This window comes from Galleria mellonella, unplaced genomic scaffold (assembly GCF_026898425.1).
Source record: "Galleria mellonella isolate WM207_F2 unplaced genomic scaffold, CSIRO_AGI_GalMel_v1 utg176, whole genome shotgun sequence".
NCBI classification, from domain to species: domain Eukaryota; kingdom Metazoa; phylum Arthropoda; class Insecta; order Lepidoptera; family Pyralidae; genus Galleria; species Galleria mellonella.
The window spans coordinates 1,827,954-1,960,000 of NW_026442019.1; the positions used below are offsets into that span (position 1 = coordinate 1,827,954).

At 36.9% G+C, this 132,047-nt stretch overlaps 6 protein-coding genes across 9 annotated transcripts; 4 read left to right on the forward strand and 2 right to left on the reverse strand.

Annotated features, from left to right (window-relative positions):
• The first annotated feature begins 5,249 nt into the window (after window positions 1–5,249).
• On the forward strand, window positions 5,250–17,503 carry LOC113514898 (carboxylic ester hydrolase-like). Its single transcript, XM_052893499.1, has 11 exons — window positions 5,250–5,409; window positions 8,874–9,022; window positions 9,594–9,733; window positions 10,563–10,705; window positions 11,584–11,769; window positions 12,443–12,633; window positions 13,108–13,276; window positions 14,087–14,306; window positions 14,804–14,913; window positions 15,589–15,724; window positions 16,883–17,503. Exons 1-11 carry the CDS (start codon window positions 5,328–5,330, stop codon window positions 17,052–17,054), a joined length of 1,698 nt encoding a protein of 565 aa, XP_052749459.1. The 5' UTR covers window positions 5,250–5,327; the 3' UTR covers window positions 17,055–17,503.
• A 2,537-nt stretch (window positions 17,504–20,040) lies between these two features.
• LOC113509387 (uncharacterized) lies at window positions 20,041–26,925 on the forward strand. Of its 2 annotated transcripts, XM_052893505.1 has the most exons (6): window positions 20,041–20,486; window positions 20,728–20,800; window positions 21,324–21,484; window positions 22,348–22,494; window positions 24,558–24,806; window positions 25,261–26,925. In XM_052893505.1, exons 2-6 carry the CDS (start codon window positions 20,794–20,796, stop codon window positions 25,396–25,398), a joined length of 702 nt encoding a protein of 233 aa, XP_052749465.1. In that variant the 5' UTR covers window positions 20,041–20,486; window positions 20,728–20,793; the 3' UTR covers window positions 25,399–26,925. The 2 variants fall into 2 exon arrangements, with proteins under 2 accessions (XP_052749465.1, XP_026748522.1); XM_026892721.3 differs by lacking the exons at window positions 20,041–20,486; window positions 20,728–20,800 and having other exon boundaries at window positions 21,086–21,484.
• A 1,630-nt stretch (window positions 26,926–28,555) lies between these two features.
• LOC113509361 (RNA-binding protein 5-A) lies at window positions 28,556–35,442 on the forward strand. Of its 3 annotated transcripts, none has more exons than XR_008252688.1 (4): window positions 28,556–28,761; window positions 28,871–31,066; window positions 31,854–31,905; window positions 33,733–35,442. XR_008252688.1 is itself a non-coding variant. In XM_052893498.1 (3 exons), exon 2 carries the CDS (start codon window positions 28,877–28,879, stop codon window positions 31,064–31,066), a length of 2,190 nt encoding a protein of 729 aa, XP_052749458.1. In that variant the 5' UTR covers window positions 28,556–28,761; window positions 28,871–28,876; the 3' UTR covers window positions 31,854–35,442. The 3 variants fall into 3 exon arrangements, 1 of the variants encoding a protein (XP_052749458.1); XR_008252689.1 differs by having other exon boundaries at window positions 28,875–31,066; XM_052893498.1 differs by having other exon boundaries at window positions 31,854–35,442.
• Window positions 35,443–37,047: 1,605 nt separating this feature from the next.
• LOC113509360 (uncharacterized) lies at window positions 37,048–45,164 on the reverse strand. The gene is made up of 4 exons (XM_031911279.2): window positions 45,084–45,164; window positions 43,886–44,765; window positions 37,937–38,146; window positions 37,048–37,563 (listed from the first exon to the last, which is right to left on the reverse strand). The coding sequence occupies exons 2-4, from the start codon at window positions 44,729–44,731 to the stop codon at window positions 37,477–37,479; spliced, it is 1,143 nt and encodes a 380-aa protein (XP_031767139.2). The 5' UTR covers window positions 44,732–44,765; window positions 45,084–45,164; the 3' UTR covers window positions 37,048–37,476.
• A 21,434-nt stretch (window positions 45,165–66,598) lies between these two features.
• LOC128200355 (uncharacterized) lies at window positions 66,599–69,369 on the reverse strand. Its single transcript, XM_052893537.1, has 2 exons — window positions 69,262–69,369; window positions 66,599–68,737 (listed from the first exon to the last, which is right to left on the reverse strand). Exon 2 carries the CDS (start codon window positions 68,730–68,732, stop codon window positions 66,861–66,863), a length of 1,872 nt encoding a protein of 623 aa, XP_052749497.1. The 5' UTR covers window positions 68,733–68,737; window positions 69,262–69,369; the 3' UTR covers window positions 66,599–66,860.
• A 3,612-nt stretch (window positions 69,370–72,981) lies between these two features.
• On the forward strand, window positions 72,982–109,836 carry LOC116412930 (doublesex- and mab-3-related transcription factor A2). Its single transcript, XM_052893533.1, has 4 exons — window positions 72,982–73,417; window positions 78,887–79,048; window positions 80,531–80,648; window positions 107,243–109,836. Exons 1-4 carry the CDS (start codon window positions 73,313–73,315, stop codon window positions 108,010–108,012), a joined length of 1,155 nt encoding a protein of 384 aa, XP_052749493.1. The 5' UTR covers window positions 72,982–73,312; the 3' UTR covers window positions 108,013–109,836.
• The last annotated feature ends 22,211 nt before the right edge of the window (window positions 109,837–132,047 follow it).

Sequence of the window (132,047 nt, forward strand, 5' to 3'; positions counted from 1 at the left end):
ACAGTATACTCTGTTATGTACTGTTCATGTCTATGTAACTATATTATATATTTATTTATACTTTATTGTATACAAAAAATTACGAACATATAATTTATATAAAATAAAGATGTACAACAGGCGAGCTTAACTCTGTAAGAGTTCTCTTCCAGCAAACGCTGAGTGGAAAGGAGCATTAACCTAAATATTTAAAAAAAAATATATTTAACTATACATTTCCTTGAGAACAACGAATGATACTTTTAATTAATTAATTCTGTGTGTTCATCAATATCAATAAGTACAAGCATCTATCTATCTTCACGCCAAATCTGTTGCGGGGTAGGCATAGAGAACCGAGAGTCAAAGACCTCTGTCATTACGAGTTTAAGCATTTTCTTGCCTATCTAACGCCGATTCCAGAAAATATTAACTTCTCTTTCAGAAAGAATATGATCGATCTGTTTTATAATAGGTTTTTTTTATTGACAAAAGGCATGATAACCTCGCCCGCGCTATCGGTATACATTGGCGGGGTACCAGTGAGGGATGGATAGGTGAGAATGAAAAGGCAGGTCAATTAGCCTATCGTGACGAATTCAACGATAAATTAGTCACGATAGTTTCCAGGGGGAACCGCGTGGAGGTCGATCTGATAGAGAACATTGATAGTAAATGGGATCGATCTCCCAATTACTAACAATCCCTTCCTCCCTTTATAATAGGTTTTTTTTATGGGTGAAAATGGTATGGTAGGCCCGCCTGCGTTAACGGGATACGCTGACGGAGCACCAGTGAAAGGTTATAGATGAGAATGAAAACAGGCCAGTTAGTCCATCATGATGAATTCAACAGGAATTAACCACGATAGTTTCCAGGGAGAACCGCGATGAGGTCGACCTGGTTGGGTATATTGCTAGCAATGGGATTCTCGGTTTCCATTACTAACAATCCCTTTCCCCCCCCCCCCCCCTTTATAATAGGTTAGTCTAGGTCTCCCTCGGTACCTACTTCAGAGCCGTAACTAGACCCAAGTTTAAGATAGGCCAAAAGAACTTTTTAGTAAGGCAGAAACCATAATTAGGCGACTTCGAAAAAGCCAATCTGTCTAATTTTCTTGGAGCCTTTTATTTTAAGATAAGGCTTTTAAGGTAGGGCATTGCCACTCAATACCCCCCCTTCCAGCTACGGCCAAGACCTATATTCATACATATTTATTTATTTAAATAACCTTATTGTCCAAATGAAAATATGGTACAAAAGGCGGACTTAATGCTGGTAGCATTCTCTACCAGTCAACCTTTTGGGATGGACAGTGTCACGTTTGCTTTGTATACCTGCTTTGTCAGCCTTTCATTCGGCGAAGTGCAAATAATTTCCCATAAATGTGAAGTTCATTCAACAATACACTTATCGCGTGTTGTGACGCTGACATTTCTCTTTTGATGTTTTGTTGCCATATTTCTATAGTGTATCGTGGCAAAATCATTAAACATTTCCCACGGTATAAAACACAGTCTATTTTTATTTATGTACTGTTTTTTATGAAATATCGGGAGCTGTTAACTAGTTGACAGCCCACTTGATGGAAAGTGGTACCACTTGACCGATATTAAATTATTCCATACATCAAAATGAAAAACGGGACGCTTAAAGGATCACTGTGTTGTCCGTCTGTCTGTTCGTTGAGACCTTTTTTCTGAGAAACACATAGAGGTATCAACCTGAAATTATTAACAAATACTCATGTCTGTAAACCTTTGAAGCTGTGATAAAAATTAGAATTCCAAGTCAACGCAATGAAAACATATGACTGTTTACAACATATATTTTGATATTTTTAAAGGAATCAAATCTGTAGAATCCATGGTACTGATACTGTCTACGAGTATAGACGACGGCTACCATTTTCCATCAGGTGGGCCGTCAGTTTGTTTGCCATTCTAAGTTGCATTAAAAAAAAGAGAATATTCCTACAACCGACTACATACGAATTAAGAAAAAAAGTGAAGACATGAAAAATTTTCAAATAAAATGTCTGTAAACATAGTGCGGATGTGCAGATAACGTGTGGACATGATGTGACGACGTGGGGTTCCCAACGATAATCATGTTTATTTTCCTCATATGACTGTACCTAATATCTAATAACTCTACAAAATAGACTTTTACGTTAAATTAATTAAATTGTTATCATCTCTAATCGTGGTAATGGTATAGAGGTCGGTGCATCATGAACTAGCGTAAATACTGGCACTGGCTGTGCATTTAAGTTACATTTATTAACCAAAATGGTCTCAAGTTGTCTAAAATAAATAAATATCTTAATGATATATATACTTTTTTATATAACCGAATTACACTATTTTTTTAACTGACTTCAAATACCAAACTACCAGAGGGAGACTTTGTACAAAAGTCGATTGCTTGAGTAACTGTCCCATTCGTGTTTCTACCGTGAAGCAGTTGGGTTTGCATGGCTGTGTTTCGGTTTGAAGGGTGGGATATGGCGTGAATTTACAGGGTACAGAGGAATAACATCTGAGTCCACAGAAATGGTAACGCATGGGGGATATCATGGGCGAAACAGTATACTCTGTTATGTCTATGGTACTGCACATGTCTATAGGCGACGGTTACCACTTTCCATCAGGTGGGCCGTCAGCTTGTTTGCCATTCTAAGTTGTATAAAAAAAAATAGTAACCATTTTTAATTTGGTATCATCATCATCATCATATTATTTATTCTTTATTGCACTAAAACATACAGTAACAACAATAAGTTAATAACAATGTTAGCAAAGGCGAACTTATCTCTAAAAGAGATTTCTTCCAGTCAACCTAACGCAGTGGCATAGCAAGTAGTGAGTGGGCAGTAATAGTGCTAAACAGAATTTATCATTATACCAGCACTTAACTGTCCACTGCTGGGGGAAAGGGATTGTTAGCAGTGGGCTCAAATAGCCCCATTACTAGCAATATACCCTGTCAGGTAGACTTCCACGCGGTTCCCCCTAGAAACCATCGTGGCTAATTCTAGTTGAATTCGTCAGGATGGGCCAACTGACCTGCTTTCATCCTCATCAGTCATCTATCACTGGTGCCCCGCCAGTGTATACCGATAGCGCAGACGGGGTTACCATACCATTATCACCCATTAAAAAAAAATGTCTACTGCTGAACATATACCTCCCCCTTGGAAGTTTTGCCAGTAGTTTCCACTCTTGGCGAGCGGATTGGCACCCACAATCAGGCTTTAGATTTTAAGACGAACGCTGCTGCCAATCCCTCGCCCTCCCTTAGTCGTCTTTTACGAAACTCGCGGGAAAGGAAGGGGTGGCCTATTCTATACTGGGACCACACGGCCATTTATTTATTTGGTGTGCCGTCAATTTACTCTAAATTATGTAATAAATTAAGATTTTGCGTTGCCCCCATGCGTTGCCATTCCTGAGGACTCAGGTGTTATTCCTCTGTACCCTGTAAATTCACTGCCATATCCCACCCTTCAAACCGAAACACAGTCATGCAAACACAACTGTTTCACGGTTGAAACACGAATGGGACAGAGGTGCCCAAGCAATCGACTTTTGTACAAAGTCTCCCTCTGGTATACTCAATATGCTGAAGTCACCATAATTGTCGATATTAACCAAACAAAGTTACGGATAACATCTCATATTTATGATAAAAGTCTATCAAATTGACTATCAGATGCATAGGAATGTTATCAGTCAAAGATACTATTGCTGTTATGATGAATCTCAAAGTATCACTTGAAAATAAAAAAAAAATGCTACACCAAGCAAATAATAGTAATATTAAAAACATACAGTAGAGTTGTTGTTATTTAAACAGCATATTCGAAATCTGTTATATAAAACGGATTAAACTTAATAAATCTGTGAAGTTATAAGAAAAATATAATGCTCTTAAAAAATGAGATATAAAAAATGGTTCTTTTATTATTATTTTTTTAATTGTTTTCAAGGCCAAATTGGAAATATATTATTTGAGCTTGCCTGTAATACATTAGACCTCTTTGTCACTTGAAATCACAGACATAATTTGAAATTAGGTAAAAATGTGGTCAAACGCCTAATCTAATTAGATATATTATAGTAGTCTAATTATATTATATGTTTATATTATATGAATATATCAAGTATTGCTTTATTTTTCCTCTATTCAATAATGCACCGCCTACTTATTTCTCTGTTCGCCCAATGGTTGACTGGTAGAGAACATCGTCCAGTGTTAAGTCCACTAAATGTACACAGAATTTTACTTATACTTTATATATATATATATAACAGAGGAAAAAATCTAAGAAACAAACACATATTTTTATTTCCATAGTGTCAAAGCTACATGTATTTATCATCCAAGATTCGCTACAATTACTTGATAGAGTCATCTACGGTTACTGCGTTAGGAATGTGCTAGGTTTCCTGATCTATTATGTTCATTGAACATTAGCAGAATTTCTCAGGCACATTGACGTGAATTACATTTATACTGCTATTAGTTGCTTGCTGACATAACTTGCTTTGTACGTACATGTGTATGGGGAAAATTTACAATGAATTTAATATTTAAAATTTCCCTATCACTCGTTGTTATATTTTTAAAAGCGATAGAATATTCTCACCGAATCGAAATATTGAAAATATCAAAGATAAAATCATATTATTTTTATATACCAGAGAGAGACTTTGTACAAAAGTCGAGTGCTTGTACACCTACATTTCCCACCTTGTGTTTCTACCGTGAAGCAGTTGTTTGCATGGCTGTGTTTCGGTTTAAAGTGTGGGATATGGCAGTGAATTTACAGGGTACAGAGGAATAACACCTGAGTCCTCAGGAATGGCAACGCATGGGGAGTATCATGGGCGAAACAGTACACTCTGTTATATCTATGATACTGCACATGTATATAGGCGACGGTTACCACTTTAAAATCAGGGGGGCCGTCAGCTTGTTTGCCATTCTAAGTTGCATAAAAATAAAATACGCCTGCCTGCGATGTTTTCGCAGTTCGGATTACAATGAGAGATGATACAAAACATGAATGGGAAGTAAAACACCTTAGTGAACTTATCCTCAGTCCTAGTTGAATTTATCCTCACATATTCGCCAGTACTCCGCCAGCGTATGGTGCTTTAATTGCACAGGCGAAGTTACCTTTCCATTTTACGTTCTTTAGCTGAATTAAAACTCTAAGAGATATTGTAAACAAACATACAGCTTTATAATTTTAGTTATAGGACCATAATTTAAATGAGCCTTTATAAATTGAGTCAACATGCTAGTTTAACTCACAGTTTGACTCGAGACATAACAGGAAAATGTCGTGCAAGACTGCCCTACTGTGTTTTATCGCTGTTACAGTAAACAATGGTATTGTTAATGGAGAAAATAAGGTCTCAGGTGAGTGTTTATAACATTATTATGTTAATTAATAATATTAACACCAATATTTTTTTATACAACTTAGAATGGCAAACAAGCTGACGGCCCACCTGATGGAAAGTGGTAACCGTCACCTATAGACATGAGCGGTACCATGGATATAATAGAGTATACTGTTTCGCCCATGATACCCCCCATGCGTTGCCATTCCTGAGGACTTAGGTGTTATTCCTCTGTACCCAGTAAATTCACGTCATATCCCACCCTTCAAACCGAAACACAGCCATGCAAACACAACTGCTTCAAGGTTGAAACACGAATGGGATAGAGGTACCCAAGCAAACGACTTTTGTACAAAGTCTCCCTCTGATAAAATCATGGATGTCTTTGAATTAAATAGATTTTTTTATTAGATAATAACCAGCGTCCCTTTTAATTAACCAAAAATCTAACTGCGGTTGCCAACCCGCCTGCCAAACATGGCAACCACTGGCAAAACCCCCTTTATGGGGGAGGCCTATATTCAACAGTGGGCAGTTAACGGCTGCTATAAATGATAACTTTATCGCTAAACATGACAAGGAAAATGTAAGCAAACTCAATATCTCAATGATGCTCAAAGAACTATTTTTTGTTAATAAATAGGTAATTTAGTTACTTACCTAATAGGTATAGGGGTTTTTCCTATTACTTTATTTTGAAGCGTTTTTTCCCTGATTGCTTTATTTATACCTTCTGACTATAGTCCCAGCTTTTCTTATTTGAACTTTTTGCCAGCAGTTGACAGATTGTAATGATATGGGTACATTTTTTTTAAATGATTTTTTTTTGATGGGTGAAAATGGTATGGTAACCCCGCCTGCGCTAACGGGATACGCCGGCTGAGCACCAGTGAAGGTTGATAGATAAGAATGAAAACAGGCCAGTTAGCACATCATGATGAATTCATCAGGAATTAACCATGATAGTTTCCAGGGGGAACCGCGAGGAGGTCGACCTGGTTGGGTATATTGCTAGCAATGGGATTCTCAGTCTCCATTACTAACAATCCCTTCCCACCTTTTTTCAACTGATATAAAATGGTTAAAAAGACGCCATTTTTGTTTTTCTATCAATATCTGTAATGATACGACGTTATCAGATCTGTCAATCAGATTTGCTGTACAGATTTAAAAAAAATATGTATAATAAATATATAATTTACTATCTTTTACCCGCGACTTCGTTCGCGTGACCGATATATGTTTACTGACCAGTATAAATCCGACATAGAATATGCCTTTCTCCATTTGAAAGAAAAAAAGAAAGAATTTATTCAAAAAATCATTCATATACTAGTTAATTTATTTCATATAGTAATTAATTAGGATATAGGGGAGCAGGGGGGAATCAGAGCCACAGGGTAATGGGAGTTACTCTAGTTTACATGCTTCTTGACAATTTAGACCCTGTTTTGTTTTAATGTATTACAAAAGGACGCGGGAGGGGTGCATATTTCGTTGTGTCACCGTTTAGTTGACTTTTAGTACACAAATAAAGAGCACGTCAGTTTTTTAAGCTATTCATCTAATTTTTGACAACATTCAAGGACAAATTGTGAGTTTTTAATTTATTTTATTATTAGTTTTGCTTCTTTTATCTTATAGATTTATCATTAGAGTATCGTATAAAAAGGTTAATTTATGTAAATAAGCAATTGTATTTTGACAATTATATGAAAACCTAAAAATGAGTATTTGGGGAAATGGGAGTCGAATGGTTCTCATTACTCACTTCATTTCTTGTAGTTTTTTTTTTTCAGAATCCTTGAAAACGAGATAAGATTACGGATAAATGTCAGTGGAATCTGGATGTTACTACACCGTGCTATCAAGAGAGTCAATGAAGATGGAATATCTCTGCATAAGGCCGCCCAAGTTTAATAATCCATATAGTACTTTGCAAAAAAGGTATCGCAGAGCAGTACAAACCAATCCTCGTCTCGGAAGGAAACCAATATTTTCTCCAGCTCAAGAACAAATTTTGGCTGATCATTTCATTCACATGTCGAATCTTTTTTGCGGCTTTAACTCCATGAAATTTAGAAAATTAGCATACGAGTGTGCTGAACAGTTGAAGATATCTCATAATTTTAATAAGGAACTTAAATGTGCGGGACCAGACTGACTTAAAGGATTTTTGAAAAGAAATACTAATATCAGTGTTCGCAAACCTGAGTCAACTAGTATTATAGATTATAGATTTTTGTATGAAGCGATAATTGTTTTTAATTACATATAATTAACTGTGATTTTGCATGTTCCTAAAGATAATATAATTACATTTTGAATGAGAATAAGTTTAGTTTATAAACACATGAGGAAAATGTATAATTATACAATATTTTGTTACATATTGTTATTGTGGTTACCATTACCCCGGTGGATCTTATTGCCCCTATTTCTGGTTCTAATTACCCCGTACTCTTGGCAATGGGAGCCTATGTTACTTTTTTTTTAAGTAAGAATAATTTTAATTTTAAGTATGTTTATTTAATTTCTATATTAACAGGATAAGCCTGATTAGTTACATTATAATTAAAAGAAAGAATTAAAATAAAAAGTGATTAATACAAAAAGTTATTTAAGTTTTAGCTTAAGTGGCGCCAATTCCCCCGTGCTCCCCTATCACTGTCGAAGATAAGTCTAGCTTATTATTTTACACTTATTAAATTGGCCAAGTGGTTTTTTATAGGATTTCATTTAGGGTTTTCCTTCTTTTGGATTGGTTTATTATTTTGTTTTACTGCATCGTAAAGATAAGAAAAAAATGGTGATAAACCTATTCTCACTCGTCATCGTCCGTTTAAAATTGTATTACGTTTCGTAAATATTACGGAAGGATACATTTTTTTTAATGTGTGACAATGTAAAAATGTGCCCAAACTTTTAGAACTCCCTTCTTGCAAGATCCATTTTTTGGAAACTCTTTCACATTTCGTGCTGCGCAACTGTGGAACAGGCTACCTGCTGACATACGGGATAGTCCTTCCATTACTTCCTTCAAGAGGAGACTGAAATCACATCTTTTAACCAATTGTACATGATAATTCTATGCACTTATACATATGTATATATATTTATCTATATATATTTATTTATTATATATATATATATATATATATATATATATATATATATATATATATATATATATATTTATTCACAATTTGTGTTTGTTGTATTTACATTATTTTCACCGGTACCTTTCCTGCACTGGATTTTCTCTCTAACTACACTGGGTTGGCTGGAAGAGATCTCTTTCAGAGATAAGCCCTCCCTTGTTAACAAGTTGGCAAGTCTACCGCCATTTCGGATTGTTAACTGTTTTTTCCCAATAGTAAAAAGTTAGTGGGGAATTTAAATTGAGCGATATTTTATTGAATATTTTCATTAAATGATAAAATATATGCACATAATTAAATGTAAGTATCAATTCCATAGTTCCGCAACCAAATGAAAGCAGTCCTGTTACAATAACGCCCTCTGGAGCCATCCGCGGCTCTTGGATGGAGACTCGTCGTGGGCGCCGCTTCGAAGGGTACCGGGGTATTAGATATGCAGAACCACCGGTTGGAGAGCTCCGCTTTCAGGTATTTATTGCCCACGTATTCATTTATTACTCAAATATTTATTAGAAAATTTACAGTGGCAATCAAAGCATATACGATCCACGTGTTGTTTTTTATATGTATTCAATTAATAAACTTGTTAACACTTTTTTTTAATGTGTAGTAATGGAATTCATTTATGATGATCCTATAAATTACGGTCGAATAACAACCCCATACAAGCAAAAGCAGCACAAGACGGCGCCCTACTGGGTGGAGAGTTGATCTAAAATGTGTTGAAAGGAAGACGGAGGAGGACGGTAACCATGGACCGTTCTTATGGTAGTTTATATGGGAGACAATTTCATCATCATCATATCAGTCATTATCCGTCCACTGCTGATAATGGGCCTCCTTATGGGAGGCTCCCCATAGACTGCCATAAGGAACCGTCCTGAGCTACCTACAACCACTGACTTACTGCAATACATTTGAGGTCATCACTCGTATCTAGTGGAGATCGTTCTATACTTTTTTGCTTGTACGGGATCGCCTCTCAAGAACCTTCCTTCTCAATTATATGAAACTTTAAAATCTTTATTCCTTCTTCTAGCCACCGAAACCAATCCACCATTACAAGACAGAAGTAGACGCGAGAGAGGAGGGACCAGCCTGCCCCCAGCCAACAGAGGGCGACTACTACATCGATGAAGACTGCCTGAGGATTAACGTTTACACACCAAACAGTAAAAGGTAATCAATTCTCTGTTGATTTCTGTTTGACTAATTGAATTTTTGAATGAATGTAGAGCTAGCTATTCCGGATCTTTTATGCAACTTGGAATGGCAAACAAGCCAACATCCTGTTTGGATAAAAAAAACGATATAAATACTTACCGAAAACCTTTAGAACGAATTTAGAATACTAAATCAGAATTGGGTAAAGGGTCAGAATATTTAATAATTTAATGTTAATTTAGATTGATAAATTTGAATAATATTTACCTAATATACGGTGACATATTTGTTAAACATACAGCTAATACTCAGTGGACTATGGCTCTCCATCCCTCTGGATATGATCGGAGTCTCTTTGCTTGATAGAATCCGAAACGAGGATATCCGCAAAAGAACCAAAGTAACCAATATAGCCCGAAGGATAAGCAAGCCAAAGTGGCAAAGGACTGGTCACATAGCTTGAAGAACCGACAACTGATAGGGAAGGAAAGTTCTTGAGTGGCGACCCCGTACGGACGAATGCATTGCAGAGAGTCCGGGGATGCAGGTGGCTCAGGACTGTTCCTTATGGCACTCTATGAGGAAGGCCTATGTTCAGCAGAGGACGGATAATGACTGAGATATTGAAGATGAGGATGATACAGCGAGATACCGGAGAGAGACTTTGTACAAAAGTCATCTGCCTTTTATCCCACTAGTTTTTTTGCCAATTAATTTGTATCACAGTATTCTGTAATATCCCCCGTGCTGTCCATGTCTATAAATGGTTACCACTTTCCATCAAGTAGCCCGTCAGCTTGTTTCATAAAAAATCCATAATATTAATCAATCTATTGTTTTCCAGCAAGAAACCTTTACCGGTGATATTCTACATGCACTCAGGTGGTTTTTACTCGATATCAGGGCGAAGCGATGTCGCCGGGCCCAAATATTTTCTGGACCGAGACGTGGTGCTAGTCACCATCAACTACAGGCTGGCCTCACTAGGTAACTACTTTTGTTAAATCAGAGAGTTTTTCGTTATCATTTTTTTACCTTGAGAATCTATTAACGTCTTATAACTGGGCATAAGTCTCTCGTTATATGGGCAGTGTATTTTGCTTCCATGATAGTCAAGCTGTTTTGGTACAGGGTAATATCGAGTTTTGCAATCTTACATGGATGCCATATGCTTTGTACCGTTGATATTTTTAGAATAAAAAAAAAAACTAGTTAGGATCACAAATTCATCTTATATATAAAATTCTCGTGTCACGGTGTTTGTTACCAAACTCCTCCGAAACGACTTTACCGATATTTATGAAATTTTGTGTGCGTATTGGGTAGGTCTGAGAATCGGCCAACATCTATTTTTCATACCCGTCAATGATAAGGGTAACCCACCCCAAAATATTTTTTTTTAATTTTTTTTTACTATTTTTTATTTTTATTTTATTATAATTTAGTATTGAAAAATACATACAACTTTAAATTTTCATCGTTTTACGATCAACCCCTGTATTTTAATTGCGATTTTTATATTTCGCAATAAGTGGTAAAACAACGTTTACGGAGTCAGCTAGTTTACTTATAAAAAAACTGTTTGACCTAAATACTAAAAACTAGCTACAACATTTTAAATTAATTTAAAAAAACATCAATGGATTTCTTATGGTGAGTAAACAGGTAACTAACTAACAAAAGATATCTAAATAACATAAGCGGAAACCCATAACAATTATCAAAACAATTTAGTCAATTTACACATTTCTTCAAATTTTCTGATTCTTCAATTATCTTCGGTTTATTATAATATAATTTTGAATGTAGTCGATACGACTGAGGTACAATATAATGAAATTCACTATTGTAATCGAAATTTTCAGGGTTCCTTAGTACGGGCGATGAAGTGGCTCCAGGAAATAATGGTTTCAAAGATCAGGTGGTGGCGCTACGTTGGGTGCAGCGAAACATCCGTGCCTTTGGCGGAGATCCTAATCTCGTCACCATCACTGGCTGCAGCGCTGGATCTTTCAGTGTCATGCTTCATATGATCTCCCCTATGTCTAAAGGTATAAGTATTCATCAATTCAACGTTCAAAGTTTCAGTGATGAAAACTGTAAGAAGTTCTTTCCAAAAGACTAATTTGTTTAAGATGCTGCTGCAACTGGTTTTCTATTTACATGCAATTTTATAACGCACAAAAATTTTAAAATAGGATTCTAGTATAATAACAATGAATAACATACATCGCATGTGTATGACTAATGATAAAGGGTTTCAATCACAAATCTACCATAAATAGGTACCATAATCTCGAAAACACCAGTGATAAAATCTTAGAAACAAAATATCATAACATCAGAAGGAAACTTTATACAAAAGTCGTGTTTCAACCGTAAAGCAGTTGTGTTTGCATGATTGTGTTTCAGTTTGAAGGGTGGGATATGGCGTGAATTTACTGGGTACGGAGGAATAACACCTGAGTCCTCAGGAACGCATGGGAATTATCATGGGTGAAACAATATACTCTGTTATGTCCATGGTACTGCCCATGGCTATAGGCGACGGTTACCAATTTCCATCAGGTGGGCCATCAGCTTGTTTGCCATTCTAAGTTGAATAAAAAAAATCACACAGTTTATCCGTTGGTAAAACTTAGACATTCTTGTAAGGGTATTATTATTATAATTATTTATACTTACAATTTCTGAAGTTTTTTTTATATACAATTTTACTTTCAGGTCTGTTCCACCGCGCCATATCTATTAGTGGGTCACCCATCTCCCAAGTAGCAGACACTCACGACCTGAAGTATCTAGCAGTGAAGCAAGCGGAATTATTAGGATGCCCTACTAACAGCTCTAAAGTCATTGTCGATTGCTTGAAGACAAAGACCTTTAGAGAAATCGGGAATTCATTAGAAGGTTTCTTCGTAAGTAGTTACCTTTCTGTTTATCTTTATTAGTAAGAACTAAGAACATGTGTACCACACAGCTAGTCATACCATACCTCCTACTCGATCTAGTTTTACTGCTTGATATAATCTAGAACGAGCAGAAGAACTAAAGTGATATAATCTGAAGGTCCAATAAGTTGAAATGGCACTAGACAGGTCATAAAACTCGAAGGACTAGCAACATTAGAAAACAAGATAGTGAGACAATTTAGGGTGAACTGTAGAGACAGAAAGCTAGGTATTATTTTTAATTTATGAGAAGAACCTACTAGAAGCGACTATGTTTGTTCATTGAAGTGCTTACCAATTTACACACTAATAAAATATAGTAAAAAATATTTTAAAAAAGGTGTAATATACAATAGCCAATATGAGTCAGGCGCTAGGGGCACGGTAACTGTTACTAAGTCAAGTGATCAAAAGCTAACAACAATATAATTAACATTTCAGCTTCCCGGGTACGATCCAGTCCTAGTGTGGTCACCAGTGGTGGAATTGGACTTCGGACAGGAGCGGTTCCTCACGATGAAACCAGTGGACGCGGTCCGACAAAAGAAGATGCATGCAGTGCCGTTTATTATAAGTCAAACACAAGCAGAGTTCTTCTGGAAAGCATTCAGTAAGGACTTATATCTATAATCATAGTCAGTTTTTTAAGGAACAAGCAGAGGAAACTGAGGCTCCTAAAGATTCCAGAAATAACATGTCCTCATGTTCCTACCATTAGGAGAGCACAGTATAAGTAGATAGATTGATCTGAATTTACATGTATGTACATTTTTATTTGAATTTACATTTACGTGTATGTATGTACGTATCTTTTGGAAGAAACAAGAGTATCTATCTCTCTATATAAGTACTTCATCACAATTACCCAAGTCCTCTTTAAATGTCGATACAAAAATGTGCGATAGAAATTTAAAACCTTTGTCTGTGTGACTTTCAGTAAGTGCGATTTCTGCCTATTTTCAGTGTACTTTCTCGGTCTCGAGTCTTTAATAAAATTAATATTCCCACGAAGCATTTTATAAAATGCTTCTTTCTGTATTTTGGGCACATCCATTTTTTAGGGTAATCGAAGTTGAAAACCTTGTTGAAAAGTTCACTGAAGTTAGACAGGGGTTTGCACTTGCTGAAAATCACAGGTCACTCATGCAATTTTACTAATGGTATCATAGGTTCTAAACGAATAAGCTGACTTCTTTGAGTTTCTAAAACTCTTATCTATACCTTCATACAAGTATTATTTTTTAACTGGTGATCATGGAATGATATTTCCATCTACGCTATCAATATAAGCTGGTGGGATACCAGTAAGAGATGATAGGTGAGGATGACAGCAGTTTAGTTGGCTCACCGTGATGAACTAAGCAAGAATGAACAACGATGCTAGCAAGTATTTATTAGTGATGAATGTAATTATTTTCAGCTGTACTCAGAAACCAAACAATTCTCGACTCGATGAACGCTGAATGGGATAGATTAGCTCCAATCGCGTTCATACTCCCCAAAGACAAGACAGCAATACCTTCAGCCAACCGTCTGCGACAGGCATTCTTAGATGGGAAACAGCTGGTCAATGACACGTTTACAGCAGATGGACTGGGGAAGTTGTATGGTGATTCTCTTATTGGATTTGGTGTACATAGGTGAGACCAATCAGTTATTGAGATGTACATTTAAAGGGCAAAGTTTCTAAAATTGCTGAGTACTGTGACATGACATATGTATGTTTAAAATATGTGTCGACAACGCGAAATCTTAATTACACAAGGATAGGAAACGCTTGGATAATGCATCAGGTTTTGAAGCGTTCATAAGTTGCCATGAAAGGAGAGAGTAATAGAATATGCTATATATATATGACTTGACATATACTATTCAATACTTTTATTAAATTGTCTTGTCTTGTGGTGTATCACTCGTTAGTTTCTGCCGTATTCTTTATGTCGCTCGATCTCTCATGTGTGAAGATCACAACCACCATCATTTTCTTCTTCTCCAATAGTATCTAGGGCCACGTACTGTATAGTCGTGATGCTATCACCTGCATATCTCCGAATCTAAATAATCTATTCTATTTATACTGTTATACCCTCTACATTTATACTCTTTTTTCAGTTTTAACAAATATATGATTTCACAGAATGGCCAACCTGATGTGCCGGCACTCTCCCCACAAAGTGTATTACTACGAGTTTGCGTACGTTGGCAATCATAGCCATTACGAAGACCCTACCACTGGAAAACCTATAGGTATTAGAAATGACGTCATCTCTTAGGTACTTGTTTGGTCATATAGATACTGTTGTGCTGCCCACACATAAAATGGTGCAGCCAAGCTGTCCCTTCGTGTGCTTTATTTATAACATGGAGAATTAAACGACCATGCGGCTCACCTGATGCCAAATAATTACCGCCACCTATAGACACCGGAATAAACGAATTGCAGGTGTATTGCTGACCTTATATTGCTCTTCTACTCCCAAAACCCCATACATATGCTTTAAGAATTATAAATGTCACCTGATTCTCTGATTCAGTGACATGAAAGAAACCAAATTACATAAATTTGAGGACATAGCCCAGAGTATTCTGGGTTGTAGCAAATAGAGCCCAGACAATAATTTTGTAGTTTTATTTATAAAATTTAATAGAACGAGAATCCAATTTCTTTTACATTTAAATCATCGTGCTAGAGTTGTTGTATTTTTTTTATTCAACTAAGGTGACAAACAAATGTATGGTTAATTGTAAGCGATTACTGTAGCCTATAAGCGCCTGCAATACCAGGGCATATGCTTTTTTACGTGCGTAGTGCCAACCCTGAAGAAACCTCTTTACCTCTTTTTTGATTAACCTCATGCCAAAATCTCTCCAAATATTTTAATATACTGTGTTGTACTAAAGTAAAATAACTCTGTCTCACAGTGGCAGCCCACCACGATGACCTGATATACCTGTTCTCGCTGCCGGCCTCGTTCCCTATCATCAGCGCCTCCGATACCCTCGACTCACTATTGGTGGACAGGATGACAGCCATCTACTACAACTTTGCTATACATGGGTAAGACTTGAATGTAAAGACATACAATTAAGTGTAAGCAGTTATTAGTAATACGGGCGTTAATCACTGCTGTGAATGTACTCTGTCAAGGTAAAGGTATTGTCTGTAGTGGGAACCATCAACCCCATTGCTAGCAATATACCCTGTCAGGTTGACTTCTTTGTGGTTCTCCCTGAAAACCATTTTGGTTAATTTACAATGAATTAGTCACGATAAGGCAAACTGGCTTGATTTCATCCTCGCCTATCATTTCTCTCTGATTCCCCCCACTGTAAACCGATAACGCGAGAGGGTTTTTTTTTTTCGATGAATTAAAATGGAATGATAACCCTGCCAGCGCTAACGGGGTACGCTGGCGGAGCACCAGTAAAAGGTGATCGATGAGAATGAAAACAGGCCAGTTAGCCCATCATGATGAATTCATCAGGAATGAACCATGATAGTTTCCAGGGGGAACCGCGTGAAGGTCGTCCTGGTTGGGTGTATTGCTAGCAATGGGGTTCTTAGTCTCCATTACTAACAATCCCTTTCCCCTAGTGCAGGCGGGTTTAATATACCATTATCATCCATAAAAAATATATACTCGGTCAAGGGTATTTTTACCCAGTCTTCTCTGAAAATCGTAGTGGTTAATTTGTGGTGAATGATGATGATAATGAATTAAATGACCAGACAGCATCCTCTCTTCTTAGCCTTCACTGTTATATCACCAGCATACCATTCCATTTTCATCTCTAAAAAAAACAACGGTAACTGTCGAGAAATGTCTCTGGTTACCTCATTTGGGAATTACGGATGATAGTTAGAGTATTTGAGTTTAAAGAGAGAGATAGAAGTTGGAACATAGTAATCCGCAGACGAATCAAAGAGACCATCATAGTCTGGAAAATCAGCAAGCTGAAGTGGCAAATGAAGAGCTACCAAGAACCGATGGAGAACACGAGTCTCGAGTCTCGAGTCTCGAGTCTCGAGTCTCGAGTCTCAACCCCGCATGGACAAACGTAATATAGGGCGTCCTCCTGCAAGATGAAGCAATAATCTTAAGAGGTTGCAGTATTGAAGAAATATGGGGAGACTTAGATTCAACAGTGGAGAATGTATAGGTCGTAATAATGGTAGAGTTTCAAACATCACTTTCGACAATTCTATGTTCCTCAGAGATCCGAACCCTCACGGAGATGGATTCCCCGAGCTGAGCTCACTGCACTGGCCGCCCATGACGCCCTCCAAACGCGAGTACCTACACCTCGGCAGCCAGTTCCAAGTGCGAGAGAGACTCTTCGAAGACAGATTTAATGTTTGGGAGGAACTTTATCCTATACAATATTAGAACTGTCTATATCTGTGATTTTCTATTAATTGAAATGTTATCTATTGTGAAACAGCTGTGCTTACAGGACCCTATAATGGGTCTATAAATTAATAGATAATAGTATATATATATATATACTTATTTCAGCCGTTAACTGTCCACTGCTGAACATAAGCCTTCCCATAAGAGGAGTTTTGCCAATAGTTGCCACGCTTGGCAGGCGGGTTGGCAACCGCAGTTAGGCTTTTAGAAAGGTTTTAAGAAGATGTTGCCAATCCCTCGTCTATAAATAATATATAACTGTATATTAATATGTGAAGCAAAAACTTTGTACCCCTTTTTACGATAATTGCGTAGACGGAGGACCATGAAATTTCGCACAATTATAGTTTATATTAAGAAGAAATGCAGAAAGCTAATATATTTTATTAGTTATGCAAAAAAATACATTAAATCATTAAAAATAACATTACACACACTACCATGTATTTACCACACACACACACGCGCGCAAAAATACTCTTTTGTTTATTGTTAAAGTCTGTGGTCAAATTGAGAATAGATTAATATGGTTTGTCTTTATATTTGTCTATAGTCTTACTGAATGTCAAACATAACTATAATAAATTCATTTATTTACAATATACGCTATGGTCGAATGTCGACCATGGGGCGACCACTAGTACACATAAAAGGTTATAAAAAGATGGTAGTATTATCAGGTATAGAGGCAAGCAGTGTAGTCCTTAGAAATGACATCGCATGAGAGGGGGAAAGGGAGGGGGGTATTTGACGTGCGCAAACGAGGGGCAAAACTTCCCTTTATATTTGCTTCAACTTCTTAGGTCTGATGTCCTTGGCGTAAGTACACCGGTAATAATGACCTCTGAAAACGCATGCTCGAGTAAAGCGCACTCGTGTTGAGCAAATTTTTACGCTTTCAATGAAAATTAATTTTTATTGTTTTTTTTTTTTCTACAATTTTTGTGTATTGTGAGTCAGTTGTGAGCCGCCACGCGATAACGTGTAGATTATAATTACGTAATGTATTTTAAAATTATTAAACTTTTCACTATAAATAAACGGTTTTATTTACAATATCATAAACCTGTAAATTTCCTTTTTTATTTAATAAGAGCCAAAGATGATTTCGTTTCCTTGGTCATATTACTCCGTTGAAACTACTTTCCCAATTGAATAAAACAGAGTTTTACGAAAGTCATCTACTTGGGTATCACAGTCCCATCCTGCTCCTGTCCTGAAGCAACTTTGCTTGCATGAGTATGTTGTGTGTATTTCAGTTTAAAAGGTGAAATATAGTAATGAAATTAAAGGATATGGAGACAATATGACATTCATGGTGCTGCTTATGTCTATAGACAATGATTACCACTTCCCATTTGGTTGCTATTTCGTTCCAAGTTAGCAATATACAAAAAAAGCCCTTAGGATTGGCCCAAATACCGTACCCTTATTAAGATAGATAAATATGACCTTTAAAGCCTGTGTTATAAAGGTTTCTACCTTAAACGTATGTTTATACGTACTATATTTGAAGATCCGGTAAACATTTTAGCGCTTTCTTTCTCTAATTACCTTGAAATAACGTCACGCGTCGACACTACGGTATCTGAAAACATCCTCGTAATTTCTACGAGTTGAACGGATGTCTGAACTTGAAGGTCTATGAGTCATGGTCTTATAAACAAACATTATCACAGGAATATAGTTCTTATCCCTATGCCTTAAATTTGAAAATTAAATTTTTCATCCGTGACCAATAAGAATTCAATGTAAATTATACTCTATATGGTAGTAAACAAGGTTGCAATCATATTTTCAATTATTGTCTCGTTGTAGTGGAAGTTCCACACAAATGCCTTTCTATTCAACCACCCTCGCGCATGCGTTATACACTTTTTCTCTCCCCCGTAAGAATTAGTGATGCATAACATAGTTTATCGATTAAAATTAAAATCTAGGACAACAATATTTATTATTAAACTAATAAGTAGGTACATATAATATTTACACATTTTTTATTAATCCAAAAAATATAGATAAAAAGTACAAATATTTGATCACAATATGCTTTATTTGAGAGATAAGTCAAGATCAAGACTTACTGAAACTGGTGTTTATTTAGTAGTTTTCCAAACGCTGTACAGCTGAGTTGGATTCATTGGCTAACTTCTTAATCGGAGTCAGACATACCAGGTTAGGCAGGTTGTCCCTTGTCAACAACTTTGAGCGTAGTGTTCTCAATCATAACTGGTTTTCTCGCACCTGGGATGCTCAGGATCTATATTGGGATAGGTTTCATACTCTGGTTCTGTACTCGGATAGACATCGCAACCTTACTGAACCTTAATGAGTTTGCGCGTAAGACAAGTGGTAGACAAGACTCTCGACAATAGTACGTAGACAGACTTTGAGGGGAAAAAATCTTAGATGTGATGAAAATCATATCATCAATATCGGTCTCAAACCTTGTCAGTTGGCTACACCAATCTGCTAAATCTCTGGCCAATACTTTGTTCTTTGTAGCCTTTATTCCGCTCTATTGGCTGTGGAATGTATTTAGTATTAAACTCGCGTATGTTAAGTCGTATATACTTGGAGACTTACCTATTAAACTACTTATATCCTGATGAACAAACAAACAAACAAACCTATATCCTGCTGTAGACGTTGGAGACTGGGACCACAATTCACGCCGTTATCCCATGAGATTTAGAGATGAGATCGTTGATATCGTTCGCTATTTCACAGTTCACCAGTCACTGATATCGATTTAATTAATTGTTAAAAAGCTGAAAGCCTTCAGATTTTTTTTTAAATAATGGATGATGATGACTTTCAAAGGTCGAAACATAGACTTCATACGTATTCTAAAATGCATTTCTATATATTTTAGATAGGTAAAATGAAATATTCTTAAAAACTGCTTGTGGATGTTAACTATTGAGGCAAACATACTACTTGAGGAAACCCACCGTTTCATATAAACTTGTAATGTCTTAGCAAATATATGATTAATTGAATGGAGGATTTAATGAATACATTTTATGATTTTATATAAAACAGTTTGTCTATCTTACTCATAAAGTGGAATCGACCGAAATATATTTTCCAAAGCTCGATTATTCTATATCATAATATAATCAATTTACGCTATAAAATATAGAACAATATGCAATTAAAACCAGCCACTAGCGTGCACGTTAGCTTGTCATGACCGCTTCGGTAACGGTAATACAATTATTCACATCGACAGTCGATAGTGTTTTTATGCCCACATCACTGCGCGTTCTCCTCCCCTCGAGTTAACTGAATGACTCGCGCGCGCCATGACACTCGAGAGCGCCCTAGACGGCTGTCACGTTCAAAAATAGAACGCTTTTTAAATTAAAATAACAATTAATTGGAGGACATTCTGGATTATTACACGTAAGTTTTCATTTGTTATTTTATTATTATTATTCTTTGTTTAAATTAAAATTATTGCTGGCTCAATAATAGAAATAAAGCAGACGTATTTAATATTAACATAATTTTGTCTTATTTTTAGATAAAGAATATCGGTAAAATGTTCACAGATGCAGCACTAGCTAATCATTATTTATGGTGCCCTGGTTTTCCTCAAATATATACCTAAGTATCTAATAACATTCACCATTTTATTTTACAGGTGACGTTACGGCGTTAAGGCCTCAAACTGTACAAGCTGGCGATAAACTGGTGGAAGGAGCCGGACATGGGAGGTGATTTCACACAATTGTTTACCTTTATTGCCCTTGATTTTAAACGTAGGTAGGTTCAAATTTATCTAAGGTTTAATCAACCGTTATGGACTGTGGTTGACACTGTAGTGACGTACGCTATCGATTATTGTGTATTACGATATTAGTCAATATTTATATTGCGTTACGTGAATTAAATTGATATAGATCGTATCAGCTGTGTTTATTTGACATCACTAACGATGAAAGATGTATATGTACTGTGTATATGATACTGTAATGGTAATGGTTTTATACTGCTATCTGTCTCTTATTAACGAGTGAGATGCGATTGAGTTATATTGTGACAATAATTATCTAACGTTTTTATTGATTTACGATTTTTTTCTATCTTATATACGCATTGAGCACTTATAAAAATATAAAGAAAAATAAAATATCTTCGCTTATCGTTTCGACATCATTTATTTTGGTCCTGTTTTAGAGGACCATAAAGACGTTTATTTAGCTAGAATGTGTCCAATTGATATTTTCTATATGCCAGTTCCCGCCGGCGAGCGAGAAGGATGCGCCGCAGCACGCATGTGGCGCGGTGCGTGCTGCACGCTGGTGGCCCCCGGCGCAGACGATGCCTGGCAGCAGATCGTCGAATCCTCGCCTCCTGATGGTATTTGGCACTCGTTGAGGAACTGCGTCGCTTATCAGGTTAGTATTTTTTTTTTACACTGGCAGTTTGGTTCCTTTTTACCAACTTCAATAGAATACGTAGTTTAAATATAGTAAATTAGAGACCAACCCGATATTATTAAGTTTAGAATCGACTTAGTCTTATGTGAATATATGGAAATAACCAATATTGAGTATTGATTATACTTGATGATCATGGAACATTATTTGAAAATTTTTAACTGACTTCAGAAAGAAGAATATTCATAATTCGGTTGTATTTTTTTTTTTTTTATGTTTGTTACCTCATAACTCCGTTAGTTCTAAGTCGATTTCGAAAATTCTTTTTTATCTAAAAAAATAGTTTTGTCTTCACAACTGATGTCGATTTTTTTGCGGGACACGATTTTTAATTATTATTATTATAGTTACGTTTAATACACAGAAACACCAATAATAATGAAATTTATACGTAGGTATATTATATATATAGTATACCTACATATAAAGTATTTTTACCACAGAAAAAATCTTTAGAAATATTCATAGTTTCGCATATGAACAATATCGTGAGCATAAGAACTAGTTTTAAATATTAGTCATTTTAAATCTTACAAATATATCTAATTCTCAAACCAATATAAATATTATTAGATTATTTATCAAGGTACATACGTAATCTACAGTGCCCGTGCTCTATAATTATATCAATACAATCCGTTCAAAACAATCACACACACATTAACATTCGCTATAAATACAGTCATTTCTTTAGTAAAGTGCTCAAACATTTCTTGCTCACACACATTTGGTAAACAAGTTTCCTCCTCACCTATATACATTTTGTTTTATATCGAACAACGACAACAATGTAATGTTTGTTATCCATTGACGTTTTACAGGCTGGAGTATGGCAGAACTTGTTAGCTAAAGGGATAGACGATGTGATACAACCGGCGGCCTTCAAGTTGGCTATTGTCTTGAGGCACACACCCTCGGAGCTGGTCGTCAGATTGCTAGCGGACTTGCTGCGTTTGCATCCACAGTCTGTTAGTGTTGACTCATGTATTATTTAGCAATATAAGACGCATTCGATTGAATTTGCTGAGATAACAACCGCGTGGATATTTCATTAGAAATTATTGTGAAATATCTGTACGTACAAAAGGTGACCATCATGTAAATGTAACCATTTATTTGAAGAATTATTGTTTTGTTTTGTACACTCTATTGTTATTATGATAAATATAAGCTTATTTAATATTTTAAGTAATATACCAATCGCTACTGCCACTGTCTATGCTTCTGGTTACCTGGAAGGAATTGCTCTAAGAAATAAATCGCTCTTTAAACTTACTATTTGTGGCTATAACTGAACTTTATTAATTTTTTTTACCTATTTTTTTAGGTTTTAAACAAACACTGTTGTCTACATAGGTTGCCTATTTTCTTAATCTGTATCGATGGTTTGCCAACTTAATTATTTTTGGGTGGGGGATGAATAATGATGGAGAGCAAAGGCCCCATTGCTAGCATCCATCCATAGCATAGCATAAGCCATCGTGCTGGAAACTATCGTGCTGAATTCCAGGTGTATTCATCATAATGGGCTCACAGACCTGTCTTATTACCCTCACCCATCAACACTCACTGGTGCCCTGCCGGTGTATACCGTTATTGCGGGTGGGATTAACATTCGATTCTCATCCATTAAAAAAATTTTAGTCGTAAATTTTGAAATTCAATTTATTTATTTATTCTTTATTGCACAATAAAACTGTACAAATGGCGAGTTTAATGCCATATGACATTCTCTACCAGCTAACCATTGGGTAAAAACAGAAAGCGTATGAAGGGCAAAAATATGTGACAATTATAGTAACACATTAAGGCAATACACTGTATAATACTAAACTATTGTTACTTTATTTATTACACTAGTGTAATAAAATTAATGCAATATTATCTATCAAACATTTTAATAGTACAATAAATATTATTAGAATCGCAGTTTGTAATGATGTTACTAATCATATTTAACATAAATCTGAACTTACAATATATATAGCTTATTATATCTTTATGCGAGGTAGGCAGAGAATTCAATGGAAAATAGACTAAAGTGAAGTATGATCTCGTTGATTCAAATCTCATTATTATATTTTAATCACTTCCAAACCTTTATCTAAACAAAAACCTCACAAATGAATGTGGTTTTAATATACTCATATGGTCTAATTTATATTCATTTTTCATATGAGTAGGTTACTTCTACACTTATAGGTAACAAAGGTAACGGATTCAAGTTTTTGAAACTTGTTTTAAAAAGGTAATTAGATTTTTTAACAGGTTGAAACGGGATCCTATATGTATAATCTCATGATAACCTTGTTGGCAGTGTGATATTGCTTTAAATATTGAACTTATTACACTTATATTTTTTTTCAGTAAAATTTAATAAAAATAAAAAGCCGGTCAGGTGCGAGTTGGACTTGCGCAATGAGGGTTCCGTACAAAATCATGAAGTCTAAATTTTTTTATGAAATAACTACAAATTTACGGTTTTCGAATTTTTTTCCTTTACTTGTTCTATATGATATTGCTTATGGCAAAATTTCATGATTCCAGATTAACGGGAAGTAGGTACCCTATAGATTTTGATTCTCTTTGCAAATATCAAAATATGCGATACAAATGGAACATAAACGGCCGTATTTTTGAATGCGTCGATTTAGAACCTCGATTTTTTCACTATTTTAAGAGATTGCAGACCTGAGTATATGATAATAATAAACTTGATACCTCTATGCGTTCATAAGAAAAAAGGTCTTGCAAGATGGACAGACGGACGGACAACGAAGTGATTCTATAAAGGTTCCGTTTCTTCCTTTGGAGGTACGGAACCCTAAAAATACGTATTAGTACATAATACAGTCTAAGCAATTCCCATGGTGCTGTTCATGAATATAGAGGACGATTACCACTCTCCATCAGGTGGACTGTCAACTTGTTTACCTTTCTAGGTTGCATATAAGTTTTTTGCCGAACCTTTGCCAGACTTTGTATTTGGGTAGATCTTATATTCATATACATTTTTCTATAAACCTTACAGCAAGACTTAACATCCTACGTGTTGGCATTGCTGACTGATGATGAGGCACAGTGGTGCGGTAGCTGCGGTCGCGAAACCTCACCTTCGGCGCCAGTAGGGCCTGCACCACTGCGTGATCTGCAGCTGTTCGGAGACTGCGAGCTGGCGGTGCTGGCCGCCTCGCGGGAGGAATACGACGCACATGCTAAGCTCGTACGAGCTGAATACTCCAAGCTGACACATGATAATTACGTCGAATTAAGAATCAAGGTACATTGTCAGTTTTTATAAACCTTTATATATTTTTTATTATATTAAGTACAGATAAACAAATATTTAAGGGCATGAGTCTTCATTTATAGTTTTTAATGTATAAACTTGTAGAAATATAGTCTTTAGAGTAGATTTTTTTATTCCTGGAAATATAGTTATATTTCTACAAATCTATTTACAGCCTCGAAGGCCAATTTTTTATGAATACCTTTTTTGTAGCTTATATTCCATTTTATCTGTCACTATTATTTGTGCACGATATGTCAGCAAATACTTTTCTATAATATCTAAAAATAGCAACACAGATTTATTAATATTATTAATCATAACACAGTTAAGATCATTTATCGTACATTACGAAGTATAAAAATGCTAAAGTTAACATGCGCTTCATATAGGATTATTAGCATTGGGTAAATATAAATAAAATGTCTTACATTTATAATTTCAGGTACTTAATCAATTTTCACAAATCCCTAAGCTCTTCCATACTCCAGAATTCGAGTGCTTCGAAGCGGCGGCGAGAGAAAACATAGAAAGAGAAATATGCACTCTGCGAGAACACCTGCTTACTGGCAGGAAAGACTAGATGCATCCGTCACTCAAACCTGGGTCAAATTGACATTGATACATACGTATTCAGATTATTTTCTAGACAGCTTTGCTTCGATGTAGATATTTAACATTCCGTGGATGATATACAATACGTAGATTCATTTATTAGGGATACAATCAGTTGATTATGAATAAAACAGTTGCCGGTGTGCAAGTAAATCACATTTACGTAAGTATATGTGAACACAAAATATTTATTTGTAATTGTAATACAAAATAATTTGTTATCGAATAAAATAACTGTGTCCTTGGAATAGACACAGCTATTATAATGACAGAATTGATTACAATTATAGTGACCTCGCCCACTTGCCTCTTTGCATCGCGAACCCATTACCAATGCTACCATCGTGCTAATATTTTGACGTTAACTATATCTAGAGTTACACGAGTGAATATTGGGTCGAAATAATCGATATGAACCAGTGTCTCGTTACTAGCAAAATAATTGATAGTAGAATACATTACATTAGATAGTAGACACAATATGTAAATGAGAGAAATATCTATTTTGTAATAATTAACTTTGGTCCTTGAATTTAAAGCTTAATTTGGATGTGCAGAAAACAGACATTCGATCTTAAGATTCTAGGTAATGAGACTGTTCTCCTAAATTTTAATTATTTAAATTAAGCAACGTAAAATTATTATTTACGCTTGACTATTTATCTAAAAGTCTATTAATAAAAAAAATCATCATTTACAGAGTCCTCAGATTTAGAAATGCAACTAGTATTATAGATATTTTTAGATCATTGTAGATTTTTCTCTACTTAAGCACCTATTTAATAAATATTTTAAATCTGTAATTATTATTTTATCCATGCATTGTCAATGATATCACTTCATTGTGACTTCATAGCCAAATGGAGATTGAGGAATAAGCATAAATTGAAGCCAATCAATTTGAACTCGTACCATCTTTCGCGTATCTTTACTATCTCACACCCCAATCGTAGAAACAAGCATGATGTTACACATGAAGGTGAGTTATCTTCTGTTTTGCTTATCTTTTGGGGTAAAAATTGGCATTAGTTCTATGTTCCGTCTCCATTTTTTAATCCTTTATTTTGCTTTGCTAAGAATTTATAAACATTCTAAAGGAAGCTCAATCAATATAAAATTTATGTACAAATAATATTATGCTAGTTGTAATGATGTTCTGTTATAGAATTCTATTTGAAAAATTACATTCTATGATATTATTGTGAATATGTATTTAAATATTTTTTTATTAAAATGTCTAGTTACTTTATTTTATCGTTTAAGTAATGGTTAATTATATTATCTATGTAGATACTCTATTATTAATTAACTGATGAAAATATGACAAGGTCATTATATGCACTTATTATAATAATGTAAATTATTATTAGTACCTACTATATGGCAGTAACCTTTTTTTTTAAATTGGTGGAAAAATCAAGGTGCTTGCAGTACACTTGAATAGATAGTTGTTTAAAAAATATGTGTTATAAAGAATAAAAAATATTTTATTTCAGTCTTTCATTTTTTTGGCCAAAAGACGTAATTATAATATTCGTATTATATGAGTACAATTATAATTTTGGCCATATTACTTTACGAGTTGTATCCCCCGGCTTCACACGCATGAATTAGTACATAAAATATACTATGTACTAAATCAGGATATAACCTACCCGTATACTAAATTTCATTTAAATCCTTTCAGTAGTTTTTGCATGAAAGAGTAAAAAACATCCATTAATCTACCCATCCATTCTTACTAACTTGCACATTTATAATATTAATAGCATTTTAAACCTTTTTTATTTAATTTAATTATTTTCATTTTCGGTCGTGGTCCCCGCCTATAAACTTGTGCTGATTTCCTGGTGTATTCAACACGACTAACTGACCTGCCTTTTCATCTTGTCTACCATAATCCACTGGTGTCCCGCCAGCTTACACCGTTAGCGCAGCCAGAGTTACTATTTCAATGTCATCCATTAAAAAAAAACTGATTTATTTGACTGCACAAACTTAAAATAGCTCTAAGAGTTTTAATAAAACAACTAACAATAAATTTTATTATTTTAAATACCTGTCGCTCGACTTATTGAATTTATATGTATTAACAATAGAATCTAATTACAATAGGTATACCAGCTATAAAAATTTAATGAGATGACTTTTCGTAAATGTGATCTGTCCCCTTGGACTTAAACAAATCTCTCACTATATGTTTCGATTAACGTATGCACGAAAAAGTACAAGACACCAGATATCGTTTTCTCATTCTATCTTATGAACTCGTTAGTGATAATGATTCTCTTAACAGATTTATTTATTTTCCAAATAAAAAAATCTAGGCATCATATTCTTTCATTTTTATGCCACAAATGCATATATAATCTGATTCAATAAAACTAATTTAAAAGGTAACAAAGTTTTATTAAAATTAATACAGAAACATCTCTAAGTAACATATCGAAGCTTACAATCAATCAATTTTTATCTGTGCTACTATTTGACATAAGCAGATTGACTAATGGTCATATTAATTAGAAATAGATTAACAATTCACAATCTGTTACTATAAAAATTACATAGTGGGCGGGTATTAATATAAAAGAAAAGGAATATAAAATTGACATAACTATCATTGCTAATCAGGCTTGGATTATTTATTTGTTTTACACTTTTATTAAGTTCTATTAAAACAGATTACACATAAAACTTCCGTATTAGTGCTTTTTACAGAATCTGTAATTTATTCGATCAATAAAATTAGTGTAAAAATGTGCCTATTAATGATATTTGGTGTAAAATTTCAATAGGCAACTTCATAAAATAGATTTTTCAGTTCAGTCCGTTTTATTTATCGATACATGTAGATAGGATTAGTGTACAACACTAATCCTATTTTGACACTAGCTACTGTCAAAATCAAATGGATATTTATTAATGACGTTGTATGATGTTTCCAACTTAAGAATATTCTCCGTGTATAGGAACGAACAATTATTATAAAGAGCTTTTTATGAATTATTTTAAAGAATTTATCTCAATGCTAGATTTTGACTACATTTTAACTCTTAGAGATTTAATTTTACATTTAGTTTTAAATCTGGATTAACTGATAAGGACAAATATATTTGGAAGTTGGAAACACTGATGCTAAATAAAAAAAAAAAAGTTATAAAATGGCGTCTCGTGTTCTTTTTTGCGATAATTAGATTCAACGTAATAGTTAATATTTATTAGGGTTTTCAGACAAATTTGAGATAATTAATGGTTATAACAAGTGTATATTAGTGTTTCAATAATTGTATTTCGAAGAATTAGTTGTGATTCGAACCAGCAGAGAGATCAGGTAAACAATAGGCGGAGAAAGGTCATCGGTCGTGGACGTAGGCCGACGTCGAGGCGGGGCGACACCACCGGGTTCGTAAGTGATGATTTCATGATGTCGATGTTCCCAGACAGGTATGTCGTGGCGCCGCGACGAGCGGGCGTCGCGCTGGAGCGAGCACGACACGCGCTGGGGCGAGCCCCGCGGCCGCGCGCCCGTGTGGGAGCCGCGCCGCAGCACCAGCCCTGACCACCGCGAGCCGCGCGAACGCCGCGACCGCCACGAGCGCGAACGCCACGACCGCGAGCGCCACGACCGCGAGCGCTACGACCGCGACCGCGACGACCGCTACCGCAGCCGCGAGCGCGACCGCCACGACAGGCGCGACCGCGACCGCCGCCGCTCCCCGCGACGTTTCGACGACAAGGACAGGGACGTCCCCCCGGCGCCCTCCCCACCCACCATAAGCGGAGACAAGGACGTCGACTCGCAGTCGAGCAGCCGGTCGCACAGCCGCGAGCGGGTGGACCACGAGAGTCACGATATGAAAGAGAAAGACGACCAGAACTCTGTGAACGCATCCCCGGGTGATTGGTTCTGTAAGTGCGGTTTGTACAATTTCAAACGGCGACAGATTTGTTATAGACGCAACTGTCAAGGTAAACGATCTGATGGGATCGTATTCGGTGGAGACTCTGAGAGAAGTAATGTCACCGACGGTGCAGGGATTACTAAACGGCTGTTGTTCAGGAGACTAGACGCACTGACGACTGAGGAAAAGATATTAGATGCGATCAAGGAGAGGTGTTCAAAGTCTGTGCTGGATTCTATAGCGGGCATTACCATTGGTAGGGAAACATTGACAGGTGCATCCAAATGTCTCGCTTACATTAATTTCAATTCCATTGCTGATTCTACTGCGGCCCACAATGAGTTGCTAGCTCTGCAGCCACCATTAGAGATTGACGGACGAGAGGTACTGATTACATTTTACAATGAACCAAAAAAGCTGCAAAAAGTTCAGAATTCAGATTATTCTTCGTATTATGCACAAATGACTAATTATGGTTCAACAGCACATGCTTTGTCTGAAGCAGACAGAGTGAATGCTGCTGCTGCAGTAGCTCAGTCAGCTATATCGGCAGCACAAGCCCGGCAGATGGCGTGGACGCCTGTGGCAGTGCCTACTTTTGTAGCTTCCGCTACACAAGCTGTCCCTTCTGTGAAGGTACCTACTGGAGATGGCAAAACTGTCTACAGTCCTCCAGATGTGAGGACCTTCTTATATGATGAGAGTTCTGGATACTATTATGATCCGGCCACAGGCTTGTACTATGATGGGAACACACAGTATTTCTTCAACAGCCAGATATCCCAGTATATGTATTGGGATGCAGGAACATCAACATACATTGCGGCAAGCCAGACACAGCAAAATACAGACCAACCAAAATTACCGAATCCTCCTCAAGCCACATCGGAAAATACTATAGCAAAGGAACAGCCCGAGGAAAAGAAAAAGAAAGATAAAGAGGACAAGGTAAAAGTGGCGAAAAAGATTGCTAAAGATATGGAAAGGTGGGCTCGAACATTGAACCAGAAAAAGGAGAATGCTCGCAGTAATGTTGTGATGGAACAGCCCCTCGATACTGGAGCCAGCAAGGGCTCTGCAGACATAGGTTTTTCAGTGTTAGGAGCTGGGCCGTCTATAACCACTCATGTCAGGGAGCTGTCACCTCCACCAGTGTCTACAGATGACTTCTTAATGAAGAAAGTGTCTGAACCTGTATTTGAAAGTGACGATGGCATCATTGACTGGTCTAAGCTGACCTGTCTGCTCTGCAAACGTCGATTCCCTTCAGTTGAAGTGTTGACTAAACACAAAACACTGTCAGACTTACACAAGCAGAACTTAGCAGAGTATCAGAAGAAAAATGACTTGTTGCCACAGACAAATGGCTACAGAGATAGGGCTGCAGAGAGAAGGATGAAGTTTGGCGAGGATGAGACCCCGATCAGGAGACGTTATGAGCCTCCCGAATTAGCAGTGCACGCCGCCATGCCCCCTCAACCTCCTCCGTCAGTCGTAGATACTATTGGAGGAAAGATGTTACAGAAGATGGGTTGGTCGGAAGGCAGAGGGTTAGGGAAAGAGGAACAGGGGAGAATAGCGCCTATAGAAGCAGAACAGAGGCCTAGCTTGGCGGGTCTTGGTCAGAAGCGAGGAATATACACACCAACACCTGGGGAGACGTACAGAGATACCGTGAAAAAGCTGATGATTGCTCGCTATAAAGAAGTTGTCGGCCAAGAGGAAGGGAAATAGGTGGGTTGCTTTCTTTATTTTGATGCTAATCTTTTTTCCCAGATTGGATTTACCAGGTCAGTAAATTGTGTGTTTATAAAATGTTTATTTATCTATAAAAATAACATATGTTCAAAAAGGAAAAATAACAAAAGTACTTAAAAAAGTATTTTTGAGTTTCCGCTGAACATAAATAGGGGAATTTAGTAAAATAATAGTCATGGAAATATGAGAAGTACCTCATTCATAATGCATATGTTAAATCTGGTGGTACTTTTAAATTATTAATTCTATTTAATTTATTTAACTTTATTATACATCTAAATAATACTTCTTATAAATGAAAAGAAAAAAAAAACTCACAAATATCTAGAAATAAAAGGAAAATATTTTTTGACGCCTATTGGCAATCCTTTATATGGAACTAGTAAGTTAGTAATTAGTACCCATTTAACTGTGATATTATTAGTAGTTTTAGGTATTTGCTTATGTGATGTAAAATATAGCTTTAAACACTATATTTTAATCTAGACTCATGACATTTCTAATCCTATTTATACCTCTCTACATGTATTAGTGTCTTGTGTAAAGAACACAATTCAAAGAATTTCTGAAATACATTTTTTTTTGTTATTAAAAACTGTTGTGACAGTTTTCCTCTGTACTGTCGACAATTGTAGACTAATTGTTTTTACAATGGCCACAGTGTATAGGGTAAACAGAAGCATCTAGCGTCAGGTTATAAGGTGATAATGGTATAATCTGCCATAACATGTCTAATAGATTGATTCTGATTTCACTACAATAGATTGGGCGGCGCCAACCTAAGGCTCAGCATAGGATATACCTGATTATATTTGGTAAGTATAATTAATAGCACTGTATATTTGTATACCAATTATAATATTCCACAGGTGCGTTACAGGTATGTCTGGTTGACAATTGTCAAAGGCTTCCTTTTGGTTTGTCGTCCGATAACTTGATATATTTTCCTATTTATGTATTTTTGCAGCATTTCCCTTCGTTTATCCAGTGGCAGACTGACCAGGCTAAATTATATTCTATATTAAAAAAAAAAAATATATTAAATATTCTCAGACTTGTAATCGTAGAGGAGGTAGTCACAGTCTATTGTAGAATTAACTTTTGAAAAAAAAAATTAAAATACTTTGGCAAATATTTAAATTAAAAAACAAAATGTTTTTATTTCTATTTCTTAGATTTATTGAGGTGTGTCTTAACGTAGGAAAGTGAGGAAACCATGAGTGGGTGGTGTATGGTATTCTATTTTACCCATGGTGCTATTTATGTCTATTATGAGGTGACATTTACAAGTTTAATGTATGGGCCGTTAACTGTTTGAGTTGTTCGCACTTTGCTCCATTATTAATTCACACTTAATATTCCAAATTATCGTTTACAAAAAAAATTATAGGTCTTTTATGGGAATAGGCATTTAATCTCATAATAAAATACCGAAGGATATTTTGGATCTGCCTCTTAATAAGTTTAAAACTGTTATTAAAAAACATTTATTAAACAAAGCCTATTATTAAACGATTACTTGAATGTCAAGCGTGCATGGTGTTAGTGGATCATGCGCGGGTTTCTAACGACCATGTAATTTTAGACATAGTACATTTAAATAAATACATATAATGTTAACAGAGATTTGAAAGAGTAACTGTTGAGTTTCTTGCGGGCTCTTCTCAACAGATGACAACTTTCCGAACACTGCATTCATAAAAAAAATACGATTTAAAAGTAAAAATATTTGAATAAAAATGATTTAAATTTGAATCTAAAGTCTTCAAACAAATCCCTCTATGGATAGGACAGAGAGTAGTATTTTTTTAGATAAATCAGCTATAAAATTTTAAAATAGGCGTAATATCATGTCTTTTGATGCAACCTTTTCGTTTATGGGTAATTAAAAATATAATTTATTTATTTATAATATATTTATTAATTCGTTATTAATTTCTCGATTGTTTGTTCTCAAAGACCGTTTCTCAGCTCTTCTTTGGCATGTCAAAAACTTGCGTATAATGAAAGCGGTGTAGAAACACTTTAAAAGGGGATATCGTCAAGGGGTGCTGCCTATTGTTGTTTGAAGAGTTAGTTGTAGTAAATTGTCAGGTCTACAATGTATAGGTAATATGTAGCCTTTATTAGAAAACACAGGGATAATACAAAGTCAGGCGTGGGTAATTCAATCTCCATCTTAAAGCAAGCAGTTTGCTTCCTTTTTTTTTTCAATTTGAAGCATGAGATAATGACAGTAAAATTACAGGGTATTGTGATTCAGAATTTTCATGTGACAAGGGTCAGGTCTATGGTGCTGCAAGCATCCTCGAGCTGTCACTTACCATCAGGCGAGCTGTATGCTTGATTGCTAAACTCATATTAAAATTACCTTTAAACATTTCAAACAATTTGTCTTTTTATAAATTTTGATAATGTAAGGGTGAGGTCTGCCACTGAATATAAGACCCTAATAGCTTAGGGACAGGATACATTTAGCCCCAACAGCCAGAAGTTCCGGCCGATCGAATGGACATAGACTCTAATCGGACACAAATCAAGCTGTGATAAAACTGTGATACTTAGTGATTGTGATGAAGAAACGGTGATATAGTGATGATGATGTGATGCTTTACTGATGAATGTGACCATTTACGTTACAGAGTCCCGCCAGCGTCCGGAACCCGTGACAAATGTTACGATTCAAAGTTACAGCTTTAGTATATAGGGCATTGTTGCACTGTCAAATATATTGGATCATATCGGATCAATTTAATAAGTAACTAACACATTTACAAATAATTTCAGTTTAGGAATAAACGAGAGAGCTAAACAATTCCCATTTCTAGGTGTATGTATTTTAAAACGTGCATATGATCCAATATTTGATAGTGTAATATTCCATTATATTATATAAGGGTTAGGTAAGTTTAGTACACGCAAGTCTATTTCGATGTCCACTTTAGTGATTCGAATGGATACTCCATGAGTTATAGCATGCTGAGGGTGACAGGTCGTTGAAACAAAAGAAAAATGTCAATAGATCCTACAAAATGTAGGTAACTTTTTTTTTTATCTTGTTACGTTTCTTGCCAGTTCGCGAAAATGTCGTGGCATAATTAAAAAATTGTTATTTTGACTTCCATACAGTTCGATAAACGTTCGCTTCTTTTACAATAAACTGTTAAAATGTCACCTGTCACCCGTAAAGTCCTACAACGCACGGAGTAGAATTATTTAAAAAAAAAAAAAGTACTTTATCATAAACATTGAGTCATGCTCATTTGTTTTTTTATCCTACTTATAAAAAGGTGGATTCTCAATTTGAATACTTGTATATGAATTTACAATATAAACATATTTATTTCTAAAAAACTTTTTAATTACTTCTGAATAATTGTTTGATTTCTAAATGTTATTATAATTGTATTATGAAATGCAAAATTCATATTAAAAGCAAGAGCCTAAATAAGATTTTCTAAGTTTTTAAATATTAAAAAAAAATCACATTTTGTGTTAAGTTTGTTAATAATAACTTAACACAAAATGTGGCTTGTTTTTTAAATAATTGGTTACATAGAATTTTTATCAGAATGTAATCAGTGATTTAGTTTATAAATATAAACAAGTTTTGTCACAAGAAGTCGGTTTCTAATTTGTGAAACATAATTATCTTATGAGAGAGCTCGTATTAGTTTATGCCCTGTATTTTCTTGTCATTGTACATAATATATTATCATAATAATATGGCAGTGTGATATATCCTTCTGATATTAACCCTTCTTTGCATATTTTTTTTTTTATTGGTATTATAATTCATTTCAAAATAAAAGGAAAAATGGTTAAAGAAATAAATTTGACAGCTATGTTTTTTTTTTCCTGCAATGGACATTAAAAAGGTATCCAGACACGATCAAATTAAAGTGAACTTGTTCTTTTATATAATTTTTGGGCATTCAATGTTACGATGGAAATTTCCACCATTATGCAAAGAATGGTTAAATGCACACTACCTAATATTGCTCCATGAATGCATGTGATTAATTTTTAATTTGTGATTGCAAGCCGATTTAGTAAGTCGGTATGAACAAAAGTGTTTTTTTTTTTTTTCATTTACAATAAATATTTATAAATTTTACAACGATATTGTATAAGTTTTCATTTTATTATATGTTAATCGTGCCCACACAGTTTGTAGTCAATTTGAAGTACATTAAAACGTGTAAATAAATATTTACTTATATTAGTTTAAAAAAAAAAAAGGAAATTATTCTGTAACGAAAAAAAATAGCATCAAATTCATTCCACCTGCATTCACTTTACTTTAAATTACAATTCTTTATTATTATTTTAACTTGTATGCTCAATTGTATTTTTTATACACTAGATGGCTCCACTGATCATCTTTATTTCAACTAATAAGTCCAGAATTAGTCTATTTTGAATCTTATACAGGGCTGATTGAAATATGTGTATTAAGGGCCAGCTAGGCGATTAGTATGACATCTGGTTTCTAATTTTTTTTTTCATAGCAACTAATATCTTACATCCCTTTTCCACATTGCACGTTTATCCAAATGAGCGCAGCAATTTGATCAATTATTGTACATATTAAAGTCTAAATTTGAATGGCAGCTTTAAACAGCAATAATTAAAGGTTCTTTAATACTGATTAAAGAGTTTAGGAATTTATTTTTGTAATGTACACTGAATTGGACAACTATACATGTTTTTTATAAGGTTAAATTAAATAAATTGTAAAGGGCTTTATGTTGTGTGACATTCTATACTGGGTCAACGGAAAAGGGTATCCCGACCTGAAACTCGGTCATGTTTATTAAACTGAGTTCCGAGTGTGTGTCTACGTTGATTTATGTTACTGCTGCGTTAGCATTTACGTTGAAAAGTATTGAAAACAAAACAGCGCCTCTAGCGGGCGTTTTAGGAAACTAATTTCCATACAAGCTTTTAACTTAATTGTGAAGGCGATTTTGATGTAAATCTTTGTACAAATGATACTCTTGTTTTCTATACAACCATAAACCCATTCATACAAGTAGGTACGACGTGCCAGCCTATTGGACTGTTAATTATTAATTAAATATTAAATGTAAGATTGTACAGGACTGGCAGAGAGAATGATTTATCTATAATAGTTAATATATTTGTAAATATGTCGTAGTTTTACAATAGCTAGGTTACTGTTTAATTTTTAACAGATTAATATAACAGTTCAATACAAATTGTTTTATTTCATTATTCATTCCTAGTATTTAAAATTTGCCAAGCGTGGCAACTACTGGCAAGACCTCCTTATAGAGGAGGCCTAAGTTCATCAGTGGACAGTTAAAGGCTGATATGATACCAGAGGGAGACTTTGTACAAAAGTCGATTGCTTGGATACCTCTGTCCCATTCGTGTTTCTACCGTGAAGCAGTTGTTTGCATGGCTGTATTTCTGTTTGAAGAGGTGGGATATGGCAATAAATTTACTGGGTACAGAGGAATAACACCTGAGTCCTCAGGAATGGCAACGCATGGGGGGTATCATGGACGAAACAATACTCTGTTATGTCCATGGTACTGCTCATATCTGTATGCGACGGTTACCACTTTCCATCAGGTGGACCGTCAGCTTATTTGCCATTCTAAGTTGTATAAAAAAAAACCTACACGTATGGAGGCAAAACAGCTTAGTTCTCAGGAATGTCAATGCATGAAGTGTATCATGGTTACCAGTCTATTGGGTCATGTTCATGTCTATTGGCGACAATTAACACATCAGAAGGTCTACTCTTGAATCTAATATGAATACAATTTTATACTGCACTCAAGAAATACTTCCTATGCCATTGCGTTAGGTTGACTGGAAGAAATCTCTTTTAGAGATAAGTTCGCCTTTGTTATTAACTTATTGTTGTTACTGTATGTTTTAGTGTAATAAAGAATATATATATATATATATATAAGAAACAACGATTAGGAATTAGATTCTATAATTGGGATTGGTTTACAACAGTTTGTATTGGTAAGTTTTTTTTTAATGGGTGATAATGGAATGGTAACCCCGCCTGCGCTATCGGTATACACCGGCGGGGCACCAGTGAGAGATGACAAGTGAGAATGAATGCAGGTCAGTTTGCCCATCGTGACAAATTCCACTAGAATTAACCACGATGGTTTCCAGAGGCAACCGCGTAGAGGTCGACCTGATAAGGTATATTGATAGCGACGGGGACTATCCTCCCCATTACTAACAAACCGTTCCCCCCAATATTTGATGATATTTTCGCAATTATTGTTATATGTATACATTAATATTGTATAAATAGCTTAATATTTTATTCGATTTTCAATAAAATTAGATATGAAAAGAAGTTTATACAGGAAAGTTTATTTCTTGATATTTCAACTCCCTCTGTATGTGGTGTATCCGTACGGACTCAGTAGCAATGCTATGTGATAGTGTTCATCCTCCTTCGTTTCGAATGGTATCTGCAATTTTAGAAAGTGTTTCTAATTAGTATAAAAATATAAAAGGCTTTTTAATTTTTTCGAGCATAGAAATAACATATAGCGTCATCTAGTATTAACTTTGCAAATTAATTTTAATAACTAACACGGCGGTAACACTGTTTAATCAATTTATTGATAGATGGCGCTATTACACTTATATAATAGAATTTTCATAAATTCATGCTGGGTTTGTTATAAGGTAAGCGATGTTATTTTTTAGACAATTTAATCATGCTATACATTACATTCTCATTCACTTTTGTACAATATAATAAAAACTACCTAAATAAACACTTAAATGATGTCGCAAAACAATATTGTTGTTCGGAAATTACATAACTAAAACTCTTACCTCCACAAAAGGGTACAAAGTTTCCTGTCCAGTCGTTTTATAATAATCACCAACTTTGAAATGCAACTTATACGTCCCTTCAGGCATAGACTCTTTTGTGAACGGGAATTGTATTCTACCATCTGCATTTGTCATTGTGCTGTTCCATGCTGCCCATGAGTTGTCTTTCTTCTTGAACAAGTCCACAAATAGTCTGGCCGCTGGCCTGCCTGTAGTTGTATCTAGCACGTGAGAAGTTAATACTGGTCTTGACATGTTTCTATACAAAATTGTTAAGTAATTATTGAATGTAGATACAAAGTTTGTCCTTTGTTTTTTGTGCCTTTTCTTTATAACAAAAATAAGTGAACAGATCGATGTACTGTCTGTGTTGTTGTGTTATTAAAACTGTTGAGTTTCAATTGATATTTAAAGGGTCGAGAGAGCAGATGGTTGTTTGGTGCTGTGAATTAGTATAGACATGATTTTTGGTTTATTCAGGACAAGAACAAGTACCCAATACTTGTTCTGTGACCTCCATTAATCTTTGGCAAAATGTAGCAACATTTATTTAGTGAGTTTTTATATAAATAAAATAAAATACAATACCACATATTAAGAATACTCGTGTATTTGATCTCTCAAAATTTCATTAGGTCGCATCAAATTTCATCAAGGATTAGAAGAGAGAGAAAAAGAAAGTTCAAATAAAAAAAAAAAAAAAACATGGTCCCTTATGTCTATAATAACCAGTCAGTTTAGGATATAAGAAATTAATTGTATATCGATTCTCGTAATGCAAGTTAAACTCCAGACTCCACCTAATATTTATTTTAATACCATCGTTCATTTAGATAACCGCAAAACATTCAGAATGCCTGTAAACTTTTACATTTAACTTGATCAGATAAACAGAAATAGAAGAACATTTATTGAGCATTTCAGATAGGAATACATTATAGTAGGAGTACGACAGATTGCTTTTATAAAATATGTATTTGTAGCTGGCACGATGTGTGGTCACCCTGTTTAACTGTAAACATAAGTTGTAACGTTGACTGATAAGGTTATCTCGCAAGAAAACAATTCGCGTTTAAATGGGTGTATAAATTAAGATACAGTTGTTACTTTCATTTCTTGCCTATATTTCTCAGTTGAAATAGAGATATAAATTGGCGGTAGAACATAAGAAATTACACTTAAAAAGTGCTTAGGTATGATTAAGTTTACTTGAATAGAAACCACTGTTAGCTTTGTTACTCCAAAATATAAAATGACGGTTGTCAATGATAAATGACAATGTCTTTCATCAAATTGAAATTTTTCTCTAAAAAACATCTAGTTCGAAATAGGTTCAACAAACATAGTGCTACTGATTCCGATTTTACCTAATAGGTAGTTAGGTATATAGATAGATAGACATACAATCTTAAAATAGTGTTATTGTTGTGTTTTGTGGGTTTCTATATTGGGTGTAGTATTTAAATGCTATTATTATAAACAACAGATTTATTATACGTATTAATTTTGTAAAAGCAAGCGATAGCAGACAGCGCAAATCTCACAGAACATTTTGACATTTTGTGTTGAGGTGCGTTCCGAGCGTACGTAACACTCCCCCACGTTGTAACTTAAAGGTTCAATCTGTTTGTAGGTTTTCTGATTCTCGTACTTCGGCGAAGCACAACTGGTTGCTCGACACCACTCGGAGATGCCGGCGTAGCTACTGGTGCGAGCTGTGGCTGTGTCACATTCTCTGTAATAGAACCTGGAACAAATAAAGATTTTCTTTTCGAAACAGGCTTATTATTCTCCGTTCCTGTTTCATGGCAGGGTGAAGTTTCCAGTACAGGTGAGTCAGGTAAGTATTCTCTCCCATCAGGTGTATAATTCAATCTTCTTTCTTTTTCAGGTGATGATACAGATGTCGCAGCTGGCGTGGCTATCAACTTAGGTAAGTAAGGTAAGTATGTAACATCATTTCCTTGAGTACACATAGTTCTTCTTATCTGATCTATATGCCTTGTATGTATTTTTCCATCCACTTCCACATTGTAGTGTAGTTTTCCTTTCTTTTGTATTACTTTCCCAATTTTCCATTTATTACTGTCATAGAATCTAATCTGCACTCTGTCTCCTTCTCTATATATTTTATTAAATCCTTCTATATTTTGTTTCATATTCATTTCTGTAGTTAGATCTCTTTTTACTAAGTCTATTTTTGTTCTATATAACCTTTTAAACATCATTTCCGCTGGACTTAATCCTGTAGTATTATTAGGAGTTTTTCTGTACATCATCAAAAATCTTGATAACTTTTCCATTAATGTGCCTTTCTCATGGATCATGCTTTTAATTTTATTTTTAAAAGTTTGTACATATCTTTCAGCCTGTCCATTTGTAGATGGATGAAACGGTGCTGTAAACTTGGACTGAATTCCATTTTCTTTCAGAAATGTCATCATTTCTTCTGAACGGAACTGTCTTCCATTATCTGATACTATAGTTATAGGTAGTCCAAATGTAGTAAATAAGTTTTTTAATATTTTAATAGTAGCTGTAGTTGTTATGGATGTAGTAGGTATTACTTCTAGCCATTTGGTGTATGCGTCCACAACAATCAGAAAATATTGATCAAAAAATGGTCCTGCATAATCAATGTGAATTCTACTCCATGGTTCTTTTGGGTATTCCCAACTGTGTATAGGTATTTTTGTAGGATTTTTCTGTAATAAACAACATGGTTTACATTCATTTACCATTCTTTCTATATCTGCATCTATATTTTTCCACCAGACATAGCTTCTTGCTAGTGCCTTCATTTTTACAATACCAGTATGAGCTGTATGTAATTCTTGTAGAATTGCAGGTTGTAATTGTTTTGGAATGACTATTCTTATTCCATAGAAAATGCAGTTACTTTGTATAGAAAATTCATGTAGTCCTTTTGTATAATTTGTACCTGATTGAATATCCTGATATAATTTCTGTAATTCTAAATCTTTAGCTGTAGCTTCTTTAATTTTCTGGAATGTAACTGGTAGTACTGTAAGTTGATTCAAGTAGAATACATCATCATCTGTTAGTTGGTTATAGTTTACTGTAGGGTGTTCTAACCTTGAGAAATAATCTGCATTTGCATGTTCCGTAGACTTCCGTACTTTTATATTGTAGTCCACACTCTTTTAACTTTTGAAAGATAGTTTGTATTCTTTTTAATAATTCTATGTATGTCTGTCCTTGAATAGCTATATCATCGAAGAAACAGGCTGTACCTGGTAGTCCCTGGAGGGTCTGATCCATGTATCTTTGCCATTGATTTGGAGCGACTTTTACACCAAACATTAGTCTATTGACTTTAAATGTACCTTTGCATGTACTGATGGCTTGCATTTCAGCTGTGGCTGGGTCAGTTTTCATGTGTAAATATGCCTGATTTATATCCAAGGTACAGAAATATCTACCACCACTTAGTTTGGAGAAAACTTCTTCCACTCTTGGGATTGGGTACTTATCATCAAGTAAATTTTTATTTAATGTGGCTCTGTAATCAGCACACAACCGTACACTGCCATTCTGCTTCACGACTGGTACTACAGGCGTTCCCCATTGTGAATATGTAACTTTCTCTAATATCCCAGCCTTCTCTAATCGATCAATTTCGTTTTCAACTTTTTCTTTTAGTGCAAACGGTACTGGTCTTGCCTTGATGAAAATTGGTGTAACATTTTCTTTTAAACTGAATTTCACTGTGTAGTTCCTTATTTCTCCAATTTCTTCTGAAAATATCTCTCTATATTGATCTATTAATTTTTCTAAATTTTTCTTGTATTGTTCTTCAGTTATATCATTTCTCCCTATCTCTATTTTATTTATTTCCAAACGTACTCCTAATTTTCTTAACCATTCTCTTCCCACTACTGGGTCGACTTTCCTATTAAGAACAAATAATCTTCCTGTAATTTTCTTATTTTTGTATTGTATTTTTATGTTACAAATTCCTATTGGGTTTATAATTTCACCAGTATAAGTTCTCAATTTTATTTTTGAATTTTCAAGTTTTAAATCACTGAAATATTTATTATAATATTCTGTAGAACAGGTGGTGACTGCGGCTCCTGTATCCAATTCCCATGTATGTCTCTCTTTGCTATGTAATTGTAATGTAATTTTAAACTTTTCATCCTTTTCGCTGTTTTCTATTTTATGTATTTCATAAATTTCATCTTGACTTGAATATTCTTCATCTTCAATTGTTGTAATTTGTTTTTGTGACTTAAAGCAAACTGATTGGATGTGTCCTTTTCGGTTGCACTTTTTACAATATAATTTATTCTTCAAATAACATTTATTTGCCTTGTGGTTTGATTTTCCACATCTATAACAGCTGTCTTTCTTACCTGTATTTTTGTAAATTTTTGGTATAGGTTTTTGTGAAATTTTATTAATATTGGGCATATGAACATCTGGCCCCATTTGTTGGGTTTCACTTTTGGATGTTTCGATTGCCATTGCAATCCTTATTATTTCATCAAATGATGTTTGTGATGATTCTTGTAATAACCTTTCTTTAATTTCTGAACTGCGAAGACCTCGTATGAATTGTACACGTAAATGTGTATCAAATGTTGTAGATTTACATGAATTGCAGATAAAATTGCATTTTCCTCCTATTTCCTTTAGTCCCGCTACGTAGTTAGCGATAGATTCATTTTCATTTTGAATCCTTAAACAGAATTTGTGTTGTTGAGCAACTTCTCCTGGTTCTGGCGCAATATGGTTCTTTAATATCTCAACAAATTGTTCATATGTTTTATTTTCCAGTGTATCTGGAGCAGTAATATTTTTGAGGACTTGGTAATATTTAGCACCAATACAATTTAAGAAGATTTGCAACTTTGTAACAGGGCTTGTAACCCCTTTAAGATTAATATAATTGTTCAATCTTTGTATGTATGATCCAAAAGATTCGTGGAGTTCGTCATAAGGTTGTAAAACAATACCACTTACTGTGTTATTACTTGTAGTTTGCTGTTGCTGCATAAACATGGTTTGCATCTGTGCTTGTTGATTCTGCACCGTACGTAGTGTCTCGGCGAGTGACGACATAAGTTGCGTAAATTGTACTTCCATTGTAATGGATACAGGAATTTGTGAAGCGGGCTATCATCACAGGGAAAGGAGCCCCTGGATTGGAAGGAAGGGTATGTATGTAGGAACAATTGGGTTATTGAACACGTGGCTGTCCCGCCATTTCACTTTAGGTGTACCGATTAATGCTGCTGTACCAGTTAATCTTCGATCCTCGTCGCCAGTCTGTTGTGTTTTGTGGGTTTCTATATTGGGTGTAGTATTTAAATGCTATTATTACAAAGAACAGATTTATTATACGTATCAATTTTGTAAAAGCAAGCGATAGCAGACAGCGCAAATCTGACAGAACATTTTGACATTTTGTGTTGAGGTGCGTTCCGAGCGTACGTAACAGTTATATATATAATTATACAAATAAATAAATTTAGAAAAAATATTTTAAAGTGCCGTATTTACGTAGTGGACGAATAGCAAGCGTGACTACGTCGACGACCTTTGCTGATAACGCTGAGTTTGGTTTATTAATAACAGCATTATAATATCTCTCTGCAGGTACTAAATTAATTATATTTCTTTTTTATTTTTGTTCTTACAAATGGTAGATTGAAAATGACAAAAAATGCTTTCACACTAACTCAACAGTGACTTGAATGTGCCATGCTTTTTTTTGGGAAAAATGTTTTGTCAAAAGACTTAGTTGCTAAAAAATGCTACAATATAGATAATTTTGATAATAAATGAGATAAGACGATTTTAAAATATTTAATCCATACCATCAGAAGCTACATTATATAAATTTTTTCTAACAAAGTTATTCTTTATATACACATCTGGGTGCAGGACGTCTTTTCTCGCTGCTGGGTCCAGTACGTTATCATCGAAGATGACATTCGGGCCTGTCTTCATGATCTTTCCTTTTAGCTGGTCAGTATCATAACCGAGCATGTTGACGCTCGGCTCCCCGTGTTTCGTATAGTCTATCCTCCAGACCGCTGGCTCTACAGGCTCCACCTTGTAACTCAGGTGTTGGTGTCTTTTCGTTAACGTCATATCAGGAACTTCAACAGACATCGACAGCTTCTCATCACTGTAATCCCCAGGGCTCCTAGCGTTCTTCTCTATTTTATCTTTATATTTTATCTTGTGCGGATAGAACTTTCGGATCTTCTTTCGTCCCGTGTACTCGTATGCCCTTTTAGTTTGCTTTTTATTTTTCTTGTTTGTTTTCCCTGGGTTTTCGTGCAACCAGAATACTGTTGGCGGTACACTTTTCTTTTGTTTCTTTTTGTGAGTTTGAAAGTCCTTTTGATTGGTTCCATAGTACCCGCGCTCGCGTTTTTGAAGAAAATTTGAAAGGTCCTCACTGTTTACCGTCGGGAATAATGTTAAGAGGTGATCGGGTCGTGATGTTGTCTTCTCCAGAGACAATTTCTTATACTTTATCTGCTGTATTGATTTCTCAATCAGCTTCCGCAATGCGTTATCTTCCACGATCATTTTGCAAGGTATCAATGGGAAATTCCTGCACAGCACATTCTGCATGAGCGATAGAACCCTCTCAGGTCTCTGTATGTCGTGCTGGGGTTCTTGTTGGTTGCTATCTTTTTGGGAACTGATGTGCGACATCATTTTGGACATCAGCGCATTATTTCTAATTATCATCGTTTGGCAACTGTGAGTCACGTATAATAATGTTATTAGTAATAATTGGGAAGCGTACATCGTAATTTTTCTATAAAACACCGACAACCCTCATCTGTAATTTAGCGTAGGTATGTATTATTATTTTTGCAGGTACTTATACAAAAATAACTATAAAAAAAATGATTTCCATAAATAGAATGTTTTTAGAACATTTTTCGCTACTAAATTTCGCACAAGTTACGCGATTCCATCATTATTTCTGAACTGAATTTTCCACTTTTTAAAATCGTTACCATTAGGTACTTTCACTTTTATCTTGTGTCAATTTTAACAACTGTATTTGGAGTAAATACTGTTTACCATTAGACGGGTCATATGCTTTGCCATCATAGAAGTACAAAAAAAGCCTGGGTGGTAAAAAATATCTCACCAATAAGTTCAAGAGTCTTCGTTGTGGTGACTTCAGGGCCGTGGCTGTTACTAGTGAGGTATGAGCACAGGGCGTAAGTAGGTACCTACTCGCGACTGCGCGGGCGCATGTTTGTAAACCTTGTTACCCTTGTTGCTGTTATTCGTCCGGTGTTTGGCGTAATATTGTAGTTTTGGTCACGTGATGTCATCATGTGTTATGTATACATATTTTTCTTTCACCTGATGGAAAGTGGTAACTGTCGCCTATAGACATGAGCAGTACCATGGACATAACAGAGTATACTGTTTCGCCCATGATACCCCCATGCGTTGCCATTCCTGAGGACATGTTTGTACAATAATAATTTCTGATTCCTATTTGAGTCTTACGCAGTCAGTCTAATATTGATTTCAGCATAATTTATCTACCTTAGTACTTACATAAATAGAAGCGAGTATTATATGTAGGTATAGGTATATGTAACTCTATAAAAGTGGGGGGAAAGGGATTGGTAGTAATGGACTTTCATAGCCCCATTGCTAGCAACATCAGGTCGACCTCCACGTGGTTCCCCCTGAAAACCATCATGAACAATTCTTGTTGAATTAGTCACGATGGGCTAACTAACCTGCTTCATCCTCACCTATCATCTTTCACTGGTGCCCCGCCGGTGTATACCGATAGCGCGGGTGGGGTTATCATTCCATTATCACCCATTAAAAAAAAACTATAAAAGTTTTATTTTATTTTATTTGAAACATTAGCTTTTACCCGCCAGTTCGTCCGCGTGGTCGAGATTAACAGTAGCCTATATCCTTCTACCTCCCATATAGTGCGTGTATACGAAATTTCATTAAGCTGTTAAGGCGTTATAAGGTAACAAACAAACTAATTTTTACATTTTACATTAACGATCTCAATTATAAAATATGTGTAAATAGTAAATAATAAACAAAATTTCAAAGTATACTTACTAACTTACTATGAGATATTGTTTACTCGTATTTCGTATGTTAGATGATATTAATACTATTGTAATGAAAAAATGTTTAAATATTTTACGCCATCTAGTGACCAATAGTTATATCAATAATACTATTTTTTCTTCCTTACTAATACAGTTTTAGCTATTGCTCATTAGATGACACTATAATTAATATTTACAGTCTGAAATTAATTTTTCAACTATTATTACAAAAACGTTTATTTTTTTGTTTTACTGCACAAACGATTGATAGCGCTTGTAGGCATCTATTTAGTTATATATATATATATATATATATATATATATATATATATATATATATATATATATATATATATATATATATATATATATATATATATATATATATATATATATATATATCACAAACCCAGAAGCGAAAGCACAAAACGTTGACAATTAAAGAAAAATGTGATATTTTATATATATATATATGAATACGGCGTAGGCCGATCTACAATTTATGACATTAAAAAAAACCACGAGAAGATTAAGAAGTTCGTGTCAACTACTGACTGCGGGCCAGGCAAGAGACAGACACTCAAGAAAGCTGAACATCTCTCTTTCTTCAGGAAAGGGTGTGTGTGCTAAGTTTTTTTATGTACAAAGGATGGCTAGAACGTTTTAAAAGTCGTCATGGCATACGATGACTATTCAGGAGAGATTTAGATATAATTAATTTAGAATTTGGTACAAGTGGTTGTCAGTATAATACTGTCTGGTCGAAACCTTCACACAGATCATCTGGATGACAAAAGATCATTACCTGAAGTTAGAAAATGGTTGATCATAATTTTTCAAAAAGCGCTTCTTGATGGGTCATCCGTCTGAAGAAGAACTCACAACTGAGGATAAATGCATCACTGCGATGTTTCTTGTATCATTCAACCAATGGACCAGAACATCTCTCGACTATCCTTTTGAGAGCGTATCAAAAGACCAACCAATAGAAAAAACTTTAAAAGAATTTAATATGAAAGACTTGGTTTTTAATGGGTTACCGTCATCAACTATTAAATGGAAAAAGTTATATATCAAATCTGCGGAAGTTATAGAACAAGCTGAAACACAGATAACGGAAGATTTGGAAGTCTGGTCCGTGGAATGGATAAAGAAGAAAATGTTTTTCTTGAAATGTTGACAAAGATATTATAAAAGAGGTTTCTAATAATACAACAAACGATCAGGAAGATAACGACGACGTGATTGCAACTGCTCCACAAGTCACAGATCAAGACGCAGTTAACGCTTTTGAGCTAGGTTTACAATGGGCTGAAGAGAATGGTACATCCTACAACGAACTTTACTTTTGAGAAGACTGAGGGACAAATCGCGTTATAACAACCTTAAACAAAAAAAAAATTGATGAATATGTATTTCAAAGCTTCATAATTTGATATGTATTCCATGATTTTGATTAAAAATTTAACAAGATTAAGCTCTCGATGATGGTTTCCATGTACGTATAATATAGTATAGACTCGTCATTAGATATGTAATTTGTCGGAGGTACTCTTTCGTAAAAAAATCGACTATAGGGGTCCAGGTCTATAATCCGACAAATTCGATAGTCCGACACTGCCCTGCATAATGTTTGCCGGATTACCGGGGGTCCACTGTATATATATATATGTCTCTCTCTCTCTGGGTGTGTGTATGTGCACGTGACGTGCTTGTGTACAGTGGAGTTCGATTTAGATATAATTAATTTAGAATTTAGTAGAAGTGGTTGTCAGTATAATACTGTCAGGTCTACCTCCAGACAGATCATCTAGACATCATTACCAGTGAATTCGCTATGATGGGCCAATCGACTTCATCCTCATGTATCATCTCTCGCTACATCCGCGTCGCGTGAGTTTTTAATGAAAATATTATATAATACATAATGAAGGGATAGGTAAGTATGAAAGCGGATCAGTTGTCCGTGAAAAATTTAACAAGATTAACGATGATGGCACCGCGTGGAGGTCGACCAGACAGTTTCACAGCCCCATTGCTAGCAATATGCTTTTTTAGGTCGACCTCCACGTGGTTCCCCCTGGAAACCATCGTGAACAATTCTTGTTGAATTTGTCACGATGGGCTAACTGACCTACTTCATCCTCACCTATCATCTTTCACTGGTGCCCCGCCGGTGTATACCGATAGCGCAAGTGGGGTTACCATAGCATTATCACCCATAAAAAAATACATAATAAAGCATTAACAGTTGAAATTATCGATATAGGAAATATATTAGAATCAATTAACGTCCCAGAAGGAAAAATAACGAGTACCAATAGCAGAAGAGAGTCCGGCCACGCGACGCACTGAAACGAAAACAAAAAATGCGGACCCTCAGCGAGGGAAGGGTTATAAACATGAGATGAAACGCTGACGCGCGGCGGCGGGCGGCGGGCGGGCGGGCGGGCGGCGGGCGGCGGCTCTCCATCAAACTCACTCGCAGCCGAGTGGCCGCCAGTAAAAAACGCCGCATCGGACGGGTTGGGCGCACAGTGTTTTTGTTGGTCAGCTAGATCGCGGCCGTTAGCCACTATGGACGTGACTAACAATATAATTTAATATCTATCTTCTAAGTACTTTAAATATTTTACAAAATCACTTCCCTAACGCTTTGAAGCAGGCTCTTATAACGCCTGTGTACTAACAAACGAAAATTACAGGCCAATTTCTAACACCTATTTCAAAAACTTTAGAAAAATTAATTAACAACCGGTTAACAAATTATATAACTAAATACAATATATTATCAATTCGGTTTTAGACAGGGGCTTTTACTGAGGACGCAGTTTGAACTAAAATTACAGAGGCGTTGAGTGTTTAACTGTTTTCCTTGATATCAAAAAAGCCTTTGACACTGTTTCCGTTTACAAACCGCGCGGAATACCTCTTAAACTTTTTAAAGACTACCTATGTGAACGGAAACAAAGGGTTAAGATGAATTTATAACAGAAGAAACAGTTAGTACGGGATCCCGCAAGGAATTCTACACTGTTTCTTATATATATTAATACTTTATGTAACATGGCATTAGAAGTGGGATTAGTTATTTCATTTGCTGATGACACAGCTGTTATTTTCACAGGAGAGACTTGGGAACAAGTAAAGTTACATACTGAGAGCGAACTGGCTAAAATAGCGGATTGGCTGCAATATAATCTACTGACTTTAAATGCCATTAAATCTAACTATCTGTTTTACTAACTATGATCGTACACAACCACAAAATATATTTAATATAAAGATCCACAAAATCAAAATAAATTGTTCTTGCGCTACAATTAATAAGGTACATAACACCAAATACCTGGGAGTAATTATCGATCAGCGTTTATCTTGGCACCAACACTCTGAAATAATTATGAATAGAATTCGAAAGCTTATTTGGGTATTTAAAATGCTACGTCATATTACTACAAAAACCTTATTGCAGCGAATTTATGTCTCCTTGGCTCAATCTATCCTTGTTTACTGCTTAGCAATTTGGGGAGGGGCAACAAAAATAAAATTTCTAGAACTAGAAAGGGCACAGAGATCGCTGTTAAAGGTGATGTACTTTAAACCATTTCGGTTCCCTACTGAAAGCCTTTACTTAATAACCGATCTTCTGACAGTAAGAAAATTATATGTACTTCAACTTACATTAAAAAAACATAAATCGCTAACATATAATCCTGAAAAGAATAAAAATAGAAGAAAACACAAAGTAGCTGATACAATGACAGTTAAAACTACATATGCAAAAAGACAATACACCAGTCAATCATCAAAAATATATAACAATTTAAATAAAGAACTCGATATATATTCACTCAATTATCATAAATGTAAAAAGACTCTAGTTACTTGGCTTAAAGCCAAAAGTTACGATGAAATAGAAAATATAGTCTGGAATTAAATAAATAACCATATAAATATAAATAAAAAGTACAAAAGTAAAAAAAAAAAATAATAAAGAACACAAACTATATTATTATATATATCTATACCATACACACAAATTCACACATACACACACACACAGAAGCACGCACACACACACGACGCACGCACACACACGCTCGCACACACACATACACACAAGAAGAACAAGCACATACACGACCGCATTTATTATCATAAATAGACATTTTTTCTTTTTTTATGATATGTAAATTTTTTAGTATTATTGTATAAAAGTAAAACAAAGTAAAATTTTTAATGCTGATTAAGAAAAAAAGAAAAGTAAATTGTAATGAGTATCAAATTTAATTATTGTTGTGAAGGACGGTTTCTCTAACACAAGCAATTTTTGCTTAACAGGAGATACCAAACCCTGTAATGTAACTAACTACCTTTGTATAAAGAAATAAATTTATTTATTATTATTATTATATTTATATATATATATATATATATATATATATATATATATATATATATATATATATAAATGAGTTGTACTAATAAAAATAAAAAACTCAAATTCAATACGTACTTCAGCCATTACTTCTCTACTACTAAACATAGGTCTCTTCCATACACTGCCATATCCCTTTCAGACCTGAACGATACGGGCGTGAGTTGTAACTTTAAACAATTCTAAAACCGCGCGCAATTCATTTTTACGCACGAAGCTGAAATAACATGATAGTGAGATTCTAAACCAGCCAATAAGAAATCATTTAAGCGGTTAGGTGGTGCAGTAGTCTCGTGCGTGCCGGCAAGATGGCTTGGCTCCAAAACACGAAAATATATTTAATCTGAAAGAAAAAAAATCTTGGGTCTGAAAGGGTTATGGAACGGTCCTGAACCACTTGCATCCCTGTAATACATTTGAGGTCGTCACTTCATCTAGTGGAGTGGTCGTCCTAAACTGCACTATTTTTTATTTTTTGCCGTACGGGGTCGCCACTCAAGAACCTTTCTTCCCTGTCGTTTGTCGGTTCTTCGATATATTTTTCAGGATAAGGAACAGAAAATAAGGCTAGCTTTCTGTCTAGTCTTATTATAATCTCTTTTCATTTGGAGTCGACTTTCTCGTCATTCTTTACCAGTCACTTCTGTCCTAGGTCGTTGAATTGTTTTCTTGGGTGTTCATCAGGTCATTGTTGTTGACGGACTGCCAAGTTATTAGATGTCCTCTTCGCCTCTTTGGAGAGATATCTAAATTTATATCTTTCTTGGTTGTCTCATAACAAGGCTGTATAATCTTAGCCATATTTTAGTGAGCGTGTTTTATTTGGACCTAATCTTACAACTGCTTAGAATGTGGATATGCCTCGCTCGGTCTATTAGGGTGACATCTCTTGCTTAGTGAATGAATATATAATATACACTTTTATTTTTATTTTAATATTTTTTTTTAATGGGCGATAATGGAATGGTAACCCCACCCGCGCTATTGGTATACACCGACGGGGTACCAGTGAAGGATGATAGATGAGGATGAAGCAGGTCAGTTAGCCCATCGTGACGAATTCAACAAGAATTGTTCACGATGGTTTCAGGGGAAACCACGTGGAGGTCGACCTGATAGGGCATATTGTTAGCAATGTCGAACTCCATTGCTAACAATCCCTTCCTCCCCGCCCTTTATTTTAATATTACATCTGGAATCAACAGCTTATATCTAGAATAATTAAAAATATTATATTTACACCATACACGTTATGCTTATTTTTGGAGGGTAGTTTAAATTAAATAGAATAAAAAAAATCTATGGAGATAGTTATTTGAAACGTTGCATCACTGGAATTTGTATAGCTAAACTGCTAGTGTTTAAAAAATGTTTAAAAAAAAAAGAGTTTAAAAATATGCTAACAGGGTTATAGTTAGTTCCACACTATTCTACCGTGCGGTATGAGCATGCAGGCCGCGTCGTCAGCGAGCTTTGACATACTGCCGCCACCGTCCACCGTCCGCTGTCCGCCGGCCACCGTCCGCCCGCCACCCAGCACTACGATAAAGTATACCAATTTGCCAAAGAAATGGGGAGGTTTGTTTGTGTTTGAAGTTATTGATGGGAGTGATCAGCGATATTTAAATATCGTTAGAGATCCGACTGCAAGTTCTTTGTTTCTTTTTATTTTATTTTTTTATACAACTTAGAATGGCAAACAAGCTGACGGCCCACCTGATGGAAAGTGGTAACCGTCGCCTATAGACATGAGCAGTACCATGCACATAACAGAGTACCTATACTGTTTCGCCCATGATACACCCCATGCGTTGCCATTCCTGAGGACTCAGGTGTTATTCCTCTGTACCCTGTAAATTCACGCCATATCCCACCCTTCAAATCGAAACACAGCCATGCAAACAAAACTGCTTCACGGTTGAAACACGAATGGGACAGAGGTATCCAAGCAATCGAGTTTTGTACAAAGTCTCCATCTGGTAAATTTATACCTGTAACAGTGATGGAAAACATGCATACGTCGAGTTTAAGGATCGTTAGGAATGCGGACTACCAGCCCTAATGCTAGCAATAGCCTGTCTGTTCCACCTCCACGTAGTCCCCCCTGAAAACCATTGTGCTAAATTTCAGGTGCATTTATACGATGGACTAACTAACCTGCCTTTTCATCCTCACCTATCATCCCTCCCTGGTGCCCCGCCAGCGTATACTGATAGCGTAGGCTGGGTTATCATTGTCATCCATTAAAAAACACCTTCCCTAAAATATACCCTATCAGGTCTAACTCCACTTGGTTGAGGGGATGGGGTTGTTAGTTATGGGGAGGTTAGTACCCGTTACTATCAATATACCCTACCAGGTCGACCTCCACGCGGTTCCCCCTGGAAATCATCGTGACTAATTTATCGTTGAATTCGTCACTATGGGCTAACTGACCTGCTTTCATCCTCACCTATCATCCTTCACTGGTATATTCTTTATGTCTGTTTCGATACATCTTGTTTGTTGTGTCCAAGATAGGTACGTTTTTTATGCATCTTACTAGAGAAAGGCTTTGCACAAAAGTTGTTTGTTTGGGTTCTTCTGTCCCATTCGTTTTTCTAAAGCAGTTGTGCTTGTATGGCTGTATTTCGGTTTGAAGGGTGGGATATAGCATTGAATTTACAAGGTACAGAGGAATAACACCTAAGTCCTCAGGAATGGTAACGCATACGAAGTATCGTGGGCGAAACAGTATAATCTGTTATGTCCATGGTACTGCTCATGTCTATAGGCGACGGTTACCACTTTCCATCAGGTGGGCCGTCAGCTTTTTTGCCATTCTAAGTTGTATAAAAAAAAAAAAACTAGTTATAACAGAAAATACAAAAATATTATATACATAGGAAGTGTCTCATATTGGATAAAAGGAACTGGCTCAGCTGATGCTGCGAGTGTCCCAGTGCAGTGTGTACAGTACAGCTGCACAGCGCTAGTTTACTGCCAGTCCCTTTCTTTAAATTAACGTTTAATATTTAATTATTTTTGTATTTCATATCGTCACCTTTATGGTAAACTTACGAAACTGAAAAATATACATTTTACAGGGGAACGTTTTGAAACATTAGAATGCAAATAACTTTTGACAGAAGACTACTGTAAAAGATCATGCCAACATTTTAGTTTTAAAATCCTGTTTTTTATTGAATGCGCTTAATTAATTATTGCTATATTACATGTATCAGAAATAAATGCACATTCGTTACTTTGCACCTTCATACATGAGAGTTCCTAGGTGTTGAGTTATACAACAGCAAATCTACGAAAGTGGCAGTTTCGTAAGTTGCCAAAGAAAATAATTTATTTTAATATCTGGCAAACTAACGAAAGTGCCACCTTCGTAAATATACCAAGGTTTAAATCACATGTTTTGGAGAGAACATCGGTTCAAATAACAACGTTATAGCAATCATTCATGTAAAATAACTAAATTAGGGTTGAAAAATGGATAAAATAATTATTGAAATTTTCAAATTAAAGTGTTTATTATAGAAAATGCTATAAAAATATGCTACGTAAGTTTACTTTGGGTATATCACAAAAATATGGAGATTCGAGCTACTCGATTTCTTTAACCGTTAGAGATAGAAATTTGAAAATAAGCCACAATAAGTAGTATGACGCAAAACGTAGATTTTTAAAGAAATGTCAAATATTAAAAAAACTGCAGATTCGTAAATTTGTCATAGAGGTGACGATATGGATTACGCCCGTGTAGGTTCCGTGTTCATTTTGAACGGAGGAAATTACAGTTTTTCATGAGCAAAGAACTGTTTGTTTCTAAGCAAGACTTTGTACACACGCGATTCGGAGTTTTACAATCAAATATGTTAAATGCACACAAGCTGATGGTTGGTCTGGATTTTTTCTTTCATGAATGGAGTGGTAACCTCGCCTACGTTTTTGATACCTACCTATACGTTGGTGGAGTACCAATGAAGGGTGTTAGGTGAGGATGAAAGCAGGTAAGTTAGCCCATAGTGGCAAATTCAATAATAAATCAATCACGATGGTTTGCAGGGAGAACTGCGTAAAGGTCGACCTGGTATGGTATATTGCTAACAATGGGATTGCTAATCTCCATTAATTGTTTTTAGCAACATTAATTGTTTTTTTTTTCCTTTTTGTTGTTTTAATTTCTTAGTAAAGGTAATAAATGTCATCTATCTATCTATCTATCATTACTAACAATCCCTCTTCCCCCAGACTATGATGTTATGCCTTCTTACCCTGTAATTTTACTTCACGCGTGTTCAGTAAAATGTACATATGTGATTATTTTGATGGGAAAATCTGTGGGAAGTTTTCGTAAACAGAGTAGGGTAAATGTACCTAAAACATAGCACGCCAGGCGACGGGCAGCGTGAGCCAATGGCGCGGCGCGCAACTGTATCCGTCGCTTCTATTGGCAACAGTTGCGGGCGGTGCGCGGCGGGCGGGGCCGGCAGAGGGCGCCGGGAACGCTAATGAGCTGTACAGGGGAAGCTCTTTTTGTTTTCAGGATGCCTGTAGCATTGAGTCTTGTATCTAGTACATGATACTACCGAAATAATTTGATTTTTTTTTTTATTTTTGAAGTGAAGTCTTCTTTAGGTGCGATGGATGGTTTTTGAGATAGGACGTAGCCAACACATCTGACGATTTAATAAAAATACACAGGATTGTTCAAGTTTTCACTTTTGCCGTCACTCCCAAAGTGCGACTGTTTTTTTTTTTTTTATTTCTATGTATCTACTCATTATGTGTGACTTTTTTGAAACATATCAACGGTTTGATAATTTAGTAGGTAATTTTTTTATACAAATTAAAATGAGCAAACAAGCTGACGGTCCACCTGATGGAAAGTGGTAACTGTCGCCTATAGACATGAGCGGTACCATGGACATAACAGAGTATACTATTTCGCCATTCCTGAGGGCTAAAGTGTTATTCATCTGTACCCTGTAAACTCACTGCCATATACCACCTTTCAAATCGAAACACAGCTATGCAAACACAACTGCTTTACGGTTAAACACGAATGGGACAGAGGTGTCCAAATAATCGACTTTTGTACAAAGTCTCCCTCTGGTAATCAATTAATATACCATTACTGTCACATGGACTAAGTTGGTTTTTACTTGCAACTAATCGTATTACGTGCTATTCGTGTTTCTACCGTGAAGCAGTTGTGTTTGCATGGCTGTGTTTCGGTTTGAAAGGTGGTATATGGCAGTGAGTTTACAGGGTACAGATAAATAACACCTTAGCCCTCAAGAATGGTGAAACAATATCCTCTGTTATGTCCATGGTACTGCTCTTGTCTATAGGCGACGGTTACCACTTTCCATCAGGTGGGCCGTAAGCTTGTTTGCTCATTCTAAGTAAAAAAAAAATAACAATATCTAATTACGTGCCAACGATAATCGCAGACTTACAAATCTTTTTGTCTCATAAAAAAAAAAAAACAACTGAATGTCGCTAAATGTAGTATCTCCATTTTGTATAACAAAACCCCAATGAAAAATGACGAATGCCTTCAAAAGACCAACGTTGGTATATTGTGAGTACAGACAGACGTACTCGCCGATCTCTGCCATGAATGCGTACTCGTGGGTACATAGATACTGATCTACGTACAGATACATGGCGAATGTAATAAAGCCTCCTCGTCCCGCAATGTCTCTGAAATTACTTCAACAACACAATATCCGGCGAGAAACGACGACACAACGTAACCTCTCCAGCGTTCGATATTATTATTCTTGATTATTCTTTCCATCAGGCGGGCCGTCAGCTTGTTGGCCATTCTAAGTTGTATAAAAAAAAATACTCTTAATTTTTTTATCCCTTCTTTGCATACTGGTGGAAATTTCCATCGTAACTTTGAATGCCTAAAAATTATATAAAAGAATAAGTTCACTCTAATTTGATCGTGTCTGGATACCTTTTTAATGTCCATTGCAGAAAAAAAAACATAGCTGTCAAATTTATTTTTTAACCATTTTTCCTTTAATTTTATAACATGAATTATATCACCTTGATTTATTTCACCAATAAAAAAAAAAAAAACAGTTTCCTCTTGTCGGGGCAAAACATTCATGTATTCGTCCAGCCAGCTCTATTCCAGTCCATATCTTAGACTTCCCCACACGACATGACACCTAGTGTTCCCTTCATTTTTCCCATGCAGTTAATCTCTTGATCGTCTGACTCAAATTTTTTGAATAATATTTTAAATGCATTAAATTTTGTGATATCATCATCGTCATCATCAGCCGTTTACTGTTCACCGCTAAACATAAGCCTTGGTGTGTGAAAATGTGTGAATTTTTTTTGTTATGAACGCAAGACCAGTTTTGATACTCCGTCCTCTTATATCTTAGTTGATCTTAGTTGACTTCAAATAATCCCTATTAATATTATAAATTTGAAAGTTTATTTGTTTGTTTATTACCTTTTAGTATGTTACCAGGGCCTCTAGACAAGTGGCAAACGAATTCGTCGATGGAATCGCCATCGCTAGCGAGTCCGTGAGATAGAATGAGATAGCAACACCGGATGACTCATTCCAACTCATGGACTCGCTAGCGATTCCATCGACGAATTCGCTTGCCACTTGTCTAGAGGCCCAGCTTAACCAGTCACTATGAAATTTGGTAAATGTAGGTACCTACATGTATTTTTTTAGTGGATGATAATGGAATGGTAACCCCGCCTGTGTAACGATATACGCTGGCGGGGCACCAGTGAGGGATGATAGGTGAGGATGAAGCAGGTCAGCCAGCCTACCTTGACGAATCTAATAATAAATCAATCACGATGGTTTCCAAGGGGAACCATGGGGAAGTCGACCTGACAGGGTATATTGCAAGCAATAGGGCTACTAATCTCCATTATTAACAATCCCTTCTTCCCCCACCTACACGTATTATATACACTCCTCGCAAAAATTAAGGGAACATAAAATTTTTTGAAATTTTTGGGTGATTTTCAACAGGCTGTATTTCAGTGAAAAATAAGACAGGAAATTTAAAAAAAGGGTTTTGAAGCTTGAAAACTCTAGTTTTCAGATTTTTTGGTGAAAAAATTTTTTACTTTTTATAATGATCAGGCATGGAAAAATTTTTTCGAGCTACTCCATTGTAAAAGCGTGTTTATTCAGTCAAAAAAATTATAAATGTCCGAGATATCGAACTTTGAATGCAAAAGCATCCTTTTCCATAAGTATTATCAAGTCTAACTAGATAAAATATTCACTCAGTTACGACTTTTCAAAAAAAAATTTTTTTACTTGATTTTTTTGATTTTTTTTTATTAAAAAACAAAAAATTGGATACAATTTATTATTATTACCTTATTTTTTAATTAAATATGTATTATTCCAGGGGGGGAAGGAACAATAGGATTGTTAGTAATGGAGATACACAAGTAACCAAAAAAGGAGAAAAAGTCACTTTTTTCCACTTTTTTATTCAATATACCCAACCTTGACTGTGTGGGACCTCCAGTAGTTCAGAGATATTAGCAGTTGAATGGAAAAGGATGCTTTTGCATTCTCGATATCTCGGAGACAAATGGTCGAAACTATCATGGACCTATTAATTCATAGAGTGAAAAACGATGAAAATTTAGAAAAAAAATTCATTATGATGTGCTAACTGGTCTTTTTTCATTCTCATCTATCACCCTTTTTTTCACTGGTTTTCCGCCAGCTGTTGAAAATCCAAAAATTTCAAAAATTTTTAGCGCAGGCGGGGTATATGGAATGGAAAAAGACATAGGCTACTTTTTATTTTCACCCATAAAAAAAAATATGTATTATTAATTTATTATTTATTCGAACTAATTAAATATGTATTAAAAAGTTTACGAATCCCCAATATACCCAACCAGGTCGTCTTCTCCCTGGAAACTAAGACGATGAATCATCATGATGGGCTAACTGGCCTGTTTTCATTCTCATCTATCACCCTTCACTGGTGCTCCGAGCGCGTTAGCGCGCCATACCATTTTCACCCATAAAAAAAATATGTATTATTAATTTATTATTTATTCGAACAAAAAAGTTTACGTCCTACGTCTCTCCAAGACGTATCCCGAGGGCGAGCGGGGCCCAGCGGTCGACGTCGGGTGCGGGGGGTGCTCGCGCGGGGCGGGGGGGGGGGGGGGGAGAGGAGCCCGGGAACGATATTCAAATTGCGAACATTTCATTTTAACGCTTGCGAAGATATTTGCTCCGCTCCCACGCTCCCGCTAGTGAGGGCACAATGTCGACAACTACATATGTCGATGAATACCTACCTGCTACATTTAGTTCGAGTATTAAAACATTGAAAATTCCAACAATACAGATAGGACGGGGGGCGATTGTTAGTAATGGAGACTGAGAATCCCATTGCTAGCAATTACCCAACCAGGTCGACCTCCTCGCGATTCCTTCTGGAAACTATCATGGTTAATTCCTGATGAATTCATCATGATAGGTTAACTGGCCTGTTTTCATTCTCATCGATCACCCTTCACTGGTGCTCCGCCAGCGTATCCCGTTAGCGCAGGCGGGGTTACTATTCCATTTTCACCCATCAAAAAAAAAACAATACAGATAATATTAAGCTTATACTGTAAAGTATGAAGTCGTATTTAACAATGAATTAAATTGAAAAAGCGATTTTTACGCTAGAAGTGCTGTTTAGAGCCTTCAACGTCGTGAATTGTCAAATCAGGTAAGTGTACTCATAGACACACAATAAAATAAAGAAGCGATTGTCTTAGGCAGTTGAAGCAGACTCTGTTGTGGTAGAAAGCTCATAACATTACCTCCTACTCTTTACGAAGGTTTTCTTGTTTATAGAACTTGGTCGTATTAAACTTATATAACACACTAGCTGAATAAGTAGGTAACCAATAAAAACGGTAATTAAATTGTAGTTTTTTTTTTATATACTTCTTAGAATGGCAAACAAGCTGACGGTCCACCTGATGGAAAGTGGTACCCGTCGCCTATAGACATGAGCAGTACCACGGACATAACAGAGTATACTGTTTCACCCATGATACCCCCCATGCGTTGCCATTCTTGTGGACTCAGGTGTTATTCCTCTGTACCCTGAAAATTTACTGCCATATCCCATCCTTCAAAGCGAAACACAGCCATGCAAACACAACTGCTTCACGGTTGAAACAAGAATGGGACAGAGGTACCCAAGCAATCGACTTTTGGACAAAGTCTCCCTCTGGTATACGTAAATGTTTTCATAATTTACAAACGTTCTCTGGTATAGTAGATACGGTAACTTGGTGGCAATTACTAAATATCAGTGGCGTAACTATACCATTTGGGGCCTGTGACAAATTCTTTTGATGGGGCCCTATCAGTAAAAAAAATACTTTTCAAGTAAAATAAAGTACTCAGGTACAATGTGAAAAAAAATCTGAGCTCGCGGCCTCTTCAGCCGGGGCCCTTTTGGGTCGGGGGCCCGTGGCATTTTGCCAGTCCTGCCACCCTATTGTTACGCTACTGCTAAATATTACAGATGTTGATTGTAATGGGTGAACAAATCAAGATAATTTTCCTGGCATAGTTAGATAAATAATTAAGTACTATTCTTAAGAGAAGTAGATTGGAGGTGATTCTGTATTTTTTTTTATTATTTTTCAACCGTTCATTGTTCACTACTGGACATAAGTCTACCCCATAAGGGGAGTTTTACCAGTAGTTGCCACGCTTGGCAGGCGGGTTGATAACCACAGGCTTTTAGAGATGCTTTAAGAGGGACGCTGCTGCCCATCCCTCGCCCTCCCTTAGTCGCCTCGTACTACACCCACGAGAAAGGAAGAGGTGGCCCTTTTTAGACCGGAGCGCACACGGCGACTCCGTATTTAGTTAAATACATTTTTATGATAAAACACCTTTGATTATTATTAAAAAATTTGCATAAAAAATTGAGTTTCATAAAAACTGTCGATATCGACAATCCGTCGCTTCGCATCCCTATACCAAGTTGAGACGTTTGCGAAATGTGAACATTTCACGAATTGATCGTTGCGCTGCGGAATTCTCATTTGCGCCTCGAGTCGTCCCCCGCCCCCGCCCCCGCCCCGCGCCGCGCCCCGCACTCGCCCCATCTCACCTGTACCCGCTCCGCGGTACAGGGGGCGCGCACTTAGCTCTAATTCGAATATATTATTTGCGTTCTTTAAGTAATTTGTCTTAAACTCTTAAAGCATATCTGTCTAGGTAGCATTTAGATCATTTTTTAGGAACTCTCGTTCCAAATTCTTAACAAAACAAAATGATACCTAAGTACTAGTACTTAGGTATCATTTTGTTTTGTTAAGATTGGAATGATAAGGATGATAAGGGACTGGCTTTTAAAATACAAGCCATAGCTTAGAAGTCAAGGATTAGAAATTATATAAATACTTAGTTACGGGGGGAAAGGGATTGTTAATAGTGGAGTCTAATTGGCCCATTGCTAGCAATACACCCTATCAGGTCGACCTCCACGCGGTTCCCCCTGGAAACCGTCGTGGTGAATTCTAGTGGAAATCGTCACGATGGGCTAACTGACCTGCCTTTTAATCCTCACCTGTCATCCCTCACTTATTCACCATTCCATTATCACCCATTTAAAAATACTTAGATACATAAAATTGTGTATATGTATAGTAATACATAAATGGCTAGACCCATATGGGGCCATAGTTAGGCAATTCTGCAAATCACTGTTTTGAATAAAGTTGAATAAAGAATTCTGTCTGAGTGTTGGAAATAAATTAATATTAGATATATATTTAAAATATAACATCTATCTATCTATCTATCCATTTAAGAGCTGCGCTCTTGTCGGTGGAGCTCTTGCCACTCGCTACGATTTTCAGCGAGTCTCCTCACCTCTTGATACGACACTACACCAACTCCTTCCTTGATCTGCCTGATGTAACTATGTCTCGGTCTCCCTCTCCCCCTCCTTCCTTTTATCTTACCTTCTATACCATCATACCGTAAGAATAATTAGGACTAGATTTATTTATTATTGTGATCATACATTTATAATATAATTTTAATAAATTTACAGATAAAAGAAAAATGTTTTTTTTTTATACAACTTAGAATGACAAACAAGCTGACGGCTCACCTGATGGAAAGTGGTCACCGTCGCCTATAGACATGAGTAATACCATGGACATAACAGAGTATACTGTTTCGCCCATGATACCCCCCATGCGTTGCCATTCCTGAGGACTCAGGTGTTATTCCTCCGTACCCTGTAAATTCACGCCATTTCATCCACATCATTTCGAAGTAAGTACCTACGTACCTATCGAAACATTGTTATTTGCGTCAGCCTCATAGGTACTATCATAAGAGACGACTGTCCTGTTTGTTTCTTAAACATTTCTGATTATATATGTACAGATACAATACACTTACAGACAAACAAACAAATGTAAATATGCCAATAGTCAAATCTTGGGGGGAAAGGGATTGTTAGTAATGGAGACTGAGAATCTCATTGCTAGCAATATACCCAACCAGGTCGACCTCCTCGCGTTCCCCCTGGAAACTATCATGGTTAATTCCTGATGAATTCATCATGATGGGCTAACTGGCCTGTTTTCATTCTCATCTATCACCCCTCACTGGTGCTCCGTCAGCGTATCCCGTTAGCGCAGGCGGCGTTACTATACGATTTTCACCCAGTAAAAAAAAAATAGTCAAATCTGTTTCAAAGACAAAGCAGATACAACACAGGGGGCAAACGAGCATGCGGCTCACCTGATGGTAAGTGACTACCGCCGCCCATGATCACCCACAACACCAGCGGCATTGCAGGTGTGCTGCCGGCCTTTTAAAAAGGAATGTACTCTTTTCTTGAAGGTTATGTTGTCGTATCGGTTCGGAAATACTGCTGCTGGAAGTTGATTCCAAAGAATGGTTGTGCGTGGAAGAAAGTGCCTTGAAAAACGCACGGTGGAAGACCGCCACTCGTCCAGATGATTGGGATGAAACTTTAGTTTGTGGCGGGTTGTACGGTGGTGAAAATCAGCAGCAGGTATCAATCCGAACAATTCCTCAGAACACTCCCCATGATAAATTCGGTAGAAGATGCACAGAGATGCAACATCTCTGCGCAGCTTCAGTGGATCAAGTCGGACAGTAAGGCGTTGACTATCGATAATTCGAGCCGCCCGACTTTGAATGCGGTCTAACGGAAGGAGTTGGTACTGTGGCGCTCCTGCCCACAGGTGAGAACAGTATTCCATATGCGGCCTGACTTGGGCTTTATATAATTTCAGGCGGTGTTCTGGCATGAAATATCGTCTCACCCTATTGAGCACTCCTAACTTCTTGGAAGCTATCTTAGCCTTCTCCTCCAGATGACCGCAAAACTGGACGTCGCAAGATATATCAACGCCCAGAATTCCTAGACTCGACTTTTTATCAAGGGAAGTGCCCTGAAAGTGAGGAGATACGACAAACGGCGTCTTTTTTGCGGTAAACGCGCAGACTTGTGTCTTTTTGGGGTTAAATTGGACAAGATTTTGTTCACCCCAGATCGAAACTTGATGGAGTGAAGTTTCGAAAAAGTCTATTCCGGCACTCATCGGTATGTGCCCGCGAGATCCTTGCATGACCGGTATATAATGTATCTCCTGTACTGTCGTCTGCATAGCAATGAATATTACTTATCTGTAACATATCATTGATATGCAGAAGAAACAGAGTCGGAGATAGTACACAGCCTTGCGGGACACCAGCATTCAAAGGTTTTAAATCAGAGCATGCTCCGTCGACTACGACCTTAATGCTACGTTCCTTGAGAAAACTGGCGACCCAAATGCACAGTCTCGCAGGCAACCCAAATGAAGGTAGCTTTGAAAGCAGCGCTCTATGCCACACCCGATCAAAGGCCTTCGCGATATCCAGACTAACTGCTAAGGCCTCTCCCTTACTCTCGATAGCCACTGCCCATCGGTGTGTTAAGTAAGCTAAAAGATCACCGGCCGAACGTCCCTGTCGAAAGCCGTACTGGCGATCACAGATCAGCTGGTGTTCTTCTAGGTACCGGAGCAGTTGACGGTTAATGATGGATTCCATAACCTTCGAGAATAAGGAAGTGATAGCTATGGGCCTATAGTTAGCTGGATCTGAGCGATCTCCCTTTTTAGGGATCGGATGCACCAGAGCAGTTTTCCAAAACTTTGGGACTATGCCCGATGAGTAGCTAAGCCGAAAAAGACGCGTAAGAATCGGAGCCAACTCTGGTGCGCACGTCCTAAGCACAATTGGAGGAATACCATCGGGCCCACTCGACTTATGGATTTCGAGGGAGAAAAGTGCTCTACGCACTGAGCTATGCGTGAATTTAATGTCAGGCATAGAGCTCCTACAACACGTGATGGTCGGTGGTGATTTCTCCCCGTCATCCAATGTCGAGTTTAACGCAAAGATGGATCCAAGAAGATCGGCCTTTTCCTTAGCGTTCTGGGCCAACGAGTCATCCTCCCTGCGCAATGGTGGAAAAGATGACTTACAGAAATTCCCTTGTGCAGCTTTGGCAAGAGACCAGAAAGCTCGAGTTCCAGAGGGCAAACTAGCCAATCTCTTGCCAATTCTACTAATATGCTCTGACTTCGCTGTAGCTATAACTCTTTTGAAACACCTAGAGGCAGAGTTATACTTCTTTTAAGAGCACTGGTGTTAGGATCTCGCGACGCCACACCTTTAGCCCAGGTTAGGAAGCACTCCTGTTTCAGACGAGATGCTGTTCTACAAGAGGCTCCATACCAGGGCTGGGATTTCCCGCCGACGGGCACCACAGAGTTAGGAATAAATAATTCCATTCCCTGAAGCACCACATCAGCAATGGAATTGGCAATGGCGTCGGGATCATCCAGTGTGAAGCAAACCTGCCTCCATGGGTAAGATGCGAAAAAATCCGCATCTCATCCCAGTCTGCTGACCTGTAGTGCCAAACACGACGTCTACCCGTGGAACGTGGTGGAATCGGACTCATGAGAGGCACCTCGCTCCGCACCAGACTGTGATCCGACGATCCAAGCGGAGCTTCGACGGAAATCACATAGTTGTCTGGGTGGGTGGTCAGCAGAAGGTCCAACAGTGAAGGTGAATGGTCCAACACATCAGGTATTCGCGTAGGCGAGGAAACAAGCTGCGTCAGACCATAAGCCAAAGCAAAGTCATGAACAGATCTTCCCGCATAGTCGGTTGTACGTGAACCAAGCCATTCGGTATGGTGGGCATTAAAATCGCCAAGAATCACGACTTCAGCGGAAGGAATCTGTTCGAGTAGGGAATCTGTAGCCATTTGGACGTGCTCAATGAGTTGGTCGGTTTCGATGTTACCGCTGTGGGACCTGTATAGGCATGCATAGACGCGAGGATGGTCATTGCAGTCTACGCGTAGCCATAAAATGGACAGGTCCGTACCTTCAAGAGTTCAAATGCGGCGACAGCAGATATCCTCTCTGACATACGCGCATACACCGGCACGCGAAACAAAACAATGTTCAAGTTTATAGCCCGGGTACGTCAGGTATGAAGTTTCGTTTGGAGAGGATATCTGTGTCTCCGTTAGAAAGAGCAATGCCGGCCGCGCCGTTTCTAGGTGGTGGTGGACAGCGTTTAGGTTAGAATGTAATCCCCTAATATTGCAGAAGCTCACATTGAGCGAAGGGGATGCCGTAGAAATCTTGCTCCGTTTGCCCTTGGTTCCAAAGAGCGGAATTTTGCCCCCCCCAGAATACGCAGGGCAGCCCGAGCGTGGTTGCTCGAGAGAGGATTCTCCAGCAACATGGTTACTGGTACCTCCCTGGGGTATGTTATTTTTTTTTTAATTCCACTGCCATGGTTGCGTGTTGTAGGATAGGGGGACGGGGTTGGGGAAAGGATTTTAGGATTAGGAAAGGGATGGGTATGGGATGGGTATGGGATGGGCCTCCGGACTCCCTCACTCACCATACGGAATGTGATCGCACTGAAAGTGCAACCACTTAGCGTCGGTATTCTGTGAGGGTGTGGTACTTCCCCGGTCGAGCCGGCCCATTCATGCTGCAATACCATATGGTATTACAGCGTGGCTCTACCACCTGAATGAATGAAAAAGATTTTTATTGGCTTACTACTCAAATATTTTAACCAACGTACTACGTCTACTAGCTGACCTACCCGACTTCATCAGCAATAAAAGCTTTCAAAAATATTATTTTTTCCCATTTTTACAACATTTTTTATTGCTGCTCCTCTCCTATTGGTCGTAGCGTAATCTTATATCGCCTATAGCATTCCTTAATAAATGCGTTACTCAACATTAAAAGAATTTTTCGAATCGAATTAGTATTTCCTGAAAAGAGCGCGTTCGACCAAACAAACTCTTTAACCCTTCTTTGCATACTGGTGGAAATTTCCATCGTAACATTGAATGCCCAAAAATTATATAAAAGAACAAGTTCACTCTAATGTGATCGTGTCTGGATACCTTTTTAATGTCCATTGCAGAAAAAAAAAACATAGCTGTCAAATTTATTTTTTTAACCATTTTTCCTTTAATTTTAATCATGAATTATATCACCTTGATTTACTTCACCGATAAAAAAATCATGCAAAGAAGGGTTTTTTTTGATGGGTGAAAATGGAATGGTAACCCCGCCTGCGCTAACGGGATACGCTGGCGGAGCACCAGTGAAGGGAGATAGATGAGAATGAAAACAGGCCAGTTAGCCCATCATGATGAATTCATCAGGAATTAACCATGATAGTTTCCAGGGGGAACCGCGAGGAGGTCGACCTGGTTGGGTATATTGCTAGCAATGAGATTCTCAGTCTCCATCACTAACAATCCCTTTCCCCCCTGCAAAGAAGGGTTAACTTTATATTACAGTGAACGCTCCATATAAGCAACCTCTCTATAAGTTACATTCTTTATATTTTATTTTTTCCACTCAGCTTAGTTAGTAAAAGAAATAAGTGAAAATATTTTCCACACGGTAAGTATTTTTATACTCCTTTTTCCTCTATAAGCAATTTTTCCTAAAAACAATTTTTTTCCATTGTTTCAAACGAGTCGCTTATACACTGTAATTAGAGATGGGCAATCCACCTGGGTGGGTTTAAAGTCTGGTGGGTAAAAACCGGGTGTTTTGGGTTTATTGGGTTTAAACCCCATAAACACCCAAATTTTTGGGTGTTTATGATTTTGTACTTCATCATCGTCATCTCAGCCGCAAGACGTCCACTATACTGGACATAGACAATATTATTATGCAGCCTACAGAATAAAAAACTTTTAATTTGATTTTGAGTTTATTAAGAAAGAGATGAAAGTAAAATGTAAAACTACAGTCAATCACTGTCAGATTCAGAGTTATTACAAGCGATGAATTGTATAGGTTCGATAGGCTCTATTTCGTCTAAACTGTTATGTTCATTTACTTGCTCAATGAAAGCTTCTAAGGTATTTTCTTCATTAAACTGAATGTCCTCGCATTCAGCTTTATGTTTAAGATTCCAGTTATAACAAATGAATGAAATTTTTTCAGTTCTTTCAGTTGTAAGTCGATTTCTTTTGTTATTATGTATGTAGCCTTGGATACTAAAGGAACGCTCAGTGGCTGCCGAAGTACAGGGAGCTGATAGAATACGAATCGCTACTTTGCTTAACTCAGTGGAACCACAAATACCTTTCCACCATATTAGGGGCTCAATGCTATCTAATGAGCTCCATACAAATCCTCTGGCCCAAAAGTTTTCTTTAGCTTTATAACACGCCAAATCTGCCATTACATTTGACAAACTTAAGTGTTGGCTTAAATTGTAGATAAACTCCATACCCTTAAGTTCTTCCTCTTGAGTAAGTTCGACTCCTAGAGTCCTGGGGTCTAGAATATATGCTGCAAAATGTATTGGCCTCATTGCCATATTGCATCTTGAAGATACTGATGTTAGAATCTGCTGTTTGCTTTCTTCGCTCAATGTCGAAATCTCATTTAATGCAAAACGTATCTTAGCTTGTACATCTCTAAATGTAATGTATGTGCGATGCAAACGATTCTGGTCGCTCTCTAAGTAAAATATGCTTTCAGTGACTGGTTCCAAAATACTTATACATTCCCCTGTCTTCGTCCAGAAATCATCACTTAGAATTAAATCTTTAATATCTCTTGAAATTACCACATCTTCTCTAACTGTTAATATTTGCAAAGCTATCTTATTTGCTTTCAAACTTTTTAACGAAGTAACATGACTTCCCCATCTTGTAGCACAAGGCAATTTTAGTGTTTGTGTAGAATCTTCACCCTGCCTTGATTTTATCAACAAGGAACTTAATCGTTGACTCCTTTTAACAGTTTTTATTATATTTATGGCTTGCATAATAAACACAGTTACTTCTTGTATCTTTACAATATCTTGGCACAACAAGTTAAGGATATGTGCACAGCAACCGAGAGGAACAACATGTGGATATTTGAGTTTTGTTAATTCGAATGCCTTTTGTATATTTCTAGCGTTATCGCCAATAAGTACAAGAAACTTATTTGCTCCATACACTTTCATTACTTTTTCAACTTCTTGGCTAAGGTATTCACTAGTGTGAGGATTACTTTCTGTATTCAAACTTTTAACGTATGCAGGTTGAGGTTTTGATATAAGAAAGTTTATTATTCCTTCATTTCTTAAATTAGACCAGCCATCGCACTGAAGGTGTAAGTAACTACAAGCATTTAGTTCCTCATTTAACTCAAAACGCATTTCTCTATATATTTTATCTAAGTATTTTGTCGCTAAAGCTTTACGTGAAGGTATTTTAAATTTTGGTTGCAATTTTTCGAAAAATTGTATCCATAAAGGATGTTGCACCATCGATAATGGCGTCCCTGTTACAAATATAGCTCTCGCTAATTCTGTTTTTATATGATCATCGGTGTCTTGAAACTCAGCATTTATTGTAGTGTTAGCAGACGACGAGGGGCTTATAAAAGAATCATTTGTCTCTATCTCTGACAGTCCAGACATTTTGGTTTTGGACGAGCTATCTTTTATAAGTTTCATAGAGTCTTTTAATGTTTCTGGAGATTTTGGACAAGTGATAAGATGTTGAAGCATTTTGGCAGCATTACTGAATTTGTAGACCTTATTACAAAGCTTGCAAGAAACAGACTTGTTTGGTAAAGTACGGTAGTGCTCCCATATGCGTAAATCTTTAGGTCTCCCCATTGAACCTAAAAAAATGAACGATGATTAGTTGGTCTGACGAAAATTCAACAATAGAGTGCCTATTTTTTTACAATGATTATTTCTTGTTATTTACAATAAATTTATTAAAAAAATAATAAAATAAATACAAAAAACCTTTGTAAAATTACATCTCCTCGGAGGATTAAACGCAGACGCTAGTTTATTATCGTATTGTTCTGTATTTTTCTCAGCAACTTCTTTAATTCGATTAGGTACTTACGCATATTATGTTAAAAATAAATATCTAGTACACATCTTAGGCTATCCACCATTATTATCCAATGACGACTCTCAGCTAACTATGCACTATCATCCAAAATAAACGTGTATGGAAAATTTTATCCCAGTCGGTTGAGGATTGAGGATAATTGCATCAACATACGAACATACCTACATACTTTTATTTACATAACGCAAGCTAAATAAAAGCTTGTAATAATACATCTAATTTTAAGTTAAAATTGTTAAGTGATCATGATATAATTGTATCATTCAAAAATCCACTTACCTTTAATTATTTCTTGTTAAGTATAAATATTATTTCAAATCTGCTCCCTTAATATGCACTTTTTTACTGCTTTTCCTACCTAACACGTTACCAGGAAGTCACGTTACCAGAGTCAGAGTAATAGTGAACACGTTTGACAGTGATTGTCGTCGCCTCATATTCAGCGTCGACGAATAGGGGAATCCCCAGTCATAATGTATTGCATGCGTGGCGGTCTTACTTCAAATCCATAAACAAAGAGATAATTACAGAACTCGATACTAGATGGCGCTGTTTTTGTTTGAAGAAAGTTTGCGGGCTAAAATACATAGAATTTCATCAATGACTTCCACAAAGAACAACATTTCTGTTTTTTCTAAGTCCGTATCTCTTCCGTATATTTCATAAGATATAAGCTTGGGCTACATTGTTATGCAACGTGATTTTGTCGCTGTCTTGCTAGCAGGGTTGACAGATATACGATTTAAATCGTACTCATACTATTATTTGTCTATTTTTTAATGTACGATCGTAAAGATTATGATCGTAATTCGCACAAAAACATACGACTTTTTGGTTACCTGGCAACATTTTTATTATGAAACGAACATGCTCACATCATCAGTCACATGCAACAATTTATTGGGGATTTCCCCTTCACATCTGGCAGTCCTGCTTGCTAGAATATAGGTAAGTCAGCCACAGTTACTGACGATCGATATTTAAAGGGTATTGTTTTTGTGCTAAATATTTCATAAAAACGTTATTTAATACTTTGTGGATTATTAATTTAGTTGATAATCACTGGAAGTAAAATGGATGCTAATTTGAGAGATCAAGATCTTCGTATAAAACAGTTAATAAAAGAAAATCTACGTAAGTACTCTTTTTATACCTAGGTAGGTAAGGTATAATAAACACAAAAGGTACTTAGATCGCGTGTGTTCGAAGCATTTATTCTAATAAATTTAATTTAAAATTGTAGAAAGAAAAAAATGTCTGCCAAGCCGTAGCCGAAGCCGATCTCCAAATATATTTGGTGATAGTGAGACCCAGTGTCCAGATGATTTACCCAGCGTCGTCGCAACAAAGAAAAAAACGAGGATAAAGTAAAAGAAAATTTACTGAAAGAAGAAACAAACTGTTCTAAATGCTTAATTTATGGAGAAGAGGATAAAAGAAATGAGTATTTCGGACTGTTAGTGGCTCAAGAATTTAAATATATACGGCCATGTGTGCGAACGAGGTGTTATGAAGAAATTTTAAAGTATCTACGGGAAGCAAAAGGCCAACATGTTGATCAACTGCAACATGAAAACACTGAAAATTAATTACTTTCATTTTATTATATATAGATTTTTAAAATTTCCTGAAATATTATTAGTTAACGTTTTATTTAATATTGTAGAATTGATCAATACAATTTATAAAAATAATTTATTGGTATTACTTACATATTTTCAAAAAAATACGTAAAAACCTATTTTTTTGGGTGATTATGGGAGTTTATGGGTGTTTATTGGGTTTTTACCAAAGCACCGGGTTTAAACCCGGTGCTTTGCCCATCTGTAACTGTAATAGTATAGATTATAGTTACCTATTCAATAGAGTTAAAACTTTAGAGACCCAGAGAACAGCGTCCTTTTGTGTTCGTTTTACGACCACCCTGTATCCACAGTGGATCAATTGGATAGCAATACGCGCAGACATTCAGTTATACATTGACAAATAATAATTGCAGGCGCCCCCCCCCGGTCCCGCGCGCCACGTCCCCCTCCCCGCCCCCGCCACCTCGCCCCCCGCCCGCTCATTGTAATTTAAATCGAATTCCCGCCGACAAGTAAATTGAAATATTTGAATTTGGACGCACCTTCCGCTCCGCGTTCGACATTCGAATTAGAAATTAAGCGAGTGGCCGCCGAATTATCTCATGTTGGTTGTTAGGCTAGACCTCTCTGCCTGCCTATGTGCCGGTTGGTACCTGCATTTTCAATCGACACAGGTTATTATAATAATACGATATAGAAAATAAAAAAAAAAAATAAAAATTTTATACAACTTAGAATGGCAAACAAGCTGACGGCCCACCTGATGGAAAGTGGTAACCGTCGCTTATAGACATGAGCAGTACCATGCACATAATAGAGTATACTGTTTCGCCCATGATACCCCCCATGCGTTGCCATTCCTGAGGACTCAGTGTTATTCCTCTGTACCCAGTAAATTCACGCCATATCCCACCCTTCTAACCGAAACACAGCCATGCAAACACAACTGCTTCACGGTTGAAACACGAATGGGACAGAGGTACCCAAGCAATCGACTTTTGTACAAAGTCTCCCTAAAATATGTATGCCTAATATATATATATTTTATTCTACCCATAGGTGCGCTTAATTCAAAGAAAAATGTACGAACTATATATAATATTATAAAAATAATGAGCTGCCTAACTATCCATCACCTTTAAATACTTAATACCTATATTAAACTATAAAAACACATTTTCCGAGATATTATATACCTAAAGAAATTTTCCACACTTTATCTAACGGAAAACAGGGGGAAATTTATATAAAATTTTTAGTTCTAAAAAAATCTGTTGAATATCAAATTTGATTTTTAGCGATTAAAAGTATTTCAATATTTATTACTAGTATCTATATTTATCGACAAACAAATGAAGTTTAATTCGATAAAGTCACGAGCACAGCAAGGTTAACTTACTAGTGTGTATGAGAAAAGAATAAAAGAAATTTGTAAATTGATGTTTAGTATAAAAAAACCTTAGACGAGGACTCTTTGAGAGTTTTTTTTTTAATGGGTGATAATGGTATGGTAACCCCGCCTGCGCTATCGGTATACACCGGCGGGGCACCAGTGATAGATGACTGATGAGGATGAAAGCAGGTCAGTTGGCCCGTCCTGACGAATTCAATTAGAATTAGCCACGATGGTTTCCAGGGGGAACCACGCGGAGGTCGACCTGACAGGGTATATTGCTAGTAATAGGTCTATTTTACTCCATTACTAACAATCCCTTTCCCCCCTCTTTGAGAGTTGAGTATCATGTTTTATATCTTACAATGTGAAGACCATAGAGACAGGGCCGTATTTAAGGTATAAAGTAGTTTAAGGTAGGGCAAAAGAATTGTTTTGATAGGGCAGAAGCCATCATTAAGCGATTCCAAAAAAGCAAATCTGTCTAATTTTCTTGGGGCATTTCATTTTAAGGGCATTGGGTGTTTCAAAGTATGGCATTGCCTCTCAATGCTACAGTCATGTATAGGTAGTAAAGCTTCATCAAGAAAGACACGTCAACAACGTAAGAAATATCAAGTGGTGTCACAATAAATTAGAGAGGCGGCTTCATACGATCACAATGTATTTACAATCGGATATTTCGATCTCATTATCAAACAATGCCCTCGAAACTCCATATTGACCTCAGCCGCCAGTGAGTACTGTAGCGTACCGTGGCACCGTCGCACCGGCGGAACAATCGAACAAAACCTCAACAATAAACATTAAAAAAGATTGGAATCCTCGACGCGAATAACAAACATAATTGTGTTTTTTGTGCTTCACTCAATAGAGCTTTGTCCGGTAACAAAAACTGGCTCTCAAAAAAGTCACCTTTATAAATTAAGTTTCAGCATTCACGAACACCAATCCGGCGCGGAGGGCGGGAACAGCTCGCGCCGCCATTGGCCCTTACAGGCCTCTCATCTGACTACATTTTATATAACCGGATGATACAACATATACAGTTAACACTATAGAGGGAGTGGGACGCAGCTAGCGCATGTATACAGTGTGTCGTTTCGCACTCGCGCCCTCTCTGTCCCGCGGCCCGTCCCCGGCAACTGTCAGTTTGTCCGCGTGCCGAAAATGAAGCAACAGTGTTGGTAACAACTCGCCGCGGAGCGTCGCCTCTACTGTAGCGCGTTCTATTTTTGAATTGACGTTTGACAGTTGCAGTGTTGCCAGTTGGCTTGAAAATGTTTGGTAGTTTTAGGGTGTGAAAGAAAGCTTTATACGAACGGTTTACCTTTGATTTGTTTGTTATATTATGGAAATGTCGCTTCCGAACGGTGTCGATGTGTCACAGCTGGTGCAGCATCCCGTGTTGGCCGCGTTACCGCCCTTCTTCCTCAGAGCTTCGGAGAGATACCAGGTAAACATACTTATGGATGAATATTCTATACGTATTAGATAGGTAGGCTTATTTAATATCCTCATTTACTAATCTAACAGCATAGGACTGGCATAATAGTTTGCTGTTTAAAAATGGCAATGCTTGATGGGTATTGTGGACGTCATAGTATATTCGGTGGTGTCAATGGTTACTGTCTCTGTTTAGGCCACGGTTACCACTTGCCATCAGGTGGACAGGCAGCTTGCTTGTATTAAAATTCAATCCACAGATAGAGGTGTTCAACTCAGGGATATACAGTGATTTGCTACATATCTAGATATCTACCTACTAATAACTTTATAAATATTGATACATAGATAGATAATTTATTTGCATTACTTACAGCACACAAATAACAATACAAACATACACAGTAAAAAGTGATAAAAGAATGAAAAACAAATAAAGCAACCTTAAAAAAAAGCGAAATATATAAAATAACAATTTCCTTCTGTCATTCGTGTACCACAGTAATATAAAATGGTCACAACTCAGCTTTTTGCTTTGCCCTCAAAAGAGCAAAATACTGATATTCTGTTGTGGCCAAGAGTTAGTCTCGCTGGAAGGTAGGTAATGATATTTGCAACATGAAATCACTCTAAAACATTCAATTTATATATTAAACTAGCTGACTCGGCAAACGTTGTTTTACCATATACATTATTTCTAGAACTATACATGAAAATTTATCCTACTACAATTATTATATTCGATTTTCATCTTACAACCCTATTGCGGCATATAAAAATCGCGATTAAAAAACAGGGATTGATCGTAAAAGCGTGAAAATTTGAATTTGTTTGTATTTTTCAATGCTAAATCATATTAAAACAAAAATAAAAAAAAAAATGGTCAAAAATATTTGGCGTGGGTAACCCTTATCATTGAGGGGTATGAAAAATAGATGTTGGCCGATTCTCAGACCTACCCGATATGCACACAAAATTTCATAAAAATCGGTAAAGCCGTTTCGAAGGAGTTTGGTGACAAACACCGCGACACGAGAATTTTATATATTAGCTTTAAATTCCATGGCAATAAAAAGGATGTTCTATTTTTTTTTTTATTAAATTTAGTGATGAAGTATCTAATTACGTCTGGTGTCGGCAAATGAAGTACAAAATGATTTATGTATTTAATTAAATTATTGAAAAAAGAAATCGATATTTGTGCGAGGATTTTGTATTGCACATTTTGTTACAATAAAGTACCTATTTAAAAAAATATCTATTAAACGAGATATATATTAAAATATAAATAATTTAATTATTATTAATATATATTAAAATATATATTAAACGCAATAGGCAATACTTTTTTTATGCAACGTCGAATGACAAACAAGCTGATGGGAAGTGATAACCGTCGCCTATAGACATGAGCGGTACCATGAACATAACAGAGTATACTGTTTCGCCCACGACTCTATCCAATGATTTGTCGCAACGTTTTCTATCAATTTACTCTCTTTTCATTTAACAGTTTCCTCTTGTCGGTGCAACTAATTCATGCATCTTCTTCCAGCCAGCTCTATCCCAGGCCATATCCTTGACCTCCCTATACGACATGACGCCTAGTGTTTCTTTTATCTGTCCCATGTAGTTATTCCTCGGTTATTATTTATTCCGTTATTTGCTATTTTAAAGATATTTATTTTATTAATTTATTTAATTATTTAAGAAATTGGCTGTAACATATTGAGAGATTGACACAATTGATCCTAGAAGGGTTCCTTTTTCTTTTTTTAAAAAGTGTTTGAATGAATAAGTGTACTTTATTTGCATTATACAATATAGGTAATAAACAAGACAATTAATAAATATAACGATACAGTTGTATGAGTACAGTAAAAAGTGTAGATACTTGAGACTTCGTTTTGCGTGACATATCTCATCAAAGTTTGTATTAGAACATGAAATTTTAAATATTTAATTTGATATTAATTATGAATATAGGTAACTGTAGGGGAAAGGGATTGTTAGTAATGAGGTGTAATAGCCGCATTGCTAGCAATATACCCTATCAGATCGGCCTCCACGCGGTTCCCCCTGGAAACCATCATGATTAATTCTTGGCGAATTCAACATGTTGGGCCAACTGACCTGCATTCATTCTCACCTATCATCTTCCGCTGGTGCTCCGCCAGCGTATACCGTTAGCGCAGGCGGAGTTACCATTCCATTATCATCCATAAAAAAAAAATAGGTAACTACAACTAAGACTTTTTTTTATGCAACTTAGAATGGCATACAAGCTGACGGCCCACCTGGTGGAAAGTGGCAACCGTCGCCTATAGACATGAACATTCTTGATTCCTAGATATAAAATATAAAGTATGTAAAACGCCGACGGCCGCGACGACTGCATTAGCGGTGCGTAAATTTGAATTCGTAAAAATACTTGTAAACTCTTAGAAATACGTAGGATAATGGAATGTTTTGTACAATTATGTATCTTTTTTCGTGAACGTCTACCTATTAGCGACGGTTACCACTTTCCATCCGGTGGGCCGTCAGCTTGTTAGCCATTTTAAGTTGCATAAAAAATACAAACGTGTGTGAAAAATTATTGAAATTTTTTGACAATATAAATTGAAAATATAAGACAGATAACAAAAAAGGGCCGCTTGTGCTGTACTAAATGTATGTAAAACATACTACTTCGTTTGAACTTTTATATATTTAAAGATTTTATCTCAGAAAAAAAATCGATTTTAATTGTGAAGTAATTGCGAAACCGTGTGAAGATCGACCTGATAGGGTATATTGCCAACAAAGGGCCTGGTAGTCCACTGATAATCCCTTCTCCCCGGTACACGTAGGCTTCGAACATAGGACACTGGGGGAAGGGATTGCTAGTAATGGGGAGGTTAGTCCCCATTGCTATCAATATACCGTATCAGGTCGACCTCCACGCGGTTCCCCCTGGAAACTATCGTGACTAATTTATCTTTGAATTAGCCACGATGCGCTAACTGACCTGCCTTTTCATCCTCACCTATCACCTCTCACTAGTGCCCCGCCAGTGTATACCGATAGCGTAGGCGGGGTTACCGTGCCATTTTCATCCATTAAAAAAAACATAGGACATTGATTATCGCGAGTAAAGTCACTGGAAGCAACTAGTATCTATTATATTCGTGAAAGGTAATTGTTAATATTAGCACTTCCCTATTCGCGTTCACACCATACATATTGCATTACAACACCCATTCAAAGTGTTACAAATAACACGGCAATTACGTAACGCGACTCTGCAATGTTACATTGTGCGATCGCGTGTTACAATCGGCCACTGTCGCTGTAACGCGATAGCTTCGTTTCTAATGATACGGTAGGCGTTTTATTAAATTATAATGGGGTATTTTATTGTGACTGGGAAATAGTAGCAGATATTTGTGTATGCGTAGAGGAGCGGTTACATTTTCATAAAAAAAAAAAAAAAAACTATGTAACAATGTATTGTTTATTAATTGTTAAAACCATACGTAGACTCGTCCTTGAATGGTAAGGGCTTTGATTCATTTTTAACTTGGCGTTGCATTAGACGATTTACGTTTTTTTTTTATATCAGGTGGTCTACCATGAAATGAAATTCCGAATTTTCGCGCTCAATTTCGTGGTTTTGTTCGTACCGAAATCGACCCTGTAAATGGAGCTTAACTTTTCGTTCATCATAAATCCTATCATAAAAGTTCAATGGAACGATATTTTAATATTTTTAAACGGTACGTATCATGTAATTTTAGCATCAAATTTTTGTTTCGTTCGGGTCCGAAATTTCGGAAAACATTTTGTGGTAGGCTCTCAGGAAGGCGGCAAACAAGTAGGTATACAGCCCGTCTGATGGTAAATGGTCACTTTAGTCTATGGACAAATGTTTGTAAATAAGTTTGTTTGAATTAAGGTGATTTGAATCATTTATTGTGATCAGGATTGATAGATTTTTAAACGATTTAAAAAAAAAGTTTACCAATTTGATTGTATTTTTTTTTGTTTCTGACCTCATAACTCCGTCAGTTGTAAGCAGATTTGAAAAAAATTCTTACAGATTGGTGCGATAGAAATTTTATTAAAATTCGTTCATTTTTCTTTTTCAAATCATTCATAACCTTCAAGAAAAGAGTATATTCCTTTTTAAAAGGCCGGCAGCACACCTGCAATGCCGCTGGTGTTGTAAGTGATCATGGGCGGCGGTAGTCACTTAACATTAGGTGAGCCACATGCTCGTTTGCCCTCTGTGTTGTAAAAAAAAAAAATCCGTTTTAAAAATCAATATAACTGGTTTTGCCACAATTAAAGTCGATTTCTTTTGTTTCCTTTTTTTTGGTATTGCATTAAACATGTATTTAATTTACCATATTAAAGTCATGCTGCTTAAATGCTATTTTTTATTATACCTACTAAATTTTTTTAACAAATCTACATCATTTTACTTACTCTTATCCATTCACAAATTTGTGTTTGATTTTTACCACGTTTTGCCAAAGCACAGATAATATAGACACCTAATAAGCAACCTAACAAGACACCTAATAAAGTGGTATTTCGCGGCTCACTTTTGGCCACAACTGAATATCAGTGTTTTGCTCTTTTTAGGGCAAAGCAAAAAGCTGAGTTGTGGCCATTTTGTATTATTGTGGCACACGCGTGAAGAAAAAAAAAATTGTTACTAATTTTATGCATTCTGATTTTGTTTTTGATTTTTTTTTTTTTATTTTTGTACATGTATCATTTATTTATCTTTTTTCACTTTGTATTTGTGTGTATTGTTGTTGTGTCTTGTACTGTTTGTGTGCTGTAAGTAATGCATATAAATTATCTATCTATCTATCTATCTAATGCTATATTAGTAGCCAAAGTGAATAACGAAAAAAGAGCCCTTCGTTTAAATTCTCATCCGGATTTAATTGTTTTTGTAACAATTGGTAAAATCCATGTTGGTTTCACGATTAATGCAACGGTTTTATTATTAAGTAAAGTAAACTTTAATATGAATTTAGAATGAGGAATTTTATGAATCAGCGTTTTAAAGTAGGTAATACAATACATCTCATCCTTCACGTGTATTTTGTTCGTTTCAAATGTTGTAAATACTTGCTGCGCCGCGTGGACGTCGACCTGATTGGGGTATATTGCTAGCAATAGGGATGTTAGACCCCATAACTAACAATCCTTTTCTCCTAGCATTCCAGCTTATTGACAGAGAGTAGAAATAACGAAGTGAAATAGAAGTACCGAATCAGATGGCTTTTCCATAAAGTCTCACTCTAGTTTTTGCATTTTGAGCCAGAGACTGTCTTGCACCAAAAACTCCGAGTACTAATTAGTTTCAAGTATTGTACTAGTGTGTGCTGGATCTAGTCTTATAATTTATTAATTAATCATATATGGGTCACCGCGACCATCGCCCCCATCAAGCAGATAATGGTACTACAACATTAACCAGTCGACCTTTGTCCCTCACCAGAGGACGCCCAAATGCGCCCGATGCCGCAATCACGGCGTCGTTTCGGCCCTTAAAGGACACAAGCGCTACTGCCGCTGGCGGGACTGTGCTTGCGCCAAATGCACCCTTATCGCTGAACGACAACGCGTGATGGCCGCTCAAGTATGTTATAAGGTATAAATACTTTCTAAATAAAGCCTTAACACGAAGCAGCGAAGTGCCTTCCCGCCGCTGGAGGACAGCGCATTATTGCTGCACGGGTATGTTAAAACTTTTAATATAAATTAAGGAAGTCTCGTCGCTGAGTAACAGCGCGTTACGTTATCTGCGCAGCACAGGTATGTGATATAAAGACTTTCTATGATCATGGGCGGCGGTAGTCACTTACCATCAGGTGAGCCGCATGCTCGTTTGCCCCCCTGTGTTGTAAAAAATATTTTGTCTGATTTTTGTTTTGCTTTGTATAAATACAATTAGTTGTTAATAAAGCTTTTTTTTCTTTCTTAATAAATAAATTCTTAACACAAACCAGAGTAGGTAGTAGTGATCTCAGTCCAGAGCACGAGCCGAGCTTGTAGCGTGCTATATCTCTACAGGTATGTACTCTCCAAATAAACACTTCATTCGAAGCAATTTACTTTTTTTTTCTGCAACTTAGAATAGCAAACAACCTGATGGAAAGTGGTAACCGTCGCCTATAGACATAAGCAGTACCACGCACATAACAGAGTATACTGTTTCACCCATGATACCCCCCATGCGTTGCCATTCCTCAGTGGACTCAGGTGTTATTCCTCTGTACCCTGAAAATTTACTGCCATATCCCATCCTTCAAAGCGAAACACAGCCATGCAAACACAACTGCTTCACGGTTGAAACACGAATGAGACAGAGGTACCCAAGCAATCGACTTTTGTACAAAGTCTCTCTCTGGTAAACGTTGTACAAAAGTTTACTGATTGTGATAAAAAGTAGCTTTTATCTCTCTCTATCCCATATAGTAAGTGTATACCGAATTTCACAGTCATTGGTTAAGGTTCTATAAGGCAACAAACAAACTCACGTTCACATTTATAATATTAGTAAGGCCAGCATTAGTTACACGTTACGTTTTTAAGTTTTAATATTTATCAAACACAAGGCACGCTGTGGTCGCCTATAAATGTAAGAACAGTTAGATCTAATCTACCAGTGTATTGTATTGAAATGTTTCATTGCATCTTATGTTGGTGATCCTATAAATAAATAAATAAGTATTAGTCTGTCCTTACATATAATTTTTCATACAACTTAGAATGTCAGACAAAGCTGACACCCACCTAATGGAATGTGGTAACCTGTCTAATTTCACGCCAAGACCCTCACGGGGTAAGCATAGAGAACCGACTGTCAAATGTCTCTATTATTCATAAGTCTTTTCATGCATACACGCTGGTTTAGATGACTCTTGACTCTTGACAGGAGTCAAGGATCTTCAGAAAGATATACACACGTGGTTGATTCCTGATAAATTTTAGTGATTCTTCCTTCTTCTGCTTTTATTAGCACTCCGCTAGCCTCTGCTAATAGTGCATGCGGAGTCACCATACCACTTTCATCATATTTAAAGATGTGACAAATCTGATGGTCTACTTTTGTTCGCAGGTGGCGCTCCGTCGGCAACAGGCACAGGAGGAGAACGAGGCACGGGAACTGAACCTGTTATACGCCGGACAGGCGTCAGCCCCGCATCACTACACCGACATACCCGACGAAACACCGGGTGAGTGTACATTCTTCACTACTAGTACTTAATGAGTGGCGTCCTCTAGTGCCAAGAGTTTCAAAGCCACTTTCGTTAAACATGAAGACCTAGTATTTTATTTATATAGTTGTGTTGTGTTATGCGGCGCACGTTAGAAAAGCTCCCAAATATTTTTAAAAATAATTATCAAATTTCAGCCAGTGTGCCTACAAAATACTTTAATTAATTTGAAACCTGAACCTTGGAGGGGAAGGGATTGTTAGTAATGGGGTCTAACTGTCTCATTGCTAACAATACACCCTATCAGGTCGACTTCCACTCGGTTGCCCCTGGAAACCATCGTGGTTAATTTTAGTGCAATTCGTCACGATGGGCTATCTGACCTGCTTTCACCTGCGACCCGTAAGAGACGGGTACCCTGCCAGCGTATACTGATAACGCAGACGGGGTTACCATTCCGTTATCACTGAATAAATTGTCTTTCTTTTTTTCTCCTGAATCACTCTGGCTGGCTGGCTCGAATGGCTGGAAAATAGCCATGTAATATTTAAAAAAAAAAAAGAAAAAGAATTGTTTGATTTTTTTAAAACATTCTTCCATCTCTTAATGTAATATTTAATAACTATAAATTTAGTATGTAAATAGATACAAAAACACTAGTGGAACTATAAAAGTGGTATCATTTTGGAGTACAAAGTCTATACAGTGGTAAAAACTGTATGAAAATCCATCACCTAGTTTTTGAGACTATCGTGCAAACAAACAGACACGACGAGGAAATTTGTTTTATAATATATAATATGACAACAATGGTGAGACAGGGGTGATAAAATTGTCAATTCATAGCAGGCTAGTGTATAGAAAATGTTACACGGCCGTATAACACAACCAAATTCAGATACAACCTGCTTGCATACTTTCAACATCAACTGTGTCGAATATATAATCTAGTAATGTAAAATTTGTTATTGACAAATAATTGACATATCAAACATTTTCTATATACTAGCCTGCTATGAATTGAGAAAAATAGCAACTGATGGTGTATATTCCGTCCTCTTTTTACTAATTATATTTGAATTTAAGAAGAAAGGAGGCAACCATATGATTTACAGTTTTTATTTTGTCATTACTTCTATGTAATTTCTTGTTCTTAGATCATGTCACATTTAAATTGTGACAAAAAACAATAGTGATCGTAATTTTTATTGAATGCGTGTATTTGTTAATACTATATCAAAGTGCGTAATTATTCATTCGGCCTACGAGGAGGCCCGACGAGACATGCAAGAATACCAAAGTGATAATTCAATCTCGCTTGATTTCCGCCACTTCCTCTCGTAAACGAGGGCGTTTCCGTTCAAGTCACACGTAATTGCAAGTTCGCGCCGTAATCTGAGGAGGCTGACAGTGAACATTTTCTATATTAAGCCCCACTTAACAGGGAAATGACGATAAACTTACTGAAGACTTGATAAATTTAAATATAAACCATATATTTTGAAGCGACTTCTAAAATATTTATTATAAATATTAGTTCTCATTTCGGGTGTATTTCTTTTTAATGTTTCGTTACCTCATAACTTCGTCAGTTTTGAACCGGTTTGGAAAATTATTTTTTCGAAATAAACAATACCAGAGGTGTAGCAGTTAATTCGCTGCAGCACATGCTGAGTGGCGGCCATGTTGGCAATAACAAATGTAAAGTTTTTTTCTTTCTATTGAATAATTAATGTAACTCTTTTTGTTATTGGCAATAAATGTTTTCTCTCTTTCTTGCTTCTTCTACTTCTTTCTTTTTTTATCAGAAAGGGTATTTTTACAGATAAATTTAATAGAAATGTGAACAAAAACGATTCAGTAGTTTAGTTTTTAAATCAAATTCACTGACATTGTAACAATTGTTTTTTTTTAATGTTAATCATTATAAAATTGAGTACTGTTATAACGTACAAGAGAACAAAAGGTACAAATGTTCACATAAAAAAAAAAAAAAAACAGTTTATTACAGGAAAATAATACGACGATGTTGATAGTAGTAATGAAATAAATATATTTTATTTCAACTAGCTTTTAGCCCGTTATTGCGCACGCGTGGTATTAGAAAACCAATAAAACAGTTTACTTCTAGATAAAGCTGATTTTTACCACCGTACAACCCGCCATAAACCGCCGCCGCCAGAGGGAGACTTTGTACAAAAGTCAACTTCTTGGGTACCTCTGTCCCATTCATGTTTCTACCGGGAAGCAGTTGTGTTTGCATGGTTGTGTTTCGGTTTGAAGGGTGGGATATGGCATGAATTTACTGAGTACAGAGGCATAACGTCTAAGTCCTCAGGAATGGCAAGGCATGGGGAGTATCATGAGCGAAACAGTATACTCTGTTATGTCCACGGTACTGCTTATGTCTATAGGCGACGGTTACCACTTTCCATCATGTGGGTCGTTAGTTTGTGTGCTATTCTAAATTGTATAAAAAAAGATATATCTTTGCACATGTCTGAAAGTTTTGATCTGGAGGTGGTTCAGGGCTTTTTGCATCGGTGATAATGGAATGGTAACCCCACCTGCGCTATCGGTATACGTTGGCGAGGCGCCAGTGAGGGATGATAGGTGACGATGAAAGCAGGTCAGTTAGCCTATTGTGACAAATTCCACTAAGAATTAACCACTATGGTTTCCAGGGGGAACCACGTGGAGTTCGACCTGATAGGGTGTACTGCTGGCAATGGGTCAGTTAAAACCCTTTAATATCTCTCCCCCCCCCCCCCATGATTCACTGCTGAGCATTGCCCACAAATTGAGGACTTGTTAATTTTGTAAACGCATAAAAATTATTCAAATCTTTCACTAATCAGCAGTGAGGCCAACACAGCGACATTACCCCCTCGCAAGTTAACACACAGACTGAATTTCAAAACGTTTCACTCCAAAATAAAAGTATAAAAGTGCGGTGCCGCACAAAAGAACATTTAGCGGGGCGTGCCAATTAACTGGCGACAAAAGTGTCGAGTGTCGCCACTCGGTGTCGCGACACCGAGTGTCGCGGTGTCGCAGTGTCGCCAGGGGAAACAGACGCTGGAAAAAAGAAACGTACGTCCGCCCGCTTTGTTCTGCCGTTGGCTGCGAATTGAAAATGTTGCATTCGTAATAGCTGCACACTGTCGCGTAAATTTTAACATAGGTTAGAGTAATAATTTCCAAGTAACAGTGGCAAGAATATGAATGAAATAAGTAGATTTCGCTTTATACAATAACAACAGAATTAATATTGATCAGGTACACATATTATCCCGTGGGTGTCGTAATATCAGACTTTGTACAAAAGTCGATTGCTTGGGTACCTCTGTCCCATTCGTGTTTCAACCGTAAAGCAGTTGTGTTTGCATGGCTGTGCTTCGGTTTGAAGGGTGGGATATGGCGTGAATTTACTGAGTACGGAGTAATAACATCTGAGTCCTCGGGAATGGCAACGCATGGGGGTATCATGGGCGAAACAGTATACTGTGTTATGTCCATGGTACTGCTCATGTTTATAGGCGACGGTTACCATTTTCCATCAGGTGGGCCGTCAGCTTGTTTGCCATTCAAAGGTGTATAAAAAAAAAACTAATTATCTTTAAGAAAGGTGAAAGATTGGACAGCAGCGTTCCTCTTTAAACTCATCAAATCCTAACTGCGGTTGACAATCCGCCTGCCAAGCGTGGCAACTACTGGCTATGGACGCCTGCAATACTAGGGCTGTCATATGCGCATTGTCGACCCTGAAGAAACCTACCAGAGGAAGACTTTGTACAAGTCATTTGGCTTAGGCAGATCTGCCCCATTCGTGTTTCTAACGTGAAGCAGTTGTGTTTGCATGGTTGTGTTTCGGTTTTAAGGATGGGATATGGCGTGAATTTACAGGATATAGAGGAATAACACCTGACTCCTCCGGAATGGCAACGCTTAGGAGGTATCATGGGCGAAACAGTACACTCTGTTATGTCCATGGTACTGCTCACGTATATAGGCAACGGTTACCACATTCTATCAAGCGGACCGTCAAATAGTTTGCCATTATAAGTTAAATAAAAAAAAAATACTTAATATACCCTTTTTGAGGAACCTCATACTCTCTTTTTTCTCTCTCTACATCTCTAGGAAAAACTTCGGCAGTGAGCTCATTCCACAGCCTGAGAACATTTCTTTGAAACCGCACTGTACGTGACCAAATGATTGTAGCGTTTCGTATAAATACTTCCTTTTTTATTTGCGTCGAAACATTTTATTTTGCGTAGTATATAACTTGCAGCGTAGCTAAGTGTGTGCGGTGCAGCGGTTTGTGCAACACCCACATTGGTTAATTGCTCTCGCTTGCGTGTTGCACAAATGTTCATAATTCACTTTGCGTCATTAATTTGAACAGCCTCAAGCAACTCTGAATGCTACTAAATTATAAAAATGTTGTGAATTGCATTTTCTTTGAGGTGGCGGCCGGTTGGCGTGTTCGTTTCAATGCCAGTTTGTTAGAGTTCCCGGCAGGATTTAAATGTTTCCATTGATATTTTTCATAACTTCGTCCAATGTTTGTTTAATTAATATGAGTATTTCTTTAAATTTAACTAGTGAAAGAGTATGTTATGTTAATGTTAACATTTCGTTGACTAGTTGTAATAATATAAGTAGAATTTTAGTCAATTATTTATATAAGATTAATTTATATAACATTTATTGATTTTCGCAAATTTTGAATAAATGCAGAGAGTCAATAGATGCAAGTGGTTCAGGACTGTTCCTTATTGCAGTCTATGGTGGAGGCCTATGTTGAAAGTTGGTAGATAAAAGCTGCTAGACATAGATCTTCCCCATAAAGAAAGTTTTGCCAGTTGTTGCCACGCTTGATATTATGGATGGCAACCGCAGTTAGGTCTTGACCATGTTTTAAAAGGGACGCTGCCGTCTATTCCTCAACCATTAAGTTCCCTTAGTCGCTTCTTACAACGCCTACGGGAAAGGAAGGAATAGCCTATTCTATGCCGGAACCACACGTTGTAGATAATAATAACTTAGTTTAAATCCAGGAAGCGAATATAAAATTTGTGATGGCTATAAAAAGCTTTCATATATTTTTTTTATTTACATACGATAGTATGTTAAAGTTATTAAGTCACATGATGAGAAGATGGTAGGGCGGTGGTCGTGGAGGAGAAGGTGGGGGGAGGGGGGGGATCGGAGGAAGGGCGCGGTGCTTGTACTATAATAAATGTGACCACATTAGATGGCACATAACATTTCTCGGTTGCATACCGACGGACTGAGGAATCGTCGCGCGCGTGTCATAAGCGACAAGCGGAAACAAGGATATAAATGCACTCACGAGTTCATGGCCGTTATTTATTCTTTATTGCACTAAAACATACAGTAACAACAATAAGTTAATAACAATGTTAGCAAAGGTGAACTTATCTCTAAAAGAGATCTCTTCCAGTCAACCTAACACAGTAGCATAATACACAGTTATTTCTGATCCCTGAGGTATTTTCTTTTTGTTTCCTTTTAAGTGATTGTCTACTAAATATGATGAGAAATAAAATACAATAAAAAGAGTAGAATTAATAAGAATATCGAGATATATATTATGTAACAGTATAGAGTTAGAATATTAAGTATAATATATTAATAAGTAAGACTTGAATTTTTGTAATGGTTTCTAATTATAAAATTTCTTCAACTGGCCACGGGCCATGATTTAATATTAATCCTAAATCTATCATATTTACGATTTGGATACGACTTTCACTGTCATTTAGATATATTTTAATGAAAGTTCGTGTATACAATTTACATTTTATTCATTTGAGAAACCGAAGAATTTGTTTGTTTGTCATCAGTTGGCGCTTTAACGACTCAATCATTTTTATTTTTTATTTTATTATTAATATTCATAAAATTTTCCATAGACATTAGTATTTTTTTCGAGGTTTCACACGTTGATGTAACTAGATATCTTGTCCTTGTTATTTGATACCGATGGGACGGTGACAGATATAGGCCACTTTATATATTGGTTGTTCAACATATTTCGGTTACGATAACGAAATCGCGGGTAAAGGCTAGTTTTGTTTTAATAGGTGAAAAAGGAATGGTAATCCGCCTGCGCCATCAGTATACGCTAGCGGGGAATCAGTAGTAGATGATAGATGAGGATGAAGGCAGGTCAGTTGGCTCATAGTGACCAATTGAACAAAAATTAACCACGATGGTTTCCAGAGGCAAGCACGTGGAGGTCGACCTGATACGGTATCTTGCTAGCAATAGGACTAAGTAAAGACTAGTTATTACGAGTGGCATCGCTTGAGTACATGAATTGCGCCGCTAGTGTAGCGTTTGGCGATATTGCAACGATATTGCGGCGGGCGGCGCGCGTCGGAATGCCGCCTCCGTATATTGCCGCTACACTGTATTGCGGCGTTACGGTGCTGGGCCGGCGCGGGCGAGGGGACCAGTGGGGGGGGGGGATGTGATGTGCGGATATTCCTCTTTTATTATTTGACACCCTCGCTCTCATTGTGCGAGATATTTACACTTTCATACGGTTTCATTTTATTTTCCTGTGACAATTCCAGAATTTTATTACGTACAATAAACACATAGGCAGATTAAGAGATCCCGTGTCGCTTAGAGACTGTCTAAGTTCTAAAATACTTTTGTCTATGCAGCTTAGAATCTTAGTGTGGCAACAAGCTGACGGCCCACCTGTTAGAAAGTGTTAACCATCGTCTATAAACATTTATAGCACCAGAGACACCACATAATACACTATATGTGAGTGACACCCATAATACCTCCATGAAATGCCTTTGACTGTCTACTGCCAAACATGGCCTATGTTTGGCAGTGGACTGTAAGTCTCTCATAAGTAGTATATCGCTAGTACCATAGTTGCCACGTTTAGCGGGCGGGTCGGCAATCACAGTTTAGCTTTAGCGATGTTTTAAGAGAAATTTGTTGCAGTCCCTTGACAATAAAGTTCCCAAAGTCGGCTCTAACGGCACTCATAGGAAAAGAAAGGGTGACCCATTCTATGCCGGGACCACACGGTAATGCAATATAGCAATGAATTTTATTTATATGTGTTATGTACATAATAATACGTGAAGCAAAAACTTTGTAACCCCTTTTTACGAAAATTGCGCGGACGGAGAAGCATGAAATTTGGCACACTTATAGTTTATATAGAGAAGGAGTGCAGAATGATCTCTCTCTTCGTCCTCTTCATTACTGAAGGTCGTGTCCTTGAAAGGTGTCTGTTGCCTCTCTTATGATGTTATTCCATTTTACACGGTCTTCAGCTTCCCGCAGGGCAGCTGCAATCGACAGTCCCGTAACGGCGGTTACCTGGTCCGACCATCGATTAGGCGATCGTCCGCGTGGTCTTTTCCCCTCTATCTTGCCTACAACCATTAGTTTGTCCAGATTGTCGGACTGTCGTCGAGCAATATTACCGAAGCATGCAGAATGATAATATATTTCAAATTTGTTCATAAAAAATACATTAAATCAATAAAAAAAAAAACATTACACACACACTACCATGTATTTGACACACGCACGCATATATACTTTTAGTCTGTGGTCAAATTGAGAATAGATTGATATTGTTTGTTTTTTAATATTATTTGTCTATAGTCTTACTGAATATCAAACATAACTATAATAAATTCATTTATTACAAATTCCAATTCTAATCATTTTTTTCTAAATAGACTTTTTTATATGCACTTTTAAATCGTATTTTTTTTTAATCTACTGCAGGGTTCGGAAATTTGTTATCTTTTGAGAAGAGCCCGCAAGAAACTCAACAGTTACTCTTTTAAATCTCTGTTAACATTATGTGTATTTATTTAAATGTACTATGTCTAAACTTACATGGTCGTTAAAGCCCGTGCATGATCCACTAACATCATGCACGCTTGTCATTCAAGTAATCGTTCAGTGTGTAAAATAAGCTTTGTTCAATAAGTGTTTTTTTTTTTAATAACAGTTTTAAACTTATTAAAAGGCAGATCCAAGATATCTTAATTATAAGTAAGCATCATGCAGATGATTTTTGTACAATTTCCCGCTGATAGATCTCTTTTGATCAGATATCAATTTTATTAAAATGATTATAAATATACACGAACCTAGTAAATCAATACCATGCATTACCCGTTACACCCCCATACAGCACTCCATTCATCGCCCTCGGGTGCGTTAAACATGCCGTGTTCGCCCTCGATTGATTCCCCATTAATTACTTTACATGCATTGATTGACCTTCGCTCTCGTCATTGGGCATTTTAATTACTTTATCCAGTTTGTTTTATATATATATATATATATATATATATATATATATATATATATATATATATATTCTATTTAATTATTTGACATCGTTTTATAGTCTAAATTCGATTAACGTGACCAAACGCGATGGACTAAAAAAAACGGTCAGTTCCACTTGTCCTTACCAATTTTCCCCCTTAGGGGTTGAAAGTGGTCCCACTGCCTCCCCAATAATTGTCACTATTTCAATTATAATAAAATTCTTAGTGAAATTCATATTAATCGTTACTTGTTGTTTTTCTATATGGAGCAAAGATTTCTTGTTCAAAATAAGTTATTTTTAAAAATGTGTTTCCTTATTTATTGATTTACTTGGTTTGATGACTATTACTTAGTGTTTTTTTTAGAGCAAAATCTTCTTGTGCAAAATACACTAAGGTTCTGTTAAATATGTGTTTCCTTATTGATTTGTCAGTAATAAAAAACGCGATGCAATAGCTTCATTCCGCTCAATTAGACGTCACGGTTCGATGGTCCAGTTTACCATCATCGTGTTAGGAGCGTGTTGTTATTGTTCAAACTTTATGAGATTTCGTTAAACATTTCGCGGAATCTATATTATTGTTTATATAAAGTATAATATTGATTTAAGTAACGTTCCGTTTTAGATCTTAGAGAGAACAATTTAAGATTGCATTTCACAAAAAATAGAGATTTTAATTGTAACAAAACCTTTCAAGGCTTGATTTCAATTTAATTTCATTTAAAAACTAAACAACTGAACCGATTTTGATAAAATTTCTATGGAACCAATCTGTAAGTAGGTATATCCTTTCAGATGAAAAAAATAATTTTTCAAAACAGTTTATAACTGACGGAGTTTTTTTAATGGTGATAATGTAATGGTAACCCCACCTGCGCATACGGGATACGTTGGCGGGGCACCGGTGAGAATGAAAAGGCAGGTCAGTTAGCCCATCGTGACGAATTCCACTAGAATTAACAACGACGGTTTCCAGGGGGAACCGTGTGGAGATCGGCCTGATAGGGTCTATTGCTAGCAATGGGTCAATTAGACCCAATTACTAACAATGCCTTTCCCCCCCTAACTGACGGTGTTATGACCTCCTTTTTTTTTAAGCCAATTGAAAACATCTAAGAACAAGGATTGGAAAACATCATATACCTATAGGTATTTAAAATTGTCAGAGTAATAACTTTTTTTGTAAACTTCACATTAATTTGCGGTAGTGCGGTAATGAGATATTATAATGGTACCAAATGTTAGCGACATGGTATCGAGTTGCAGCCCAAATGTTCCGCGACATGGCGACAATGCTCCTCGGTTGACCATTGTAAAGCGACGACATTAGATTTTTATGTCCACAAGTTTTTTGGACAATAGAGCTTACAATAATTGCTTGTTTATACTCTTACCTATTCACAGATAAGTTTTTTTTTTTATATTACTATGGAGGCAAAAGCATACAGCTCGTTTGATAGTAAACGGAGTTATCGTAGCCTATGGACGCCTAAAACACCAGAGATCTCACGCGCGTGTTGCTGATACTTAAGAAACCTTAATACGCCCATTTTGAAGAAACCCATGCTGCAGTCTCTAGGGAAAGCCTAAAATTGACTGCAGGTCATCAAATACTACTTCAAATACAGATATATAATCAGAATATAGATGGTAGACTGGCAGAGAACACCGTTCAGTGTTAAATCCGCCATATGTACCTACATAGTTTCACTGTGCATTAAAATTTAAATAAATAAATTAATATCAATCTAATATCCGGACTTTATATCGTATTTAAGTACACAAACAATTAGTTTTTAATGTCTGAAGAACCACTCGTTCTAAGTATTTACATGAAAGTGTTCGCAGGAACTTGTTGTACATATTTAGTTAAATGTGGCTACACCTACTTCAAGTCCATCCACTCAAGTTGGGGATATTAATACCTAGAACTGGGGCTTGACGTGAAGCGAATAGCGATTAGAAAATCAGTCATAATGATTCCCCATAATTGTAAGTACTACACGAATTCTTCAAGAACTATGTATTATTAATTACAGCAATAGGTCTTAAGGGATTTGAGAAAGTTGGAGATTTGTTAAAAATAGTATTTCGTAGCGCAAGTGCTTTCTAAAAGCGAGATGTGTTAAATGTACCTACTTCTTTACTGATAAACAACGCCGTTTGCGAACTAGTGGCAAATGACAGAACTATTTTATGACAATTTTAGTTCGTAAATCGCTCTTAAATTTGCTTTTAAGTAATACAAAATTTTCGGCTATCACAGACTATTTGTTATTGTGATATTTATGGAATAAGATTTTTCATTCTTAAGACAAAATACGCTGTTTTTTTATATCACCATGTAAGTTTTCTTTTTTTTTATCTTAAATTGAATAAAAAAAAGATTATTGAGTGATTTGATTTATAATTGAATCGCTTTCGGCTTCAATTCGAACCACAACTGTATGCGTCGGTCACTATCTACTCGAGCGCATTCAAACTCAACTAAACCTCTCAACCGTCCCTTTCCCACTCATAATGTTCGCCATTTCTATCTCTCTCACACAAATTCGATACCATTTATATTTCAAGTGGGCACTCGTAACATATTGGTGTCTTGCTCGCTCCAGTGTGCAAAACGTATCTCTTATCTCGTGTCCACTTCAGAGCCGTGCTCGGATGCAACCTGAGTTTTCATTGTATACAATAGCATAATGAGGCTTTCAGTAGAAACGGGTTGAGTGAAGGGTTGGCCTCAGCTTTTGATGGTTAACCTCTTCGTTTTAACTGCCAGTTAAATCTAGTTGCGATGTTTTTATTGGTTCGCATCATCGCTACTGAGTTAGAGGATTTTACTGTCAGATAAAAATGTTAAATATAAATAGATACCTACGTACCTAGGTGAGGTATATGTTAAGTGTTGATATTTGGGGGAAAGGGATTGTTAGTAATGGAGACTGAGAATCCAATAGCTAGCAATATACCCAACCAGGTCGACCTCCTCGCTGTTCTCCCTGGAAACTATCATGGTTAATTCCTGATGAATTCGTCATGATGGGCTAACTGGCCTGTTTTCATTCTCATCTATCACCCTTCACTGGTGCTCCGCCAGCGTATCCCGTTAGCGCAGGCGGAGTTACCATACCATTTTCACTCATTAAAAAAAGTGTTGATATTATCTGTCTATCTTGAATAAACAAGTAAATCATCATCATCATCATCATCATATAAGCTTTTAACTGTCCACTGCTGAACATAAGCCTTGCCCTATACAGGCCACCTCTTTCTTTCCCGTGGGTGTCGTATGAGGCGACTAAGGGAGGGCGAGAAAAGTGTCCCTCTTAAAACATCTCCAAAGCCTAACCGTGGTTGCCAATCGTAGCAACTACTGGCAAAATCCCCAAGGTGGATTTACAGAGTACAGAGGAATAACACCTGAGTCCTCAGGATAGGCAACGCATGAGGAGTATCATGGGCAAAACGATATACTCTGTTATGTCTATGGTACTGCTCATGTCTATAGGCGACGGTTACTACTTTCTATCAGGTGGGCCGTCAGCTTGTTTTTCTGATTCGCATAAAAAAAAATATTAAAGGCGGATATGATGATGATAATGATTAAGCATTTGAATATTCAATATAAAAAAGAAAAACGCTTCAGCCAACTGAATGTTTTGGGACGTTTTTGTCAGATACTCCGCGCTCCATCTAAACGTGTATGATCTTGTTTATATGTGAAGCTTGTTTGTTATACCCAATGAGTATAAAAAGGCAACTAGAAATGCCTCTCCAAATAACCACATCTCAATAAAACCCCTACAAAAACTTCAACATTTACCGAATATAATTCCATTGAGGGATCCAGTAATAACCAGTATACGATATAAAAAGTGTGTTGCCATACAAAAGACCCACGCCCCGGCTGACCGTCGCTTTATTCGAGTTTTCTACGGGGGAAAAAAAAAACAGAATTGGAATCACTGTTAAAACGGCCAAGAGATTTTTACAAATCCTCGCAAACATCTTCAAGTGTGCGATCGTTTCAATTTATACTTTTTTCGTATTGTAATAGGATATACTTTCTTTTTCATAATCTAACATCTTTAAACTCTATCCTGATTTTCTATTTTCGACGTTGTGCCTCTCGTTATAAGGTCGATTTTTAATTGCATCAGTCAGTTTGTCTATTTTCGTTAAGTGCCCTCTGCTAGCTCTCCAATTTTAGGGTAAGGTTAATGGTTCAGTAATCGACAGACGCCGAGGGGCCGAGTTGTGTGTTTGATATGTTTGCCAAAGAATTACAGAGAGCCTACTGGATGTGCCAACTTTCTTTTTTTGTACAAAGAAAAGAGGAAATGTTCTTAGAATAACTTCATCCTATAATAATATTTATTATAATTATAATTTAGCCGTAAACTGACCACTGTTGCACTTGTCAATCTTTACTAATATTGTAAATACGAAAATGAGTAGGGGGAAAGGGATTGTTAGTAATGGAGACTGAGAATCCCATTGCTAGCAATATACCCAACCAGGTCGACCTCCTCGCGGTTCCCCCTGGAAACTATCATGGTTAATTCCTGATGAATTCATCATGATGGGCTAACTGGCCTGTTTTCATTCTCATCTATCACCCTTCACTGGTGCTCCGCCAGCGTATCCCGTTAGCGCAGGCGGGGTTACCATACCATTTTCACCCATAAAAAAAATACGAAAATGAGTATGTTTTTTAATTTGTTACCTTCTGATGGCTTAACGGTTCAGAAAAATTAATGAATGAAGGACATTGGACAATGAAGGATATTCATCATCATACCAGCCTTTAACTGTCCACTGCTGAACATAAGCTCTTCCTTGGGGAGTTTTGCCAGCAGTTGCCACGCTTGGCAGGCGGATAGGCAATCGCAGTTAGATTTTGGAGATGTTTTAAGAGGATGCTGTTGCCAATTAATCCCTCGCGTTCCCTTATGTCTCTTATGACACATACGGGAAAGGAAGGGGTGGCCTATTCTATGGCGGGACCACACGGGCATGTATTGAACATTAATACGTTATTATACATAAAAAGTACATTGTTTTTCATCTATTTAGAAAAAGACAAACTTACGAGAACAGAGACTAGACTTTACGACACAGAGAATTCTAGTGTAGAGTCCAGAACGACTTCTAAATTGAACCGTTTTCTTGCTGTTCAATATATTCTAAGATGGGGAAGGGATTGTTAGTAATGGGGAGGTTAGTCTACATTGTTATCAATATACCCTATCTGGTCGACCTCCACGCGGTTTCTCCTGGAAATCATCGTGACTATTTTGTCCTTGAATTCGTCACGATGGTCTAACTGACCTTCCCAATCCTCACCAATCATCGCTCACTGGTGCCCCGCCAATGTATATCGATAGCGCAAGGCGAGATTACCATTACATTATCATCCATTAAAAAAAAATACTCTAAGATATCTTGTAGCAAATAAAGTTCATTTATTTATTTATTTAAAAAATATTATAATTTTCCCGGATTTCGCGAACAACTGTACAGGGGCGTGTCCCATTCGAAAACTGTCACTTCCAGGAGGCGTACTTGTACATCGACGTTTTCCCTTTCTCATCGCCCGTGAAACTGATACACGCGATGCGATTGATTTATTTTTTTTTTTCATTCCTCCAGGACGCGAGCAAGTAACGTTACACCGCGGGGCTTCTCGCGTTTTATTAAAGCAAAAACGACGCGATTTTTTCACGTCGCCCGTACCCGTGTGTACTTACTTGCGTTTGATTAAAATATCGCGGTGTCGGATTACAGCCGGCATTATTACTTTATTAGGTCTGTTCATTGTTTTTATTAGGTTTTCTTCATGTTTGTTCGATGCAAATTATTTTGGCATCTGTTATTGTCTCACTGTGGCTTCGGGTTAGATTCTGGCTACAAGATTTAATCAATCGATTATAGTCCTTGTTGTCCCACTGCGAGCCTTCCTCGCATTCTTCTTCTTCCATATTGCACGATTGTTGGCCAAGCCATACCAAAAGCCTTCCTTATCTGCTTCTATCTTGCATCAGCGATCACTGGCCAAACCGTACCAATCTTTGTTTAACCGGTCGAGATCGTTTCCGTCGTATCAAAGTCTTCTGCGACTTCTTTTCTATTTTTCAGGACTCGTTGACTGAAACACAAAATGCTCCAAGATGTGATTATATAATATAAAGTAGGATGCGACACAGGTCGAATACTTTTTTTTTATGGGTGAAAATGGAATGATAACCCCGCTTGCGCTAACGGGATACGCCGGCGGAGCACCATTGAAGGGTGATAGATGAGAATGAAAACAGGCCAGTTAGCCCATCATGATGAATTCATCAGGAATTAACCATGATAGTTTCCAGGGAGAACCGCGAGGAGGTCGACCTGGTTGGGTATATTGCTAGCAATGGGATTCTCAGTCTCCATTACTAACAATCCCTTTCCCCCCTCAGGTCGAATACTGAGCACGCCAGTAAAGAAAATGTCAGACATACTATTTAATGCTCCGGCAAGGAGACAGACCGTGGTATAACTATTGGATGGATAAAACCATATTTTAATCAAATATTTACATTTAATTTTTAATTTGTATTTTATTCATTATTATTTTTTTTGTTTTCATTCCTCTTGTTTGTTCATATTTTTGTTAACTCCTATTTTTGTAGCTTTGTGTACAGCGCCTTGTATCTATATTGTTGCTACTTGTGAAAACCTATTAGTGGCTTATTTTGTGATCCTGAACTGTATCTATTTGCTCTAATGTAGCCCTGGTTTTCCTGTGAATAAATAAATAAAGAAAGACAAAAAAGGGTTCAGGGTATACTTTGTCTCGTCTATCGTTTGATATGCGACTATCCTATCTAGATTTAAACAAATTCATCGTCTCAGCGGTTATTCGTAACATTTCTTCTCCGTCGGTAGTCAGTCCTTCGAGCTATGTTAGCAGTCCATTGCCACTTCAGCTTGCTAATCCTTCTTTGGGTATTGGCCCAGCAGTGGGATAATTTGTCCTAATGGCAGCCCATCACTGTGAATTAATTTGCGTCGTGTACTGATCAAAATGGGACCTCGAGTGTAGTGAGCCCTCGTGTCTGACAGCGCGGCCGCTACACTCGCCACTTGTATTAATTACTCTATTGTTTATGGACAGCCGTAGAGAAGAGGTGTCAATTGTTTTTTTTTTTCCTGCGGTTATGATTTAACTTGATTGCGAATAAAAATAGAAGGGTGTCGTTTTTAACTTAGATAAAAGAGGAAATAATTTGACGCCGGCTTCACCTGTACTAATATTATAAAACGGAAAGGTTTGATTGTTCGTTTGTTTGTTTATAGTGGATAAACTCAAGGACTACTCGACCAATTTTAAAAATTCTTTCACCTATAGAATGCTACGTTATCAACGAGTATCATGGGTGGTATATTATATTTTGTGGGTATATTGAACTGTAAAAGGCACACTCAACATTACTGGTTTTCTCGGTATTTCCATCTTAGCCCTGATTATCCCAAAAGCCACCAAAAGCCCTTTTTTTTTCTTGATTAATGTAAAAAATAATTTTTTTTTTCGAAAAACCATAGCTGATTTTTGTCGGAAATTTATTCAAGATTTCAAAACCCTCCTTATTTTCCTTGTGTGATCAGCGGTTGCTGAGATATTGATGGTTAAAGACAAAAAGATGCTTTTTCATTCAAAGTTCGATATCTCAGCGAGAAGTAGTCGTATCGAACTTTGCAAAAAAGCAAATTAAAGCTGAATGAACATGCTATCCGAACCATATAGTGGTTAAGTTAGAAAATTTTTTTCCACCAACCAAAAAAAAAGAACCAAAAAATTTTGAAAAAATTTTCGTTTCGGTAATCATTAGGATTAAGCAGAACACGTTGCTTAAAAAAATTTTCTCAAAACTAGAAACATTGAGCTTTAAAATCCTTTTTTTTTTAATCCAATACGACCTTTTTTAAAGGAAATACAGCTACTTGAAAATCCTCCAAAAATTTGGCATTTTTTTATGATCCCTTCATTTTTTCCACTAGTGTATATTAAAATAAATATATGCCTTTTCAATAACACAATGCACCTTTCTACCTACCTACCCGTACGAAGCCGGGACGCAAAGCTAGTATAAAATTCGCAAGTCGATTTTAATACTATTTATTAATCTGTTGACGTGTTATTATCTGCGTGCTATACAATGGGACGCGCCCGGCACCGCGCCATATTAAATACAGTCGCGTAATTTAATTTAGAAGGTTTGTGATCCCTGACATAAGGGTTGCCACATGTTATATTTTATTGTTGAATGACATTTTATTTCTTCTATTTTTAAATTAGTAAACGATATTACGAAAATGCTTTAAATTTTTAATCACTTTATGTATTATGTACCTACATAGACTGAATGAGGTCTGAATAAAGAAATACAAGTGTATGCGATAAAGAAAGCAAATGTTTAAATAAAAATAAACTCTCAAGTTATGGAATGAACTCCCTGCCGTGGTTTTCCCAAGAGACTACAATATGGAGTTCTTCAAAAGGGGGTAAAGAGGTTTCTTCAGGATCGCCAATGCGCGTGTAGTACCACTGGTAATGCGGACATTCATAAGCTACGATAACCACTCACTATCAGGTGGGCCGTAGGGTTATTTGCCACCTTAGTGGTATAAAAAAATTAACTCTTTATTGCGCATAATAGAGATGTATACAAGGAGTATTTATACAGAATGTGCATGTACAAAAGGCGGCCTTATCGCTAAAAGCAATCTCTTACAAACAACCTGACATAAAAAGTAGATAAGTATAGAGAAAAAGGTAGATGGCGCAAATCAGACACAGTACATATAAAAAAAATATTACCAAATCAAAAGGCATATTATTCTAAATATCATTCATATAAAAATAAATTACATAAACATATATATATATATATATATATATATATATATATATATATATATATATATATATATATATATATATATATATATATATATATATATATACTAAATAGATCTAAATTTAATTTCCTCTTTGGTATTTTTGAATTTGTTTATTTGAATATTATTTTTATTAACCATGTGACAACCCTACAAATAAGCCACCGAATGATTGCATTGCAATAGCGTACTAATTCTTCAATCGAATGTATAACCCTGCCTTCAATATCCCATTCTACACCCCACCCTAATGCCGTCTTTAACCCATCAATTATAAAGTTCAAATTTGCCTAATTTAAATTATAATAGAGGTGCCCAACAATTGGTTTTATTGTTACCACCCGCCGATTCAAAGTTACCTCCACGAGATTCGCAAGTAGCGCTCCCTCACTTGTATTTTGGACTTTATCGCGTGGTGTTAAAGTTGATTAAGGGGGAGGGTGATGCGGTACTAAATAATAAGTGTCGTAAACAATCGGCGGCACGGTTAGGGAACACTGTGTATCGCTAATCACTTCAGAATGGACTGTCAGGGGAGGGTCGCCCGGTCGCCCGGTCGCCCGGTCGCCGCGCCGCGCTGGTTTTGTATTGGGATGTTTTATTAATTTTTAAACGCAGTCATTTGGAGATATTAATTTGATTTATTGATGTGTACGTCTCACGAGTTATTATTATTAATAATACATTAATTAATAATGTTATTATTTATTAATTAATTAATTAAATATTTATTTATTTGGGCTATTTTTCAGGCAGAATAACCTGTGACACTTGGGGGAAAGGGATTGTTAGCAATAGAGTTTGATAGCCCCATTGCTAGCAATATTTTTTTTATACAACTTAGAATGGCAAACAAGCTGACGGCCCACCTAATGGAAAGTAGTTACCGTCGCCTATAGATATGAGCAGTACCATGGACATAACAGAGTATACTGTTTCGCCCATGATACCCCCCATGCGTTACCATTTCTGAGGACTCAGGTGTTGTTCCTCTGTAACTTGTAAATTCACGGCCATATTCCACCCTTCAAACCGAAACACAGCCATGTAAACACAACTGTTTCACGGTTGAAACACGAATGGGACAGAGGTACAAAAGCAATCGATTTTTGTAGAAAGTCTTCCTCTGGTAGTATACCCTATTAGGTCGACCTCCCCCTGGAAACCATCCTGAACAATTCTAGTTGAATTCATCACAATGAGCTAACTGACCTGCTTCATCCTCACCTATCATCTTCCACTGGTGCCCCGTCGGTGTATACCGATAGCGCGGGTGGGGTTACCGTTCCATTATCACTCATTAAAAAAAAACCTGTGACACTGCGACCTTTTCATGATGTTTTGTGCTCGCTCTTTCTTAAAGTTCACTGCTAATTCCCATCAATGATAGGAATTTTAAGATGTTCTTTGTAGCGACGTGGTTTATCTCCTCAGGATACAGAGTGTGTTTTCCAAAGCAGATATATCGTGTATGTACTAGTGGGCTGCAGCGACACATCCAGTGCTGTGGCGTTTCTTCCTCATTGTGACAAAATCTGCGAACACTTTTTGGGCATAATCCTAGTTGGGCCATATGCTTGTTTAATTTGCAGTGTCCAGTGAGGGCCCTTGTTAATATATACATTATTTTTGCTCAAAACAATTAGTTTCTTAGAGTAATATTCTAAAAACCTCTACCAGTCAACCTTCAGGACGTGCAGAGATACGCGGAGGTGGTTTAAAAAATAAAATTATATATAGGTATCTAATATATAAAATTCTCGTGTCGCGGTGTTTGTCACCAAACTCCTCCGAAACGGCTTTACCGATTTTTATGAAATTTTGTGTGCATATTGGGTAGGTCTGAGAATCGGCCAACATCTATTTTTCATACCCCTCAATGATAAGGGTGACCCACGCTAAATATATTTTTTTTCTTTTTGACAATTTTTTTTTATTTTATTATTCCTAAGCATTGAAAAATACATACAGCTTCAATTATTAGCTTAATTTTTATCCTTTTACGATCAATCCCTGTTTTTTAATAGCGATTTTTATATTTCGCTATAGGGTTGCAAGATGACAATCGAGTATAATAATTGTAGTACGATAAATTTTCATGTAAAATTTCTAAATTATCCTCGACACCCTATAACTAGAACATTTAGCTTACCGCGCTGCAGAACAAACCTAGGACTGCATCAACCTCTGGCCAGGATTAGTGCGTCATACAATGAAATTAATGCCAAATTACCAGAAATTGATATAGTGTACGATAATTCGAATTCCTACAGGAATAAATTGCTGAAGCACTTTGTACAACAATCTTATGAACATTAACTCTAATTGTCATAATATATATATTTTTTAATATTTTTTTTAATTTAATTTACTCATAATCTTATTTTCTGATTTTGCTCACAACTTAGATTACATGTTTATTTCTGTTATTTACTTAAATTTCTTACACTGTATAATTACGTTAAAGTGAATGCTGTGAATACCTATAATAGGCATGTGCATTAATATTGTATTGTATTTAATGTTGTTATACCTATATGTTATAATGCAATATGCTGTTGGTGTTCCTTAAATAAATAAATAAAATAAATAAATAAATGTATAGTTCTAGAAATAATGTATTATGGTAAAACAACGTTTGCCGAGTCAGCTGGTTTTAGTATAAGACTGTAATTACATATATACCTACAAACATTCATAAAATAAACATACGTGTTAATATAATATTTATATATAATAATATCTACATATAAAAATATATATATACACATACATATAGACATACATATGATATACTACCGCCTACTTGGTTACTATTATTCTATTTAAAATTAAAAAAAAAAATATGACATAATAAGCGACAAGCCGCGACTTCGTACTTTAAAAAAAAATATAGCTTATAATACTCCCTTATAATGTAGCTTTCTATGGGTGAAAGAATTTTCAAAATCGGTTAAGTATTTTTAAATTTATCTATTGCAAAAACAACAAATCAAGTCTTTCCTCTTTATAATATTAGTTTAGACAGACAGACATACGGTCACTTTGAGTGGAGAACACAAAAATGGCTGATTGAATAGTGCTTCTCCATATGCACACGAGCAAGTTAACCCTTTGCGTCGAGACGGCCAGTTATACGCACCACTCGACGATTTGTTCTCCTTTTCTGTTTATTTCTCTCTGAGCAGCGTGCTTCTTTGGTTTACGCTCTTTTAGCTTTCATATACATATATAAGCACCATTGTCTACTCAAGTTTCTGCTAAAAACAACCGTATTTCTGTGGCAATAAATAATAACATTTAACAACTTGTATTGAGAAGTAAAATCATCGTTTCATTCGATAGAAAGCGTTTAATAATGTTTTTTTTTAATACGATATCATAATTTTAAATTTCGAATCGATTTGACATTTTTTATAGAAATTAATACAGTCATGTACAAAAGTATTATGATAAAAATATAAAATAAATACTTATTTAACGGAGCGTTAGCCGAAAGAAAAAAAAAACAAAAGCCATTCGCCCTAAAACGGCCGGAGTTAAACAAAAACAAAATAAAACTCTAATTACGTTATAATAACTGGATTCAGTGGCGCTCGTATTTCAAAGTAATTAGAGAAAGCTTTTTAACTTTTTTATTCGCTTTTCTCGCTGCGGTAGTTGCAAACAGGCGGTCATTTACAGGGTTCCGTATGCAAATGGACAAAATAATTTATAATTTGTTTATAGTAGCATTTATCGTGGTAATTAATAGGATGTAGAATAAAAATCTTTACAGAACAATGCAAGGAAATAAAATGAAATTCTTATTTACTTGAAGTTGGTTATTTTTGTCGGCTTTTTTTTTTGATGAAATTTCTATTCGCTCATGTTTGTTTTTCTTACTTTTTTTAGTGACTTTTAAAAGGATGAGATTTTTAATTTGTCGACTTTTTGCAACTACGTCATGTGACTACAATTTTAAACTTTACAATGGGGCCAGTTCTGAGGCGCTATTTATCAAAAATATAAAATATAAATGAGCTATCTCCAAAATAAAAAATAAAAAATTAATATTACAGCGAAACCTTTTTGCATACATTAGTATGAACTAACTTTGTAATAGTTTTAAATCAAAATTTCTCTAATTTTAGTCTATGTTGTTCCAAAAAAAAAAGAGTAATTACGCAGAATTATCAAATTAAAATATTACGTTAATTTATACTAATCTTAATACTGCAAAAGTAAAAAATTAACAAAATCAAGTTATAGAGACAGTTACTAATACGATTTCTTGTTCTAAACTAAATAATTTTCAATTAAATCTATCTACGAAACATCTACATGTCTACTTGTGTACTTTTCTAAAATTTACCTATTCGCTGGTTTTGATTATATCACGATATGTGACACACACACACGCACATGATCCATAAATACGAACAACGGTAAGTACAACGGTTGATTTTTATTTGCTGGGTGAAAATGGTATGGTAACCCATGCGCTAACGGGATACGCTGGCGGAGCACCAGTGAAGGGTGATAGATGAGAATGAAAACAGGCCAGTTAGCCCATCATGATAAATTCATCAGGAATTAACCATGATAGTTTCCAGGGAGAACCGCGAGGAGATGGACCAGGTTGGGTATATTGGTAGCAATAGAATTCTCAGTCTCCTATAGATATGAACAACACCATGGATATATTACAATTTTTTTAAGAAACCACAACTGGAACTGCCCTACAATATTACTTACTAATACACGTATACATCTAGCTCAATTGTTATAAATTATCCGGTACACACATGAATAATAATCTAGTCGCTAGTGAGTCGTCAGTAACACGCGGCGGTAAATCACCGCACAATGCGACGCGACGCGGCGTGTTGCGGCGTGTTGCGGCGTGGCGTAGTGTCGTGTACACTGGAACTGAGCCAGTGCTGCCGCCTGGCGTCACTATTTATTGTTAGTACCCTGTGTTTCAACTCAACACTGTACATGTGCAAAGAAAAGTGATTTCTTATTATAGATTTTTTTATTTAGAATTTTGAATAGCTAACGAGCTGATAGACCGTTTAATGAGAAGTGTCAACCGTTGCTTACAGACATGAATGGCACTACTGACACTACAAAGCATACTTTGATGTCCATTTTATCTATCGTTTATCCATTGCCATTCTTGAGGGTAAAGGTGTTATGTCTCCGTACTCTTTAATATTATTACTACTGTGGCGTATTACTGGCCATCACAATACGCCTTTTATATAACTGGCCATCATATTCCGTCTGTCATATTTGTATATTTCTATTGTTCTTATGTTTTTACAATTCTGTCATTATTAGTCTTTGTTTTCCTACCGATGAAGACGTGATAAAAGAGAACTACAATATTAAGCATTTTAATTTATCAACCCGTTTCTCTTAACTACTATACTCTACCTTTCTAACTAAAATTTATAAAATTAATAATTTAATTCCATTTTGATGTTTATCAAACACAAAACATGCTGTGGTTGCCTATAAATGTAAGAAGAGTTAGATCTAATCTGCCAGTGTATTGTATTGAAATGTTTCACTGTATCTTATGTTGGTGATCCCATAAATAAATAAATAATTAAATAAATTCCAACCATGTAAGCATGTCGCAGCAGAATTCGAGTAGGATAGAGTTAAAAGTAAATAGAAAAGTACTCGCAGAAGTTGATAATATGTGCACGTAATGCCTTTAGTGTTGCAACTTGCAAGTGTTTGTAGATTTGGTAGCGGCTGACATTCAAGAGAACTATACGACAATATGATCGTTGAATAAAAAAGTAGATATTTTTCGCTTATATTTGATAAAATATAGTACAAATTTGCAATTACTGCACAAAATTATATATTGATTTTTTATTTCAAATAGACGATTATACCATTTGACGTCAATTCGTCGTGATTTCGGCATTCGATAGGGACAGAAGTGAGCCAGTAGTTATTTTCACGTCCCCATTCCAGTCTCGTAATTACCTCGTGTATATCAATTACTCCGCAACGCTGCCTTGACATTATCGTTTGAACAATACAATGCTGCTTTTGTTTCCGCGACCGGCCAGTGTTATAAACAGACGCGTAAATCATTACCAAACATAGGCCGACTCGTCGCGCGACATATTAATTTTCGTGAAATTAAAATGCGACCTAATAAATTAGTTTTATTTTATAATAGTACAATATTAGTATCATTCCTTGTTCTTTGATGTACACTAATGGTAGTGAAGAGTGTTTCATTATTCACTGACTATTTTACACAATATAAAATTATGATATTTTTCACTGGCAAATAAAAGTTATTTACATGAAAGCAGAAAGGAAACGAAATTTACAATTATGTACAAAATATATATATTATCTGACAAAGTTCGATTTTATGAATGAATGAATCATATTTATTAGCTTAAAAAATATCGATTTCGCCATTTAAACAAACTGATGTACATAATTTTATAGATTTCTTATTATTTAAACAAATTTCTGACATAAATCTACACAACATACCTACAGCTTTGTATAGATAAAATTAATAATGTACATTGAAAATAACACCAAATTATTAACTACATTATAGCTATGTTAAACATTCTAGAAAGTTAATAGAAGAAAATAAAAATCCTAATACGTATCGTACGTATAGTGTAACTAAATATAGTAATAAAACAGTTCCCATGTTACAATTTAATTACGAATTATAAAATAAATTTGAAACTCATAAGTAGTGTGAACAATACAAAATCTTATTACTTTTACGCTCCACATTTAAATTCCCCTTTACTGTTACCTTATAATTATTTAATGAATAGTAAAACTAACCGCATATTAGGTACACAAAATAAAAAATAAAAATGTATATATCATTTTCAAGCAGATGTCTTTATTAATTCAGAGCCAAATTCAATAGAACCATACATCCCTTTCATCACAAATAAAACTATTTGTATCGCGCTCCCTCCCGCATAATGAGATTCAAAATGGCCAGTATTATTTTCTTTATTGTAATTTTACAAATGAAAAGTGTGTTTGTATTGTGTAAACAAAATGGCGTATTATTTTAATGAAATTTTTGTTCGCGTATTGTGTTGGAGCGAGGGCGTAGCGCTACCTACGTCTACACTTCAACTCGAATGTTTAAGAAGGTATATTTTTTTCTTTTCTTTGTGTTTTCTTTTTTATCACAGAACGTTTTATATTGATCTTTGTGTACATTGAATTAATAAATTCAGTGTCTATTCAAGTTTTAAAAGTACTTTAGTTTCACAATTACTATTAACATGAAAAAACATGAAATTGAACCTTTTTATTATTTTTAACGATTTCAGAAAGATCCGCCTAGGTTATCTATTGTTTATGATTCTATATGAACATCGTCAATTAAAATAGTTTATCGTCATATTGATTTAATACTAATTTTGTCCAGAATTTAAAATTATTTTCAACTACGTACAAAGATTTCAATTGTATTTATTTACAGCTTTCTAATTAAGCACTCATTGTTATTATATTTGTTTCATTATAATTGTGCAATGTCTTATTTAAAATGAGAACCCAATCATCCATAACTCGCGCGGAACTATTAATATAAAATATAATTCAACATACGAGCGTGCACTCGATTGAACTGTGATCGAATTCATTTCGCCGTATATGCCACAACGCTCCACGCCCCCCCCCCCCCTCCACTACAGCACACCGCACTACCAGGGACTTAAAAAAAACAATAACATCGCCATTAAATTTGCACACGCGACTGAAAACGACTCGCTTTCTAATTGCGGGAACACAATGACTTGTTCGCGCGACTGTACCTACTCCTCTTCGTGCAATTGTTTTGTTCAAAAATGGAACGTGGTGTGACGTTTTTATAAATTCAACTGTTTATATTTTTATACAGCATTCAAACTTGTAACGGGATTATTGAATCAACATAGTACTTAACCAAATAATATTTATTTATTTTATTGTTACAAATACATATTTATTTATAAGTATTTATTAGTAACTTAAAAATACATTTGTATATTCACATTATTGCACGTATGCATATCTGTATAATATGGATTTAAAGAAACGAACAGAGTTTAGTGCCTCCAATCATACATACATATATACACATCTGTTACGCCTGTCTCCCATTAGGGTAGGCAGAAACAATGGAACGCCAAATGCTTCTATTTAAACAAACATCTTTCGCTTCTTCCACATTCATCGATCTTTTCATACACGCTCGCCGGTTACGGGTACTTTTAATTTGGCCCTTCTTCAGCACGTCGCCTATTTGGTCGACATACGTCCGTCTAGAGCAGCTCAAGCTCCAATCAAACTGTTTATAATTACTCCTCTCCATCCAAAGGTTGCCTGGAAGAGATCGCTCTTAGCGATAAGGCCGCCCATTGTTTTCTCATTGTGATCATTTCTTGTAATTGTTTATATTTATAATAAGTTTACTGTTGTAATCTTTTGGAGGAAACAATAAAGAGTCTATCTATCATTTTTCCAGATGGAGATCAGGCATTATATTTACAAATTCATTTATTTTAATACTTTATATTTTATTATATTTAATCATAAATAAATACAGCAATTTTAGATATTTGAATTCGCGAGTCACTCTTACGTATTGGTCTTTTTAGGGTTCCGTACCTACAAAGAAAAAACAGAACCCTTATAGGATCACTTCGTTGTCCATCCGTCTGTCCGTCCGTCCGTCTGTCTTTCAAGACCCTTTTTCTTAGGAACGCGTGGAGGTATCAAGTTGAAGTTAATATCATATACTCAGGTCTGCAATCTCTTGAAGCAGTGAATAAATCAAGCTTCTAAGTCGACGCAATCAAAAGATACGGCCGTTTATGTTCCATTTATATCGCATACATTGACATTCGCAAAGGAAATCAAAACCTATAGGGTCTTCTCGTTGACCTAGAATTATGAAATTTGGCAAGAAGCAATGTCATGTAGCACAAGTAAAGTAAAAAATCTGAAGACCGTAAATTTGTAGTTATTTCACAAAAAAAAAAAAAATAAACTTGATGATTTTGTGCGGTACCCTCGTTGCGCGAGTCCGACTCGCACTTGGCCGGCTTTTTTAATTTTACACGCTGTATACATTAGCCTTAACACAGAACTTGTTTCCTCAAACTGTATTTACACACAGCCCTGACATTATCTTTTTAAAACTAGTTTATTTAAATAAATGTGAATGGTATATTATGTCTCTATATTATATTATGATGAAACTGTTTATTTGAATGTCTTCAAAAAGAGACTATAAGTACCTTTATTAAAGTGCATTATCATTTGTTGACAGTTCAGAAACGCGCCCGAATCACCGAGGTATGTTCCAGTCCGTCGCCACCGACGGAGCAGCAACCGCAAGAGACAAAAACCCCCGCCCCCACGCCGCCCCTCTCCACCCCTCCACCTCGATCCCCATCAGACCACGAGCTTAACGTCGAGGAGGAGTTGGAAGACCAGTCAGAAACATCGCTTACACCTGAAAACCTCAGCATGAAAGAGGCCAGAACAGAAGAAGTACCTGTCAAGAAGGAAGACGAAGAGAAATGGGAGAATCCAGATTTCAAATACAAAATGTTCCGGCGCGACAGAAAACCGGAATCCGCGCCCGAGCCAGTCCAAGAAGATTCGCATCAGTACCAGAAGTCCCCAGTAGATGTATTGATAAAAGTATTTCCCCGACGGAGTCGGTCCGAAATCGAGACTATCCTGGCGAGGTGCAAGGGAGACGTCGTGGCCGCTATGGACATGATGCTGAACGGGTCCGACACGACATCCTACAGCGTAACTCAAGAGTCGCCACCATACTTGCAAAACTACCAGTCCAAATCTGCTTTCTCTCCGTTATCTAACCAAAGCTTCAAGTTTTCTCCGTCTAGAAGATTCTTAACGCCACCTTATAGTGGAACTGGTTATTTACCGACGGTAATACGGCCTCCCCCTGATTACCTCTCATCGTTCATGCCTCCAGCGGAATTGATGTATGGGAGACAACTGCAGGTGCCCTCGCCTGGTACCTCGCCCACCTCGGACAATACAAACAATGAAGGCTTCTCTGATTAGGGGTACCTGAAATATTGGACGGTTTTGTAATAGTTGGACGTTTGGATAGTCGCAGTAGGTCAGCAATGTGGTAGTTGTAGTTCTGTAAATAACTTACTTGGCATGTAATAATTATATATTTTTAAATTATGACTCAGTGACTGTGCAGATTTCGATGGTTCGAAACAATAATCAGATACAGTGACCAAATATAAATGCGCCTGGATGTACGGGGGCGTCCAGCATGCAAGGACTGATAGATATGATTCTAATTAGGTTTGCGAATTGTATTTGATAAAGACACAAAAAGAACATAAAGCACAGAATGAAAATTGTATAATTAAATGAAAATTATATTTTATTTGTTGAGTAGAGGAACGTAGTTTCGTTCACTTGGTCTAATTCCACCTCATGACGATTGTTACAATTAATAGATATAAACCGAAAATGATCATCTTTTTGGGTTAGTTCTATTTCGTCCTGTGATGTCTCAGCCTGTTAGATAGAATAGTGACCAAAACCTTGTCCAATTTTACCATAACAAGATACAAATCTGCGCGTTTACCGCAAAAAAGACGCCTTTTGTTGCCGCCTCTTCACTTTCAAAGCATTTCCCTTGATAATAAGTCGAGTCCAAAGATCTTGGCGTTGATATATCCAGCGACGTCCAGTTTTGCGGTCATCTGGAAGAAAAGGATAAGATGGCCTTCAAAAAGTTCTCTTCATTAATTTTGAACTATAAAAAACTTAATGTATTGTTAACTAAAATACGCATTTTGGTTCATACGTTGACTTGGTTGAGAAAGAAACGCTCCTTTCTCAATGTAAACCCAAAATTTTTAGTTAGTCCAAACATACAAAAATTTCAGTCTGTAGTATTAGGAATTGTGTAACATTAACACCACAGTATGAGGTTTTTGATAGCGACAGATATGGAATGGAAAGGAAAATAATAATTTTCACATGAGTGAGAAATAAAAAATCGTTTTATGGGAAAAATACTCGTACACATAAAGGATGAGATCTCATAGGACACATGGCTTACAACCTATCAACGAGAGCTGTTAAAATAGTTGATTATATTTGTCTCTCTTTATAGCAATAGTATATAAATAAAGTAGATTTGTAAAGCCAAATAAATATTTAGTGTTAATAGTAAAAAATAATCTTTACTAAATACTTTTGTATTGTGTACATATTTAGAATTATGAAACTTAACAAATAATTGATCAGTATACGGATTTATACTTAATGTAGTTAAAATAGATGCAAGAGATTAGAAATATATATGTACTTACTTTTAGTTCTATCATATGTTACTGTAGGCATATGGCTAGTGCGTGTGACGCTATACGGACTGTATGTAAATATTATATAGAACAAACAGATACCTTTTTCATACGTAATTTTTATATTTGCTTCGAATAATTCGAACACTCCGTTAACGGGGGTGTTAAATTTTATGAAGCTTTCAATATCGTATTTAGTAATAACATTCTAAATTGTATAAATTTCACACAGTTTAGACAGTTTATAATTCTAAAAAAATTATTTAGAATTGAAATTCTAAATCGTTTAAACTGACTTACTAGTAGTAAGAGATTTTGTTGAATATTATTATTTTTTTGGTTTGTGAATGTTTTGTGTAGATAAATTAGTTTTCAATAAAACAATGCTCATTGTTGGGGTTTAGTGTTCAAAGTACCTATAGTTAATTAATGTAATTGTAAATATAAAGTAGTGGTCGATGCTTAACCGATATTACTATGAGATTGCAATTAATGTAAAATATATGTAACGAACAATAATAGTGTACGTGCTCAATAAATTTGGATCATCACTCGACATATGTTGTATTTCATTAGAAAAATCTTATTATTCCAACCTCTTACATTACTCATCAATCAGCCTTTAACTGTCCACTGCTGAACATCAGCTTCCTTCTTGGAAGGTTTTGCCAGTAGTTGCTACGCTTGGCATGCAATTTGGCAACCATAATTAGGCTTTGGAGGTGTTTTAAGAGGGACGCTGCTGCCCATCCCTCGCTCTCCCTGAGTCGCCTCTAACGACACCCACAGGAAAGGAAAGAATGGCCTATTGTATGCCGAAGCACATACGGCGATAATATATATATGTATATATACATACACAGATACATATGTACCTTATATATATATTTGTTTATGTAGTATATACCCATATGAGAGTATGTGATAAATAAACAAGCCCATGAATAGAGGTAACTGTCACCTGTAGATAGTGTTGCCAGGTCCTATTTGTTTTAAATCGGTACATGAGGTAAAAAAAAATCGGAATTTAAGGTTGCAGATTGGGACAGTAAACAAAAAACAAGAGGTTTTTAACTCTGGGTTCAATTTATCGCGTTTTAAACTACTAGTGCAAGTATAGTAATATATTAATTACCGAAAATAAATATGTATTTAATCTTACATAACATGTGATCAGTCTTGCTGGACTAGTACAAATTATAAAATTAAATCGTACTTTAAGTGTAGTACATATTTTGATGAAAAAACCTTTTCATTTTTTGATTAATCGGGACATTTAGCGTCTCGATCAGGTACAAATAGGGACGCGTCCCTAGACTCCCGTAAATCAGGACGTCCCGCGCAAATCGGGTCACCTGGCAACACTACCTGTTGACATGAACTGCACCATGTAACTACCTCAGCTTACAGAATATTTTGTACCATGATACCCTTCATGCGTTGCGACTACTGAGGACTGGAGTGCATCTCCTCCGTACCCTGTAATTTTACCACCATGTCGCATTCTTCAAACCGAAACGCAGCCATGCAAGTACAGTTGCTTCACAGTAGACACACGCGTGGGACAGAGTTAACCACATCTATTTCTGGTACGAATAAGGAGTTATTGGCGTATTTAAGATTATACTCCGGGGTGGAAGGGTTATTATGGATGATAATGGAACGAAAACACCGTTTACGATAACGGTATACACGGGCGGGGCACCAGTGAGGGATGATAGGTGAGAATGAAAAGGCAGGTCGTTTAACCCATTGTGATAAATGCACCTGGAATTCAGCAAAATGGTTTCCAGGGGGGACCACGTGGAGGTCGACCTGACAGGGTACATTGTTAACAATAGGACTGATAGTCCGCATTACTAGCAATCCCCTCCTTCCCTTGATTGAAAAAGGCGCATACTTACTAATATTATAAAGAGGAAATATTTGTATTTTTGTGTGTATGTATGTTTGTAATGAATAAACTCAAAAACTACTTTGCCGATTTAAAAAATTTTTTCACCATTAGAAAGCTACATTCACCCTGAGTAACATAGGCTATATTTATTGTTAGAAAATATTAGGAGTCCTTACTAAAACTTTAGTAACGTAACTCAAGGTGTAAAAAAATGCAATAAAATATTTTTCGTCGCGTGCGCTGCGGAAACTATTGTGATATTGTGATAGAACAAAAGTATCCTACAATATTGAAGAAAATATCAATAACTACAAAAAACTTCGCGACACTATATGTACAATTATGATCGTTATGTCACAATAACCACTTTTTAAAATGTTGTCAAAATGTCCACCCGTGCGAAGCCGGGACGGGCCGCTAGTATCTATGTCTATGTGAAGTTTCGCTCGCATTATGGAGTAGTCACCGGACAATTCTGGGGTGGGCAGTGGGCACAGCAAATCACTTTCGATTGAAAAATGACCATCCTGTTTGAACACCATAAGTCACTATAAAGAAAATTTATTAAAGTGGATACAGGATTGAAAAAACCTGACGACCTGTCGTCATTTTCAACTCTACAGTTGGAAATATTATTAATGATTGTCAGTACTTATTGAAAAACTAGAAGATAGATTATATACAATATACATTTACTTAATTAAATAACTTTATTGACCAGAATAAAGCATGATACAAAAGGTGGACTCAATGCTAGTAGCGTTCTCTACCAGTCAACCTTTGGGATGAACAGTGAATCACGAACGCCATTCTTTAACCGATTGCACGGGAAAAACAAATGTCAATATATTTTTTTAAATGTTTTTAATGCCGAAACCGGTCAGGTATTTGTTATGAAGTTTTCTTTTTAATGGACGCGTTAATCCCTAGAATAACAACAGCAGGAATGGCAACGCATGGGGGTATAATGGGCGAAACAGTATACTCTGTTATGTCCACGGTACTGCATATGTCTATAGGCCACGGTTACCACTTTCCATCAGGTGGGCCGTCAGCTTGTTCGCCATTCTAAGTTGTGTAAAAAAAACACATTTTTCAGGAAGGTTTTAGGCTAATCAAAGACCACGAGTGAATCCATGGCACAGAGCTAGTTAGATTTGACAATAATCTCCATTTTCTTGCGATCAATAAATCAATAAAACAATACAATATTATTCTGTCCCTGTTCTAACAAAGGCACTCGGGCCGCGTGACGCGACAAGCAATCTAACCGGGACGTCATCTCGACGTCGCTGCGACGTCACACCACAAAGCGCCGCGTCCGGCACCGGACAGGCGGCAGGCCCGGACAGACGTGCAGATAGCGGACAAGCGTACAGCCGGACAACGCTGCGAGCCTTTGACGAGACGTCGATTGGGCTTTGTCTATGTAATTGACCGCTGACCAGTACAGTGCAGTACAGTATAGTTTGTGTATTAATACAGTTATAGTGACAACATACAATTTTTAACCAACTTCAAAAAGTAGAAGGTTCTTAATTATTTAACTAATTCGGTTTTTTAAGGTTTATTAAACCCGTTCGTTCGGTTTGGGAAATTCTTTTTTTTTTATCTAAAACCATATAACTTATAGATTGATTATAGAACATAAATTTTATCAAAATCCGTTCATTATATTTAGTTTTTAAATCGTAATAACTGGTATTCTACGGATACAATCTATAGAAATAGTTTTTTGAAGGACACAATCTTTTTAATTTTTTCACTTTTGCGCTGCATGTTTTATGTTTTATAAGAGACGGGAAGAGGAAGACCGAGGAATAACTACATGGGACAGATAAAGGAAACACTAGGTGTCATGTCGTATAGGGAGGTCAAGGATATGGCCTGGGATAGAGCTGGCTGGAAGAAGATGCATGAATTAGTTGCATTGACAAGAGGAAACTCTTAAATGAAAAGAAGAAGAGACGGGAATAACGCGATTGTTTAGGTAAACTATAAAATTTACTTGAACTATCTCGATGTTTCGAAAATTATCTTAAATAAGGTAAATTGTCTGCTGAAAATAGGCCTCCGCAATAGACTGCTATAAGGAATGGTCCTAACTGCATCCACTGACTCCCCACAATGCATTTGAGGTCGTCGCTCCATCTCATTGTGGCCCCTAAACATAGTTTATTATATTAACCTATTTAAAAGCCCAGTTCAAAAACCATAATTACTGTACCCTTATAAAACTATTTTATTAACCCTTAAAAGCCTGATTTTTTTAATCAAATAAAAATATATATAAGTGTACCCTTTACTGTGTTTACTAATGGGGAAAAATAGGGGGGGGGGGGTTGTTAATAATGCGCACTACCAGTCTCATTGTTAGCAATATGTCCAAAAAGGTCAACCTCCACGTGGTCCCCCCTGGAAACCATCGTGCTGAATTTTAAGTGAACTCGTCACGATGGGCTAATTGACCTGCTTTTTCATTCTTACCTATCATCTCTCACTGGTGCCCCGCCAGTGTATACCGATAGCGCAGGCGGGGTTACCATTCCATTATCATTCATAAAAAAAATGGGGAAAAATAAGATAAAAATCAAAACGATATTTTTATATATTTATTTTGAAAAAAAAAACAAAACATTTGGTAACATGTAAACAGCCAAATATTAAAATAAAATCGATTGTAGGCGCCCAATGCGATTTATAACCCCGGTATTAAATTTGAAACTTCAGGTATTTAAGGGTTAATATTAGTTAAGAAACTACAGTTATGTTTTCTACGAATAAATCTCATTTCATTTCATTTCATCTATCCTGTAACTGTTTCAAGGACTCGCTAGCGATGTCGAGTCCATCGACAAATTCACTTGCCACTTGTCTAGATGCCCACATCTCGTCTTGATAACGCCTAGACTCCGAGCTACGTGTCGTCATAGTTCTCGTATGTATAGACTGCAGGTACTAGTAGATATAGCGTGCATAACACAAGGCAGCCTCCTTTGTGCATCTCAGTGCAGCACAAAGGTGTATGAGGGCAGGGCGCGTCGCCGTCGGCTGATTGACCCACTTGAGTGTGCAGCAATCGATCCGCTGTAATACCTGATATGTAAGCCAGGTATAGACTATGTTGGCATTTCGTTTTTCAAAGCACTTTCTTCCACGCACAACCACTCTTTGGAATCAATCTCCAGCAGCAGTATTTCCGAACCGATACGACAACATAACCTTCAAGAAAAGAGCATATTCCTTTTTAAAAGGCCGGCAGCACACCTGCAATGCCGTTGGTGTTGTAAGTGATCATGGGCGGCGGTAGTCACTTACCATCAGGTGAGCCACATGCTTGTTAGACCCCTGTGTTGTAAAAAAAAAGTTATTGAGTTAGTGTAATTGATGATTGTAATTAATTGAGAATTGTCGATGATCCCATGCTTGCAAGCGGTATCGAACCCTTAAGTCTTAGGAGAGATTTTGCCTCACTCTGCGTGTTCTACCGCTTGTACAACGGATTGTGCTCAGAGGAATTATTCAATATGATGCCTACGGCCACTTTCTATCATCGTACGGCTCGCCATCGACAGGGAGTTCACCCTCATACCTTACAGCCTAAATGGTCGCGTACAACGCGGTTTCAGAGATGCTTTCTCCCACGAACACTCAGGTTATGGAATGAGCTCCCTGCCGAGGTTTTTCCGAGAGACTACAGCATGGGGTTCTTCAAAAGGGGGTAAAGAGGTTTCTTCAGGGTCGGCAACGCGCGCGTAATACCTCTGGTATTGCAGGCGTTCATAGGCTACGGTAACCGCTTACCATCAGGTGGGCCGTATGCTTGTTTGCCACCTCAGTGGTATAAAAAAAAAATTATTTATTTATTCTTTATTGCACAATAATTTTTTTACAAATGGCGGGCTTGACGTATGTTATTAATTTTTTTTTTAGTACGTTTGTTCCGTTGTGGAACAGGCTAAGGTCGGAGACCATGCCGCCTAGTCTTCAATATGATAAATTGTCTCGTATGTTATTCAATTGAAGTAAATTATTATTTTCTTTTATTCATCCTTTTTTATAGAATAGGCAAAGGGAACAAAGCCCATACAGCCTAATCTGACGATGTAATTTTAATTATGGACAGTTAAGAAATAAACTTCCCATAATTAACTGTGATAACTTCAAGATTATTTATAACTAGTTTCTACTCGCTACTTTGTCCGCGTGACCGCGATGTGTTTACTAAGTAGGATAACAAGATATCCTTCTCCATTCCATATTATAAATGTATACCAAATTTCATAGTGATTGGTTAAGCAGTTAAGGCGCTATAATGGCTTACCAGAAGGAGACTTTGTACAAAAGTCGATTGCTTGGGTACCTCTGTCCCATTCGTGTTTTAACCGTAAAGCAGTTGTGTTTGCATGGCTGTGTTTCGGTTTGAAGGGTGGGATATGGCATGAATTTACTGGGTACGGTGGAATAACATCTGAATTCTCAGGAATGGCAACGCATGGGGGGTATCATAGGCGAAACAGTATATTCTGTTATGTCCATGGTACTGCTCATGTCTATAGGCGACGGTTACTACTTTCCATCAGGTGGGCCGTCAGCTTGTTTACCATTCTAAGTTGTATAAAAAAAATGTAAAAGTGATTTGATATTTACAATATTAACAAGGATTTGATAAAAAGGACATAAGGATAGTTGAAAAATTAGCTCTTGCGTCTTCCCAAAGAGGTTAAATTATTATATTTTTCAAAATCGTCTTGTGCCAAATGAGTGTCGCCTCTATTGGACTATAAAAAGTATTTTACGAAATTAAATATATTATCGAATTATTTTTTAAAGTAAAGCATTAATAATTACATACAATAATTACGCAATCACAGGTTAATAATCAATTATGAAATAAAAAATATATCAATCATAAAAATCAAAATTTTTATATAAAGATTTACATAGGTGCAATAAATAAAAATATCAATGCAATACACATAACAAACAAACAAAAATAGCAATGAAAAATATTACCCTCCTCTTGGTAGTCGGGTAAAAATACAAATTCCCAGTGAACCCATTCGTAACGGATTATGTCAAGTAAAACGCAAATGTCACGACAAATCAACGCAGATTAGCATACGAGAGATTACAATGTTCATCAGATAAGGCTCAGGCACTACCCTTTTTAATACTACTTTAGTTATACATCGCACTTTTTCATAGCTCGATTATTTTTTCGCAATAAATAAAAACGCAATGTATTTTGAATTGCATTATTCTATTAGGGGTGTGTGCATTTGAGTAATTCATACAGAGCCTAAACTTCATACAAGCGGTCTGCTATATATAACTACTCATACAATTTGTGTAACACTTTTGATTGATGACTACAATTAAGCAAGCTCAAATTAGCAGGGTGACTTTTGAATTGGCATCAAATGAGAACTACATTGAATAATAGTTAAATAACTATTATTATGTGTGTATGTCTATTTGATCTGATTCTGATTAAATCCTAAAACCCATTAGATTTCAAATTCTCTTGAATGTAAAATCACTCCGCAATTCTTACAAAGGCATAAGGTAAAACCATTGAACTGACCGTCAGGCTGAAACCTCAAAATATTACCGTCCTAAGTATATAAATTTGTAAACCCAATAAAAGTTAAAGTATTTACAAGTACTTTTACAAAAATATAGATGTATGATGTAATATTTATGTTTTATTTATTTATTTATTCATAAAAATAATTAATACATTAAAATATAATAAAAAAATATGTCAATGTAAATATAATGATCAAACGGACATTGTCGCGCTTTTTACAAATGTACAATGCTTACAGCGTTCCGTTCGTATGTAGCTTTGGCTCTGTATAGATGCTTACTCACGGGCCGTGCGTATTTTCCTTCTAGCAGTGGCCACGTGACCAGCGCCGCGGTCGGTTATTTCTATTTAGACGGGTTTGGTTTCATTGTTTGTTGGTTTTTAAACTGCAACGAATTAAGGGGCGAGCTTAAATGTTTTATACATTCATAATGAAATGCAATTGGATTGCGTGGGAATAGACTGTCACACATGAAATTTGTAAAATATAATTATTGTTAAAAGTTTCGCAAGCACACAATATAATTTAGTCTAAATTAACACATAGTCGCTCATGACTAAGGGTCACGAATTGATTTCGAAACTAGTTGAGATTTTTGTCGATTTAATTGAACGTAAGTTTAACCGGTAGTTACATTACCTTCTTAAGAAGGTCGACCTGGTTGGGTATATTGCTAGCAATAGGATTCTCAGTCTCCATTACTAACAATCCCTTTCCCACCAGTACTTCGGTATTTCTGTCTCAATATAATAACAATTTGATATTAGCCACTTAACAATCCATTTATAATGCTATTATGGTATTAAAAGTTAAGGAAACTGTGAATAAAACTCGATAAATCGAGGCTGTTGTTGCGGGGGTGCCGGGTGGTGGGTGGCGGCGGTTAGCATGGCGGCGCGGGGCGGGGGCGGGGGGACGGGATGGTGGGTAGGTGGCAGGTCGCGCGGACAATGGGCGAGTGCGTGTAATTGTACAACTTTGTGTATAACTCACGACACAGTGACACCGGCACCGCGCGGCTGATGCTCGCCCGCCCGCCCGCCACCTGCCTCGCGGATTGGGCTGTGCCAATTATATGACCGCACTAGTCGCTTGCCGCGGATTTGCGCGCACCAACTCGATGTTACACACATTTTACACATATCATTGTCAAATCTTTTTTTTAAAGGGTGTTTTTTTATTTTTATTGGATGAAAATGGAGTGGTAACACCGCCGGCGCTAATGGAATACGCTGGTGGGGCACCAGTGAAGGGTGATTGATGAGGATGAAAACAGGCCAGTTAGCCCATCATGATGAATTCATCAGGAATTAACCATGATAGTTTCCAGGGGGAACCGCGAGGAGGTCGACCTGGTTGGGTATATTGCTAGCAATGGGATTCTCAGTCTCCATTACTAACAATCCCTTTCCCCCTTTTAAAGAGTGTTAATGAAATGGTATATCAATATACACTGGCGAGGCACCAGTGAGGGATGATAGGTGACGATGAAAGCAGGTCAGTTAGCCCATCGTGACGAATTCCACTACGATGGTTTCCAGGGGGAACCGCGTGGAGGTCGACCTGATATTGCTAGCAATGAGTCAGTAAGATCCCATTACTAACAATCCCTTCTCCCCCCATTATAGTCAAGTCGTATGGGGAGAAAATAGAGCATAAGTAGATCCTACTCAGAGATTATGTTTTTCCTAATGTAATTTGGAATGGTACACGAGCTGACGTCTTACCTGATGGATAGTGGTAACCATCGCCTAAATAAGCTTATAGTACCCCTCATACATTTCCACTCCTGAGGACTTTTATTATGCAGCTTAGAATAACAAATAATTTGACTACCCACCTGATGGAAAGTGGTAATCGACGGATATAGATAAAAAATTATGGTGTTATACTTCCTTGGCTATACCCTGCAATTTTACTACCATACCCCATAGTTTAAACCTAAATTTATTTATTCTTATGCCGAAACCATAAATAAATAGCCAAGAACCTTCTAGAGGGCAGAAACTCAATTGGAACAGAAGTACCCGAGATACGTCTACTATATATAGTCTCTCTCTGGTGATCGACTTACTAATATATAGACAAATGGATAGACTGACATAAACAAACAAATATAGACAGACAGACAGACATGATGATAATAAAAGCCTTCTGTTTTGGGTAGTCTGTACTTTGTGCATAAAACCGTCCGCAACTGCGCCGTAATTCAATACTTTCTTCTAACTTAGCTACCACTATTACAATAAGTTCCGAAAAGAGGGACGACCAGATCAGACATCCAAGAGGTAAGACAGGGACGGAGGATCCTTTGTGTTAAGTTTGAGCGTTGGAAAGCTGATGGAAAATTGTAAATTTCTCGGCGCGCTCGATTCAGTTCCAAGTTAAAGTGTTGGAATTGATTTATTCAAGTTTCACGCCTACTGATCTATTGATATACGTAGATATATTACTTACGACGACTTGCCCCCACTTTATGGAACTTGGCAAATAAGGTGGTGATCCTGTAATGGAAAGTGGTAAATGTCTCCTATTGATAAAAATAGCACTAAGAACTTCACAGAATTCTTGTTACATCCATAGAACTCCTCAAACGTTGCCATTCCTGTGAAATATGTATACAATGCCATGTGATTCTGGCGGTTCCGGTATAGAATGGCTCACCCATTCCTTCCCGTGGATATTGTAAGAGGTCACTAAGAGAACTTAATTGTTGAAGGTTGGACAGCAGCGTCCCTTTTAAAACACCACCAAAAGGCTAACTACGGTTGTCAACCCGCCTGCCAAGCGTGTCAACTATTGGCAAAACGCCCCTTATGGAGGAGGCGTATGGAGTGAATAGTTAATGGCTGATATTAATGAATTAATGAATGTAGACAATAATATTATTAATGATATAAATGGAATGGTACAATGTGTACATATCGTCACTGCCAGTACACAATGGCCCCACCATCGTATACTCATAGCACACTAACAGTCTGTGATGACAGGGGAGGATGAGGAGATATCAGTTGACTCATCGTGATGAATTCACCAGAAATGAACCTAATAGTTTCCAGGCGGACCACGTGAAGGTCAACCTGACAGGGTAGATCGCTAGAAATAGGACATCTCTAGTCCTTATTACTAACAATCCCTTCCCCCCCGCCAACGCAACGTAGTTTTACTATTGTATCATAACCATTTAAAGCTGCGTCATACAGGCAAGTCATACAGGCATAGTTTCTTGGCGGCAAAAACATGAGTAAGACAGAGGTATCCGTGCAGACGATTTCGGCATAGTTTCTTGGCAGTAAAAACACGAGTAAGACAGAGGTATCCGTGCAGACGATTTCGGCATAGTTTCTTGGCAGTAAAAACACGAGTAAGACAGAGGTATCCGTGCAGACGATTTCGGCATAGTTTCTTGGCAGTAAAAACACGAGTAAGACAGAGGTATCCGTGCAGACGATTTCGGCATAGTTTCTTGGCAGTAAAAACACGAGTAAGACAGAGGTATCCGTGCAGACGATTTCGGCATAGTTTCTTGGCAGTAAAAAACACGAGTAAGACAGTAAAAACATGGTTTCGTAAAAACACGAGTACAGAGGTATCCGTGCAGACGATTTCGGCATAGTTTCTTGGCAGTAAAAACACGAGTAAGACAGAGGTATCCGTGCAGACGATTTCGGCATAGTTTCTTGGCAGTAAAAACACGAGTAAGACAGAGGTATCCGGGCAGAGGATTTCTCTATAAAGTCTTCTGTGGTAAAATTTGTCAGTTTTTCATATTTCTGCAGCTAAACATAAATATATATTTTTTAATTATTTATTTAACACTTTATTGCACCAACATTACAGGATTTGTAGAAGAATTTTCGATAAGTATAGTGTAGTACAAAAGGCGGTCTTATTGCTAAGGCGGTATTATTACCCGGGGGAGACTTTGTACAAAAGTCGATTGCTTGGGTACCTCTGTCCCATTCGTGTTTCTACCGTGAAGCAGTTGTGTTTGCATGGCTGTGTTTCGGTTTGAAGGGTGGGATATGGCGTGAATTTACTGGGTACAGAGGAATAACACCTGAGTCCTCAGGAATGGCAACGCATGGGGGCATCATGGGCGAAACTCTGTTATGTCCATGGTACTGCTCACGTTTATAGGCGACGGTTACCACTTTCCATCAGGTGGACCGTCAGCTTGTTTGCCATTCTAAGTTGTATAAAAAAATAAAAAAAATAAGCAATCTTTTCCAGACAACCTTTAATAATGGTGAAATTTGGATTAATCACTATCGTAAGTACTGTATTGTAATCTATCGCTTGTATAACGGATTGTGTTCTGTGAAATTGTTTAAAATGATGCCCACAGCCACCTTTTATCATCACACTGCTCGCGATCGTGATACACAGACGTCCTCACACGCTTAAGCCTGGATCACGTACAGTGCGGTTTCAAAGATTTTTTTTCTGCGAACGCTTAGGCTGTAAAATGAGGTCTCCCTATGCTGAGGGTTTTTCCTAGAGACTACAGTATGGGGTTCTTTAAAAAGGGTGTATTAAGGTTTCCTCAAGGTCGGCAACGCGCACGTGACACTCCTAGTGTTGCAGGCATCCACAAGCTACAGTGACAATTTACCATCGGACGGGCAGTATGCTTGTTTGCCACATTTGTGGTATAAAAAAAATTACTTATGTCGGCTTTACTAACGTTTACATTTGGGGATGCTCGATTAATTTTGATTTCAATGGGGGCCCTTATTCATGAAGGTGGTTCACGGCTGTGTCGCGAGCAGCACTGCGCGACCAGCGCGCTGCTTGTCGGTGTGAGCGGGCTTACCCGTGGTAGTTGTAATAGTTGGTAAAGCAGACATAAAGGGATTGTTAGTAATGGAGATTAAAGAGACTAAGACCCCGTTGCTAGCACTATACTCTGTCAGGTCGACTTCCACGTAGTCCCCCCCTTGGAAATCATCGGGCTGAATTCCAGGTGTATTCATCGTGATGGGCTAATTGACCTGCCTTTTCATTCTCACCTTTCATCTTTCACTGGTGCCCCGCCGGCGTACAACTTTATCGCAGGCGGGGTTACCATTCCATTATCATCAATTAAAAAAAAACCTATCATACCTATATATATATAAATGTATTAAAACATAAATATCGTCCAGATACTAAATATCTAGTATTGTTTGAGGTTCACAACAAAGAGACAATAAAACGAGAAATTAATTTAGTTTTCGCAAACGATAAAGGGCGGTTACAGGGCTCGCGGGGGGTGCGGCGCGGCGACGGCCGCGAGAGGGGGGGGGGGAGGTATCTCAATAATAAAAATAATTACCGAGCGAGTGTCGGTGACAGCGAGCGCGGCGCAGTTAATATAGAGACTACTTTTTTATGCAACTTAGACTGGCAAACAAGCTGACAAACTACCTGGGTAAAAGTGGTAACCGTGGCAAACAAGAGCAGCGGCATACACATCAGGGAATATACTGTGACGCTCATGGCTCTCCTAATACGTTGCCATTCCGTACAGTCATTGTAGCTCTGTATATTCCAATTACACTGTCATTCATTGACAATTACACACACACACACACACACACACACACACACACACACACACACACACACACAATTATTTATTTAATATTTTATTTATATTTTCTTTTATACACAGCTAATAGCACACTTTCACTCAGGGGGGAAAGGGATTGTAAGCAATGGAGTTTGACAGCCCCATTGCTTTTTGCTTTTTGCTTTAAAAGCATATATATTTAAGATTATCAGGAAAAAAAAACATGTACATATCTTTATTAATACGGAAGTTATAGATTTATGAGATGAAAAGGAGTCAAAGTTCCCACTGGGCGATGGGCTAACTGACCTACTTCATCCTCACCTATCATCCTTCACTGGTGCCCTGCCGGTGTATACCGATAGCGCGGGTGGGGTTGCCATTTCATTATCATCCATTAAAAAAAAGGCCTAGCATATAGACATATTATTGCTGACTAGCAATATCATTTATTTCCATTTAAATAAGCAGTATTATGCTTGTATAAACTCATACAAACTCTAAACCAATCAGTCGTAATTTAGCCAGCCAAATTACTGCCCAGCTCCGGACCTAGTTTCTGCCCGCCGGTCTGGTCAGTAAAACTAACTAGTTAACTTCATCCAGGCTCAATAAATCCCTGAAAAAGGGTCTCGCGGGTCGCGAGTCAAAGTGAACCTTTAAATTAGTGAAAGTGTACATTTTTTTTTTAATGGATGATAATGGAATGGAAACCCACCTACGCTATCGGTATACACCGGCGAGGCACCAGTGAAGGATGATAGGGAGGATGAAGTAGGTCAGTTAGCCCATCGTGACGAATTCAACAAGATGGTTTCACGATGGTTTCCAGAGGGAACCACCTGGAGGTCGACCTAATAAGGTATATTGCTAGCAATGGGGCTGTCAAACTCCATTGCTAACAATCCCTTTCCCCCCTATATGCTAGGGTTGTAACAGTACGCATTGCCTCGAAATAAACCTTTTCACGCCTCTAAAACAGAATCTCTTTCCATGCGCGACGACTGAACAGATACTCGTGTCTCGTGAATACAAAATGTATACCGGCCGAGCGCGACACAAGTATTGCGAAATAATCGAAACACGACTACTCCTCCTCGAACGCCACCGCTCCTCTTCCCTCCCCGCCCCCCTTTCCGCCCCTCACCACTCCGGTGGACAGAGGAAGAGTTAAATTTGAGAGCTAAATACCTCAGTTTGGACTTTGCACTACAACGAGATGACTTTACTGAACTAGGTCTTAAGGAAGTCCATATCATTGGTTATTTGATTAAAATTGTTTTGTTTAATTCTTTTTTTTTTTTAATGGATAACCCACGCTAACGGTACACATTGGCGAGGCACCAGTAAGGGATGACAGGTGAGAATGAAAAGGCAGGTCAGTTAGCCCATCGTGATGAATACACCTGGGATTCAGCACGATGGTTTCCAGGGACGACCACGTGGAGGTCGACCTGACAGGGTATATTGCTAGCAATGGGACTGATAATCCACATTACTAACAGTCCTTTCCCCCTTGTTCAATTCGGTCACCATTAGTTTGCGTGCGATTTCTCCAATATTGCGGGTGTTTTCTAGGCGACGTTCGTCACTTACCATCAGGTGAGCCAAAAGAACTGTACAAAAACTCATATCTCTAATATTACAAATGTTCAGATATTCAAAAACTTTTCTAAAAACGCCGAGTGATTGTTATCCAACAATCAAACCAATGTTTACAATGAAGATATCATGTGTAAAAACTTAAAAGCAACTAGGGTAAAGATTGGCCGTGTGATCTGTGATAGCAGCCGCGACCCACTGGTCCTGATCGAAACGTATTCTTCGCAACAATGGCGAACTAGTGTATCTGATGAGGGGGCGGTACCTGATCGGCGGATAACAACGATACAGCCGGGAGCACTTGTTCGTTTGTTTGTTTGTCGGTTTAGAGTTACGTTGGGGTTGTTCAAAGCCGACCGGCGATTAAAACAGAATAATCTATCTGCACGCATCGCTGGACGTAGTTATTTTGCGTTACAATATTAGAGTAGTAGATAGATACTCTTTATTGTTTCCTCCTTAAGATTACAATAGTAAACTTATTATAAATACAAATAATTACAAGAAAATTTTACACTGCGAAAACAATGGGCGACCTTATCGCTAAGAGCGATCTCTTCCAGGCGACCTTTGGATGGAGACGAGTAATTATAAACAGTTTGGCTTTTGTGTGCGAGACATTTTTGTTTAAATATCTACATATGGGAGAGGGAAACTTTGTACAAAAGCCGATTGCTTGGGTACCTCTGTCCCATTCGTGTTTCTACCGTGAAGCAGTTGTGTTTGCATGGCTGTGTTTCGGTTTGAAAAATGGGATATGGCGTGAATTTACAGGGTACAGAGGAATAACACCTGAGTCCTCAGGAATGGCAATGCATGGGGGGTATCATGGGCGAAACAGTATGTGTGTACTGTTATGTGCATGGTACTGCTCATGTCTATACGCGACGGTTACTACTTTCCATCAGGTGGGCCGTCAGCTTGCTTGCCATTCTATGGTAAGTCGTATAAAAAATATGATTACAAAATTTTTAAATGATTCTGTCGTTAAGTTTAAGACGTTGTTATCTGTGCAGAAAGAAGTTAGTATGTACATGTTTAGGTGAGCACTATTTCTTAGTAGAAACACCACAACTTGTAATGTTGTATGGTGATGTGGAAAGAATATGATGTTTATTTTTTTGGAAAAATGGAGTAGTAAATCCGCCTGCGCTATCGATATACCCCGGTGGGGCTGGTGGGGCTGGTAGGGCTGGTGGGAGACGATAGGTGAATATGAAGGAAGGTCCTTTTTGACTAATTTAACAAGAATTAATCATGTCGGTTTCCAGCTAGAACCGCGTTGAGATCCACGACTTAGTAGTGTATATTGTTTTTCTTTTATATAATGGATGATAATGGAATGGTAACCCCGTCTGTGCTATCGGTATATGTTGGCGGGGCACCAGTGAGAGATGATAGGTGAGGATGTAATAGGTCAGTTGGTCCATTGTGACGAAATCCACAAGAATCAACTACGATAGTTTCCAAGGGTAACCGCGTGAAGGTCGATCTGATAACTGAAAATCCTATCACACAGTGTATGTATATTGCTAGAAATATGGCTGCTAGATCCCATTACTACCAGTCCCTTTCCCTCCTATAGAAGACGGTTATTATACCTTGTATCAGGTGGGCTGTCACATTGTTTGTCATTCTAAGTTTTATAAAAAAAAAATTATACTTTTTTCAAAACTGTCTGGTATGTGGCGAATCTCCCACGCGTCTCGGTAAAGGATAGACAAATAGACAGGTGAACTATCCGATATTATCGTACGAAACATCTCTATTGCTATTGTGGTTTACAAAGGATACAATCCATTGTGTTGCTGCATCAGCGATCCACTTACAAGCTCGATTTGTACATTTATTCAATACAATGGGATTAAATATATCGCGTAACATAAATATAAATATTTTTGCATCCTTCTGTTCTGTAAATATTTGTGCAGTTTTGACAATTAGTACTTTTCACACGGAGGATGGTGTGTGTTTATTTTAAAGGATATATCCTATTACATTTAAATATTTTGCAAAGAAAAATTTCACCAAAGAAAGAAAGAAAAACAGAAACTTTATTTTGGAAAAATATACGACAGCACCCACACAAGGATTTGCCAGAGGGAGACTTTGTACAAAAGTCGATCGCTTGGGTACCTCTGTCCCATTCGTGTTTCAACCGTGAAGCAGCTGTGTTTGCATGGCTGTGTTTCGGTTTGAAGGGTGGGATATGGCGTGAATTTACTGGGTATAGAGGAATAAAATCTGAGTCCTCAGTAATGGCAACGCATGGGGGGTATCGTGGGCGAAACAGTATACTCTGTTATGTGCATGGTACTGCTCATGTGTATAGGCGACGGTTACCACTTTCCATCAGGTGGGCCGTCAGCTTGTTTGCCATTCTAAGTTGTTTAAAAAAAAAGGATACTCCAAATTATTGATTTTTAATATTTGGATAGTAGTTTCAGCGAAACATTAAAAAAAACATCAAAAACATTTATTACTGTTATTAATACTGAGGCGAGTTTGATATTTCCTTTTATTGTAATCGACAAGGTTTACTATTTATCTTTTTCCTGATTTTGTTACGATTAAATCACCTTTTTTTACAACACAGGGGGCAAACGAGCATGCGGCTCGTCTGATGGTAATTGACTACCGTCGACCATGGTCACTTACAACACCAGCGGCATTGCAGGTGTGCTGCCGGCCTTTTCAAAAGGAATATGCTCTTTTCTTGAAGGTTACGATGTCGTATCGGTGATATGTAAGCGTACGTTACGTTCACCACAATAACAACAACAACCCGGGGGAAAGGCATTGTTAGTAATGGAGACTGAGAATCCCATTGCTAGCAATATACCCATCCAGGTCGACCTCCTCGCGGTTCTCCCTGGAAACTGTCATGGTTAATTCCTGATGAATTCATCATGTTGGGCGAACTGGCCTGTTTTCATTCTCATCTATCACCCTTCTATGGTGCTCCGCCAGCGTATCCCGTTAGCGCAGGCGGAGTTACCATACCATTTTCACCCATCAAAAAAAAAAATTCAACAACAACGACAAACGTCTCTGACTACCCCATCTGGCGTTACGGTCGCTAGCATAATTATTCCTTTTATTCCCAACACAAACTCCTCCCCCAATTACTCCAAACCGTTTTAGTTACCAGCACGCCCCTCAATACAATTAGGCCACATTAAGTTTCATTGTTCCAATCTTCATGTAGGTTTTCAACTTTAAAGATATATTGTGAGCCTTATCGCTTACGACATAAAGGCGATTATTAGACAATTGAATAGCAAATTTACTTATGCCAAGCTATTATTCAATAACAATTACCAAAAGGGACCATTTATAAAGAAAGCATATAATAAAACAATGATACGAGTGCTGTTAAAGTAAAAAGCACTTATGGTTAACTGCGAGTCAATTGGTGTCGTGCGGCGGCATTGTCGGGTAGCTGGTTCGATTCCAGAGCATTGTTTAGTGTTTTACTGTGCTCGCACAATAGTACAATGTTTGAGACAAACGTTTGTTGATTTATTGCTCACGGAACCGGATCGGAGCGGTTATTCGTTGTAATTAAGGGATTTTTTTATACAACTTAGAATGGCAAACAAGTTGACGGCCCATCTGATGGAAAGTGGTAACCGTCGCCTATAGACATGAGCAGTACCATGGACATAACAGAGTGAACTGTTTCGCCTATGATACCCCCTATGCTTTGCCATTCCTGAGGACTCAGGTGTTATTCCTCTGTACCCTGTAAATTCACGCCATATCCCATTTTTCAAACCGAAACACAGCCATGCAAACACAACTGCTTCAGGGTACAGCCCTGTAAATTTTACGCCACTGGTGCCCCGCCAGCTTAAACCAATAGCGCAGGCTATTTCATTTTCATCTCTTTGAAGCAATTTCTATATAACTCAGCGCTCTACATTTTTCTCGTTTAAAAATAACAAAAATTAATAATTAAAGATTTTGTCCTACAAAAAAAAAACTACTTTAAATGTGAGTAGTTATTTTTATTTAAAAACAAAATTTAAAAAAAAGTAAAGTTTCTATGTGACCAATCTCTATGTATGTCCTGTCAGATAAGAAAAGAGAATTCCAACTCGGTTTTCAAGTGACGGAGTTATGAGGTGACAACCGTAAAAAAATAACAACTGAATTGAGAATTTTCATCTTTTTTTAAAGTCGGTTGAAAATCATTCAGATTTCTCTTTGCAACTGCAAGCATTGAATATGTACAAGTTAGCTAGTAAGCTGATACTGCTCATACTATGTTTTCTCTTACGATTTCACCGCGCTCTTGAATAAACATTGTGTTCTGTCGTTCTTAAGAACAAAGATTAAGTTTCATTAAATTATTATTTTTTTTATTGGCAAATATTTCTTTTTATACAACTTAGAATGGCAAACAAGCTGACGGTCCACCTGATGGAAAGTGGTAACCATCGCCTATAGACATGAGCAGTACCACGGACGTAACAGAGGATACTGTTTCGCCCATGATACCCCCCCCATGCGTTGCCATTCCTGAGGACTCAGGTGTTATTCCTCTGTACCCAGTAATTTCACGCTATATCCCACCCTTCAAACCGAAACACAGCCATGCAAACACAACTGCTTCACGGTAGAAACACGAATGGGACAGAGGTACACAAGCAATCGACTTTTGTATAAAGTCTTCCTCTGATAAAAATGGCGCTATTATTTGACGTTATATTAGCAAAAATTATAAGTTATTTGTTTGTTTTATATAAAAGTATTTCTTAGTAAGTGATCAATGAGAATTCAACGATAATGTCAGTGTTATGGTGGCATCCTTGATGTTATCACACAACAAGAAGTTTCACCCTTTCCTGTATTTTTACTTTCCACTCCAAAAGCGCTTCCTTCCTTGACATCATTAAATGCGGTAGATCCACGATCTATTCAGAATAGGGATTTTATGAAATAAAACTTTTTTAATCGTTAATAATAAAAAAAAATACTGTCATCCAATACTTCTGAGGCCCAGCTGTGGCCATTTAAACCGCAATATAAATTTAATTGTACAAAAAAAAGTAAAAAAAAGAACTATTAAAACCACTCAATGAAAATTTCAACATAATAGCAGGTAGGTCTTAATATTTAAGCCAGTTTATATTGGCACCCACGAATTGAGGCAAATCCAATTCTTTGATAAAGTTCTCTGCAAAGTAGGCGGTGAGGCGTCTCAATTTATATCGGCCGGGGGTTATACAAAACCATTGGAAGCATATCAATTACTCATTGTTCCGAAATGATTGCAGAATCGAGCGAAAAAAAAAAAAAAGATTTTTATAACCTTTGTACGCCATCAAATATTTTGTTAACACGCACCGTTTTATTCTTTCGTCTTTATAAACTTTAAAATTTAGGGAATAAAGTAGAAAATTCAATGATTTTTACAATACTTTTTTTTTTAAATGCGTGGGAGATAGTTTAGTGTACTTAGAAAGGATTTCTGTATTTCGCTTTTATTATTATAATTGTGTTACTGTGAACTCGGCATTGTAATTGTAGTGCCTTAGTCTCGTTTGACGCGTGATTGACAATCTATTTTACAATCGATTTAAAAGGTAAAAGGGTTGTTGGTTTTAAGTATGTATATTAACTACTAGCTGTTCCTGCGACTTTGTCTGCATGAATCAATAAGTATGTAAAGTATCCCATATGCATACATTTTTTTAATGGATGACAATAAAATGGTAACCCGCCTGCGCTAACGGTATACCTACATTGGTGGCGCATCATTGCGGAATGGTAGGTGAAGATGGCAAGACAGGTCAGTTAGCCCGTCAGGATAAATACACCAGGAATTCAGCATGATGGTTTACAGGGGGGACCACGTGGGGTCGACCTGACAGCGTATATATCTAGCAATGGGACAGGTAGACCACTTTACTAACAACCCCCCCCCCCCCCCCCAATAAGTCTTAGCATCTAAAATCACCCCTTAATATGCATACTTAGGATACTTACCGGAGTATCACATTATATTCAAATCCGTCCAGTAGTTATTGCGTGAAAGGTTAACAAATTTCCATCCATCTGCATCGTTACAAAACTTTCACATTTATTATTAGGATTTGTAAATTAATTTTTGATTTTTTAAATATAATGTATACCTTTCCCTGTCCCGTATTGTCCTGGTATAGAATTTCGGTTTGTGCTCAGAGGAATTATTCAATATGATGCATACGACCACTTTCTATCATCGTACGGCTCGCCATCGACAGGGAGTTCACCCTCATACCCTACAGCCTCAATGGTCGCGTACAACGCGGTTTCAGAGATGTTTTCACCCACGAACACTCAGGTTATGGAATGAGCTCCCTGCCGAGGTTTTCCCAAGAGACTACAGCATGGGGTTCTTCAAAAGGGGGGTAAAGAGGTTTCTTCAGGGTCTGCAACGCGCGCGTAATACCTCTGGTATTGCAGGCGTTCATAGGCTACGGTAACCGCTTACCATCAGGTGGGCCGTGTGCTTGATTGCCACCTCAGTGGTATAAAAAAAATAGGCCACCTCTTCTATTTCCGTGGGTGGTAAGAGGCGACTAAGGGGCGGCGAGGGATGGGCAGCAGCGTCCCTCTTTAAACATGTCCAAAGCCTAACTGCAGTTGCCAATACGCCTGCCAAGCGTGGCAATCACTCACAAATACCACACGGCTTCTTTGTATTAGTAAATATGTTTTAAGCTTCTATATGGTGGCGAAGTAATAATAACTAATTAAATAAATATTAATTAAAAAAAAAACTAAATAAATTCTTTTATAATAGTCAGAATGGTAAACAAGCTGACGGCCCACCTGATGGAAAATGGTAACCATTGTACATACACATGAAGAGTACAGAATGTACTGCGACTCTCCTTATACGTACACCCCATGCATTACCTTCCTAGAGACCTAAAATAGATATTTTGTATTCATACCATGTATTTTTATTACAATATTCCACCCATAGAACCGAAACACAGCTATGCAAATATAATTGCTGCGTTGTAATACCAATGGGACAGAGGTACCCATTTGTACAGCCTAGTAAGGTTAAAACACAAACGGCAACTAAATATCTGGCAGCAGTAGGTATCGCGCACAATTAGCGATTATCCGGCCGATCGCACATTGCGCCGCCGCGCCGCAGCGCGCAGGCTTCCGACGATTGTGGCGTGCACGCACCACCGGCCACGTGATCTGTTACTTTAAAGCCCATTTGGACGGGCTCGTTTGTTGAAGCCATTATTTAATAAAAAAAAAACTTAACGCAAGACTTGCTCCGCGCAAACTGTATCAATCTGTATATTGGAAGTGACGTTGACGACCTGTTACGCTACAAAGTGGTGGTAAAGTAGTAATCAACACTTTTTCCAGCGATTTTTGAGTGAATGAATGGCAACGCATGGGAGATATCGTAAGCGAAACAGTTATGCTCATGTCTATAGGCGACGGTTACCACTTTCCATCGGGGAGACTTTGTATAAAAGTCGATTGCTTGTGTACCTCTGTCCTATTCGTGTTTCAACCGTGAAGCAGTTGTGTTTGCATGGCTGTGTTTCGGTTTGAAGGGTGGGATATGGCGTGAGTTTACTGGGTACAGAGGAATAACACCTGAGTCCTCAGGAATGGCTACGCATGGGAGGTATCATGGGCGAAACAGTATACTCAGTTATGTCCATAGTACTGCTCATGTCTATAGGCGACGGTTACCACTTTCCATCAGGTGGGCTGTCAGCTTGTTTGTAACTTAGGGTATCCCGGGGGAATGGTTAGCAATGGGGTCTAATAACTCCACTGCTAACAATATACCTGAACAGGTAGACCTTCATAAAAACTCTTCTACGAATCATCATGCTGAAGAAAGAAAAGAATGAAATCATCATCTAGATGTATTCATCACGATAGATTAACTGACCTGCTTTCATCTTCACCTATCACCTCTCACTGGTGCCCCGCCAGCGTATACCGATAGTGCAGGCGGGGTTACCATTTCATGTTCACACTTAAAAAACACACAAGATATCCTAGCTTAAGACGCAGGACAATTGCTGTAATTGTTAGCACTTAAAAAAAATAGAGGGCGCTATATTGGAATGATATAATAG

Coding starts and splice junctions, on each gene's coding strand:
- LOC116412930 (XM_052893533.1), top strand. CDS start 73,313: ATGGAAATGTCGCTTCCGAACGGTGTCGATGTGTCACAGCTGGTGCAG. Junction 73,418..78,886: donor GAGCTTCGGAGAGATACCAG/GTAAACATACTT, acceptor AACATTAACCAG/TCGACCTTTGTCCCTCACCA. Junction 80,649..107,242: donor CATACCCGACGAAACACCGG/GTGAGTGTACAT, acceptor ATTTGTTGACAG/TTCAGAAACGCGCCCGAATC.
- LOC113509387 (XM_026892721.3), top strand. CDS start 21,293: ATGTGTCCAATTGATATTTTCTATATGCCAGTTCCCGCCGGCGAGCGA. Junction 21,485..22,347: donor GGAACTGCGTCGCTTATCAG/GTTAGTATTTTT, acceptor GACGTTTTACAG/GCTGGAGTATGGCAGAACTT. Junction 24,807..25,260: donor ACGTCGAATTAAGAATCAAG/GTACATTGTCAG, acceptor TTATAATTTCAG/GTACTTAATCAATTTTCACA.
- LOC113509361 (XM_052893498.1), top strand. CDS start 28,877: ATGTCGTGGCGCCGCGACGAGCGGGCGTCGCGCTGGAGCGAGCACGAC.
- LOC128200355 (XM_052893537.1), bottom strand. CDS start 68,732: ATGGGGAGACCTAAAGATTTACGCATATGGGAGCACTACCGTACTTTA.
- LOC113509360 (XM_031911279.2), bottom strand. CDS start 44,731: ATGTACGCTTCCCAATTATTACTAATAACATTATTATACGTGACTCAC. Junction 38,147..43,885: donor GCCCGAATGTCATCTTCGAT/GATAACGTACTG, acceptor GATACAACTACA/GGCAGGCCAGCGGCCAGACT. Junction 37,564..37,936: donor CTTTGTACCCTTTTGTGGAG/GTAAGAGTTTTA, acceptor CTAAAATTGCAG/ATACCATTCGAAACGAAGGA.
- LOC113514898 (XM_052893499.1), top strand. CDS start 5,328: ATGTCGTGCAAGACTGCCCTACTGTGTTTTATCGCTGTTACAGTAAAC. Junction 11,770..12,442: donor GATCTCCCCTATGTCTAAAG/GTATAAGTATTC, acceptor TTTTACTTTCAG/GTCTGTTCCACCGCGCCATA. Junction 15,725..16,882: donor TACAACTTTGCTATACATGG/GTAAGACTTGAA, acceptor TATGTTCCTCAG/AGATCCGAACCCTCACGGAG.